This window comes from Solanum dulcamara, chromosome 5 (assembly GCF_947179165.1).
Source record: "Solanum dulcamara chromosome 5, daSolDulc1.2, whole genome shotgun sequence".
Taxonomy (NCBI): Eukaryota; Viridiplantae; Streptophyta; class Magnoliopsida; order Solanales; family Solanaceae; genus Solanum; species Solanum dulcamara.
This window is the reverse complement of record NC_077241.1, coordinates 50,190,797-50,334,975: the sequence shown is the minus strand read 5'-3', so window position 1 is coordinate 50,334,975 and position 144,179 is coordinate 50,190,797. Positions and strand designations below refer to the sequence as shown.

General features: G+C 34.2%; 3 protein-coding genes across 3 annotated transcripts; 2 read left to right on the top strand and 1 right to left on the bottom strand.

Moving 5' to 3' along the window:
* Window positions 1-45,534: 45,534 nt before the first annotated feature.
* Window positions 45,535-46,415, bottom strand: LOC129888315 (17.3 kDa class II heat shock protein). Its single transcript, XM_055963317.1, has one exon. The coding sequence runs from the start codon at window positions 46,190-46,192 to the stop codon at window positions 45,716-45,718; it is 477 nt and encodes a 158-aa protein (XP_055819292.1). The 5' UTR covers window positions 46,193-46,415; the 3' UTR covers window positions 45,535-45,715.
* Window positions 46,416-68,753: 22,338 nt separating this feature from the next.
* Window positions 68,754-72,722, top strand: LOC129889202 (L10-interacting MYB domain-containing protein-like). Its single transcript, XM_055964400.1, has 4 exons — window positions 68,754-69,002; window positions 69,196-69,296; window positions 70,876-71,202; window positions 71,290-72,722. Exons 3-4 carry the CDS (start codon window positions 70,876-70,878, stop codon window positions 71,866-71,868), a joined length of 906 nt encoding a protein of 301 aa, XP_055820375.1. The 5' UTR covers window positions 68,754-69,002; window positions 69,196-69,296; the 3' UTR covers window positions 71,869-72,722.
* Window positions 72,723-84,575: 11,853 nt separating this feature from the next.
* Window positions 84,576-133,466, top strand: LOC129888314 (oxoglutarate-dependent flavonoid 7-O-demethylase 1-like). Its single transcript, XM_055963316.1, has 4 exons — window positions 84,576-84,809; window positions 85,184-85,434; window positions 109,838-110,168; window positions 133,031-133,466. Exons 1-4 carry the CDS (start codon window positions 84,681-84,683, stop codon window positions 133,298-133,300), a joined length of 981 nt encoding a protein of 326 aa, XP_055819291.1. The 5' UTR covers window positions 84,576-84,680; the 3' UTR covers window positions 133,301-133,466.
* Window positions 133,467-144,179: the final 10,713 nt, after the last annotated feature.

Below are 144,179 nucleotides of genomic sequence, written 5' to 3'. Positions count from 1 at the left end.
TCTGTTTACTTTTAATATGCTTCTTCACCTTATGTATGCGATGAATGCTAAGATGAATTATGGTTGGGCTCCCTCACATTTGTTGCAGCTTGGCCCTAGTTTGAATCCTGAAAAATGTGGCATCAGAGCACAAAGTTTAGAAGAGTCCTAGAAAGTTAATATTGAATAAGGCTTATAGCTCTCAATATTCGATCCATCCGGGTTCCACCAAGATGTATCGTGATTCAAGGGAAATGTATTGGTGGAATGGAATGAAGAAGGACATATCAAAATTTGTGGTTAAGTGTCCAAATTGTCAACAAGTTAAAGTTGAGCATCAAAGACTAGGAGGTTTAGCCCAAGATATTGAAATTCCTAGTTAGAAGTGGGAAGATATGAATATGGAATTTGTAATACGTTTGCCTTGTACTAAGAAACAACATGATTCCATTTGGGTTGTTGTTGATTGGATGACTAAGTCGGCTCATTTTCTACCGGTTAAGACTTCTTATGGTGCTAAAGATTATGATAAGTTGTATGTTTATGAGTTCGTAAGACTTCATGGAGTTCCCTTTCCCATCATATCGAATCGAGGTACATAATTCACTTCACACTTTTGGAAGTCATTTCAAAAGTGTCTTGGTACAAAGGTTAAGTTAAGTACCGCTTTCCATCCTCAAACCGATGGTCAAGCCAAAAGAATGATCCAAACTTTAGAGGATATGTTGAGGGAGTGCATTATTGATTTTAATAGGAGTTGGGATGAATATTTACCATTGATTGAGTTTACCTATAATAATAGTTATCACTCTAGCATCCAAATGGCTCTTTTTGAAGTATTGTATGGAAGAAGATGTAGGTCCCTGGTAGGATAGTTTGAAGTAGGTGAGATGATCTTGATTGGTCCCAATTTGGTGATAGATGCTATGGAGAAAGAAAGACTCATAAGGGAGAGGTTTAAGATGGCCCAAAGTCATCAAAAGTCCTATTCTGATGTTAGGAAAAGAGACCTTGAATTTGAGGTGGATGATTGAGTCTGTTTGAAGATTTTACCCATGAAGAGAGTAATGCATTTTGGAAAGAAAGGGAAATTGATTCCTAGATACGTTGGGCATTATAAGATATTGCGACGTGTTGGCAAGGTGGCTTGTGATTTAGATTTTCCACTTGAGTTGGCCATGGTTCACCCGGTGTTTTATGTATCTATGTTGAGGAAATTTGTGGGTGATCCAAACTCCATAGTTCCATTGAAAGATATGAGTGTTGAAGATGATTTAACTTATGGTTCTGGTGGAAATCCTAGACCGTCGAGTCAAGAAGTTAAGGAACAAATAAGTTTCATTCGTCAAAGTGTTATGGAGGAATCAACAAGTAGAGAGTGTTACTTGAGAAGTAGAGGTGAATATGATGAAACGATATCCATACCTCTTTCCATCTACTCAAGCCGAAAGTATTAAGTTGTTCTTGTTCAAAGTTGATTGAACTCCTATGTATTCATTTCCTCCTATGTCATTCATATGCATGCATGTTTATGAAAAGGTGATTTTAAAGTCATGACTTTATGTTAAGTTGAAAGATTTCATGTTCCATGCATTTTAAGGTGACATCATGTTCATGTTGGGTTGCTAGTCTTCTATCCGTGTCTTCCCTATGATAAGTTAATCTCATTTGAGGATGAATGTTCCTAAGGGGGAGATATTTAATACTTCGAAAGTCGGAAAGATGGGAACCAAAAAAAAATCCTAAAAATTATGATTGGAACCAAGTTTATAAACCTCTCTACAAGCCGAAGAGGTTTCTATGACCCATAGAAATAAGTCGTAGAGGGAGTCTTGGTAGTTGATCATGGAAAACCTTAGAGGAAGGTCCTACGACCCAAGTTGACAACCTATAGTCCCTCAGACTACTCGTAGAAACAAATCGTAAGCCAACATCAGAGGCCAAGTCCCAGGGGTCCCTCAAGGTCAAGTCTATGACTTGAAAGGATGACTAGTATGAATTATTATGAGTCGTATAAATGACTCATAACCAAGTTAATGAGGCTCCCGAAGATGTGGGTTTTAAGACCTGCAGGATGGGCAAAGCCTACGACCCATAGACAAGTTGACGAATTGTAATAACGACTCATTACAAAACTTCACAGACTCGATGTTAAGCCCATTCCTCATACATGCAAGATGACTCATCATTTCTTCGATGATCCTTAGAATTCATCTCGTAGGGTCAAGTTTTAGATTTAATGAGGGGTAGTTATGTCATTTTTAAAGTTTAGATCAATGAACCTAGACACTTTTATGACCAAGTTCAAACTCTATATATACTCAATTCTTCAAATCCCCCTCCTATTCAATTCATTCTCCTAAAATTTCTCTAAGGCAAGAACTACCAAGTCTCACAAGGTTTCTTATTCAAACTCATGCTAGGGTTTCCAAATTTCTTCAAGGTTCTTCTTCAATTCTTAGTGAATTTAATTGAGGTATGTGGGGATTGATTCATGGGACCTTTTCACCTATGAAGTACCAAGGTTTTCTCAAATTTTCTTTCAATTTCAATTAAAGAATGAACCCTAGTTTTGATGAATTGCATTGGGCAAATTAAATTCTACTTTTAGATGTTATCAACGATCATTATATGCATGTTTTCATATGAATTACATGATTTTAAGTTGAATTATGAATGTCCATCCAAGAAGTTATTTCCAAGTTAAGATTATGAAGTTAAAGATGGTTTTTTCATGAATAGATTATGAGTTCAATGATCTTCAAATAAAGTTTTCATGATTTAAAGGTCAGATTATGATTTTATGATGAAAGTTATGATGATGATCAAAGTTAAGATCAAAGAAGTTATTTTGGTGTGATAATTCCAATTCTCACATAATCATGATAAAGATGGTGATATGGACCATTCTCATCGAAGTTATGGATTCTTATGAATCACTAAGTTAATGAGATATTCCTCATATGTTTTAAAAATGGATTGATAGGCAGTTACTATATTTTCCTATTATGTTATGATCATGTTTTTATGAGTTTACATTGTGATATTGACTATGCACCAAGAGGGCTTCTAGGTGCATTTCGATCTGGTAACATAGTTACTTACCTAATAGAATCTTAGTAGCAACCTAAAATCCCAAACTACATTGCCCGCATAGGATTGCCTTTATGGCCTAGGTAGTGGATCCACATATAGCACAGTTGAGTTGAGTTGAGTATCATGATGGAGTATGCCCTGGCAAAGTAGCCTCCTCTTTCTCGATGAGAGTTCTATCGAATTTCATGTAATAGCTCACATGGTCTTAGATTTCGGCTAAAGGTCTTATTCCAAAAATGTTGAAGTTAAGCTATGAGTTTATGATAAAGCTTTATGATATGCATTTACCATGAGTTACATATGTTTTCAAATGCTTTTAAGCTATATTCATGTCCATTATGATTTGTCATGCATCTTATGGCATATTGTTCACGTTCTTATTAATTGTACATACATACCTCACATAAGTAGTACATTCAAATGTACTAACGCATATTTTGCCTACATTGTCTCATAATGTAGGGTCGGATGACGTTCTTGATCATCCTATTTGTGGCTAGAGTTGCCCTAGATTCTCAAGGAGTTGGTAAGTCCTTATTCTATCAAGTACATGACTTTTATTCTCGTTGTTTACTTGACTTTCTCTTAATGTTCAGGTAAGCTAGGAGCTTTTCCTAAGCCCTCATAACAAACTAGACTAAAGGCATGTTTAAACGGCTTGTGATGTAGTCCAGTTGGACATTTATGGATTTTATTTCCCTTAGTCCCTTCCCTTGAGTTGATTTCTTTCGTTTACTTTTAATATGCTTATTTACCTTATATATGCGATGTATGCCAAGATAGCTTATGGTTGGGGTCCCTTGCATCCCAATTACTGTGTCACAGCTCAGCCCTAGTTTGGGTCATGACAGCTTTACATTCGAGAGTTGGTTTAGCTTCACGGGGTTCCATTGTCTATCACTTTAGACTGAGGTACTCAATTTACATCTTAGTTTTGGAGATCATTTTAGAAGGTTCTTGGTACTCAAGTTAAGCTTAGTACGGCTTTTCACCTTCAGTCCGATGGTCAAGCCGAACAAACTATTCAGAAATTGGAGGATACGTTAAGGCCTTGTGTGATTTACTTCAATGGTAATTAGGATGACCATTTTTCATTGATTGAGTTTTCCTATAATAAAAATTATCCATCGAGTATCCAAATGGCTCCATTTGAGGCCTTATATGGAACAAGGTGTGGATATCGTATTAGATGATTTAAGGTTGGTGAGGTTTCTTTGATAGGGCTCTAGTTGGTTTGTGAAGCCTTGGAGAAGGTTCGACTCATTAGGGTAACGTTAAAGACTTCTCAAAGCCCACATAAATCCTATTTGGATGTAAGGAAAAGAGAGCTTGAGTTTGATGTTGATGATTGGGTTTACTTGAAAATCTCACCTATATAAGGTGTGATGTTTTTGGCAAGAAAGGTATGATTACTCTCTATTATGTAGGACTATATCATATTATAAGGCGTTATAGTAAGGTAGCGTACAACTTTGATTTGCCTTCAGAGTTGGCATGGGTGTATCCAGTGTTTCATGTTTCACCATTTAAAAAGTGTGTTGGTGATCCTACCTCTATTGTGCCATTGGAAATCATGGGTGTGAAATAGAGTCTATCTTATGAATAAGTTCCGGTTGAGATTTTAGATCGTCAAGTTTGAAAGTTGAGAAACAACAAAGCTGCTTCAATAAAGGTTTATTAGAGGAACCAACTAGTTGAGGGTGCTACCTAGGAGGCCGAAGCCGGTATGATGTCTCATTATCTTCATCTACTTCCCTCTATTTTAGCTTGATGTAATTAATTTCCTTTGTTCACTTTTTCAAATTCATGTGTTTAAGTTGTTCTCATGTTTTTATATGCATGTATGTTCATGAAATGAGTTTTTAAAGTCATATTTTAGCTTGGTATTGATTACTCCTTGGTTTATGCATTTTTATATGTTGTTGCATTCATGTTGGATTGTTATATCTCTTTCTCTACTCTATTCATTCTAGCTTGAGTCTTATTCGAGGATGAATGTTTTCAAGGGAGAGATATTATAAGACCTCGAAAGTTGGAAAGCCAAATGAAGAATAATTTATTACAAAAAAGGATCTAGTGCAGGCTTCTACAAGCCTACCTACAATCCTTAGAAGTACCTACAGGCCGTAGAAATGCATTTTTAGAAAGCCTTAACACTTAGCAAAAACTTGAAATCTAAGATTTGACTCTATGAGGAACATCTACAGACCGTATAAGGTCCTATGGTCCGTAAATAGGGTTTTTAGGAAGGGCCCTATGGTTTGAAATTTTTCGAAGTGTTGGGACATTTGATAAGAGGGTCCTATGGACTGTAGAATGTCATATGATCTATAGGGCCGACTGGTAGAAGAGATTCAGATACTTGGGTTTTGGGATTTCAAAAAGTTGGTAACACGAGAAGGTTCAGCTATCTATAGGATATTCGATGATCCATAGACTCAAATTGTAACACTAATATGCAATTGCAGCATGTACTGTTTTGGATACATGAGTTCTACGAGGGTATTCTATGATTCGTAGAACAACCAATGACCCGTAGGACAAGGGTCATAAGAGTTGGGTTATTTTGGACATGGGATTCTATGAACCGTCTTGATGAATTGTAAGAGGACCTACGGACCATAGGTCCCACCTGTCGGTCACTCTGGTTGTTTTTAGTTGGGGTATTTTGGACTTTCCCCACCCATTTAACTCCTGAACTATGTAATTTTGGACTATTTTGGATGTCCTATAACTCTTTATCCAACCTAAAGCCTAATCGTAACACGGCAATTAGAATCCCAAAGAAACCCAACCAAGCCTCTTTGCATAACATTCATGAGAAAATATAAGGTAAATAAAGTAAGTAAATAAGATCAAAGATACGGAAGCATAATCTCAATAGAGCATAAGTCTAAAATTGGGAAAACGATAACATAGACTCTTTACTATCTAACATGACTACTACTAGATTAGGACGTGAGACAATCTCTCAACTTACCCAATAGACAACATAAGAGTAATGAAGTACAACTTTCCTATGTGAAATAAATGTCATGTCCTCGAACTATGAGGACTCACTAATAAGAAGCTAATAGCAAACTCTAGCCACGGGCGAGGGGAGGAAGAACTTGATCGTTGGTACCTACATTATGATACAATGTAGGCAAAAAGTATGTGTTAGTAATGAAATGAACTAAATGTGTGAAAATATGCATGAACAATAAACATAGGACATAGGCAATATGAATCATGGATGCAAGACCAATATCTTTAAAATATGAATAAAGTCATGAAAATATTAAAACATTTATATCATTGGTCAATGCATCAAAACCTCATAACTATCATTAGAACTCATAACTCAATTGAAACTGGTGTGGGATAGGACCTTTAACCGACATATAAGACCATGCGAGCTAATACATGGAATTCGATGACTCTTTCATCGAGACAGCAGAGTCTACCTTGTTAGGGCATACTCCAATAGTAACTATTTTCACTATACTATATGGATCCACTAGCTTTACCATATAGGCATATATAAACCTACACAAGTAACGTAGTTATAGAACAATGGGATCTTACTACGGGCTTCTTGCTCTAACTGTGAGAGAGAGTGCCTATCCTAGAGTCCACTTGATTCTTAGTCAATATTCCAATGGAACTTTCATAAAATACGATCATAAACATCACAAGAAAGACAATAGCTAATATCAATCCATCTTTATAAAATAACATAAGAATAGCTCATCTAGCTTTATCATAGTAAATCATAGAATTAGCTCATCTATCATATAACCCATTCAATATGGGTGTAGACCTTCCATCATTACATATCTTTACTCATAAAATAGCTTTAGGGTCTAACTTACCCAATCATTAACTTGCTTGAAACATCATAGAATCATCTTTCATAAACTTCTTTGTATAAAGCATTTTTAGACTCATTCATAAAGCTTTGATAAAACATAACTTGAAAGTCATGATCATATCTCATAAATAATACTTGAAACTAGCATATAGCTTGGGTCATTGAAATTCAACTTGAAATCATTCAATATGATGTGAATTATGCATAATTAGGCGAATAGCATTGATACATAACATAATCATGAAGACCCAATGAAAATCATGAAATTGGGGCTTTTAATTCATGAACTCATAAGAGAATTTGAGAAGAAATCTTTGGGGTTCCATGGGTGAAAAGTACCCATGTATGAAGTCCCACATACCTTAACCTTTATGATCCCTAATTTGAAAAGAATGGAAACTTGACCTTGAATGAATCCTTTGAATTGTTTGAGGAAGAAAAGACCTTTGAGAGAAAACTTGGGAGAGAAGGTTTTGGATTTTGGGAGTTGTGTTGAGAATTAGAGGTTTAGAAGACTTTAGTGTAGTTAATAGGTAAGAATCTAGTCTCAAAAACCATCCACATTTATTAATAAAAATATAGGGAATGACCAAAATACCCTTTATTAAAACTAAAAACTTGGGTTGCACAAAAAACCCACCACGGTCCGTGAACTTCATCATGGCACGTGGTAGTGTCCGTGGTCAATGCCTTAAACTTGGGGAAAAAGAAAATCTTCAGGACCTCATTCACGAAGACCATAATGGTCCATGAAGGTCACCCTACCCATGGTGAGGATCATGGTGAGAAACCTAATGGGAGGGTCTGCAGAGGTGTTCATCACGGAACCCACCATGGTCCATGAAGAAAAATATGTCACATTGTGGTTGGGACATGGTTCCTTCCTTAGACTGGAATAGAGGGTCTCAGGGTAGGGATTACCATAGAGGGAACCACAGCTCGTGGTACTCACCACGGCTCTATGGTCCCTGTCATGGATCCTTCCCTGTAGGGTTTAAGTTTTTGAATCACCATCACGGCATCATACCACGAACCATGGTAATGAATATGGCCCGCAATAGACTTCATGGTCATCACCTGGTGCCAAAAGCTACAGTTTTGGGGAAATTCATCCTTTGATCCTCGTTTTATGACTTTTCACCTTTTGAGGTATTACAAGTGATAATTTGAATGTTTTAGGTATTTATAGACTTATCATAATACTCCAAAACGACATTAGTATAGGTTCACAAAAGATGGAAAATACCTAAAACATCCCTCATTAAATTTGGTTGGAGTGACCTACATATCAATTTCTACGGATCATAGAAATTATTACGATCCGTCAATTCTAATCATAAAACTCATGTACCCACAACACTAGCCACTAGAAGTTATACATTGACCCTATGAATAGGTTTTATGGGTCAACAAAAGAGTTACGATTCATAGAAATATCTCGTCAAACACCCCAACACTTGGCCAAAAATCCCATTTCAGGACCAATCTTACGAGCCATTTCTATGATACCATCTTATGAGCCATTTCTATGGTCTGTCAAATATCCTACGGGTCGTAAGGAACCCTCATCCTGGAAACTATTCCAATATATGAAACTCTGAGTTTCTAAACCTCTCCTACAGATCCTTCCTACGGATCATAGGAACTCCTACGGTCGATAAGAATCCCTCGTAGAGTGAGCTCATACTTAGTGAAATTTTCACTACTCAGGACCCTTTCAATGTTCCATCTCTATAGGTCATCAACTCAAATTGTCTTAGGACCCAAGGTTTTACCCAAGTGCCAGGCTTTCTATGACTGTCTTTCGACAGCTCGTAGCACTTTCTGCGGTCGATAAGTAGGCTCATAGGGGATTGCACCAACAGTTTTCTGCAACTTTTTCCTGCATTATTTTCTTTTTGGCCTTCATACTTCCGGGGTATTACACAGAAGATCTCAAATATCAAGTTCAATTTCACCCTATTTAATGGGATTTCATGTCAATTCTTTATTTGTCCTTTCTATTTCAATTCAATTAATGTTGTTCTATCTTATTATATATGAATTCACTTTAATACATGATTTTCAATTTATTTCACATGGATCTATGCACTATGCATATGATTTTCAACTATGAACTATGAATTAAGAATTATGATCATGAACTTTATGAAGAATTTACGAATACTCTATGAAAGTAATGAATAATGTTTCAAGGATGTTTTTAAGTATTTATCAATAAATTGCAGAAAGGTTTTTTCACAATATGAATGAAATCATGATTTAGATGCTTAGAAAGGTAAGTGTCTTTATGAATGATGTTATGAAATCATGAATTAAGGATATACTCTTATATGATTCTATGATGTATATTGAAAATTAGTTTTATCTATTCAGTTGGGATTTGACTTAGCACCGAGAGAGCTTAAGATGCAGGCTTGATAAGGGAGTCTCTAGTAGAAATCTCTAGTCCCAAACTACGTTTCCCCCATAGGTTGTCTTAAAGAGCTTAACTAGTAGATCCACATATAGCTCATGATGTTAATGATATGGAGTCTAACTTGGCAAGTAGCCTTTCCCTTTTCAGTCTAGGAGTTACACCAGACTCCGTATTATAGTTCACATGGTTTTATTATCGATTATGGTCCATATCCCACAACATGACTATGTTTTCTTACACTCTCTTAAATGATATTTTATGATGCATTGAAATTATCTCATGACTTTATGTTTTACTTCATGTTTTTTAAGTTATTTGGTCATGCATCACATGTTCATGCTTATTATGTCTTTTTATTCATGTTATGCATATTTCTCACATACTTAGTACATATAAATTAATAACACATACTTTTTTCTATATTATTTCATAAAATAGGTTTAGGACACTCCTACTCATCCACATGTCTAGTTCAATCGCATACTTAGAGTTTGCTATTTTTGGTGAATCCTCATGATTTGAGGGCGAAACCGCTTTATCATTTCCTATGTTCAAACTATTTTACTTTCTGGTTTGGGTGAGTTAGGGCTTGTCATATGCCCCGTCTAAGTTAGTAGAGGCATTTGTCAAACTATAGTAATGTGTTTACTTCAATTCTAATGTTATGTTTTGAATTTTCTTTATTCGAGATTCTATATGTTGAGACTATCTTTCGCATTTAAGGTTTACTTTTGATTTCATGCTTTGTATGTCTTGCTATGTATGCTAAGAGGTTTGGTTGGAGTCCCTCAAGATTCTAATCATTGTGTCACATCTAGGGTCTAGCTTGAATCGTGACAATGTTAGTGTGCCACACCAAGACAATCCCTCAAGATCGTCCGTTAGCCAAAACCTCAATGTAGACATCAAAATAAATTCATTTTTGAGATTAAAGTGGTCATCCATTTTAGTTTCCAATAAGGCAACAAAACAAGGGTTATGATTATGGGTGAGCTCTTTAAAATTCCTTTCGAAGTTATCATTGTTTACACTCCTACTGTTCCATACTATCAGACTAGTTTTCTTATTCATGGGGGTGTGAGCCACTTGTGGGTTCGAGAAGATCTTGTTCTCCTGATTTAGGAATTGGGGTGGCCTCATGATTGATGTAATGACTACCACATATTTGGTCAGTTCCCTACATAGAGCATGTCTGAGATTGAAAGAGCATTTCTTGAGTGCTACTGAATAAATGTGTATGTATTTTTTGTTCTCTTTCTCTAAAAATATCATAAGGGCTGAGTTTCTGAGACTTAGTATTTCTGTAAAAGAGGCCTTTTTCCATGGGGTTTGACTTACTTTCTATCGTTCCAGAGGTAGAGCTGGTACATCCATTGGAACTGGGATTTTGAGCGGGATTGGTATTAGTATGGTTGATCCTGTTTTACTGGTAAAAGTTTTCATGGGAAGAAAAGAGGATTATTGTTGATCAGATGTTGGGGGTGAAGAAGGATAGCTGGACCATATTGTGCATGTTGGGATATGAGGAAAAGTGGTGGGAAGGTTCCACAGAGTTTGAAAGGTCTGGAGGAATATTGGGATAGTTGTTGGGGCGATTGGTAGGGCCAGCAAATCCAACACATTTATCAACCACATCTGATTGACAGAGTTTTTTGCTACTAGTTTCATCCCTTATGTTATCAGTTGGGCCAGGAAATTCTCATTCTGAAGTATGACCATCTTTTTGACTTCATTGATGTCCATAGTGAAGAAGGATGCATGGCCCTACAATGCCATCTCGATCTAAAGTTAGGTTTGGTGAGTCAAATGAACGGGGTGTGTTGCATAGACTAGTGGATGGTAGGATACTTGATGGGGGGATGAAACGAATGTTGTTCATGTTGGGGTTGAAAACTCTTAAGGGATGTGAGAGTGGCGCTAGTTGAATTTTTTGGTGGATTGGAATTTTTTTCCTAAACATCCTTGGAATAGGAGGAATTAACACTTATACTAGTAGTGTTTAAGATGTTTAAATCATGTAATGATTGAGGATTTATATAGGAGGGTTGCATAGTGAGATTATTGGCTATAGTTTACATGAATTCGGGATTTTGTTCATAAGTAGGGCTTTGTTTTTTAAGGATTTAGTCCTTTAAGTATTTTATTCTAAACTCTATACAACTAAAGTTTAATATCTAGTTTGGTAAATAAAGTTTTGATGTGATAAGTATTTTTGTCCAAAAAAACTAAAACCCCTCATTTTAAGGAGAATCTATTTTATTTATTTTATTTTTATAGTTTTTGCTTAAAAATTTAACAATTGTTTGTACTATATCCGAAGGTATATAACTAGACACCCTGTAAGACATTCAACATTTTTTGTCCAAATCGAGTGTTAATTTCTCTAGTTAGCAATTTTAATCCTAATAACAAATGGATGATTTTAAAAAAAAAATTCCTTGTACAAATGTGAAGATGAAAAATAACAAGTTATAGTGTTGCATTTTTCACTAATTGAAAATATCAAGATGAATAACATTTGACTATTTAAAGTGAATAACTGAAATTTTATTTTCACTTATTATTGATTTATACAATTTAGTACAACTAGTGTCTATGAACGTGTTTCGCACATTACTCCCTATCAATTATTATATAATAAAGAACTCTGATGAATAATTCAGAGTCCCATCCTGACACCTGGCTCGGGACTTGACCTTCACACCCGACACCTGAATCGAGAATCTACTTTTGAACCAAGACTTGATCCTGTCTTCCGAACCATTTCTCAATCCAACACTTATTCTAGGACTCGACCTGAGATCCAACATCTGACTCGAGATTCGATCTCGATATTTGAGTTTGAACCCGATTTGAAAAATTCTACTTCGACACTTGACACTAGACACTGATTCGAGACCCCACTTTCGACATATCCTGATCTAGGACCCGATCCAAATTTTGAATAGGGACCTAACTTTCGACTTGAGATTGACCCTGTACCCGACTTTCAAATCAAGATCAGACCCCACCCGAACCTTACATCCAACAGGAGACCGACCCTGACTTTCGACTCCTGAGCTGACCCAACTTCCGACTCGAGATCCAATCCTGATATTAGACCCTAGATTTGACTTGCGAATCGAGATCTGACCTCGATTTTTACCTAGAACCCGATCCTGACTCCATTTTTTAATTCAAGACCCGACAATCAAATCAAGACCCGGCCATGAGATTCGACTCTCAAATCGGAATCTGATCTCGACACTCGACCCCGGTGATGGATTAAGGAGCCACTTTGACACTTGATTTGGGTCCCGATCATGACTTCCGATCTAAAACTCGACTCTGACACCCGACACGAAACTTCACCCTGATACCTAAATTGAGATCCAACCTGACACTCTAGAATCTTTTCTCGATTTCTGACTCCGGATCTGATACTCAAATTGAGATCCGACTCGGGATCCAGGAGTTGGGTCTTGAATCATCTTTAATTTAGGAAAAAAGGTTAATGACAAAAGATTGTATCTCATTGAATTGTTGATTGAACAGTGCCTTTATTGAAAGACTCTATAATAGATAAAATTATCATTTACTATTTTTCTACAATTGACAAAATTGTCATTTACTATTTTCTTTAAATAATTGTTATTTAATTATTATGCAAATATGTAGGACTTTGAAATTAATTAAAGCTATAACTATTAAATATTTACACCTTAAGGATATAAAAGTCATTCAATATTTAATGGATATTTTGGTCGACTAATATTATTAAACGTGTAGAAATTTTTTACCCATAGTTTACTTGAAATAGCTTTAATATTAAGCTCCTAGTATTAATAGGATAATATGTATCCTACAATAAACTTAGTTCTAATATAAATATGTTTTGTTTAGTCCTAGTACAAAATTACATTTATATTCATTAGTAATTTTTTAGATGAAAGAAATTTTAACTTAAAAGGACAAATAAGTAAATCAACTTTTAATAGATATTTTGTTTAATCAATATTTATGTTTGTGCTTTTATAATAATATAGATATCTTTTTGAATAATCAAACTTTCATTATTTTGCTATGAAAAACATATTCTGTATTTATTTATAAAAGAATAATATTTAAAATTATAGAATGATAAAATTTGTTGATTACCTTCTTATACAAGGTAAAATGTATGGTTTAATAAAAGAAAATTTAAATTAACCTTATAGATAGTTTGCACTCGAAAAAATATGCTATGTAGATACTCTTTTCGTTGCAATTCTGTGAAACTTTTCACTTATTAAATTGAAACAACGTGAACGTTAAATAATATTTAAAATTATTATTTCATTGTATTAGCATAAGAAAAGATACATCTTATTAGATTTTTTATATAATATTTAAACTTATTTTTAAAATATTAAAATAAATTAACTTCATAAATGAAGGAAATTAAGACAATATTGTTTTCTATATAGAGCTCACATAGGAACCCTACGTCCAAGGGATACAGATTCCCGCACAGCTTACGGCCCTACCTTTTGGAACGTTGCTTTTTCGTTAATTAATTAATGATAAAAAGATCTTTTCACTCTACGGCTGGGATATAAAAAATGGATTATGAGACCATCTGCAACCTCTTTCTATTTTACTCTCCATTCTTTATATTTGGAGAGTAAAAAAGAGAATGTCTTCTCTAATCAATCTCTATTTCACCCTCTAATCTCCAATTATAGAGACTTGAATAGTAGTTCTTCAAACTTGGAGAACTACTATTCACATTCTCTATTTCACTTTTTAATTATTATATTATTATTTCTATTATACAACATTTATAATTAATATATTATAAATTATATAAGACCATTAATTAAATCTCTAATATTCGTAAGTTCTTTTAAATGTAACATAATATTTTTAAAATATTATTTAATATGTACTCCTTTCATCCAGAATTAAAAATATTTCAATTTTTTTTTATTTTCGTCACTTTAAATGATATAATTTAAAATTATTATTAATTTTCACTATGAAGAACACACAATTTAAATGATAAGATGAAAATTTTAACTTAAAAGTACAATACATAACATCATACTCAAAAGAAGAAATTTTTCGCGATGAAACAAGAATTGTGCCGAAAAGATGTTGAATGTGCATTCGGAGTTTTGCAATCACATTTTGCAATTATTGCAGGACCGTCACGTTTTTGGAGAAAAGAAGTGACATATGTTATAATGACTACATGTACTATACTGCACTACTTGATAATCAAGGATGAACACGATCTTTAGCACACTAATTCATGATGTCGTAGAGGCTCCAACTACAATGACATAAATGATGGTAAATGAAAATCTCTTATTTGAATAAATTTTAGCTAGATATAAAAAAAAAGGACAAAAATGCTCATTTTGAACTCTGTTATGATTTAGTAGAGTATTTATGGGAACAACATATAATAATCTAGAAAGTTGAGTATTTATGTAATGTTTATGTAATTGTATCTCATTAACGATTTCATTTTTATTTGAATTGTCCATTAATATATATATATATAAAATTGTATATCAAATAAAGAATTTGAAAAGAATAAAATATAATATATGAAAACTATATAGGGTGATTATTTGAATAAAAAGAGAAGAAATGATTTATATTATGAAATAAGAAACTAAAAATAATAATATAATATAGAAAAGAGAAAAGAAGATTCTTTTATGGGGAGTAAACTAGAGAATTGAATTGGAATTGATTGTTCAAAAAAATAGAGATCCTCAAATATGGAGAGTAAAATTGAGGGCAGGCTTAGAGATGCCCTGAGTAGATGAAAACGGATCAGAGATAATCCATCCATATCCATATTCTAGTGTGTCATACTCTATTTTTTTATTTTTTATTTTGAGTCATTCTCAAGTTTTAAATGTTGCTAATTGGCAGGGGCAGAGTATTCTTGTTCGAGGATGTCAAGTAACACCTCTTCATCAAAATTATATTGTATTTTTTAGATTAAATTTTGATATATATATTATCATTTGATTTCAAATAGTTTTTGAAAAAAACTTGAAAATATTTGAAAATTAGTGTTTGTCCATATAATTTATTATTACTTGACAAATATCCCAAGTTATCAAGTTCTAGAAATAACTAGAACTTGGAAACTTGGGAAGCTTTAAATTTTTAAAAATTACCTCAAATTTTTATTATTTTATAAAACCACTAATTATTTATTAATTCCAACTAATATTTATCTACCAACTTACTCCACTAATGTGGTCAACTAACACTATTAAATAATATCTCTATTTATTAATAAATAACCGAACTATTCATTTTTGAATAACTTTCCTTTTCCACCACATGGTATGTAAATTAGTAATTTCATTTTTGATAGTATTTTAGAAAGAAAGAAATCAAGAAGAAACTTAAGTATGATCTGAATTACATTTTAAATTTTTGTAGAAAAATATTACGTTGTTGACGCTGGTCTTCGAAACACAAAAGGATTTTTAGCTCCATATAAAGGAGTGCGATATTATTTGCAAAACTACAGGGGAAGTGAAAGAGAGCCCATGTCACGACCCAAAATGGGTCATGAGTGGCACCCACACTTAACCTCCTAGGTGGGAGAACCAACGATACAAACCCCGACTAATAAATATGACAATAACGTGGAAGCTAAAGTTATGAAAGTAAGAACTAATAAAACCACTAAAGTTTATTAGATACGTGTTTCCAAAACCTGAAAGTCATCACATAAAGGACATCTAAATTCTAAAATTAAGTCTCAAATTATCAAACACCAAATAAATAAATAAATAACATAACGTATTCGAAAACTAAGGACACCATGTTATGACAAGAGATTTCATCGCCAGCTAGAAGGATAGCTCACCCTGTAATCCGATGAACTAGAGACTGACTAGAACTGAGGTCGAGTCGAATTCGGTGGAACACTCGCTGCACTCCACAAAATAAAACTAGAAAGATACAAGTAGGGGTCAGTACAGGACAACATATACTGAGTAGGTATCATCGACCGACTCAAAATAGAAATTAATAAGCATAAAGTAATAGCGGAAAATCAACCATAGCACTTAACAGATGGCAACCAATGAACAATTACATAACCAGTCAACAATATCAAGATCACACAGGAGGACTCATCGTGTTACTCACATCACGCTCTTTTTGAGAAATGAGTTATTGGAGATTGAGTAACATTAAGTCATTTTCATTTGTTTCCTTTAATATTATCATGCCGGAACGTGATACCCGATTCAAATATACCGTGCCAGAATGTGACACCCGATCCAAATATACTGTGTCGGAATGTGACACTCGATCCAAATATAATTAATTTATCATTTTTTATTATTACATTCCACTTCATTAACAATATTTCATCACGCCTTCTTTATTCAAGGCACCATTTTTGATAGGGCAAGTTCAAGATTATGGATTCCACGGTCTTGGAATCTCAGACCAATCACAACAACATACCAACCATTCAAACCACAATAATTAAATACATATCAAACTTCACACATTACCCAATGACTATCAACCGCTATTAAGAGTCTATCTATGATATAGAATAAAAAAACCATAACCTACCTCAACCGAAGAACCGAAGTAAAGCAAACTAATCCACCAATGTCTTTCCTTTCTACAAAGCCTTATGTTTCCAATCTAGCAATTATACAATATTGTAAGCAAACGAGTTCATAGACATCCATACTATATATATGTTTATCCTAGACCCACGCCTATTATTTAATTATCTATCTCAATATATCAAAACTTGAATCATAATGTAATAACTAGGACTTAACTATACAAAACAGTACTTAAACCACGAACGCACTTAATTAACCCACCAATTTCCTGGTACACTTACCTATACTTCTTAATTTTACCAGTTAGCATCTTATCTTTTATACCCATAATAATTGCATTATATCCTAATGACAAAGTGATTAAATTCATTGTCATCACCTATTATGCATTAACTACCCCAGCATTCCTTTTTTTATTAGTATTTTATTTGTTTTGACAATTCAATTGCAAGTTAATTTCTTTACTATTCAAATAATAATATAATAATAATAAATCATGTATCTAACATACCTTCAGTGCAGAGCAGTCCTTATAACTCTACAACAAAGAAAAATGAAAATAAACTAATAAACTAAGGAATCTAACAATGAAAAAGAAAGAAAGAAAAAGTATGTCCACGAGGATACAAACAAAAGCAGCAACTATGTTTCATATTACCAATATCCTAATATATATAAATACAACTTTTAATGTTTGTTCATCATTACCCATAAACTTTTACCTCCAATCCTAAAGACACACGCTACCAGACCCTTTCAATCTTAATTCCTATCTATCAACTATATTAATATACTACTACTTTATATCACCTGTACACTATAATGTCATGCTCATAATTAATTGTGGAAACAAAGGATAACCCTTTTACCTGGATCGTTGTTCTCTCTTGTCCCCCGCCCGTAGAGTTCCTTTCCCTTTTCTTTTTCTTTTCTATTTTTTTTGTACTACAATTCATAAACCCTATCCTCTTATTTTAATAATTGGTATAGAATATTAAATAAATTATCAACTTAGCCCACTAATTAAATTAGTTATTTAAATTTACCCCTCAACTAAATAATTATAGTTATCGAATAGTCCAAAATACCTATTAAACATTTATGGGGTGAGTCTTTTATGAAATAAAAAGGCCCTAGTACTCAAAATGACCTAATGGGTCATTACAAAAGATATCAATTTACCCACCGTTCGTTCCCGAATGGTCAAAAGAAGAGGAGGATAGAAAAGGGTACCTGACTCGATGAACAAATATGGATATCTTCCACGCATATCAGCCTCAATCTCCCAAGTGGACTCCTCAACAAGACGATTCTTCCATTGAACCTTCATAGACGCAATCTCCCTTGATCTCAACTTGCGGACCTCCCTATCAAGAATAGCTATAGGCTCCTCCTTATAAGACAAATTCTCATCAAGCAAGACCGAATCCAAATGATGATATAGTTTCCATCACCATGATATTTCCTTAGCATAGACACATGAAACACTAGGTGCACTCCAGACAAACCTAGAGGTAAATCCAATTCATAGGCCACCTCTCCAATACTCTTAAGGACTTCAAACGGCCCAATATACCTCGGACTGAGCTTACCTCGCTTACCGAATCTCACCATACCCTTCATGGGTGAAACCTTCAACAACACTTGTTCTCCTTCCATAAACTCCATGTCCCTAACTTTTCGGTCTGCATATTCCTTCTGCCTGCTCTGAGCTGCTAAAAGTTTCTCCTGAATAAATTTTACCTTCTCTAGTGATTACCTCAAAAGATCAGCTCCCTAAGGTCTCACCTCAAACGCAACAAACCAATCAATAAGAGACCTACATCTCCTCCTATATAATGCCTCAAACCGAGCCATATCAATACTTGAGTGATAACTATTATTATATGAAAACTCTGTCAAGGGTAGGAACTGATCCTAATGACCACCAAAATCTATCACGCATGCATGAAGCATATCCTCTAGCACTTGAATTGTCCTCTCAGACTGTCCATTGAGGGTGAAATGCAGTACTAAGATCCAATCTAGTACCTAACTCAGCATGCAAGGTTCTCCAAAAAAATAAAAATAAATTGCGTACCTCTATCTGATATGATAGAAATCGGAACTCCATGTAATCGAACAACCTCGTGGATATAGAGTTTGACTAACTTCTCAGCATCATAAGTCACATTTACTGGAATAAAGTGAGCAGACTTAGTTAACCTATCAACAATCACTCATATCGAATCAAACTTACCCAAGGTCTTTGCAGGTCGGCCATAAAATCCATCACAATCCTTACTCACTTCTATTCAGGAATAGGCATCCTTTGAAGTGTCCCTCCAGGCCTTTGGTGCTCATATTTTACCTACTGACAATTTGGACAATGGACAACAAAATCAACAATGTCACGCTTCATTCTGCTCCACTAATAATGTTGTCTCAGATCGTAATACATCTTGGTTGCACTAGGATATATAGAGTACCTCGAACTATGAGCCTCTACAAGAATAGTCTGAATCAAGTTATCAATACGGGGCACACATACCCACCCCTTAATCCTCAAGACACCTTCCTCATCGATCACGGCCTCTTTAGCCTCTTCCTGCAAGACCATATTATGAATTCGGCTTAGCTTCTCATCCTCCAATTGCTTTTCTTTAATCTTATCAAGGAAAGAAGATCTTGCCTCCACATAGGCTAAGAATCCTCTTTTCTCGGTTACTTCCAGCCTCATAAAGTCATTAGCCAAAGTTTGAACCTCTCTAGCCAATGGACACTTGAAAACCTGCAAATGAGCTAAACTTCTCATGCTCCCTGCCTTTCTGCTCAAGGCATCGGCCACTACATTAGCTTTTCCCAGATGATAAAGAATAGTGATATTATAGTCCTTTAACAATTCCATCCACCTCTTCTGCCTCAAATTCAAATCTCTCTGAGTGAACACATGTTGTAAACTATGATGATCTGTATACACTTCATACTTTACCCCATATAGATAATGTCTCCACTGCTTCAATGCAAATACAACCGCAGCCAACTCTAAATCGTGAGTGGGGTAATTACATTCATGCACCTTCAATTGCCTTGAATCATAGGCAATTACATTCTTCTCCGGCATTAGCATTGCACCCAAACCAGCATATGATGCATCATAATAAACAATGAAATTCTTACCTTCTACTGGCAGAAAAAGAATTGGTGCAGTAGTCAATAAGGTCTTGAGTTTCATAAAACTCTCTTCACACTCGTCCGACCACATAAATGGAATTTTCTACTTGGTCAAATTGGTCAGTAGGGAAGCAATGGAAGCAAATCCCTTGACAAACCAGCAATAGTAGCTAGCTAAACCAATAAAGCTCCTTACCTCCGAGACATTAGTGGGTCTTGCCCAATTCTTCACTGCTTCAATCTTTTGGAGATCCACCTTCACTCCATCCTTAGAAACCACGTGCCCTAAGAAAGACACTAAATCAATCCAGAACTCACACTTGGAGAATTTGGCATATAACCTTTTCTCCCTTAACAATCCTAGAACAATTCTCAGATGCTCTTCATGTTGTTTTGTGCTCTTTGAGTAGATCAATATATCATCAATAAAAACAATAATAAAGAGATCCAAATATGGCTTAAAGATTCCGTTCATCAGACTTATGAGAGCAGTAGGCGCATTTGTAAACCCAAAAAACATTACTAAGAATTCATAATGTCCATACCTGGTTCGAAAAGCAGTCTTCGGTACATCTGTTGCCCGTATTTTCAGCTAATGGTAACCGGACCTCAAATTATTTTTTGAGAAAACATAAGCAATCGACAACTGATCGAATAAGTCATCAATGCGAGGAAGAGGATACCTATTTTTAATAGTCACCTTGTTTAGCTGCCTGCAGTCTATGCACATATGAAGGCTACTATCCTTTATCTTCACAAATAAAACTGGAGCACCCCAAGGAGAGGCACTCGGTGTAATAAAACCTTTACCCACAACTCCTGAAATTAGGCCTTCAACTCCCTTAACTCAGCTAGGGCCATTCTATAAGGTGGAATAGAAATAGGGCGAGTGTCGGGCTCCAGGTCGATACAAAAATCTATATCCCTATCAGGCGGCATATCAGGTAAATCTACGGGGAAAATATCCATAAACTCACATACTATCAAAATAGAAACAATCGATGGCACTATAGAACTATCATCCCTGAGATGTGCTAGGAAGGCTAAACAACCCTTACTTACCAGCCTCTTAGAATGAAGAAAAGAGATAATCCAAACTAGAGCGGGAAGATAGTCACCCTCCCACACCAACTGATCCATCCCAGGCTTGGTTAATGTCACAGTTTTAGCATTGCAATCTAAGATAGCAAAGTTTGGAGAGAGCCAAGTCATACCCAAGATTACATCAAAGTCAACCATCTCTAGAATAATCAAATTTACATAAGTTCTGCTCCCCACAAAAGTCACAAGGCAAGACCTATATACTTTCTCAACTAGTACAAACTCACCAACAGAAGTAGAAACACGAATAGGCATATCAAGTAAGTTATAATGTAAATCGAGTCCATCAGCAAATGCAGAGATACATAAGAAAATGTGGATTTAGGATCAAACAATATGAAATCCAAGCTATCGCAGACTAGAAAAGTACCTGTGATAATAGCATCGGATGCCTCTACCTCTGACCTTCCGAGGAAAGCATAATAATGGGCTCCATCGCCTGTCTGACCATTTCCCTTATCAGGATGTACTCCAATAGTTCCAACCTACCTGTCACCCCGTCTAGACTGGCGACCACCACGACCTTGGCTACCACATCCTCCAGAATAATAGCCCCTACTATAGCCGTCGCCTCCACCTCCAACTACTGGGGCTCTATAACCTTGATCATACCAAGACTGACTCTGACTTGGATAATATTTTCTAATATGTCTAGGATCACCACATCCGTAACAAGTCTTAGGTTCAAGAGTGGGTCTTTGCAAAGACGAAAAAGACTGAAGATAACCCCCAAAATTAGAAAGGGGCTGACTAGTCTTTAACAGACCTCCATCTGAAACCTGCAATGAAGACTTAATAGGATGGGTCGAATAATCTCCAGAACTCTGTCCTCTGGAGTAAGAACTACTAAACTCACCTTCCTTACGAAACTTCTTGAATGTTGTCTTTTTAGAGAAGTTATCTAGCTTCACTCACTCCACCTCTATCATAAAATCAACCACTTCCTGAAAAGATTTTACAAAAATAGCAACTTGTAAAGATGGAATCCGTAAATCTGACCTTAATCCCTTCACAAAGCGGTGAATCCACTTTTTTGGACTGAAGCAAAGCTGAGTAGAATATTTAGCTAAGGCACGAAACTTGGCCTCATAAGTGATAACAGACATCCTCCCCTACTCTACATTTAGGAACTCGTCTCTCCTCTTGCCCCTCAAAGTTTGGGGAATATACTTCTCCATGAAACAGTTAGAAAAAGTTGCCCAGGTCATAGGTGGTGCCTCTGCTGATCGGCACTCAACATGAGACCGCCACTACATTTTGGCATCTCCTTAAAATTGGTATGTCACAAACCCAACATCAGATCGCTCTACTATATCCATTTTATGAAGTAGCTCATGACAAACAACAAGGAAATCATAGGCATCCTCATATTCAGTACCCCTAAAGACTAGGGGTTTCAACTTTAAGATCTTAACAAAGAGATCATGTTGGTCACTATTCATTACCAGTCCTATAGTCAATCGAGGAAACATGTTTTTTCCTAAGGATGCAGTTATACGGGGAGCCATAATAGCTGCATATTGAACTCCTGGAATATGAGGTGCTGGGAGAGCTTGTCCCTGATCGGATAACCCACTGAGATAGGTGAGAACCTGGTGGATCATCTCTGGAGTAGGTTAGGGTGGTGCTTCTCTCTTAAGAACCTGCTCATTCTCTACCTCAACATCATCTCTAGCTACTTCATCAGCCGGTAGAGGGGTCGCTACTCTCTCCCTAGCTGGCCCAGCTATCTGGACCTTGCCCCTGGTGGGCTTCCTCCCGCTACCTCTATCAAGGCCTCTCGTTGCTACTTTTCCTCTACCTACAGCCCCAACGGCTGGCTCAAGTGTTCTTGTGGCTCTAGTTCTAACCATCTGCAAAAGTAAAGTGAAGAAGGTCAGATACCAATTTGTATCACCTCGATACCAATTGGATTCAAGTAATAGCACCAAATAAAGAAGGAATAGACTTTTACTAAAGCCCTATAGCCTCTCGAAGAAAAGTAAAGGCGTCTCCGTACCGTTTTGCAAGACTCTACTAGACCTGTCATTATGTGATGAGATCACTGAACCTAAAGCTCAGATACCAAGTTTTTCACGACCCAAAATGGATCATGAGTGGCACCCATACTTAACTACGACAAGGGATGAACAAATATAACTTAGACATATAGGTGAAAATAGTAGTTATTTGTGCCGTATTACATATTATTTATGCATAAAAAACAAAGAAATAATGGAATATTAATTAAATATGAAAAAGGTGATATGATCGTTGATGAAAATGATGAACAATTGACTCAGAGTAATAATATTGCTTCGTCTTCTCGGACATCTGATCTAGAAATTAAAGCTTGCTGGGGATAGATTGTTCGTAGAATGTGGGAACATTTTATAAAAGAATAGTTTGTTATTACCTCATCCAAAAAAGAATAGTTTGAGTGACAAAATTGGGAAAAAAGAATAATTTATTTTTAATTCGATTAATGTATTGTTCTTGCCCATATTGTTATTTTGATGTTGTTAATTATTATCAATTATGTTATAACATTTTTTTAATGAAACATATTCATCATAAAATGATAACACAAAATTATAGATATTTTTAATAATTTTATAATTTACAATTATAAAATAATATTTTTTGAAACTTCATCAAAACTTGAGAAAATTTGAGGTCAAACGCATAGTGAAACTTCACCAAAACTTCACCCAAGAATAACTTGTCAAGTATATTTAGAAACTGGGGGCCAAATCCTTACAGAGTGTTGACCCCTCTTAACACAAGTTAACAATTTAGTGCAATGATTAAGAAATTGTAAACGTTCTTTGAGGTCATGTGTTCTAACTTTCCTAGCACCCCCTTGATGGAAATTCTGACACCTCCACTGCTTGTTGAAACCAATTCTTCCATGATTTTTGCCGAAAAACATAAAGTGTGTGAAATTCACTAAACACTCCTCAAGTTTAAACACTTCATTGACATCCATATTCTCTCATTTTTTTCGAAAAATGAATTTTAACTTTTATTTGTTAGTATGCTTTAGTTTCCATAGCCATCCTCCCTGGCAGATGTGAATCTAGAATTTTAAAAATGCAGGTTTAACATTACTTTAAAGATAAGATCTAAAATTTTAAGGAAAAGAGCATGATATATTCCTCAATTTTTATCACTTAGTGTAAGATCCTGAAAGTTGAAAATTCAAAAAAGGAGGAACAAAAGATGAAATTCTAGAAAACTCAGCTTTTGAGCACTAGGTGGTCTTCACGAGATCCAATACGGACCGTGAAGAAAACTACAAGCCGTGAAAGGCTACCGTGGTCCCTAACCAGCCAAGTGGTTTCATGAGGTGAGAACCACGACAGGACACCACGATATGTGGTGCGGTCCTTGGACCATAATGGCTTTCATGGTGAACCCCTCATACAAGCCCTGTACCACATCCTTGGATCACGGACCCTAAAGACCTCCACGGACTGTGAAAGTCTCCGTGGAGGAAGTCCTGAAACTTTGCTGCAAACCCCCAAAAGTTCAAGTCTAAGTCTACCACCAGGGAAGACCACCACAGACCGTGGTGGCTTATGGTGCACAACCTCCCCCTTTCAGAAAATCGTAAGTCCCTCACCACATAGGGGACCACGGATCGTATTTTCCACCACGGCCCGTGGTGAAGGTCCATTTTTGGTTTCGAATTCATATTTAATGAAGGTTATTTTAGTAATTCCCTATGCTTTTATTAATGAATATGGATGGTTTTTGGGACTAGATTCCTACCTATTAACTTCCTTAAAGTCTTCTAACCTCTCATTCTCTCCATAATCCCTAAAATCACAAAGCCTTCTCTCTCAAGTTTTCTCTCAAGGTCCTCTTCTCCCTCAAGCAATTCCAAAGATTTCTTCAAGGAGAAGCTTTTATTCTTGTCAAATTAGGGCTCATCAAGGTCAATGTATGTGGTACTTCACCCATGGGTACCTTTCACCCATGGAATCCCAAAGATATTTTCTCAATTCTCTTATGATTTCTTCAATTCAAAGCCCTAATTGCATGATTTTCATTGAGTCTTCTCAATTATGATATTCCCCAATATCATTAGTCCAATTATGCGTAATTCGCATCATATTGCATCATTTCAAGTGGAATTTCAATGACCTATGATATATGCTAGTTTCAAGTATGATTTTGATATATGATCATGGTTTCAAGTTATATTCTATGAAAGCTTTATACATGAGTTAAAGATGTTTATGAAAAAAAGTTTATGAATGATGATTCTATGATGTTTAAAACAAAGTTAAAGATATGTAATGATGTAAGGCCTACACCCACATTGCATGAGTTATATAATAGATGGGTTAATCCTATGCTTTTACTATAACGATGTTAGATGAGCTATTCTTATGACTTTTTATAAAGATGGATTGATATTAGTCAGTATCTTTCCCTATGATGTTTATGATCATGTTTTATGAGTTTCGTTGGGATATTGACTAAGCACCGAAGAATTTTAGTTGGGGTTTAGTTCGGTGATGCAGTTAGCTACCTAAGAGATTTGTAATATCAAGCTTAAGTCCCAAAATACATTTCCCACATAGGTATACATATGCCTATATGGAGAAGCTAGTGGATCCACATAGCCCAGTCAAAAGAGTTACTAAGGGAGTATACCCTGTCAAGTTAGCCCCTTTGTCTTGATGCAGGAGTCATTGAATTCCATGTATAGGTTGCATGGTCTTATGTGTTGGTTAAAGGTCATATCCCACGCAGTTTTAGTTGAGTTATGAGTACTTATGATGATTTTGAAATTCTTTTGATGCATTGACCAATGAGATAAACATTTTAATGTTTTCATGTTTGCTCATGCTTTTAATGATATTGGTTTTACATCTATGATTTATATTGATTATTTCATATATTTATTGTTCATATATATTTCCACATACTTAGTGCATTCCATGTACTAATGCATAATTTTTCCTAGATTGTATCATAATGTAGGGACCGATGATCACATTCATCCTCTTTCTACTCGTGGCTAGAATTTTGCTATTAGCTCCTTACTATTGGTGAGTCCTCACAATTCGAAGACATGACACTTATTTCTTATCTTGACAGTTGTTACTTCATTCTCTTATGTTGTCTATATGGGTGTGTTGGAGCTTGTCTTATGCCTCCATCGAGTTATTAGAGGTATGTTAGATAGAAAAGAGTCTATGTTGCCACTTACTAATTTTAAGACTTATGTTCTATTTGAGATTTTGCTTTTGTTTCTTGATTTGGCTTTACTGCTTAATTTTCTTATATATTCTCATGAATGTTATGCTAAGAGGCTTGGTTGGATTTCTCTGGGATTCTAATCATCGTATTACAACTAGGCCCTAGTAGGGTCATGAAAAAACTAGTATTATAGCACATAGTTCAAGTTTTTAAGGGAGTCTAATTTGCCGTATCAAGTAGAATCTTATACATTGATGTAAAGTACGGCATATCTTTGAATAGGAGTCTATAAGGCATCTTAGGAAACACTTCACATCTTTATGATCTTATCATGCTATAGAGTTGAACTCTAAGGTTTCCTTCCTCTAATACTTTCTCTTTGCAATTACAGAATCATGCCTCCAAGAAGAGCTCCCATTTGAATGATCAAGTGACTAATACGGAGTTTCAATCCATTTTTCAAATGCTAGCCCAAGCCCTGACTACTCAAGTGAATCTAGAGGTAGATGCTCCTCGAGTTGTGACTACTCTAGCCTTAAGGGTTAGAGATTTCACAAGGATGAATCCTCTAGAATTTCATGGGTACAAGGTTGATGAGGATCCTCAAGACTTTGTGGATGAGTTGTAGAAGATAGTGGATATCATAAGAGTTTCTTTAAGGAGAAGGCGGAATTGGCGGCCTACCAACTCAAAGGTGTCGCTCAAGTTTGGTATAACCAATGGAAAGCTGAAAGGGTCGAAAATGGTCCCATAGGTTGGGAAAAATTCAAAGTAGCATTTCTTGATCAATTCTTCCCACTTGAGTCAAGGGAAGCAAAGGTGTTTAAATTTATCAACCTCAAGCAAAGAAACATGAGTGTGAAGGGGTATTCCCTCAAGTTCACAAAGTTGTTTGTCCAAGTATGTTCCATACTTGGTAGCCGACTCTCATCCCCGAATTAGCAAGTTTATGTCGGGAGTGTCATACTTGGTTATGAAAGAATGCCAGACCGCGATGCTCATCAAGGATATGGACATCTCTAGGCTCATGACTTACGCCGAGCAAATTAAAGGAGAAAAGCTTAAGGAGATAAATGTAAGGCAGTCCAAGAGGGCTCGGTATGAAGGTGGGTTTTTATACAACAAATATAATAGTGGAACTAGTCATTCCTGAAAAGGAAAAAGGTTACAAGGTCAAGGTTCTTCAGATACTCCGGCTCCAAAATTTGAGAAGGACAAGGTTTCAAATCCTAAGGCACAAGTGGAGCTTCAGGTGGTCAAGTTATCCCTCCATGTAAGAAGTGTGGGAAAAACCATAAATGAGAGTTCTTAGCGGGTTTGGATGTTTGTTTAAAGTTTGGAAAGCCTGGTCATCATGCAAGGGAGTGTGGGAGTGCAAGAGTGGGGCTAGGCCCCAATTTTAGACTCAAGATACTGGTCTCTGGATGAGCATGCTACTGGTTAGGGTGGCGGTCAACGCCAAAATAGATTCTATGCCCTTCAGACTCATTAGGAGTTAGAGGATTCCCCCGATATTGTGACTGGTATGTTGAAAGTCTTTAACTTTGATGTTTATGAATTATTAGATCCGGGTGCTACTCTATCATTTGTTACTCATTTTCTTGCTATGAGATTCATTGTTAGTCTCGAGATCTTGATAGAGCCTTTTTCAGTCTATAGTTCAGTTGGTGATTCAATTATGGCTAAAATAGTCTATAGAAATTGTCCAGTTTTAGTTTTTTCATAAAGTCACCTTCATTGATCTAGTAGAGCTTGATATGACCGATTTTGATGTTATTCTTGGTATGGATTGGCTTCATGTATGTTATGCCTCTATATGTTGTAGAACTCGTGTAGTTAAATTTCAGTTTTCAAATGAGCCAGTCCTAAAATGGAAAGGTAATAATTTCATGTTTAAGGTCAATTAATCTCATGCCTTAAAGCTTCAAAAATAATTTCCAAAGGTTGTATTTATCATCTAGTTTGGGTTAGAGATACTAACTCTGAAACTCTTACTCTTGGGTCAGTTTCTATTGTTAATGAATTTCCTAAAGTCTCCCCTGATAATCTCCCAGGTATTCCTTCCAAAAGGGAAATAGACTTTGGTATCGATTTCCTTCCCGATACTCAGCCTATCTTTATTCCTTCTTACTGCATGACTTCGATAGAATTGAAAGAATTAAAGGATCGGTTGAAGGATTTTCTATATAAGGGTTTCATTAGATCGAGTATCTCTCCATGAGGTTCTCCGATTCTCTTTATAAGGAAGAAGGATAGTTCTCTCCGTATGTGTATTGATTATCGGCAATTGAAAAAGATCACAATTAAGAATAAGTATCCCATTCCAAGAACTGCTAACTTGTTCGATCAACTTCAAGGAGCAAGCTACTTTTTAAAGATTGATCATTGATCGATTTATCATCTACTCTAAGTGAGGGAATGTGACATTCCAAAGTCATTTTTAGAACTCAATATGGACACTTTGAATTCTTGTTTATGTCTTTCAGACTAACGAATGCCCCTACAAATTTTATGGATTTAATGAACAGGGTGTTCAAGCAATACTTGGATATGTTTCTGATTGTCTTCATTGATGATATTCTGATCAAATCTGAGAGTGAGGAAGAGCATGCCAATTATTTGAGGATTGTGTTGCAAACGCTCAACGACTGTCAATTTTATGCAAATTTTAGTGAGTGTGAATTTTGGTTAAGGTCGGTTATTTTTCTTAGTCACATTGTTTCCGAAGAAGGAATTATGTTTGATCAAAAGAATACTGAGGCAGTTAAGAATTGGCATAGACCATTTGAAATGCCCGAAAGGGTATTTTAGACATGGCCGGCACTCGAAGACCATTGTTGATCCTCAAGTGAACCGCTTAGTTCGATCACACATTCGTTCAATCACATTATATAAGCGGAAGACTCACCTCATTAAGAATACTACTCATAAATAAGATCAAAGACCAACAATATTTCTAATCAATCAAATCAACAAGACTAGTATAAATGAAACTATCCAATAACAAAATCAATCGACAACATCAACAATCTAGTCTATGAAGCTTCTATCAACTGTCTAAATGGTGTCAATGATAGGTTCATGGCTACCTCAAATCAAAGAAGTAAAGCTAACTCAAAAACTATAAAGATAAATATGTTATCCTCCGAAAATAGGGAGGACTCACCAAATAGCTGAATGTGAATAGATCCTCAATTATATGCTTGTTGATGATCTCTAGTACATGTCTCTGCATCATGAAATAATGCGGGCCCAAAGGGATATCAGTACGTAAAATGTACGAGTATGTAATATAGCAGAATGAAACAACCATAAGGTAGAATCAAATCAACTCAGAGATCTCAAATCAAGAAGATAAACAACTCAATCAAGATGTCCTGAGCCTAAAGCAATAATAAGATCTAGACAAAGACCAACCATATATGATCCAATCCAATCCAATCAGAGTACTATCAAGACCTATATGGGAGTTTTTCTTATCTGACAACCATCACTTATGAGCCAGTGATAGTAGAACAAGCCAATGTTATTGCCACATCCATCCATTAACTTGCCACGGTAAGAACAAATCAACCAATCATAGATCCAAAATTAATTAAGTCCTATCATATCAGGATAATAATTTAGGAAACATCTGACTTAACGGTTTAATACTCTCCTACTTTTGGCGATGTAGTTATTAGGTTCGGGTTATTACTTACTCTTATCTAATTAGGTGCTCGATACTCCTCCTAAGACTCAAAGCTCATAAGAAAACCAATTCAAATCAAACCAAATCAGTAGTCTCTTTTGGACACTTTTCAACTCATCCGTTCTATCAAATCAATTCTCTCAACCAATTAATTTTCCAATCATCCCCAATCATTTATTTTAAGAGAAGTTTTAGACACACATTCAGTTGAGACTGTTCACTTGGGTTTAATTATGAAAATATAAAAGACTATTAATTCATCAACACTATCATCATTCTTACATCCCAATCACAACATACATTTATAAGTCTAAGGCTCTAGACTCAATCTTTAAATAAATACAATTCAATATCAATCAATATGCTAATAGGGTTTATCAAACAAATAGTTCAAATCATATGTCCAAGGAATTCATTCGTAGAAAAGCAAAAACTTATTAATAATCGTTAAAATGTGTAAATTTTAGAAAAAATAAATTCTCAAGAAGATATTAATAGGGACTCAATCCATTCACAATCAACCTATTAAAATCATGGGCACATGGAGGAATAGAATTCATGTTTTAGCTCAGCCTTACATACCTGGACTCGAAGAATATTCGAGAACTCGAAGAATATTTGAGAAATCGAAGAATATTCGAGAATTCAAAAACCTCGCTTGAAGAACTTGAACCCTAGCCTTTCTCCTCTTCTCCAATCTCCCTTAATTAGTCTAAGTGTGTATGAGAATCTAGGTGTTTATGGTACTGTTAAGGGACTTAAAATAGTCTCAAAACGTCAAGGTTTTAGTTTGGGAAAGGTGGGAAAGGAAACGAATACCCTATATTAAAACCTAAAATTTTACATCTACAAATCATTTATACGACTCGTAAAAACTTCTATGGTTTATTATTTTCAATCGTGGAACTGGGATGGAAAAGGTAAGGGTCTACGACTAAGGTCTACAAGTCGTAGTCCACTCGATGAGTCGTAGACACAACTCGTCCTGCAGATTTATCAGAAGTTTAAAAACCTTAGTCTCTAAAGTTTCTTAATGGGACATTTCTACGACCCATAGGAACTTCGATGAGTTATCAAATCCACTCGTAGGAGTGAAATTCAACATTAGAAATTAGCTTAAGTGTCCATTGCTTCTATGAGTCATTTCTACGACTCATAAAAATCATTACGACTCATAATGGAAGTAGTAGGTGGCTTTCTCAGGATCCCATAATTTTACTAAGTGTTGGTAGAATCTACGAGTCATCCCTATGACTCATATAACCCTCTATAAATTATAGTGGACACTCTTGGTCCTCAAAGTTAGTTCTTTTCCCACTCTTTGTTATAGTCATCGAGCCTAGTTTAGGTTAGGATAACACAGGGTGTTACACCGTTGACTCTTTCTATATTCTAAATTTTTTGGGCTTAGACAATTATTATAGATGGTTTGTGGAAGGATTCTCTTCCATTTGACTACTTTGACTCAAAAGAAGGCAAAGTTCCAATGGTCCGAGGCATGTGAGAAAAGTGTTCAAGAATTAAATAATAGGCTTACCTTCGCTCCGGTGTTGACTTTATTGGAAGGTTATGATGGATTCGTTGTGTATTGTGATGCTTCACGAGTTGGTCTTGGTTGTGTGCTAATGAAAAATGGTAAAGTTATAGCTAATGCTTCAAGAAAACTCATGGCACATGAAAAGAATTACCTGACTTATGAGTTAGAGTGGCGGCAGTGTTATTTGATTTGAAGTTGTGGAGACACTATCTCTATGGTGTCCATGTGGATGTTTTCACCGATCATAAGAGTTTGTAATATGTGTTCACTCAAAAGGACTTGAACCTTCAACAAAAAAGATGGCTTGAGTTGTTGAAGGACTATGATATGAGTTTGTTATACCATCTGGGTAAGGAAAATATGGTTCCCAACACTCTTAATAGATTGTCCATGAACAGTATTTCTCATATTGAGGATGAGAAGAAAGAGCTACTTCGAGATATGCACAAAAAAGCCCATTTGAGTGTTCGATTGGTTGATTCTGAGGATGGTGGTGTTATTGTACAAAATAATTCTGAATCATCTCTTGTGGTGGATGTAAAGGGAAATAATATAGTGATCCCACTTTGATTGAATTAAAGAAAGCGATTGCGGAAAAGTCATTAGGGATTTCTCCTAAGGGGTAGATGGTGTTTTGAGATATCAAGGCAAATTGTGTATTCCGAATGTTGATGGCTTGAAAAATATGATATTGTCTAAAACTCACAGTTCGTGGTATTTTATTCATCCTGGTTCCATAAAGATGTATCAAGATTTGAGAAAAGTGTATTGGTGAAATGCCATGAAAAGCGATATTGCAAAATTCGTGGCTAAGTGTCCTAATTGTCAACAAGTGAAAGTTGAGCACCAAAAAATTGACAGGTTTGTTCAAGACATTGAGATTCCTACTTGGAAGTGGGATGCCTTAAATATGGACTTTGTTACAGGTTTGTCTCGTACTCGTAGGCAAAATGATTCTATTTGGGTGATAGTTCACTAAATGACTAATTTGGCTCATTTTGCTTCTAGTTAAGACTTCATACTCGACCGAGGATTATGCTAGATTATATATGCGATAGTTTGTTAAGCTTCATGGTATTTTATTGTCTATTATTTTGGACTGAGATACTCAGTTTACATCTCAGTTTTGGAGATCTTTCCAAAAGGGTCTTGCTACTTAATTGAAACTTAGTACAACTTTTTACCCACAGATGGATGGTTAGGTCGAGCGTACCATCTAGATATTAGAGGAATATTGAAAGCATGCGTTATTGATTTTAAAGGAAATTGGGATGATTATTTTCCATTCATAGAGTCTTCTTATACTAACAGTTATCATTCTAGTATTGAGATGACTCTATTTGAGGTTTTGTATGGTAGGTAGTATAGATCCTTTATCGATTGGTTCGAGAGTTGTGAAGTTTCTTTGATAGGACCTGAGTTGGTATTTGATTCTATGGAGAAGGTTAGACTCATAAGAAAAAGATTGAAGATAGTCTAAAGCCGACAAAAGTCCTATTCGGATATGAGAAAAAAGGAACTTGAATTTTAAGTTAATGATTAGGTTTACTTGAAAAATTCACCCATGAAGGGTGTGATGCATTTTGGTAAAAAATAGAAGCTAATTCCCCACTATGTTAGCCCATATCAGATTTTGAGATTGATTGATAAGGTGGCTTATGAGTTGGATTTGTCTTCAGATTTGACATTGATGCATCTGGTATTCCATGTGTCATTATTGAGAAAGTTTGTTGGTGATCCTGGATCCATTGTGCCATTGGATAGCATTGAGGCTAAAGAGAGTCTTTCATATGAGGAGGTTTCGATTGAGATCTTGGATCGGCAAGTTAGAAAGTTGAGAAATAAATAAATAGCTTCATTTAAGGTGTTATGGAGGAACCAAGAGGTTGAGGGTGTTACCTGGGAAGTCAAAGCCAATATGATGTCCTGATATCCTCATCTCTTCCTTTCGTGCCTAGTTGAGGTATTTAGCAAAGCGGGTCAAATCATATATTTCAGTTGTTCTCATAGTTTCATATGCATTCATGTTTATGATATGAATTTTAAAGTCATATTTTATCTTGAGATTAAAGATTTCATGTTTTATGCATTTCTGAGATGTTTTGCATTCATGTTGGGCTGTTATGTTCCTTTTCTATTCCATTCATGCTAGCTTGAGTTCCATTCGATGAGGAATGTTCCCAAAGGGGAGATATTGTAAGATTTCAGAAGTTGGAAAGTCGGAAAACTGGGAACAAAAGATGAAATTCCAGAAAACTCAGCTTTTGAGCACCAGGTGGTCTTCAAAAGATCCAATACGGGCTGTGAAGAGGACCACGGGACGTGAAAGGCTACCATGGTCCCTGCCCAACCAAGTGGTTTCTCTAGGTGAGGACCACGATAGGCCACCATGATCCATGGTGCGGTCTACGGACTGTAATGGCCTCTATGGAGAACCCCTCCTGCAGGCTTTGCACCATGCCTTTGGATCACGAACCATAATGACCTCCACGGACCCTAAAGCTCTTCGTGGAGGAAGTCCTAAAATTTTACTGCAAACCCCTAAAATTTCAAGTCTAAGTCTACTACAACGGAAGACTACCACAGGTCGTGGTGGCTCATGGTGGGAAACCTCGCCCTTTCAGAAAATTCTAATTCCCTCACCATGGAGGGGACCACGGACCATGTTGTTCACCACAGTCCGGGTGATGGTCTGTTTTGGGTTTCGAATTTAGATTTAATGAGAGTTATTTTAGTCATTCCCTATGCTTTCATTAATAAATATGGACGGTGTTTGGGACTAGATTCCTACCTATTAACTACCCTAATTCCTTCTAACCTTCTCATTCTCTATAATCCCAAAAATCACAAAACCTTCTCTCTCAAGTTTTCTCTCCAGGTCTTCTTCTCCCTCAAGAAATTCAAAAGGGTTTTTCAAGATCAAGCTTTCATTCTTGTCAATTTAGGGATCATCAAGGTCAAGTTATGTGGGACTTCACCCATGGGTACCTTTCACCCATGGAATCCCAAAGATTTCTTCTCAATTCTTTTATGATTTTGTAACATCCATCAAAATTTGAAAAACAAATACCTTAAGAATGCCTTGGAAATAGGCCTCTCATGTAACGTATTATCCTTAATCTTTTTTGGAAAATCCGAGTTCAAAATATTGATCATGGGGTTAAAACCTGTGGGAAAATGGTCTCAGTGGATTTTTAGGACCCGTAGAACGGAAGAAAGATTTTTGAAGAAACTACAAAATAGTGTGGTCCGCGATAGGACTGCATCACGAACCTGGGGAGCCGCACAAGATAGAGTAGTCCATGATAGGACCGCATCGCGGACCTGGGGACAGTCTTCTGGCCGAGTTGGTCGCGATAGGTCCACATCGCGGACCTGGGAAGGTGTCCTGGCCGAATTTAGTCTTTTTTAGGGCGTTTAAACTTTTCCCAAATTATTAGTTAATGAATCTAGACATTTTTAGGACCTAATTCAACTCTATAAATTTATCTAAACCTCTAATTCAATTCATTCTTCTACAATTCATCTATTAAATATTTCTCTCTCTACAAAAAAATGCTCACAAGGGTTTCCATTGAAGACTTCAAGCAAATTCACTCAATTTCTCCATCAAAACTCTCAAGTTCTTCCAAATTAATTGGTGTTATCACTCAAGGTATGTGGGTATTGATTCATGGATCCTTTCTTCTATGAAGCCCAATCAATTTATCAAGTTTTTTATCAAATTAAAGTATGATATTTTATAGATTTTGTGATCTCTTTTCCAATTGCATGAATTTTGATTTAAAACATAATCATGAGTCTATTTCAATATAATTTGATGGTTATTGAATTAAATTGAAGAGTTTTTCCATGAATTCTCCTACTTTGATTTCTAGGGCTCATGGTGTAATATATGAGTATTTTCAATTATACTTCTAAATGATATTATTTATATGAATTATGTATGGGCTGACATAAAGTTTATGATCATGCATGTTTTCAAGTTAATTTCATGATTTTTAAGTCAATTGATCATGCATTCATGTCATACCCAAATTCCAAGTTCAAGATATGGTCATAAATGTTCAAAGTATGAATTATGACTATGTATTTCCATTATGATCATGAATTGTAAGTATGTTTCAAATTATGGTTTTTCATGCAAGTTATGAAGTAAGGCGACTTAAGGCCTAACGATATGAATTATGCAAATAGGATTGTAATGATGAAAGGACAATTCTCACATTACAAGTATGTTATGGAAATGAGCTATTCTATGATTTCAAGCCTATGATCATGAATATGATATATAAAATTATGATCTTATGTTATGTATGTATTCTGTGGGATTTGACTTAGCACCGAATGTGGACTTGAGGTAGGGGCTCGAAGCAAAGGGTCCTTATATAAAGTCTCTTGTCTCATAACTACGTGTCACCATAGGATTGCCTTTATGGCCTAGCTAGTGGATCCACAAATAGCACATGTTCATGATTAGGAGTCTACCTTGGCAAAATAGCCTCCCCCTTCTCGATGTGGGGATCATCGGATTCCATGTTATAGCTCGCATGGTCTTATTGTTGGTTATGGTTCCTATCCCACATATGTATGATTTCTTAAGTATGTTAAGATTTTGAACTTATGCTTTTAAATGCTTTGGTCAATATGATTTTCTCATGACTTTATGTATTCCATCTTATCATGTAATTTACTTGACCCTTGCATTTCCATAATTTACGTTGCATGTCATGCCCTCATACTTAGTACATTCCAACGTACTAATGCATACTTTTTGCCTACATTGTCTCATAATGTAGGAGTTGAGGTTGAAGATCCTAATCATCCCATAACTAGTAGGCATTCTCTATTCGAAGGCGTTGTGGTGAGTCCTCATTGACCGGGGACTAGTTTCTAGTTACTTACTACTTTCTTTTCAAAAGACGTTTGCTTATGTTGTATATTGAGGGTGAGCTAGGGACATATCTTATACCCCGCCCATACTCATATTTAGAGGCATCTAGTTGGACATATGTTTGAGTCTATGTTGTCATAAGACATTTTCTGATTTCTATTCATGTTTTAGACTCTCTTATGATGTTTCCGCTTTTATATTTTACCTTATGTATGCTTATGATATGTACAAGAGGCTTAGTTAGAGCTCTTTGGAATTTCGATTGCCGTGTTACGACTAGGCCCTAAATCGGATCGTGATAAATTTCTTCAATTAAAAGTCCTAATTGCATGATTTTTATTGGGTCTTCTCAATTATGATATTCCTCAATATCATTAGTTCAATTATGCATAATTCACATCATATTGCATGATTTCAAATTAAATTTTAATGACCAGTGACATATGCTAGTTTCAAGTATGATTTTGATATATGATCATGGTTTTCAAGTTATATTCTATGAAAGCTTTATACATGAGTTAAATATGCTTTATGCCAAGAAGTTCATGAATGATTATTTTGTGATGTTTCAAGCAAAGTTAAAGATAGGGAAAGTTGAGTCCCTAAAGATTTTTATGATCAAGTATATGTAATGATGGAAGGCCTACACCCACATTGCATGAGTTATATGATAGATGGGCTAATTCTATGCTTTTACTATGACGATATTAGATGAGATATTCTTATGATTTTTTATAAAGATGGATTGATATTAGTTAGTTTCTTTCCCTATGATGTTTATGATCATGTTTTATAAATTTCATTGGGATATTGACTAAGCACCGAGAGAATTTTTAGGTGGGGTTTGATTCGGTAACGTAGTTAGCTACCCAAGAAAATTCTAGTAGCAAGCATAAATCCCAAACTACATTTTCTACATTGGTATACATATGTCTATATGGCGAAGCTAGTGGACCCACATAGCCAAGTTAAAAGACTTACTTAAGGGAGTATACCCTATCAAGGTAGTCTCCCCTGTCTCGATGCAAGAGTCATCGAATTCCATGTATTAGCTCGCATGGTCTTATGTGTCGGTTAAAGGTCTATCCCATCCAGTTTTAGTTGAGTTCTGATTTCTTATGATGATTTTGAAATTCTTTTGATGCATTGACCAATGAGATAAACATTGTAATGTTTTCATGTTTACTCATGCTTTTAATGATGTTGGTTTTGCATCCATGATTCATATTGATTATGTCTTATGTTTATTGTTCATGCATATTCCCACATACTTAGTGCATTCCATGGACTAATGCATATTTTTTGCCTACATTGTATCATAATGTAGGGACCGACGATCACATTCATCCTCCTTCTGCTCATGGCTAGAGTTTTGCTATTAGCTCCTTACTGTTGGTAAGTCCTCACAGTTCGAGGACATGACACTTATTTTTTATCTTGACAGTTGTTACTTCATTCTCTTATGTTGTCTATATGGGTGAATTAGGAGCTTGTCTTATGCCCCCATCGAGTTATTAGAGGTATATTAGATAGAAAAGAGTCTGTTATCGCTTTCTCATTTTGAGACTTATGTTCTATTTGAGAATTTGATTCTGTATCTCTATTTGGTTTTACTACTTAATTTCCTTATCTATGCTCATGAATGTTATGCTAAGAGGCTTGGTTGGAGTTATCCGAAATTCTAATCATCGTGTTACTATTAGATCCTGGAAAAGAAATCACTTCTCGTTTATTCTTGATTTTTCTCTCGAAGGATTTTGAAGATCTTGTGCTTGCTGGCCATTTTTTTTTAAGTTTATTTTTAAGTTTATTTTTTCAAAAATTAGCCATTGTCGCCGGCGGAACTTCCGATTTCGAATCTTGAGCTGTGATTTCTTCTTCGAAGCTCTTCATGAACGAATCGAAATCGTGACTCGTGACTCATGGTGCAAAACTCGTCTGGTCTCGAGATTAAGGACTGCTCGTCTGCTACATCAAGGACTGCTCGTTTTGAGTTTTGTTGGTGTTCTAGCATTAGCTTGCAAATCCAGGGTTCAAGTCTCCAAGTTCATTTCAAGGATTTGAACCCAAAACTAAAGATCTTTATAGATATTTATAGATCTAGATCTAAATATTTGTGTTTCCGGCGAAGCTCCTGTTTTTCCGGTGAGGCCTTTTTTTTTTTCTTCAGGTGTACAGATCTGTATTCCCAGTGACGAACAACCACTGCAACTCAACTCCGTACGCCGATGTGAACAGTACTCCGACGTGAGTAATATTTTCTGGCGATAATCAGGTTCATTTCTACCGGAGTTGGTATCTCTAGTTTTTATATCTTTATATATTTATCATTTGTTCACATACTTGTAGTTACATTTTGCCGACTTTCGACCCCCGAATAATTTATTAGTTCATACGTGTTTTCGTGGCTTTGGATAGTGATGGTAGACTAGGGTCATTTTCTCGCTCATGGACGGGGATGAGGGTAAGGAGGGGTAAGTGGGTTAAAGAAGCGTCTAGACTGAGAATAGGTTCTTAGAACATTAGGACGTTGACGGGTAAATCCATAGAACTGATTAAGATTCTAAAGAAGAGGAAGATTAATATAGCCTGTGTCCAGGAGACAAAATGGGTAGGCTCTAAAGCTAAGGAGGTAGACGCGTATAAGCTTTGGTTTTCTAGTAAATCGAAGTATAGGAATGGGGTAGGCATTTTAATAGACAGTGATTTAAGGGATTAGGTGGTGGAGGTTAGGAGAGTCAATGACAGGATGATGTCGATTAAAATGGTCGTTCAAGGGATCACGTTGAACGTTATTAGTGCTTATGCGCCGTAAGCAGGCTTACGCGAGGAGGATAAGAGGCGCTTTTGGGAGGATTTGGACGAGTTAGTGGGAGGCATACCACCTACTGAGAAGCTTTTCGTGGGAGGGGATTTTAATGGGCACATTGGATCTATTTCGGGAGGGTATGATGATGTGCATGGGGGCTTTGGCTTCGGGGACAGAAATGGAGGAGGAATCTCACTTTTGGATTTCGCAAGAGCTTTCGGATTGGTGATAGCCAACTCGAGTTTCCCAAAGAAGGAGGACCACTTGGTCACCTTCCGTAGTTCAGTGGCTAAAACTCAGATTGATTTTTTACTCCTTAGGAAGGATGATAAAGGTTTGTGCAAAGATTGTAAGGTCATACCGATCGACAATCTTACAACCCGACATAAGCTCTTAGTGATGGATTTAGGGATCAAGATGACGAGGACGAGGAGGGTCGGGGAAGAACAACCTAGGATCAGATAAGGGAGTTTGACAACGGTTAGTGCCCTAGAGATGGGAGAGAAATTGAAGGATATGGGGGCCTGGGATAGTAGTGGGGATGCGAACGGTATGTGGGATAAGACAGCTAGTTGTATTAGGATTGTAGCAAGGGAAGTGTTAGAAGTCTCGACAGGTAGTCGTAGTCGGCATCGAGGGGACTGGTGGTGGAATGGAGAAGTGCAAGGGAAAGTGGAAGAAAAGAAGATGGTGTATGCTAAGTTGATGGAGAGCAAGGATGAGGTGGAGAAGTGGACGAATGGGGAACTGTATAAGATAGCGAGGAAGGAGGCAAAGTCGGCGGTTGCAACGGCAAAAATGGCAGCTTTTGAACGCCTTTATACTGAACTAGAAGAGAAAGGCGGGGATAGGAAATTATTCAGGCTAGCCAAGGCATAGGAGAGAAGGGCACGCGATGTGGATCAAGTGAAGTACATTAAAGACGAGCACGGAAAAGTATTGGTAGAGGAGACCCTTATCAAACAAATATGGCAGTCATACTTCCATAAACTTTTGAATGACAAAGGGGACAAAGAAATTATGTTGGGAGATTTGGAACTTACAGGAAGGAGTCACGATATTGGGGGCTGTAGGAATATTGCGGTCGATGAGGTTAAAGGTGTTGTTCGTAGGATGCGCTGGGGAAGAGCGACCGGACCTGACGAGATCCCTGGAGAATTTTGGAAGAGTGCAGGCTCAGTAGGTTTAGAATGGCTGACTAGGTTATTTAATGTCATCTTTACGACGACAAAGATGCCCGTAGAATGGAGGTCGAGCATCATGATCCCTTTATACAAAAACAAGGGGGATAGCCAGAGTTGCGACAACTATAGAGGTATCAAGCTTGTAAGTCATACTATGAAAGTGTGGGAAAGAGTGGTGGAGATGAGGGTGAGGAGAGGCGTGTCTATTTCAGAGAATCAGTTCGTATTTATGCCGGGACGCTCAACTACGGAAGTCATCCACCTTATGAGGAGGCTAATGGAGCAATATAGGGAGAGGAAGAGAGACTTGCATATGGTATTCATCGACTTAGAAAAGGCTTACGATAAAGTCCCATGAGAGATACTATGGAGATGTTTGGAGGCTAAAGATGTACCTTTAGCGTACATAAGGGTGATCAAGGACATGTACCAGGGAGCCAAAACCAGGGTAAGGACAGTAGGAGGGGACTCAGAACACTTCCCAGTTATGATGGGGTTGCATCAAGGATCAGCTCTTAGTCCGTTTCTATTTGCCTTGGTGATGGATGTATTGATGCGACAAATTCAAGGTGAGGTGCCATAGTGTATGCATTTTGCAGACGACATAGTCCTCATCGATGAGACTCATAGCGGAGTTAATGCTAAGCTGGAAGATTAGAGACGCACCTTGGAGTCTAAAGGGTTTAAGCTGAGTAGGACCAAGACAGAGTATCTAGAGTGCAAGTTCAGTGAGACACCTCAAGAGGTTGGCGCGGAAGTTAGGCTCGGGGACCAAGCCATCCAAAAGAAAAGTAGTTTTAAGTACCTTGGTTCTATCATGCAAGGTAGCGGGAAGATCAACGAGGATGTCACACATCAGAAGGTGCCACCACAACTTAAGGACAAGTTCTACAAAGTGGTGGTTAAACCAGCTATGTTATATGGGGCGAAGTGCTGACCAGTTAAGGTCTCCCACGTGTAAAAGATGAAAGTTGCCAAGATGAGAATATTGAGATGGATGTGTGGGCATACCAGGAGCGACAGGATTAAAAATGAGGCTATTCGAGACAAGGTAGGAGTGGCCTCGGTGGAAGACAAGATGCGTGAAATGCGACTGAGATAGTTTGGACATGTGAAGAGGAAAGTCCCAGATGCACCAGTGCGGAGATGTGAGAGGTTGGCCATGGATAGTTTCAGAAGAGGTAGGGGTAGGCCGAAGAAATATTGGGGAGAGGTGATCAGACAGGACATGGCGCATTTACGACTTACTGAGGACATGACCTTAGATAGGAGGGTGTGGAGGACACACATTAGGGTAGAAGGCTAGTACATAGTGGCACTATTACCCCTTATTCGTAGGCGTATTAAAGCACTATGATTTCTTGTACTCTGATTTATGTTATTTATGGTATTTATGTTATTATCTAATAATATCTACTGTTTGTTGTACTTTGATTATACTATTGTTTGGACCGCTTTCATTATTTACTTATCTACTTTTAATATTCTTGTCTGACCTTTTCCTATGCTTCTATTGAGCCGAGGGTCTTTCGGAAACAGCCGTCCTACATTGATAGGAGTCAGGTCTGCATACACTTTACCCTCCCCAGACCCACGATGTGGGATTTCACTGGGTTGTTGTTGTTGTTGTTATTGTTGTGTTACGATTAGATCCTATGTCGGGTCTTGACATTTAGAACTGATGTACCCTCGTTGTGAAAGTGGCTCATATATACCCTTATTGTTACACGAATAGCTCACATATACTTTTTTCCTCTAATGAAAGTACAAAAATTAATATTAAAAAAATAATCCATATAGGGATATATTTGATCTTTCTCACATGTTTTTTCTTAGAATTTTTTTATTCAACGGGTAATTTGGATTTATTCTTTTGATGGTCAAATTTATTTTTCTCACTAATTTTATTGTAAAATATATTATAAATGCTCCAACTTATTTTTATAGATACAAAACTAAGTTACAATATAGCCAAAAAAAATATTTAAATTACCATATAGCCGCAAAAAAAATACTTTATAATTTTTTCGTACTTTTTTCTCTTTTCCTATTCAAACTTCTTTTTTTTTGTTTCTCTTACTTTTACACTAAAGAATGAAAGAAAAATGAAATAAAAATGAGAAACACAAATAATGATAATTAAATAAGTCAAATGATAATTTATGTTTGTAAAAAGATCAAATACACTCCTACATAATTTTTATAATTAAAAATAAAAAATAATTTAAATTCTTTTTCAATTCTGTTAGATAAAAAGGTATATGTGAGCTATTTTTGTGATGCTGAGTATATGTGAGCTACTTTTATAACAATAGAGACATATTATATATGAGCCACTTTTATAACGGTGAGAGGTATATATGAATCACTTTTGTATTCAGGGATATATCACCACTAAGTGAAAAGTTAAGGGGTATGTGTATTTGGTCCTTTTCCCAAAATTTTATAGGGACAACTTGGTGAGCAAAAGAGAAGGCGTTCAGTTAAAATATATTTTTATTTGATTGTTTACTAATTAATGTTGTACTGAAGCCCACTGACTTTTCTTTTTAAAAAATAATGTGAAAAATAATCAAAAATGTCCTTAAACTATTTGAAATGAATAAAAAGGTCATTTGTTTATAGTTTGATTCAAAAATACTCTTACCGTCAATACTTTGATCCAGAAATGCCCTTATTGTTATTTAAATGGTCAAAAATGCCCCTATTATTACAAAATAGGTCAAAAATGCTCTTTTCCAAATAAATAATTTTTTTTAAGAAAAAACAAATCTTGTTCCTTATAAGAATATTACTTTTAAGAAACTCTATTCTTGTTTTCTTTCTTTTTAAATCAATTTAAGTAATAAAAATTTAGGAAATTATTTATTTTTTATAATATCATTTTATCAATTAAAAAAGAATAATTTAATGTATTCTATGTTTTAACGGATAATATATATCATATATATAAGATCATAATAAATCCATTATTAATTTTTATTCAATTAACAATAAAATAATTATAATAAAATAAGAAATATTTTTTAATTTTTTTCTAATTGAATTAGAATAAACATTTGCTAATAAAATAAATATTATTAGGAAAAAAAATGTGTTCAGAAAGAAAATACATAATATATTTATTTAAAAAGGGACATTTTTAACCCATTAAATAACAATAGGGGCATTTCTACCAAAGTATTGATGGCAAGGCATTTTTGGACCAAAATATAAACGAAGGACATATTTGTTCATTTCAAATAGTTTTAGAGAATTTTTGATCGTTTTGCCAAAAATAAAAATTAATGAACAAACTATGTTGTTGGCAACGAAAGACTATGATGTTGAAAACAAGCTCTTAAGAATTATACAACTATTATATCGAATTTAATTGAATTATACAAATAATATATCGAATTTAATTGAATTATACAAATAATATATCGAATTTAATCGAAAGATACAGTTTTCATGACTCAAAATTAACTCATAAATTCACCCCTGCAGTCCCTGATCATGTAAAGTCAAATCATGCAAACGCGCAAATACTGAAACCCAGTGCCCCTCAAAAACATGAAATATATTAGCGTCCAAATTCTCTGCTACATGAAATACTTTCCCATCTTAATTTGGTTCTTTATTTTTAGCAATTAAAACTTAGCTAAAAGCTGACAAGTTTTTGTTATTATGCTAATGTATATGCTTACTTTTTGTTATTATCCTAATGTATATGCTTTAGCATAAAAATTGTAGAAGTGTCAGAAACGTCAATTCAATATCTTATGCATATTTCATCTCGTAATAATGTTAACATATTTCTCGTTTCATTCACATTATAATACTCTGATATTTTGTTCTGCCCTTTGACTATGAAGACTCAATAGCGTTAGCAGAAAGATGAAGTGCTAATACTTGGATCGATGTTGATTTTACCGGTTAACCAATTAAGGAGAAAGAAGATGTACTAGGATTAAAAAAAGAACTTAATTGCAAATGAGGAAATTGACAGAAGGGTGGAACTTGCCAGCTTTTCAACTAGTTAGATTACTTGCCAGTTTTTGCATATTTGAATGATATTCCTGGTTATATGATACTAAACTTGCAATAGTCGATGTTTCTTGTACACTATAATATAGTTTGGTGTATAGTTCAAGATATTTTTAGCCAAAAACACACATTTGGATTATAGCCTATTCTCACGGACTTAGACTTCAACTAAGACCTCCGTGCGGCACTTGACAACTTACTCACGAATCTTTCACGATCTTACAAACTCAAATAAGCATTTAAGACTAGACCGCTAAGGAAATGTTAGATTGTAAGAAAGACAAAAGAGCTTTTATGAAGAAGACTTTTGTATTGCTTTGGAAGAATGCTTGATTGCTTGATGATTTGCTATAAATGAATGCCCCCTCTATTTATACTACTCCTTAGGGGCTTAACTATAAATTAAAATTACTACATAAATCCTTCCATATTTACAAACTAGTCCCTCTTCTAAATTTTTCTAGAAGACTAGAAGATTTTAAGGACTTTCCATCAAAATCCATAGAATTCTAGTCTCTAAAACCTTCCAGGACTAGTCCTTTTCCTACGTAAGGCTTGTTCCACAAGGGCAACTTTGTAATATGTGACACTTACGTGGCGCTACGTAAGGCTTCCACAAGGGCAACTTTGTGACACTTACGTGGCGCTTATGTGACGGACGTGATGATGTGGCGGGTATCACACTATACACCATATTATAATTTTGAAGTTAATTTCGTAATAGTATTTTATTCCCCAACCCAAAAAACAAAAAATTTAACAGAAAGAGAACTAAAAGAAATACTCATACATCAGGATATATTCCTAGTTAATGACACAGTAATTAGTTTTTTTGGCAATCCCGTGATATATCTCACCAACTTATTGCTCTTCTTCTCATTTATTTATTTATTGATATAAACGTAACTGATCCCCTGTTCTACTTATTAGAGCGGAGCAAAACACATTATGTTGCTAATTCTCAAATAATACCCTATAACACAAAAGCCATTTCTGTTTAAAGAAAATACTACTCTAGAAGCATTGCACTGCATTAAACATCAAAACAAACAATACATAGAACCTCACATCACCATACATAACACTTGATTAAAACTTGAAAACATAGCAAAAAAGATAAGACATGAGTACTCATATATCTCTACCATCTTTATTTGTACTACATCATACCATCAAAACAGAGTCATAACTTCAAGCAACTTTGACCTCAATAGTTTTGGGTTTCTTTGGCTCAGGAGGAGGCAACTTCTGAACAGTCACAGTCAGAACCCCATCTTGACAAACAGCAGAAATTGCATCAGTATTCGCATTCTCCGGCAGGGTAAACTTCCTCATGAATTTCCCAACCCTTCTCTCCATTCTAATATACTTTGCACCTTCTTTCTCTTCTTCCCTCTTCCTTTCTCCACTAATCAACAGCATATTGTCTTCTTCCACCTGCACTTTGATATCTCCAGATTTCAACCCTGGCATATCCACAACGAAAACATAAGAATTAGGATACTCCTTCACATCCGCTGGCGTCGCAGCCATGGCCTTAGCGTCACGAACATAGTTCCTTGATGGGGCATTGAAGGACTTGTCGGAATCGTCACCGGCAGCTTCCATCATATGCTGAAGAGTGTGGAAGAGTGGTGTGTTATCGATACCCAGCAACCTGAAATCCATTTTCAATTTTGAGAAATTTTCAGATATTGTGATTGTGTGTTTGGAATTGTTGATTTTGGTGTAATTTCTAATTGCAGTGGATTTGGGGGTGAAGGGGGTTAGGGTTATATAGTGGAAATTTTGGAAAGTTCTGGAGCAAAATAGAAGAAGAATGAGGAAAGTTTCTAGGAGCTTCTACTCTTAATCACGTTGTTCTACACTTGTCTAGAAACTTGCCGATTGTTACTCTTTTTTTTTCCGGGTACATAGTTACACTATTTTTGATGGGATGATATATTTATTTTATTTATTATGAAAAGTTACTTAGTGCTAGTTTGAAAAGTCACTATTTTGATTTGGATATGTAACTAAATATCGAATTATACATTATTTATATTTTAAAATCAAATATATTTGTTTTACTTATACTATATGTATTCTCCATTTAGATGCCTTATAAAGTATTGAAACGAATCAACGAGGGGAAAAGGATTAACTATGCTAGTTTTTTCTCTCTCCCCTATATGTCTTTAATAACTTTATAATAACTAAGTTAATTAAAATATTTATCAAATAATAAATTAAAATTAAAAAAATTAAAAACGAAAACTGAAAAGATTTTACATATTTTTTTTATAATTTTTTTAAAAAAAGATAAATATTGTTGCTGAGAATTTTTATTCATGCTTTTAATTAGAAAAAGTGAATAATCATGCATCTTTCAAAATTCAATAAAATGAACACAAATAACTTGACAAGATATACTAAATATTAATAATAATTTTGCTCTATCTTAAACATGTAAAGTTGTGAGTATTTTTATTTAATTATATAGTAATTTGCCATTGAATTTTAGTTTGTTTATTCATTCTCTGCCTTAAAATTATCTTATGTTTATTTAGTTAGATGAAACTTCATTTGATAAATTTTCATTATATAAGAGGTTTTAATATTTTTTTAAAAATTGGAATAACATCATTATATTTAAGGATTTGAGAAATATAAAAAATATTTTGCCAAATGCATAAATATTCTAGCCATTTTTTAAAGTAATTTGTGCTCATTTTTTATTTAAGAGTGTCAAGAAATACATTTTCAAAATATGTTTTTTCTTTTTTATTCTAAGGCATGGCTAAAAAATTTCAACATTTTTTTGTATAATATAAATACATAGAGAATTTTATTTATAATTTTATTTCTTTTTTAATAATTATATCTAATATATTTAGCTATGAATATACCTCACAGGGGTCCTTAATTAAGATACCATAATATAAAGAGTGTAAGTATTTAATTTAAATATATAAGGTGTAACTGAAACTAAATATATTATAGCGGTGTTTAGTAAAATTAACCCTAGATATAATTATACATTTTAAAATGTTTGTGTGAACAAGTAAATATTTGATGAATATGTAATTTAATGTAATTAAAAGGAATAATTACAATCTTCAATTTTGAAGAAAAACAAATACATGATGTAATTTTCTTGTGATTTTATAATTTTGGGACTAATAATCCCTTAATTATTTAGTACTAGCTTTTTGTTTGATTAATTGAATAAAAGATGAGATGTGCTATATTATATAATATAAAACATGTGTTTGATATGAAGATAAATACTTTTTTTTCATTTTAACTTTAGTGTTTCAATTACTTATATTTTTTATTTTAGTATATAAAGTGTAAGTGAAACTAAATATATTATAAAGGTGTTTAGCAAAATTACTCCTAAATATAATCATACATCTTAAAATATTTGTGTGAACGTGTAAATATATGATCAATATGTATTTTAATGTAATTAAAAGGAATAATCACACCTTCAATTTTGAAAATATAAAACAAAATGCACGATGATGTAATATCCAAGTGATTTTATAATCTTGGGACTAATAATTTCTTAATTATTTATGTCACGCTCCAAACTACAGGAAACGTGACTGACACTCGATATTTTATTCAATCGAATTAGCCATTGAAACATACTAACTGACTCAACTATGAGCCAAGAAGGTCGAGCAACAATAAGATCTAAAATACTAAGCATGGACCATTAATGTCACCACCTGAATAACAGCAAGTCATATAGACAAAGGTAGACAAGCTAAAAATAATAAAGTACTAGATAGCCGATGAGACGACAACTAAAGACATACATATGTACATATATACATACATACATACACATACATACATTTATATATATATACTAAGCATGGACCATTAATGTCACCACCTGAATAACAGCAAGTCATATAAACAAAGGTAGACAAGCTAAAAATAATAAAGTACTAGATAGCCGATGAAACGACAACTAAAGACATACATATGTACATATATACATATATACATACATATACATACATTTATATATATATATATATATATATATATATATATATATATATATATAAAATACGCCAAGCCTATGGGGCCTGAGACTGAAAGTTGTAGAAGGAAACCCAGAACATTATATCCACAATGGCCTCTAAGAGTGTCATAAACACTAATGGGACAAGGCCACGATTATACCTAAACTGTACAACAAAAGTAAACATCCTATGAAAGCTCCAGGAAGAGGTGGATCTTGTCAACTCACAGTTGAACCCTGAATCCTACGGAAGGGTCGATTAGAATCCCTACATGTACCTACATGCATGAAATAAAAAACTGTGTCCCCAGACAATGGGACATCAGTACGAATAAAAATGTACTAGTATGTAAAGCAGAAAGTGGAATCATAAATAGCTGCCATAAAAAAGGTAATACAGATATCACCTGAAACTGAAACTCTGATAGCCTACATGGCAGACATCTGACCTCATAATAATTAAATATTAATGATATGCTCGTGTAATCGTATGTCGTGAATACATATATATATATAGATGCAAATACATGACATACCCAACAAAATTCTAACAATGGTGTTCTCTTTTGGTAGCGAACTGGCATCTTATTTGCCAACTTGTGGCCATCTGTACAATATACATAGTCTTCTGGGCAAATAGGTCTCCTTCCCTCCGATTATAGCGTAGGGTCTATGCATAACATGTTCTTTTCTTACATACTTATTGTTAGTTACTTGTCATATATACTCCTTGCTTGCATGTTCTTTATACTTATATTATCTTTGGAGCTCAGTCGGCTGATGCTTGCTAAATGCCACTTATTGGTACTCATACTACACTTCTGCACCTGTAGATCATAGTATGGGTTTTCTTTTCTAATTTGAATATTGTGCGGATTAGCTCTTGAATTTTGGAGACTTGGGTGAGCTCTTGACATTCAGAGTTGCCTATCTCCCTCTGTTTTGGCTTGGATTAGTTTTTATTTTATATTCGGAGATATTCTGTATTACGATTATTATCATTGTATATGTTAAACCTTGTATTTCCTTATTTGGTTTAGTAGCTCGACTACCGACTGATATTAGTTCTTGGGGTTATCTTGTTGTATTGTTATCATTCTTCTTTTCTTATTATTAATAGTATTATTATTTGTTTCTTTTCTTCCACTTGTGATGGTACATTCCCTATGGTTCCGGACTTTGAGGTTAGGATTACCTACTGGTGAGTGATAGTAAGTGTCATCATAACCTGAAAAATCAGATTGTAATAGAGTGGTATCAGAGTTTAGGTTCACTGGTATCGTCGGTATAAGAGCATCTGCCTAATAGAATCCTACAGATCGGTGTGGAGACGTCTGTATCTTATCTTCGAGAGGCTATAGGGCGTCTTAGGAAAATTTCATTCTTAATTCCGTATCATGTAAAATTTCTTTAATTAACCTCTAAATACTTTTTTGAAATTCACTTCTCCTTAGATGGATAGTACGAACTTTCTGATGGGTGTGTCCATAGCAACAACACATACTAACCAGACTTCGACAGTATCTATGAACATCTCGACTACTTTGGATTCAGCATTGGAGATTTTGCATCTCGATGAGCATATCCCACAAGCAGTAGCTTTAGGTGCACCGAGTGGTTTGCAACCTAGAGTTGGACTTGTAGGTCCTCAATAGGGTTCTTCATCGATCTTTGAGTATGTGATGGAGTTTCTAGAGTGAACAAGACATGCCCATACACTATTTCCTATAGAGCGAGTCATAACTCAACGATTTATTAGAGGATTAATTTTTCCGCTCTGCCTAGCATTAGAGAGCTTAATAGCAGTTGGGTCTACTTTCCCCTAGGTGGTCAATTATATGAGGTTTATGGAGCATGCATGTATGGAGACTTACAGATGTGGAGGTCGGAGATTCCGCTGTTAACACAACGGAGGTAGCATTACACTCTGAGTTAGGCATTATCCTTAGGAGGGTTACCCTCACCCTTGACCTACCATACCTATGGTGGGAGCACCTCAGGTTCCAGGCAGTCCTGTGACAGATTATGGTACCCAAGATGGACAGAGTTCACGATAGACTTCTTAGGACGTGCCTTTTGAGCATCCAGGTTCTGAGGTTCATTCTATGTCAACCAGGCCATCTTAGAGGGATGTAGTTAGTAGGAGGTTCTATACATGCAGTGAGTCAGAACATTAGGCTAAGGATTATCTTACAGTTACACATCGCAAGTGACATGCTAGACAGGACCAGGCTCATAGGGCTCGGGTACAGTCAGTTAGAGATGGTGCCCCGAATGTTGCAGTTAGTGGTACAAGTGTTCGACGAGGCTAGGCACATTCCCTCCCATGCTTCTGCAGGTCTGATAGAGGACAAGGCTTCAAGTATCAATCAAATTTGTATAAATTTTGTTTCTAGGACCATCATTGCTTGTAGTGCTTAGGTGTTCGGGCCTTCATACCCATCGATGGTTACTTGACTTATTAGATTCATCTTGTGATTCTGGTAATTAACTAATTACTTTACTTGAACTTATGTAGGGGTGCTTACTTAGCCTGATTACTTGCTTATTATTTGTTATGACAGCTTTACTTGAAACTATGTGTATGTGTTTATCTCCCCTAGGTGATTTTTTTTAGTAGTGGATCATTTTGATTTTACTGTTATGTTGCACTAGTGGTAGAGTTATACGCTGTGGATGTTGAGCTTAGTTGACAGCTCTTGTGGGCTTTGTTTAGTTATTTTAGAGTTCTCTTAGGTTGATCCTTTCCCCTTTCTAGCTTGCCCCTCCTAGTGTGCTTAGCTGGTGTGAGGTTGCTGCCGAGAGAAGGATGTGTCAGTAGTTGTGGCCCTTGTGGTCTATTGTAGACCTCATTCGTTGATTCTTTTTTTTTTGATTCCCCATTCTTGTTCCTAAAGTGATGAATTTAAGGTTGCTCTTCAAATTGGCTGGGTTGTCTCTTCATAGTAAGTTTGATGGTTAAGTTATTGGTTTAGCTAGTTGTGTGATGTGGTATCAGATGGCTATGTTGGAGTTGGGAAGGCTGAAAATGGAATTGTCTTTGTTTATTCTATGTATGGTGATGTTTCAGCTTGAAGTGTCATGTAAAAAGGGTTCTATTGGGATTCATGGAAGAGAAAGAGTAATACAATTATGATCGACTAGCGGTTAGCTAAAAAAGGTCATTATGGAGCGAGAACAATCATATTGATAATTCGTGGGTTATCAAGATTGGCTTGGTGTGCTCTTGTGATTTATGGATTTTAAGGTGGTTAGTCAATATGTTTTGGAAATTTCAATTACAGGTTTGTTTTACCTTACAACCACGACTACTTTTAATATCGGTGATTCCGTGTTGTGCTTTAGTTTATCGATAAACTACAACAGGTGTGTCGATTGTTCAAGAGTCAAATTATTGATTTGAGTCTTCTATTGAGGTGTGCTTTGACTAATTCCGACCTTGGCTTCCATGGGCAAATGAAATTTCTCTTAGAAGGCTCAGCCTCAAAATAGAGTTAAAGTAATTCGTGGAATCATCTCTTGATTTCTTGTTCAGGGTGCGAGGTTCATGTATGACATTGTGGTTAGCTGATAAAGTTCCTTGTGATGTTGCTTGCAGTGGCTAAGTTTTTGTTGGATTATTGTGGTTTAATTAAATTTGCACTCAGAGAGTGGTGCATGGACTCATGGCATCAATTTTTATTACTTTTGGGTTAGATTCTCATATTGATTCAGCTTTTTAGAAGTTCTATTGGCAGCAGAGTGACATTGGAGTTGGTCTCAGTGCAGTTTTTCTTTCCACCCTTGGATTTGGTTGTCCTATGGAGCAGCTTGTTCAGTTTTGAAAGATATATTCTAGACTCAATTTATTGATTTTGGGAGTCATTAGGTTAGAACTTTGGGCTTATGTCCTAGACTAAGTTGCTTATTTTGAGTTCTTTCTGCTCGTCGATGTTCATGTGGTGCTTGCCTTTCCTTCGTGGTTGTTGTTCGCGTAGTTATTTGGGCAATGTTCAGATAGTGCTAGAAGTTGTTTCTCTAGTTTAGAATAGGATACCCAGGATGACTAAAATGGACCCTTATTTTCTAACAGATGTAGTCGACCCCGGTGCATGCATTGGTTCTTGGCATTGATTTGAGGAAGCTGGGTTGTAACCCAAACTATTTTGTACGAATTTTCTAAATAGAGGTCGTACTACCTTTATTACTACTATTTACAATGGACTGGAGGCATCGAGGATGCGCTCATTATTTTATATTGGTCTAGTCGAAGAGAGTTTCCGACCTTTTTATACTAATTTAACTATTTATCTCCAGTCAACGTGACGAAGAGGATTCTAGATGATCGGATATACAGATTGATATCTATATTTATATAAGACCTGGATCAGGACCAAGCAGGTATATAGGGGCATTTTTGAGCCCCCATGGCGATCCCAGAGAGGCGCATGAGTCCTACTCCCTGGCCGGATTAAAAGTAGGTGTATATATCTTGGTATGAGGCACTTGGCAGGTACAATTGATTTTATTGCATAACTCTCATTTATATATGCATTTTCTATCACCAGCATAGTTATTTATACCTATCGGTAGTATAGGATGTCGTGCGGGTTTACCTATTTGTGAGTGAACTTTCTTGGCACATAGGGGCTCGGGAGGTATTATCTGACTATTTGTGAACTTATGATGGTATAAAGGGTGGTCTCTTGTTTGAAGGTAGTTACTGCCCTTGTTCTTATTTATCTAACATTTTTGTGCAGGGATTTAGTGATGCAGTCCTTTGGGTCTTTATGTGATATCTGTGTTTACTTCTGTTAGTAGGTTGTCACTTAATTTTCCTCCTTCATAGTGTGGTCGTGTTTAGGTTCTAGGTTGCCTCCACCAGCTACATCCTTTAATTCCTTGCTTGTTTCATGTCTTCTCCCTTCCTTATATCAGATGTTTCTTATTGCAGGCTTCCATATTATTTTTGTAGTTATTTGTGATATATACTCCTTGCTTACATGTTCTTTATACTTACATTATCTTTGGAGCTCAGTCGACCGATTCCTGGTGAGTGCCACTTGTTGGTAATCATACTACACTTCTGCACACTACACATCATAGTGCGAGTTTTCTTTGTTGATTTGAATATCGTGCGGAGCATCTCTTAGATTTTAGAGACTTAGGTGAGCTCTTGACGTTCAGAGTTGCCTATCTCCCTCTGTTTCGTCTTGAACTAGTCTTTATTTTGTATTTGGAGATAGTCCTATTATTATTATTGTATATGTATAAACCTTGTACTTTGTTATTTGGTTTAGTAAGTCGACTACCGATTGATACTAGGTCTTGGGGGTTATCTTGTCGCATTGTTATCATTCTTCTTTTCTTATTATTTATATTATTATTATTCATTTCTTTTTTTCCACTTGTGATGGTTCGTTGCCTATGGTTCCGGACTGTGGGGTTAGGCTTACCTACTGGTGATTGATAGTAGATGCCATCATGTCTTGAGAAATCTGATTGTGACAATTTTGGATCAGATATTCCACAAGTCCAAAACATAATCTGAAGGTGGGAGAGAGTAGTAAGCATGGAAATTCGCGTGCAACGACCTTTCTATACACCCGAATATTAGTATGGATCCTAGAGGATACTGAAGATAGAGGTTTGAGTGGTGACAAGATCCCTGGATTTGCTGACGAAACAGAGAGGATTTGGACACGCAATTTATTGAATCATCCATACAATGTCACCCCAGAGATGCAAGAGCAAGTTGTGCCCAACCGAAGACCAAAGTTTTTGAATTATTTTACTTAGGATTATTTCCCCTTATTATCCTGTTTCACTATTGTGGTCAGGCCCTTCCCCGGACCTCGCGCATAGCGGGAGCTATAGTGCACCGGACTGCCCTTTTTATCCTGTTTCACTAGTTTTATTTTTTATTTTTTTTATGTTTCAAGATGATGTATTAGTTCAAGTTTATCAATGAATTAAATAGTTGATTTTCTTTATCTTCTCTTTTTCTAACTCTAAACCTCAAATTGACAAAATAAGGCTTGAATTAATTATTGTGCATCATTTATTTGTCGTCTTAGGCCTACCTTTGGATCAACGAGGTCCTTGCATTTAGGACATCTATTTTATCAAAACAACCTGTTTATTATTATAACAATGCTCTAATTTGCTAATAAATTTCATATTTTTTTAATTTTATTTTATCCCATCCCCAAAAGGTTCTATTTTTTTCACGCTGGCATACCACACACGATCAAAAGGGGCTCATCTTTCTCCTCCTCCTCCTCCAAGATCAAGCTACAAAGACAAGATGGTTGATCTCAATAGCTTCAATGAGACAACTTCAGAAGGGGAACAACAACCAAGTAATTTGGTTGCAAGGCTCGAACGAAGAAGTTTAGAGTTGGAAGAAGAAATAGCTAACATGCGTGATTTAGCCAAGCTATCAATCTCCCTTTGCACCCCATTCAGAGAAAGTGGGGATAACATAGTTACTACCAATCAAAACACTTTCCAAAACCATCATTCACCACCTAATACCCCCCTCTCATATCCAACCAAGCTCCACTCACATGTCATTTCCAAATCACCCTCCTTCATCCACAAGCTCCATTCATATGCCTCTCCCACATACCTCCAAATTATAATTACCATTCAAATGCCTCTAAGCCAACCATATACCCGCAAACTTCCGCCTACACTTATGTAATACCTTTCAAATCCACAATTAATATTTTTTATACCCATGCTACTAGAAATTACAACCTGAACCCTATAAACATTAAAACAATTTCATTCATCCATCACTTTCATGAAATCATAGTGTTCTCAAAAAGACATGCTGATAAAGTTCATGTCTGAAAAATTGGATAGTTTGGCCAATAGGATGCAGAATGTGGAAAGTAGCAAGAAAGTAGGTGATTTAAGTTATGAAGATTTGTGCATACATCCGAATGTTGAGCTGCCTGAGGGTTACAAACTTTCGAAGTTCGAGTTATTCAATGGCATTGAAGATTTCAAGGCCCACCTACAAATGTATTATGATAAATTGGTAGGGGTTGGAAGAGATGAGAAAATCAGAATGGAGTTGCTCATGAGGAGCCTCACAAGGGAGGCTCTTTCATGGTATATTGAACAAGATTCCCGAAAGTGGTCCAAGTGGGTGAACATGGATTCAAATTTCATGAATAGGTTTGGGTTCAATGTTGAAAATGCATCAGATTGGTTTTACATTTAGAACCTAAAGAAGAATCCAAGCGAGTCATTTCAAAATTATGCTATAAGGTGAAGGTCCAAAGTTGTCAAGGTTAGGCCTCATATGGAAGAGTTTCAAATAAAGGACAATTTTATTTATGCTCAAGAGCCCCAGTATTACGACAGAATGATGCTCGTCGCTAAAAAGAGTTTCGCCAATATCATCAAATTAGGAGAAAGGATTGAGGAAGGTATCAAGAATGGTACCATCATTAATCTAGAAACTTTGCAAAGCTCTACAATTTGAGGGACTATCAGAAAATTGAAAGAAGAAAGAAGTGGATTCTGTGATGATGGCTCATAGAATAAAAAACCCTCGCCCCTGCCAAAATCCCATACCGTCTCCTAAATATCCTCAACCACCATATGATGCACCTCCTCAATTCCAAATACCTACACCTTACCCATCATTCCCTCACTATCAAGCACCCATGTATCAAATATCCCCACATCAAACACCTTCTCAATATCCTACCTACGTTGTTTATAATGTCTAACCGACATACTTTAGAGCACCTCCACCTATTCTACAACAAGGCTACAAACATTGACCCAACTTCAAAAAGAAGTCCATCAAGAACTATACTCCTTTAGCTGAGCCTATAGTCCAACTCTATGAAAGGCTCAAGGTAGCTAGTAATATTATGCCTATCCCTGCTATGAATGCAGACACTCAATTCAAATAGTACGATCCCAACAAGATTTGTGCCTATCATTCATGGATGAAGGGGCACACAACTGAAGCATGTCGCTCTTTGAAAGATAAATGCCAAACTTGATTGATACCAAAGTCATACAATTGAAGTATCCTACACCAAACGTATCCAACAATCCACTGCCAAATCACCAATGAACTGTGATGAATGTCAGTAAAGTGGTTTCTAATAAAAGCTCATGTCTTTTGAGGTTAAGGTTGGTATATTCGTATTGGCAAATGGACGATAAAGTTTGGCCTGAGCTTATCATTTTGAATGCTATTGAGGAGTATTTTATTTAATATCTTTATTTCTGATTTTCTACTTTGTATTGGAACTACGTCATACCTAATTTTCATTTAAGAGAGGATACGTAGGAGCTCCTATGGAGTTAGGTCTCATTATAATAAAAAATTTATTTTCCCTAAATGTGTAACTAGGGCAGAATTGTTAAGTGGACCTCAAAAATTCCATCAAGAAAACCACGAGACTGGGAAAATTTGAGAGGGACTCAAAGTTTTTTTTGCAAAATTGCATTCAGAACAGAAGATCAGTCCTCGAGTACACATCAGAGATGGATGGAGCATGCTGGTCAAAATAGAGACGCGGATCAACCTTCCCCTTTATAAACTAACAATTTTTCTTTGAATACTGAAAATACAGATGCATACGTCATGAAATGACACTCCTTCTTTCCAACAAGACCAGAGACTAGCTACTTCATGTCCTCAGTTATTACATCAAGCTATAGAAATCACATAGAGCTCAGAATTGCACAGATATCGAGCCTAAAAAGTGCATTGAGCCCGAGGATTGCATTAAGTTTGAAAATTACATCTACATCGAGCCCGAAAATTGCATCTGCATTGAGCTCGAGAATTTCATCTGCATTGATTCCGAGAATTGCATTGAGCCTGAGAATTGCATTTGTATTGAGCCTGAAAAGTGTATTAGAGCCCGAGAATTACATCTGCATTGAGCCTGAGATTTGCATCAGCATTGAGCCCGTGAATTGCATTGAGCCTAAGGATTGCATCTACATCGAGCTCGAGAAGTGCATTGAGCCCGAAGATTGCATCTGTATTGAGTCTGAAAAATTCATCTGCATTGAGCTCGAGAATTGCATCTGCATCAAGCCCAAGAAATACATTGAGCCCGAGAATTGCATATATATTGAGCTCGATAATTGCATATAATCGAGTTCGATAATCGCATCTGCATCAAGCCTGAGAAGTGCTTTGGGCCCAAAAAATTACATTGAGCCCAAAAATTGCATTGAACTCGATTATTGCATTGTGCCCAAGGAGATGTATTGTGACCTAAAATTACACACTGAGCCCTATCACATCAGATGAAGGAAGCTATACAAAACCACTACGATGCTAGAAAACAGACACCTTTCTTTAATCATTATTTATTCCTAAAGGCTTCATAGTCTAAAGGCACTATTTTCTTGGCCTGCAGATATCATGTCATGTACTAAGGATTTAATTATTGTTGATTATATTCTGAAGGCATCATAGTCTAAAGGCATCATTTTTATGGCCTACGGACATCATTTCGTGGCCTAAGGATTCATTTTTACGTATCATGGTCTATGACATCATAGTCAAAGACGTCATCCTTATCATCTTAAGATAAATTTCATGGTCTAAGTGGGAACTTGCATCATATTTAATTATTTTTGTCATTTATTTAATATATGCGGTCTAAACCATTTATTATGAGCCACAAATTGCAAAGACTCATAGATATGATTAAGGTCAACTTCTTCAATGCGCAAGAAGGAAGAAATGATTTATATTCGACACTAGGGCAGAAACTTTTTAGGATCCCTCAAAAATTTCATCGGAATGCAATCTTATGAGACATCAAGCTATTATCGACTATATTCGAATCAAGTCACCGTCAAGTTGTTTATTGGCCACTATTTAAACCAAGTTACCATTTGGCCTATATTTTAATTGGGTTATTATTCAGTCACTATTCAAATAGGCTATTATTTGGCTACTATTCGAATCAAGCTACTTATTAGATATTATTTGAATTAGACTATTATTTGGCTACTACTCGAACTAAGCTTGTTTGGTCATTATTCGAGTTAAGTTGTTATATGAATCAGACTATTATCTTGCTATTATTCGAATTAAGTCGTTATTGGCTACTATTCGAAGCAAGATACTCTATTCAAATCAGGTGGTTATTTGGCTACTATTCAAATCAAGCCATTATTGGTTATAATTCGGATCAGGATATTATTTGGCCTCATTCTGAATAAGACTATTCCAATTTGATTATTATTTTGGCTTCTCAGGCCTTCATTGAGTGGTTACTCTAAAGAGATTATTGACCTACTGAGTGTTTATTATGAGTCATGCGACTATCTTAGGTTTGTCTGCTTTACACTAATATATCAAGGCTTCTCTACCTTATAAATAGGACATCAAGGCTTATCCGCCTTATAATAGGACATCAAAGCTTGTCCGCCTTAAAATGGGACATCAAGGCTCGTCCGCCTTAAAAATGGGACGTCAAGGCTTGTCCATCTTATAACAGGACATCAAAGCTTGTCCGCCTTATAAACGGGACATCAAGGCGTGTCCACCTTATAAACGAACATTAAGGTACATCCATCTTATAATCAGATATTGAGTTATTATTTGTGGCACGCTTCGACATGGATCATATTCGCACTCTGTCCTCGTTGCAACACTCGTACGATCCTCCGCTCTAATCTTATCAATTCAAGCCATTATCACTTCTATTCGAAGCTCGTATCATCATTTCAACTTTTAGAACCTTTGTTCGTTCTTAAATCTAGAACAGTTACACATGGCATGATTTCATAAAATCGGAGATATGTAGGCGACTTGATACAGAAGTCTCGGCCACAACATTCTTCACAATTTTACTTGGTCCATATAGCATCATTTTGCTAGTCAGTTAAAATCGGCTACTCAGTCAACGTATTTGCCCGACAATTAATCCTTCATCATCGAACAAAGAGAGACGGTTGTTCACACTCAATTTTGACTGACCTATCCCAGTTTTAGACTGCTATTTTGATTGAGTAAGTATTTTAAAACTTATCTATTTTTTATGCTATATTTAAGTTTTATCCGATTAATTACATATCTTGATGTTTATAATTTACAAACTTTTATTATTGTTAATTTTATTATCATCATCATTATTATTATTTAATTATTTTATGAACTTTTAATTTTTGAATAATGATTTTTGCACTTTCAAATTTTTAAGTATTTATTCAGTATATTTTTGTTATTATTTATTTATTTATTTTGGATTTTTAATTCAGAATAATGATTTTATATAAATTTTGAATTTTAAGTGTTTATTTAGTATGTAATATATATACATTATATAATATATCGTAAAATATATTTTTTTATATAAAAAGTTATTATTTATTTACTTATTTAATATGTGTAGTATTTTTATTAATTAAATAGAAATTCATTTATTTGTCCTCCAAATTATTTATATTATTGCCTTACCTATTCAATTTTATTTCAATTTTAGCCAAACCTTTACTTAAATAGTGTCAATTTTAGCCATAATTACTTACAATTCATTTCAAATCTAGCCCAATTTAACCAAATTTGGCCTAATCTTAAATCCAAACCCAATTCTCAATTTCAACCCGTTCGGATAACCCATATCCTACAATTAATCTAAGCCGTCTATCTCATGAGATCAACGGTCGAGATTAAATCAACCACTTCTTTTTCTATTTTAATTCCAAGCACCCAAAACCCAAATAACATTTTTCACTTTTCTCCTCCCCTAAGAGAAATCTGCGGCCCACCTCTCTTCTCCTCCACCCCACGAGAACCCCGAACCTCTGTCGCCTCCATGGCTCCACCGCCATCTCCGGTGGAGGAACCACCACGGAAACCCCTCTCCTTCCTCTTCTGCACCTCTGCCTCCTCTCTTCCTCGCTGACCTCTTTCTCTCCCCCACCTCACCATATCTCCTCCGTCTCCGGCGAGAGACAGAACAGCCGCCACCGCTCCTCCATCTCCAACGGCAAACCTCACAGCCACCAAATGCCGCTCCTCTCCTCTCCTTTCTATTCCGTTCTCCTCCTCGACCGACGAAACCCCAAACCAGTGGCTCGCCGGCGAAACCTCTCAGCACTGCCTCCCTAAGCTCTTTCTTCTCCCCGTCGAAGTCGACGAGCAACAGCAACAAGAGCCCGATGCTCCAGTCAACTCCGGCCAAGGATTCAAGGACAAAATCGACAGAATGTGAGGTCGAAGCTTTCGTTAGAGACGGATCTTTACGGTCCCATTTTATTGTTACATGTACGTTTCTTTGTGAACAGATCTAGAGTTCATACTCCGTTTATAGATTATTGTTCTCATGCAAATATTGGTCTGATTATTTTCTCTATTTTTGTTGTTCTCACTGATATAATTTATTTTTGGAACTTGGTAAAATCAATTACCTTCACATATTTTTCCAGTTTCTAGTGTGTCATGTTTTAATTCATAGATGAACTTGTCTATTACTTTTATTTTCATCTCATACTTGTGTCATCCGTAAATTTGGACATTATACCAATACTGTATATAACTTTGGAGCTCGTTTGTGTACTCTTTGATTTATTATAATCTCCATGATTAATTCTTTATTCTTCTTAACTAATTGAGGTAGCTTAGGTGTTTAAAATATTATGATAATTAATTACTCAATTTTAGGCATAATATTAATATATATTGATTTTAATCCGTATGTTTAGCCCTTTTTCTAGTCTGAACAGCTTCTGTAATCTCACTATTCTTGGTAAAGTTATTCATGATTGACTGCTTCCTTGTATTGATTGTTTTGATTCATTAGTGGCAAAATATTACTTACTTTACTTGATTTCCTTCCGTTAGACTTTGACAAAGGCATATTTATGGTAAGTTGGTATGTTGACTGGACTATTTCGAAAAAGGGAACAAAATCAGTGACCTATTGTTTTCCTATTTTTATGTTTCTCTAAAGGCAATCTTTGCTTTATTTTGGTATTAAGTTATTCATAGTAATTTGAATTGGTGATTAATTCCTCTAAATCAGTTTATAGTAAGGTTTTGACAGTCTTTTTTTCTTATGTTAAGTACAATATATTAACTGATTTCGTGACTTTATCAATTTTTGGGGTAGATTTTACATATCCTCTTTATGGTAAACTTTGGTACTTAATTTATTCTCTCTCTAATTAAGGAAAATATCTCCATGATTTATTCTGATTTCTTTCTTACTAATGCTCACCTATTCACTATATAATAAGAACCTCTTTTCATTATTTACAGACTTTTGATAAGCACAAAACTTCATACTCTCAAAGCAATATTATTTCTCTTTGCATACTGTTCCAAAATCCCTCTGTTATGGTTTACCGCTCCCAGTTTATGTTCGTATCGAGTTTTTCTTGATGATTAATTAACCTGTCTAACCGGTTAGTTCCTTTATTAATTTAACTTCTGTTTCGTATTACATATTATTTAATTCTGCATAATATTCATGAAAAAGGAAGCATCCGGGTTAGTCCTCATTCCCTTTCTTTGTGTGAATCGTTTTGTTATCTTTATTTGCTGATTTTTTGATGCTACCTATAATGTGTTATATGTTAGATAAAGTAATCGACGTACGTCGTCTATAGTATAGTATTGTTGGTGCTTTTTCCATATTTTTGCAGGTTTTGATTCTTAAAAGATGATAAGAGTTGCTTGGGTTGAGGACGTTCTGGACGGATCCTACTACTATGATTTTACTATTATTATTCTTTTTTCTTTTATGTCATTGATTATATAAACTGTTATTTTATATTGGTTTGTAATAACTTTGTATCAAACTACTCCATATATAATAAAGTATTCAGAGAGTTGTCTATGAGAGAGGAGAATCTTTCCCCTTCTTTTCTTTGTAGATTATTAGCCCCGGAACATCTATATCAAAAGCTTGTGCAATTTGCATGAAATATATTTTTCAACTTCAAACTAGCAAGTCACAATGACTGGGATAAAGGGTTGCGATCCCGCGAGGGTAAGCTAACCCCCAAAATCCATCTTCAGTTCGAATTGCAGGCTGCAACTTGCTTGTCAAGATTGAGATTCTAAGGATCATGGCGGTCCTTGATTCAAAGGGGGATTGGCTGGGACGGGGTGCTTGGGAATCTACGTGCACTTCATATGTATTTTACTTTATCATATGTGTGTTAGATAAAACACCTATAAGATTTAATGGTTTAATTTTTATGTCATGACCTGTTACTTTTGTGAAAGAAAAAGTTCTGTCAAATGGCCTAACTCTAGCATTATCTTATGGTTCATTATCATCACGTGTTCTTTCTAAAGTTAATATCACAACTTTAATAATGTCAACAATTGTTATTATTTATCAAATAATCTATCAAATCTATTGTACCTACTGTTGACATTTAAATGTAATTGATGATTGTTGTTTTCACTGAGATCAAGGCTTAACAAAATGATCTCTGTATTGAACATGTTTTTCTATTTTAGAAATCATGTCTATAGGTTCTAATAAATATCTCATCACGTTCTTTAGAAATTATTTCTATAGATTTTAAATAATAATTTTACCATATTAATCATTTAGATATCTTGTTCATAAGATTTGATTTAATATTTTTTTAAGTATGTTAATATATATAGAAACTATGCCTTTAAAAGGGCCTATATGATTTTTAAATAAGTTTTCAGTATGTTTTAAATTAGAAGTCATGTCTATAGGTAGGGGTGTACATGGACCGGGTTGGTTCGGATTTTTTACAAACCAAATCAAATAATTTATGTCGGGTTATTAAATCTATAAACCAAACCAAATCAATAAAAGTCGGGTTTTTCGATATCAAATTTTCTCAGGTTTTTCGGGATTTTTCAGGGTTTTTCAGGTTTTTTCGGGTTTTTCGGGTTTTTCATAGTATCTAATAAAAAGCACAGAGCAGTGCTTCTTAAAAAGAGTTTTAGTACAAAATATTAACATATAAGATGGACGCTAAACACTTTTTGAAGTTTTAACTTTATAATATAACTTTATAAGATGATTGTTTTTGTATATTATTTAGATGAGCTTCTCAAGTCTAAATATAAATGTAAGAAAGAAAGCAAAAATTATGAAAAAATTTTAAAAAATATTTATAAATTACATTTTAATAAATATTTTTATGTATAACATAATTTAAAAGTAGTATATCTATAATCGAGTCGGTTTGGGTTCGGTTTGACCTTTTTTAGTTAAAACCAAACCAACCCTATAATGGTCGGGTTTTTTTTTCAAACACCAAATCAAGTCAAACCAAACCACTGGTCGGGGTTTTTTTTCGGTTTGGTTCGGTTTGTCGGTTTGGTGCGGTTTATCGGTTTGTCCTGTACAGCCCTATCTATAGGATTCTATAAATATTTTCAGCATGCCAACAACTTAGATATTATGTTTATAGACCCTTGTCAATTTATTTTCAGCATGCTAATTAAGTAGATATTATGTTAATAGGCCTTAATAAATATTTACATATTATTTTGTGTTAAAACCATGCTTATAGAATTTTAATAAGTTATCATATTTTATAAAGATCATGTCTATATGATTTTATTTTTATAAATTATCAATATGTTATTCTGATTTGAAATTATACACATGAAATTTTACATTTTTTTTAGCATGTTAACAATTGAAATTGACAATAATGCCTTTCTTTTATCATAATTAATCTAATAAGTAAAATTGCATTCGCATGTCTAATAATTGAACTTTGCCTCTATATTATCCAAGTCTTGTATTATGATTGTGTATGCACACACAAAAAATTATTATGACCTTCACATAACTTATTTGTATTTTCAAGTATGTTAATTAAATAAAATTAGAGGCTTATTTGAAACCTTATGTGTTAACTGCTCGACCTATTTGTTTTGCTTTGACGACGTATCCATTAGGAGGCTTATATTTTCTTTTAGTCTAGCACCTACCCAATTAGTACATCCAATGTTTTTAGGATATTAAGTTGGGACGATAGGCATATTTAGGACGTTAGTTATTATTTCTTTTAGATTGATTTAAGATTATAATAAATGAACTTAGGAGGGGTGGGGGTAAATAGGTCCCTCGGAAATGATGTAAGGTGACCCGAGCATAAATGACAAACTGTCTTTGTTAAATCTTTAATTCTTGAAATCTTTAATATTTTTGTTTGTATTTATTTGGGGTAGCCTAATTAAATTTTTAAAAAAAATTCTTCTATACTTAATTGTGCAAATTCTATCCTCTCTCTTGTCAATTTCTTTCTTGTTTTTTTAAATTCTTTTACTTCTTTGTTTCAAAGATTCTTTATCACCTTAGTCATTCATTAGTTAATTAAAATAAATAAGAGACCTTATTTGCTTTATTTTTAAAACTCCATAATTTATAAGATTCGGTTGGGATCCATATTTGTGAACCTTGAAAAGTGTCTAACACCTTGTCACGATCCAAAAATCAAGGTCATGATGGCACACATCAAAGGAAAGTCAGGCCACAAATAAATGATATGAAAAGGACAACAAAGACATATCCAAAAACTTGGTGTCATAAGTGTAAGAGCATCTAATACAAGTTTGAGTTTGAAAATTCAATATAGGTCTTTGAACAAAATAAAGAATGGAAATGAAAGATGAAACTAGCGGCGATCCGGATCCTAAGATCTCACCACCAATCCAATGATAGTATATCCACAGAAATCAACTGCCGCATTGGATATTCTAGCTAGAATCTACATCAAAAGAGACAAAAGTAGGGGTGAGTACAATTCACACCTACTCAGTAGGTTTTACTGACTGAGTATAGAAAATTAATAAAACCTATGAAATAAATTAAAAAACGCTTTCACTTGCACACAAAAAAGTCTCACTTTGACTACGCTGTCGTCAATATATATATATAGAACGACGCGATTAAAGTAAATAAGTAAGTACATTCATAATCAACCACTGAAACCAACAAAAGTATCAGAAATCCAATCTGAGTCCCCAAACTCAAATTGTTGACCAAAGTCAAACCGATTCATTTAAAACCAAACTTTTCAACCTAAGACCTCAAATTCACGTATCAACCCCAAATCTGATTCTGACGACACTCCTAGATAAATTTCCATATTTCGAAACTGATGGAATCGACGAAATTTTATTCCGAGACTCAAAACTCCGAATGGTATCAAAACTCACTTTTAAAGTCACTTAAGCCTTAAAACTCAAAAACTTGCACAATTCACAATGTATTACGACTTAATTAAATCCAACTACACAAATTGGTCAAATCACACTGGGGGACACTAACAAAAGGGGTAAAACGATAATTTCTCAAGAATTTCCCAAAATGACATTCAAGGTCATTACACACCTACCTTTTGAGATATTTGAACGCTTACCCAAACTTGGGTTATGTTTGACCCTTTAAATTAATTTATTTTTAATATAGAATAGAATGGTGTTGTAACGCGCCTTTAATTCGTTAGGTGGTGACTCTTCTCTTTTTAAATCTTAAAAAGAGTTATCATGTCATTGCAATTCCGTTTTGAGAAAAATGAGGCGCGACAGTAGTCTCCATTAATCATCAGTTGGTTTGAAATACATGCCTTTTTGCATGCAAAAATTATAATTTTCATGAATAAATTATCATAGCTGAACTTTCTACTCATTCTGTGTCATTATTCTCATATAAGAATTGTTGTGTCCCTTTTCAATTAGCCAAAATTTGATCGAAAACGAGTTGAGTTGAGTTGAGCTAAAATATATGGGGTTGAGCCCTAAGTTGGGTTGGCAAGTGAAATGATACTTGACATTACTATGGTACTCACGCAAAGTAGTATTGATATCCAATTTTGATCATCCACAACGTAAATTAATTATCGAGCTTCTTCAATTTTAAAACAATGTAAAATAATCATCTTTAATTAAGATAATTATTTTATTTTGTTAAAATTAAGAAGCTCATTAATTAATTAATAATAATTTATTTTATTTAATTAAATCAAATGGCTATTATTGAAATCCATTTGGTAGTTTCCCAAATTCAACATCTAACCATTTTTCACTTCAATTTTAACCCATCTTTTAAACCCTCCTTTCAGTCAATTGGACAATTTTCAGAAACCAAAATATTGACCCATATCTCGAATTCCAATTCAAATCAGCCCAACCCCAATTCACAATTAGGGTTGTTTATGGTTATGGTTAAAAAATCAAATCAAATCGTAATCCGATGCAATACAATGAAATGATTCATGTTTGTCTTATCGGTACACATCTGCTGAATCACAATCCAAAATCTATGGGGGACATTTCTATCCATGTAATTTGCCTCGGAGCGTGTGGTCCGTCCCCTCAATATACATATCCTGCCACGGAGCGTGTGTCCCGTCCCCTCAATATACACATCCTGCCACGGAGTGTATGGTCTAACCCCTTTATTTTATAATAAGCTACGGAGCGTGTGGCCCGACCCCTTTGTTTCATATTATTTTCAGTCTCAACACAGTATATCAGAACCATTGCAATCAATTCATGTCCATATAATTCAAGATAATATCATGATATCAACAATAATTTTCACATCTCATATAAATATAGTCATTTCACATGTCCAAGATAAGTCAATAATCTCATTAGATTATTGACACCGATCACACCAATACACGTCATTAGATTGTCATTTTATACCCCACCTCCATTTTTAAAATCAATTATACAATCAATAACCCAGTCCAATTCTCATTACTCCCGAACGCACATAACAAGAAAATACTAGCATCTACAAGCTTAAATCGAGGTTTAAAAATTCACTTGCCTCAATCAAATCACGATCAATCAACCTCTTGAGCTTTTTCCTTTCGAACAGTAACCTAAATATCACAATCTAATAAAATACATAATCATAACAAGATTTCAAAACTATCAACACCCATATTACTATATGTCTAGCTTAGACCCAAAAACTCACCCTAATCTATAATCAAGTCCTAAATATCAAGTTTAGAGTTAGGTCTCAATTCCTTCAAACATCATAAATAAAATAAAGTTCATATAACACAGTACACCTAATATTTAATTATATATATATATATATATATATATAATAGTATCAAAACTTGAATCATAATATGATAATTATATTTATTATAGGAAAATTTCAAAATCAAAATTAATTTATGCAAATCAGTACTTAAACACAACAATAAATATTTACTGGTGAATTATTTTGTTTTATGCAGAATGTCAATTGTATGTCTATTCCATAATATAAAATTTCTTCCAATGATTGGACCAATCATTTAGCCCTAATTAACCGCTAAGTCTTGTAAAAAAAATAAAAACAGAAACGATACTTGCCTCTTCAATTTGTAAGGCTAATATTGCTGCAAATTTAAAATTCACTACTTCCCCCACCAACATAAAACAATAGTTTATACATATTAGAAATCACCATATAGATTGGAGTACTTTTTACCTGGAATAATTTTGTTTTTCTTGTCGGCACAGGCGTCATTCTACTTGTAATTTGGATGGGGATTCCGCAATAATTTGTGTAATGTCAAAAAAATAATTAAACCTCACTAACTAATTCTAATAGATGGGCTAAGTGACATACAGTATTAAATAAATTATGAATTTGGCCTATTAATCACTTTCTAAAATTAAATATTTAAAATTTATCCGCTAATTAAATAATCGTAGTTAAGCGAGTAATTTAAAATTCCCATTTATAATTTATGTAAAAGGTCTTTTATGAAAGTGATAGGACTTATTCTCAAAATGATATAATGGGTCATTACATGTTTGTCCCATATTATTTGATCACTTATTAAATTAAGACAGAATTAATTAAATTTTTTCTGTGTTACTCCTAAAGTTAATATGACTTTTTTAATGTAAACAATTTACAATACTAGTTATTTCTATACTCTATGTATATTACATTGATATAAAAAAAGAGCAAGATGATAAAATTTTTCAATATATTAATAATTTTTTAATTATCGTGTAAAATTGAAAGTGCTCCTCTAATATGAGACGAATTTAATAGATGTTTGTGTCTATCAAAATGCGTACATCCTCAATAAATTTATAATTTGTAAACTGAAAAAATCAAAAAATAAAACCAAATCAACGATTATTTTTTTGATTTAATTTTAATAAATTTAAAATTAATTAAATTGATTTGATTTTAATTTTATTTAATAATCGATCCATCTAACACCCCGTATTCACAATATACAACAGCTATACACTACGTGACTCCACCACCCTCCACCCATCGTCTTCTCACACCAGCAGCGCAAGAACGACCCCGACCCAACGAACCCTAGCGCCGCGTCCCTCTCCTCTCTCCCTTATCCATTCGTACGAGAGCACGAGCACCGTACCGGGAACGTTCTCGAAATTGTCTAGGTGGGGCAATCTCGCTGCTCCCTCGTCCTTCACCAAAGATTCAGACGTACTCCTTTTCTTCGAGAATCCGTTGGGAATTGGTACTAATTTCAGCTACTCGATCTTATCTCTAAATTTCGTTTGAAATCCGAATTGGAATCCCCATGTCTTATCCAGAATTTCCCCCATTTCAACCCTAATATTTCCTTATATAATCCCCTTACCTTCACTGTTTTTGAGAATTTCGAAATTTGGGGCAAAAATCAGTCTTCTTACAACGTCTAAATCATAAAGGTTTGGACCCGAGTTTCTTTTCGTTGCGTCCGAATCTCTCGTCGGAGGTTGTGGAAGCCCTTTTCAAGCTCGTTATCGTCCCAGGGGCTTCCCTGAAAAATGTAATACTCCTCTCCTTTGTTTTCATTCTCTTGAACAATATGTGTTGAGACTGATATCTGGTAGCTAGATTAATGTTTAGATTTCAAAGTTTTTCCTTCTTTCCTGGATGTTTAATGCTGGAATTCATTTAGTTTAGTGTTGTTGCACCTCTTAAATGATCTCTGGTTTATTCCAAGTTATCTCACTTTTTCATAGATTCAAGCATGAAAGGAATATGCTATGACCTTTCCTTCAGTTTGTTTTCACTTTGAATTAATTTGGGGTTGTACTTAGTTTAAATCACTGTGTTGCATAGCCTAAAATGGTTTCATGCTCATTTGGTTTCTGTTGTTGAATGCATTGGCTGAGCAGTTTGATTTCTTCACTGTTTGTTTTTGCTTTCATCAATACGATATAAATGTAGTTGTAGTCTTGGCTGTTTTTGTTTCTTTCTCATTATTATAGATTCTCATCAATGTTAGCCTAATCTCGTGTAATAGATGCATTTAATCTCTGTTTTTGTATGGCCTGAATGCTATTTATGTCTATTCCGATCTTAAATCCTTGATATTACATTTGTATCCTACTGTCATAGCTCTTTATTGATTGTTTACATAAATAATATGATTTTTAGCAAAAGTTTTGGTTTTGAAGATATGTTTTGTTTTAAAAAAAAAACAGTTCTATGAGTTTGGTATTTCAGGTGTTATTTCTGATCTGGTTCGTCTAATTCATCATGTTGATATACACTTGCATATTCTATTTCCCCCTTTATATATGATAGAATATGTCCATTCACAGTAGCCTTTCCTTTAGAATTTGTTGGCCATTAATTTCTGAAATTTGGGGGATTTGGTTGTCATTGACAATGTCTAGTAATGGATATTAATGCCTCAAATGCTTGCTGACTTGATTAATAAATAACATTTTTGAGTCTTTTTAGATTTTGTGCTATAAGAGTTCTTTCTTGGCTAAATCATTGTAACTGTGGCATAGTTGCTAGTATTTTTTTTTTACAAATGCAGTGAACTTATGCACTAGTCTATTATACTTGTTTATCTAATTTCATTTCATCATGACAATGCTTCTTTTTATATGTGATTAACTTGTGCAAGGATGAACCGATTTTTATTTATGTTGATTTACTTAATGATCTTATTTATCACTTAAATCAATTATTTGGTTTAATTTAATTGTTCTCATGTTCAAGTTATTTTCTTTTCAAGTAATTCAAAAATTGTTTTTCCCTTAAATTATTTTTGCAAAGTTAGGCAAATATTTTTGTTGAATCGTCTGCTAACCGCATGTTAGCGGATACTTTAAGTGCTAATACCTTTTTAAAGTAGAAATATGAACCTCTTACTCATTTTCTCTAAATTTTTAAAAGTTTATCTGTTAAAACTTTTTTAAATTAAGTTTTCTTAAGTTGTGACTCTTTCTAAGTATTTTTCTTAATTGTTTTATACTTAGGGTTTTCAAAAAGATAAATCACACATATAACAAGCAGGATACCTAATGTTTGTAGCTTTATCCTAGGAATTTGTTTTTATGTCTGTTATTAATACGTTCCCACTTTTAATGATGTCCTTGACACTACAGATGGATTTTGAAGCTAATGAAATGCAACATAAACAAGAACGCTTGAGAACAAGATGGACACCCTCCCTGGACAAGGTTTTTGCTGAACTTGTTGTTGAGCAGATTAAGCTGGGGAACCGGCCGAACAATGTCTTTGATAAGAAAACTTGGAATTATATACGTGATGAATTTAATAGACAGACAAATCTTCATTTCAATAACAACCAACTAAGAAAGCACCTTGATGTGTTGCGAACTCGTTATTACAACCTAAAATCTGCTTCTGATCAAAATGATGCTTTGGACGATTCTTGCTACATTGGTTTTGACCTATGGGAAGACATCGGGGTATTTCTCAGTCTCTCTTTCTATATATGCTTGTGTTTTCAATTCCCCCCTCCCCCGCAATTTTCCTAACAGATTCATGGAAAACAGGCTCAGCCGAAGCCTGAATCGAGCAAAACCAAGGAGTGCCCTATCTATGAGCAGTTGTGCACAATATTTGCTGACTCAGGTGCTGATGGGAAGTATGCCCAATCAAGTCACTATGAAGGGCTGGACAAATCTGCTGGGATTGATATCTCATTTAAAGAAAGTGGCAACTTGGCTCCTCCTTTATCATCAACTCCTTTACACAGTGCTGCTACTTCACAACAAACTACTAGGACTGTAGCTGGTAAAAAGAGAAAGTGTTCATCAGACATAGTTCCTGCTTCAGGCCAGAACTGCGGGGATAGAGAGATAATTGATGCTATGGCAGAAGCGATATGGGAGATGATTGCTGCTTCAAAGTGTCAGACAGTTGTAATGCCTCAAGTTGATGGAAGATTTACAATCCGTAAATGTATCAAAGCTTTGGATGAGATAGAAGGCATTCCAGAAAATCTTTACTATGCAGCTTTGGATTTATTCGACAATCCCAGTCTAAGGGAGATGTTCATTTGTCTTAACAGCAGCAGCATACAGCTGACATGGCTGCAGGGGAGATGTACTAATCTTGCTTCATTTATCTAGCCTTGCCCCTGGTTTACAAGTTTAGTGGTAGTACCCATTTTGTCCAGCGAAAAATTTATCAGAAACTGTATACATAAATTCCTATGGCCTGCTTGTAGTTACCAGCATGGGACAGGTAAATAGAATGTAGTTAAGGTAGCAGCATGCATTTGGAGTTGTGGTAAGGCATTGGTGGTACTGGCTATGGAAACTAAAGCTTTACATGTTCGTAGTGTTGCTAAGCAGGTTAGCGATTCTATTTTCTCTTGCAAAGAATGTTTTGAATGGAAGACTTTTCTACTTTGAATGATATGTTGGCAACTACACATTTCATTTTATTCATTACAAAGGGTACATGTTTTAAAGTTATTTCATTACAAAGGGTACATGTTTTAAAGTTATTTCTTCTATTTTAAACTTCTAGCTTTATACGAATGCAGGAGTGTCCGTTACGGTACCATTAAAAGTTTTTATTAATTGAATAACTGTTACAACAATTTGAAGCTAACTTGTCTGATCTTGTCCCATAACTTGAAGAGGCAGCATCCGATATTGGAAAATATTTATCATGTCATCAATCAGTGAGGATTTTCTAGTCCATGTCATTTTGTGCTGTGGCCAAACTGTTGTTTTCATATTTCGTACATCCTTTACTGGCAAAACAAATAGGAACTTTATCCATATAACACTTTATCTTTTCCTTCAAGGGAGTAGAATTATGCATCTACCATGTCATAACTAGTTGTAGCTGGCATATGTAACCCTTGGAAGTTGTATCTGTCGAATATTCACCTCCTCCACAACTATGTGTAAATAATCAAGGAGGTATTACTTCAGATGCAAATGTGAGGCAATAAAGATGATGCTTGCCTGCACTCCACATAATTAATTGCCTAAAATCCTGTTGAAAGATGAAGGTCATTTCTCTTGTCCTTTATTTATCTTTCCTACAGATCTCTCACAGACAAATGAATCTGGTCGCCACGGAGTACATGTATATTTGTCACGTCCACTCAAGTCAGGCTTGGTCTGGTATACTGTATTGGGCAATGGTTAAGGAGGACTGGACATTTGGAAATATGTATTGATTATTCTCGGGATTACTATCTCTTTCCTTGACTTTTTTTTCCCCATAGCATGGCTCTTTCTCCAAACTTTAGTGTTGATTTTCGTATGTTTATGTGTGTTATCGTCTTCAAAAATTCATTTTCAGCTTCAAGAGATGACTTAAGACTAGACATGACTTGGGGTTAGCTTGTGGAAAGTCGTACCCTTTTTTTCTTTCTGTCTGTCTGCTAAGTTAAGCATAGTAGCTTAATCCAGCTTGGTGCGTATGCTCGTTGGAAGATAAATACATTTTTATACTGCTTTTTTCAAATTGTTGGAATGGCGACACCAGAGTCAAGCTCAGTTTTGAAATTTAGCTATTTAATGTGCTCGCCGTTTGTTTCATGGTGTTTGTGAAAGGCTGGGATCGTAGATTGATCTCTGGTTGCTTCCTTTCTGATCTACTAAATTCCTTCTAATTTTAACTATTGCACCTTGATCTTCTATTAAAGTACGTGTCTTTGTTGGTGCTTCCTGATTTCTTTCAGAAGGATATGCACTAGGATAATACATAACATATTTGTAGTAGCAATAGAGAATGCATCCTATCTAGCGTCATAGCATCCTCCAAGATGAAGAGGGGGACTGATTTTGAGGACTATCACGGTCGGTCAATCTAGTAAAGGTTTGGACCATCTGAATAAGTACATCAAAAATAAAAGAACATGCACTCTTTCAAGGTTAATCTGCCTGGTAATATCTTGTTGCTTGCAACTATAAAGTGGAAGACTAATTTGTGAATATTAAACAGTAAACAATACAAGAAACTGATATCTAACATGCTTTCCAAAAAAGAAACTGATAATGTTCTTCTTTCTTCGACTGTGTGATCAAAGTGTGGATTCATTGAAGGAAATTATTTATATTTATATTGAGCATCTTTTCTCCTCATATGTATATTCAATTTCATAATCTTAGTTTCTCAAAAGAATGATGTAGCATAATCTTTGGATTTATTTGTAATTTCTCCCAAATCCAGCTTTTGAGGTCAGATATTACAACTGAAACTCTTCTAAGCAATTCTGGTATAGTAAAGTTGAATGTGAAACGACTAAAAAGTTGTATTACCTTATCAAAAAAATAAAGGAGTTTCAGACTTAAGATGGTCATTTTGGGATTTGATTAAACTGCATCCAAGAGAAGTTTGTCATTTCAAAAAAATACACAGTCCAAAGCTCTGGCTGCAAAAGTTTGTGCTTTTATCTCTTCTGAAGATATAAAGTTTTTATTCTCTTGGCTTTTATTTGTGAACCATGAAATGTCTTCTAAAGAAACCTACGGTCATAGATTCCATAAGCTAGAGCTGAAAAATAAAGGAAGCTACAGAATTTATTAGTATTTAATCAAAACATATATCATGATAAGACTAACGGTAGCTGTTATTGATTAGATCCAGACACAAACAGGCTTCTAGTTTACTTATATCATAAAACAAATGACCTTCTAGTTCGTGCTAATGGAAGTCTAAGATGTACAAATTTGTACATGTGATCTGTACTCAAATGTTTTAAATTTGGAAAGTAAAGTATGATGCTGAACAAGTATAGAGAATGATTTGATGCAGAAGATGCAGCTGTGACAAGTTCATTTAATCTTTCTACTTGACATGTGGAAAATTCTTAGACGAAGTTTTAAATGCATATAGTAAATTTAGTGAATTATTTTGCTCCTATTCAATTTTGTAGCAAGATAGTCATAAATTAAATGAATTTCTGAAAACTAGATACCAGGGCACACGAGATAGTTGGCTAGTTTTTGTGAGGCTTGATGCTTACTTGTACAGAGGACACATGTAATGTTGGTGAGGATTTCATTAACTAGAACTAGCAAGTTGAAATTCTATGGTGTGCGCGCCGCACTTGTTTGCGCGGGCAACAAGCTTATCTATTTGTAATGAGTCTTCCTTTGAACACTAAGAGTTGCTCCATATTCACTTCTTTTACTTGAGTCAGGAGTATTCCTTCATTTTTTATAGACATGTGACTTCTCTCCATTTTTGAAGATGAATTAGTATTATTGTGTGGCGAATGGATTGTTAATGCCTTAATGGATATTGTGTCTTGATTTGGAGATATTAGTTGTGTTGCTGATTTTTGAGACGGAAAAATTGGATATGCCCAAAAAGGGAGAAAACTCTGTCCGATTTCCTGTAGATTTCTGTCAAGGCTTGCTTTGAAATTCTCCCCCGGACAAGTACCATCCTAAATTGGGCTCCTCAAACGAATGTGGTAAGTTTGAGGTGATGTATTTCCTACTACGAATAGCAGAATAATAATTAGTAAGATGAATAGCAAATAGTTGTTTGTGAAGAGAATTGACCCTCTGTAGGTTATGTATGTGGGAGGTGTACAATTATTAGAGAATATTTTTTCTTCCCCAAAAATCTTAAAAAGAAATCTGGTCAAATTGAGCAAGATAGGATAACCTCCTTACATCATACGAAATGGAGAGTGCCACTCTGAAGCCAATCAAGTTGGTGGGAGTGGATGGTAATTGCCTTCAAAATCCGTAATTGTGCCATTAGGTTTTGTATTCTTTTTGCCTCTAATGGATGCTTGGCATCTGCATTTAGATTGTTGATGAAACTCATCGTCTCAAGAACAAGGATTTTCCAAGTTGTTTTCATCTTTGAAGCAGTATTCTATTGTTCTTTTGACTGGAATTCCTCTTCAGGTTTGTTGCAATAGGTTCCTTTCTCTGGACCTGGTATTTCTCCCTTCTTTTTTTTTTTTGATAAATGTAACAGGTATACTGCACAAATTGTTTTGTGTAGTCCCATTTCATGCTTGGATATCCAGTTACATAGAATAGAATCATAAGGTGTATTTATCCTAATGTTGCATCTGCCATACTAAATTAGTTTCTACAAAATACAATCCCTTCTTTCTTTGACCAGTCATTCTACTTGTGTGCTTATGGTTATAGTTTTTCCTTTTTCTTGAATACTAGTTTTAGAGTATGTGTCAAATTTATATTTCAAAGTAATTTTTTAGTATATGCATAATTTAAAAGACATTTATTTTACTTATACAAAAAAAATCAAAGCTTACAAATTCTAGTGAAAAAAGTGTACCGACTTTATTTCTAGTTTCATACCTGCTCTCTTTCAATTATTATTTTCTATTAAATAATCAAACTACAAAATCAAATCAGTTATACTTCTATAACTCATAATGAAAACTCTTAATCCTAATAGAGTTTTAATCTTTTCAATTTGATAACGAAAATAAAACTTTTGATGTTATGTTTTCAAATAAGGAAGGTTTTATGAATACATAAAATTTAGTTGAATATCTTAAAGTCCTATATATCAAGAAATAGTAAAGTGTGCTCCTTTTTAAAGGGTAAAAAATTTGATCAATATATCAGATAAGATTTTTGTATTTCAGATGCCTTGTCGTTATTTTGGATGACTTGTATGATTTTCGATGTCTTATATAATAATGTTTTAATCTTTACGTCCTAAATACTGAAAAGAAGACAAATATTCTTTGTCATGGTAGGGCTGCTTATCGGATGGATTGGGCGGATAATTTTGCTTTAACGGTTTGGCTTATCGGATATTGGTTTTTAAATATACTAATCCGCTAGCCAACCAATAATATGTCGGTTGATTCGATAATGGATTAACAATTATTGGACGGTTAGCGGGCAATGCATCGACTAACCTATATAGTACATTTTTTTTACACAACTTCCAAAAAGTAATTCTTTCACATATCTAAACGCGTACACATCATTATTCTCATTCGAGCCAAAAAACTAAGTAAACAAAAAGAGAAGAGCCGAAGAGGAACACACAAGGACAAGTCCACAACTCACTAGAAAGAGTGGTAAATAGATAAACGAAAACAGAGGTGGAGATTTTACTCAGTACCTGAGTGGTCATCAAGAAGAGACGAAGACCTAGGAGCAAAAGGGATAGAAATCAGGAAAAATGGGGTTTTACCGTATTTAGTGCTTCACTGGCTTTACCCTCTAGGTTAATAATTATAATAGAATAATAGTAATATAATAATAATAAGACAACAAAAAATTAAATAGGTTTTTCAGTTTATGCTTTGGACTAACAATATATAATTATATATTATGGAGAAATATGAAATGAGGCTTTAGTTAATATTATATGTACGCTTATTAGTTTATATACCTAGGGTAAAAAGTGTAACTATTGTAATTCTTAACTAGTTAACGTTATATCCGATAAGAAAATTGAGTAATCCACCCCCACACCGATAAGCCGTTAATTATAAAATTTTAATCCGTTCACCAACCGTTTATTCGATAACCCAATATCAATAAGCCAATTTTGCGATTGGCTTATCGGTTACAGTTTGATTTTGAACACCCTTAGTCATGATTCATCAAAGATTTGTAATAGCACAACGGTAGGGGTGTACATGATTGGATTGATTCGGATTTTTCAAATATCAAATCAAACCATTTGTATCGGATTTTTAAATCTATAAATCAAATCAAACTAATAAAATTCAGATTTTTTAACCTTGGGCTCTTTCAGTTTTTTTCGAATTTTTTTGGGGTTCTTCGATAAAATATTCATACAAACATATAATTAACTTGTGCTTCAAATATTTCTTTAGTTCTACCAAAATACAATTATCTAAGGTGTTTTTTTAAAAGAAAATAACACAAAATATGAATGAGTGATGACATTAAAATATTCAATAAAAAGTTCATAATGAAATCGCATAAAATAAATATTGCAAATTATAAGTCATAATGAAAATGAACATAATTTAAAAGTTCTAAATCATGCTAAAATAAGTTTACGAACGATTAATTACATGACTAAATATTAAAGAAGAACGAAAATTAGGTTATCTATTTTAGTTGTCTAAACCAATGTAAAACTAAAGAATAAATATTAACATTATTGTCATTCTTAGTGTTGAATTGATTTATTTTTTTGTTAGCATTAGTATTGATTTGAGCTTTAATTTATTAGAGTTACTAATGTCTATGAACTATAATTTTTGTTGGACCATTTAAAATTCTAAGTCTCAAACTTGAAATAATATGTTAAGAGATAAAAACTATGAAAAAGTATAAGAAATATTTATAAATTATATCAAAGTAAATACTTTTATGTATAAAATAAATTTTAAGAATTAAATATATAATGTCGGCTTGGTTTGGTTTCGGGTTGATCTTTTTTAATTAAATCCAAACCAAATCAAGTATAGTCTGATTTTTTTCCCAATATCAAATCAAACAACTAGTCAGTTTTTTTTCCCAATTTGATTCAGTTTGCGGTTTGGTTCGATTTTCGATTTAGTTTTGTTGATGTAATGACCTCCAGGTCATTTCCTCTGTTTTTTTTTATCTTTTCAACGTTTAGAGCTTTCCTGTAGCGATCCCAAGTCATTTATGACTTGCGGAGACTGACAGTTCGGTGACCAGGTCGTTCATTTGAGATTTGTGAAAGTTTTCCTGTTTTAGAGCTTTTAAAGTTTGAACGGTTGACTCTGGCCAAAACTTTAGGTAAACGACCTCGAAAGGCAATTTTGATGGTTCCATTAGCTCTAAATCATCGAGTTGGATCTAGAAGGACCTTTGGTTTAAGTCCCGAGGCTTTCTGTGTGAGTTCGAGGCGTTAGGCTAGATGTTTGTGAAACTTTGGCAAAGGGTTGACTTCAGTCAATGTTCCAGGTAAACAGACTCGAATGAGATTTCCGTTAGCGCCATTAGTTTCAGAACGTCGAGTTTGATCTAGTAAAGTGGTTAGCTAGAGTTCCGAGACTTAGGGTTGCATTTGTGTGTTTAGGCAAAAAGTTGAGTTTTAGGCCTAAATGGTTCTTGAGGGGTATTTCTATTATAACAATCTTTTTTTTTTCAAATTCGACGATTCCATAACATATCTGATTATTTTTTATCGGATTCTGAATGAATTCCGAGGGTCCATTCAGAGAATTCCAGAAATAGCAAAATCTGGTTTTACTAGTGTAGACCTTTAGCGACGAAATAATAGGCTTTTAACAACGAGATTGCTGAGTTATAAATTCCAAATTTTCAGTCTTCTTCCCCATATTCAAAACGCGATTGTGAGAGACCTAGACTTCTGAATTGGGCGAATCCAAGTGTTGGATGTCCAAAATTGGCATGGCAAAGTGTTGGAGTGATCGAAAAAGTGTGGAAGTCGTCGTTTTGAGGTAAATTTTACCCCAAAGAGGCTTCCTGAGCTTGATTTTGGAGCTTTAATGGTTATTTTATTGCATGGGCTGTTTTAACCAATTTCTGAGCTCGAATTGTACCCATTTTTGGAGAACAATTTCTTTGAGCTATTTTGAACCTTTTTATATATTCAATTTTGAGATCTCATGTGCGGGTCGCACAATTCCGTTTTAGACTCAATTTTTGGTCTATCTCCATTTATTGTAATTTTAGTGTCAAAATATTTGTATTGATGTTGCGATCAATATTTTGATAGCCTGGTAGTGATCAGAGGTTTTTCGTGAAGGAGGAGCTTCCGTAAAATAAAGAGCGCGCGTGATCGTCTTCGAGGTAGGCTATGGTCTACTTTCTGTATTAGGCTCCATTAGATGGTGATTATATGAATTGCATGTGATATATGTTGTACTTCTCAAGTTTTAGATTCCTTTCTATCTATTCTACTTTCTAGATTTATGGTTGGGCCTTAGACTAGTTTAGTCTTGTGAAATCCTTAATTTAGGCTGGTACCCTTGGTTTTGAGTTTTATCAGGGTGATTATCCTTATTAGTAGGGGTGTTCATGGTTCGGTTTGGGTTGGTTATTGATTAAAATCATAACCAAACCAATTTAATCGGCTTTTAAATGTCTAAAACCATAACCAAACCAAGTAAAATAATAACCACCGGTTTAGTTATTGTCGGTTTGATTCGGTTTGGTTCGGTTATTCGCTTTATGACTAGCCGGGATAATTCAAATATTCTCTCCCTACATGTTTCAAATTTTTTATGAATCTCTTTTTCCTCACGACCCACAAGAGTGAACGTTGCTGCATATGGAGGGAAAGAATGCTGATGGTAAATCAGGTGGACCAAACTTGCAACGCAGTTTAGATTTAAAAGAACAAGTCAAACAGAGGTTCCAAAATACAAACAACTTTGTCAATTAAAATAAAAAAAATTACATATTTAAACTAAACTAACTAGAGAATCCATAATATAATCAAAAGTTGGGCTTGGATTGTTGGACTTGGACATATGCTGCTTAGTGCTTATGACTTATTAGAATTAAGAGTTGGGCTTAGATTGTTGGACTTGGACATATTCTTTTAAGATACGGGCCTTAAAAATAAGTAGATCAAAATTAAATTAATAATTAAAAGATATAAAATATCTTTAATTATTTATAAAAAGCTAATATTATACATATAAATAATTATAAATTATATATATATAATTATTGATTTGGTTCGGTTATTTATTCGGTTATTTTTTACTATAATCATAACCAACCAAATATTATCGGTTTTTCAAATTTAAAACCAAACCAAACCAAATCAAACCAAATCAAACCAAATATCGATTTGGTTAAATTTTCGGTTTGGTTTTGGTTTTAACCAAAACTGTGAACATCCCTACTTATTAGGATTAATACTAGCCTTAGATGCCTTAAAGTACGTTATTTTACCCCAGTAGTTGTGTGTTGCTCCTTGTAGGGCTTGGATTTGTCTGCTTGTCTTATATTAGTGCTTAAGACCTTAGTAGCTTGTTGTAACCATAAGTTGGCATTAGATGTGATCGGTTGAGGATTGGAGCAGTATGGTTGGGGCAAGGCGTCGTTCCTTGAGTTATTTCTTCCTCCTTACTTGATTATGAAGCTTTTCTTGATGTACTTCGCTTATGAGTAGTGTTGAGCATGTTATGCTGTTATTGATCAAGTTGATATATTTTTATTTCAATAATTTATGCGAAGGTAATAATCTTTATAAAAATCTAAAGGAAAAAGATATAATCCTCTGATTCTTCTTCTCACGATCATCAAATCAAGAGATTTGTTTTGTTCTTGAATCAATGAAATACTTGTTGAAACTACACTATGAATACAGAGCCAAACTTAGATCACAATTGCGGAGACATGAAAACTTGCGACTCACAACTTGAAGACGAATAGTCTTTTGTATGCATGCGGAAGACTTGCGGATCACTACTAAAGAGCATAGTTTTTCTATGTCTTTCTCTTTGTTCTTTTCTTCTTCTTCTCTTTCTGGTCTTATGAAGACCTCTTTATATAGTTGTAACTAGGATTTTGGGGGTATTTGGATCTTCAAATAATTTTAGAGGACCTTAGACTTGAAGAGTATGATTGTGCTTGTCTTGTCAATTTCACATACTGGGCTAAATGTAATTTGAACTTTATTTAAGTCATATAATTTTAATTTAAACATTAATCCTACTGTATTAATCAATAAATTGACTTGATTAATATATCATTAATTTAAGAATTAATCCAAAATTTAATATGAATAATTTAATAATGAGGAGACTGGTGGAGCAGTATAGGGAGAGGAAGACGGACTTGCATATGGTATTCATCGACCTAGAAAAGGCTTACGATAAAGTTCCATGAGAGATACTATAGAGATGTTTGGAGGCTAAAGGTGTACCTGTGGCGTACATTAGGGTGATCAAAGACATGTATGAGGATGCCAAAACTAGGGTAAGGACAGTAGGAGGGGACTCAGAGAACTTTCCAGTTGTGATGGGGTTGCATCAAGGATCAACTCTTAGTCTATTTTTATTTGCCTTGGTGATGGATGGATTGACGCGATAAATTCAAGGTGAGGTGCCATGGTGTATGCTTTTCGCGGACGACATAGTCCTGATCGATGAGACTCATAGCGGAGTTAACGCTAAGCTGGAGGATTGGAGATATACTTTGGAGTCTAAAGGGTTTAAGATGAGTAGGGACAAGACAGAGTACTTAGAGTGTAAGTTCAGTGAGACACCTCAGGAGGTTGGCGCAGAAGTTAGGCTTGGTGACCAGGCCATCCAAAAGAAAAGTAGTTTCAAGTACCTTGGGTCTATCATGCAAGGCAGCAGAGAGATTAACGATGATATCACACATCGTATTGGGGCAGGGTGGATGAAATGGAGGCTCGCTTCCGGTGTGCTATGTGACAAGAAGGTTCCACCACAACTTAAGGGCAAGTTCTACAAAGTGGTGGTTAGACCGGCTATGTTATATGGGGTGGAGTGTTGGCCAGTTAAGGTCACGTTCAAAAGATGAAAGTTGCTGAGATGAGAATGTTGAGATAGATGTGTGGGCATACTAGGAGCGATAGGATTAGAAATGAGGTTATTCGGGACAAGGTAGGAGTGACCTCAGTGGAAGACAAGATGCGAAAAATGCGACTGAGATGGTTTGGGCATGTGAAGAGGAGAGACACAGATGCTCCAGTGCGGAGGTGTGAGAGGTTAGCCATGGATGGTTTCAGAAAAGGTAGGGTTAGTCCGAAGAAATATTGGGGAGAGGTGATTAGACAGGACATGACGCAGTTACAACTTACCGAGGAAATGACCTTAGATAGGAGGGTATGGAGGACCATATTAGGGTAGAAGACTAGTACATAGTCTCGTTATTCTTTCATATTAGTAGGCACATTAGCGCACTATAATTTCTTGTGCTCTGATTTTTGTTATTATTTATTACTTTCTGTACTTTAATTACTCTATTTTATCTGTGTCTCTTTCGTTATTTGATTTCCCATATCGCTTTGAACTTCTTAGCCTTATCTGACCTCCTTTTATGCTTCTATTGAGCCGAGGGTCTCTCAGAAACAGCCGTCCTACCTTGGTAGGAGTAAGGTCTGCGTACACTTTACCTCCCCAGACCCCACGTTGTGGAATTTCACTGGATTGTTGTTGTTGTAATAATGATAAAGACGACAGATGTCATGCAGAATGAATACGAGAAAAAGTTCGTCTATATGGACAAACATATGCAAAACTTTATTCATCATATGTCACAAAAATTACATATTTTAAAATGTCGACAAATGATGGATGGATTTGATGAGATCGAATGTCATTTTATTGAGATGAACACTAACAAATGTATATAAATCGTAGACGATGACATACTAATCGATTTATGGATGAGACACTGTATATTTGAGAAGTATGTGGTGGCCACATAAGCAGGACCTTGTTGTCTGTTCTCCACGTAGGTTCATGTTGGTTGACTTGGGTAGTGACCAAAAAGAAGGAAATGAAAAAAAGAGCAAGTTACTTGTATAAAAAATAATTAGATTAGCTAGTCAAATATATATATATATATATATATATTCAATTAACGTGAAGTTCATAATTAATATTTAATGAAGAGTAAATCTCGTCAATTAAATATGATTATTTGATAGACGTATAATATTAATATAAATCACAACTTTTATAAATTGACCTTCTCTACATCCATTAAGGTTACAAGGATATGAATAGTAAAATTTGTGAAAAGAAGTTAAAGGTAAGTAGGTTAAGGCAGACCAAATTCACTCTTTTTGTGCCAAAATGCCAAGCCATGGTTGCCACCTCAATGTCTAATGTCGACCTGCTTTGGCACTGAAAAGTGTATGTATGTCATAGCACGTACTTGTGTTGTGAGGTTTCAACTTAAGCTGATTGGAGAAGGTGAGCGTACAACTTGACTTGAGATTGATTGTTGAGATCGTGAGGGTCTGATCGCCCGTCACTTGGCACTCCTACAAGAGTTTACATTCAAGGTTCTTTGTGATCTATTGAGGATGGGCTCTTTCATTCTCCCAGGTTGCCACATACGTTTTTTCGTATTTGATTTCGCCACGTATCATGATGTGGTTCGCTCCTTTCACTAGATCCGAATTTATCCCATACAACTTTTGTTGCGATTAAGGTCATTGAAAGAAAGGATTTTGAGGCAACTAAATGCACCACTAGAATCAGAAATTCTTATGGCAACTACCATTAGGTATGCTAAGGATATTTTGGCAACATTAGGCAACAACTTTTAGGCACGTAAAGAGCGTAGCTAATTTCTTATAATGTCAAAACCTTATACAATTTATCTCATAATTGCATACGAAGGTATATATCTTTCTTTCTTATTATTGTCTTGTTCCGATTTGTAAATTAAGTCGAAGGTAAGTTATAAGTTACGACATTTCTTCCATTATACTATATACTTTATCTAGTATCCTATGTAATTGTTCTGAAAGCTGGAATACGATGGACTTCCTTCTAAAGATTCTTCTTGTGTTTCATTTTCAATTTTGCGTGTTTTTTTTTAATTTCCACTATCATAAAATAAGCATCATTTTAATAAAAATCACGTCTATTAAAAATTAATAAATATAATGCATAGTTTATCATAATATTTTTATTGAATAAATATTTATTGAGAACTAAACATTATTTTAAAAAATGGAGTAAAAATTAATAGATAAAAAATATATAATTTTTTTAATCTTAAATTTGTAGAAAAGAATTCTTATTTTAAGATGATTTTATTTTTTTGCTAAAGTAAAATTTATTTTAGGATGAAGGGAGTATTTATTTTTTTTCATTAAATTTCCACAGCCACTCGATGGCAAAGTGCGCCAATAATTAATAGGACGTGTTTGGTGCAAGGTGATGGGGCGATAAGTTTCCAATTAAATTCATTTAATTTGCTCTTGAAAGAAGGCATAGCGATGGAAGTGGCTTACGTTAAAGAGAATGTAGGTACACCTGGATCAAGAGGAACCAATGGCTTCCAATTTATTACCTTCCATGTTGTCTCAAATTCCATTAATTGATATGGAAATGTTGCTGGCTAATGATCATCCAGAACTTGACAAGCTTCATCTTGCTTGCAAAGCTTGGGGATTCTTTCAGGTATATATTTTTAATATCAGAAAAAAAAGTAGCTCTTTAATTGATGCCTTCTTGGTTTACATGTTAAACCTAGCTCTCCTTCAAAATTAATTTCATTCAATCCTTTGAAGGTATAATACACTATTCGAAATAATTAAAGATTTTTTTTTCACCGCGAATCCGTAGAAAACTTATATTATAGAACATGATTTTTCATTGAATAACCTCACTTTTTGGAAACAATTTTTCACTAAAATAGTGAAAAACTTCCTAATTTTCTATATGAAATAATTTCTAACTAATTCAATTAAAATATTTGTGAAAATATACGCTGAACATATTTCACATAAAATAGTGATATTTTAGTGATGATAATTTATAAGTTTTATATTCAGATGATGAATCATGGAGTGAGTTGTTCAGTATTAGAGAAAGTGAAATTAGAAGTGGAAGGGTTCTTCAATTTATCCATGGAAGAGAAGAACAAGTTTGACCAAATTGAAGGAAATATGGAAGGATATGGTCAGGTGTTAGTGTCATCTGACGATCAAAACATAAACAGCAGGATAGGCAAACTTTACATGCTCAATCTCCCTTCCCATTTGAGAAAACCCCACTTGTTTCCTAAGCTTCCCGTCTCATTAAGGTACCCCTCTCTCTCTCTCTCTCTAAATGACAATAATTGTATGGATAAATTGTTGGTCTAAATTTTTTGTTTTTAATTGTATTCTCAACATTATATAAATTTCAATAAGCACACACTTCACAGTCAATATGTTTGTCAAAAATCACGAGGGTATTTTTGGAATTTACATAAAATATGCTTAAGAGTGTTGTATATTCAGGCATTCAAGATTGTGCCATTGTCCCAATTTACAGAAAAACAAGTGACTTTTCGTAATTCACTTGTGTCCAATCAATAGTAGTACTACTACTTTTGGCATTGGCCTTTCGGAAAATGCATAAATTCTCCTCTGAAGTCGTCAATTATACATTTAACTATTATAACGATCTATTACACATTTAAACTATCTAAAAGTAAAACTATTACACGCCTGAATGTATACCACCACTCTCACAGTATGTGGTGTATTACATTCGCTGCCACGTGGCGTCACGTCAGTGCCACGTCATCACCACGTCAGAAATTATAATTTTTTTTATTTTTTATTTTTTTCTTTATTAATTACTTTTCTTTTATTAACTATATTTTATACTAATTAACTCATAATTAATTATTAACTATCCATCCGATTTTTAATATTTTTTTCTTTTCTTTTCTTTATTAATTAACTTTTTCTTTATTAACTATATTTTATATTAATTAGCTCCTAATTAATTATTAATCACCCATCCAAGTTTTTATGTGTTTTAACATTTAATGTTAATGCATCAAAAATATTGATATCAGACACAAATAATTAAAGATTATGTTGTGTATTGAAGTATACTGGACCATATGCCACAGTTGATTCAATAGAACTCATCAATGATTGTCGAATTAAGAGCTAATGATTGTTCAGTTGTTTTTATTAATTGTTTGGTTGAAAATTTATCAAACCAACCATAATTATATATGGTTTTTGTATCAATTTTTGAATGGAATGTTGATGGCTTAACTGATAGACAAGTCTCCATTTTTTACATCGAATGTTGATGTATGCTACTATTTGTAAATCCACAAATCATAATGATGATCATACCACTTGTAAAATGATAGTGGCAGAATTTACGGGCCAACTACAAGGTTGGTGGGATAATTTTTTTATTAGAAGATGCTCGCACTGTCATTACTACTTCAATAAAATGAGAAGTAACTACAGGGGTTGTTGTTTCTGAAGAAGGAACGTCTCAAAGACCTGTCAAAAATATTCGACAAGACGCAGTTTATACACTGATTTTAACCATTTTAGAACATTTTAATGGTAGATTTATCAATCAAAATGAAACTCTTAGAACTCTTCTAAATGGACTTCGTTGTAGAAATTTAGGAGAATTTAGGTGGTATAAAAACACATTTTTAAGTTGAGTAATGAACTTGCCTGAAAGTAATATTACTCATTGAAAGACCAAATTTATTGATGGACTTCCCCCTTTATTTGCAGAAAGAGTTCGAAAAACTCTTAGAGGTATTTGGTACGGGGATTATATTTTCCAAAAGAGTCATATAAGACTCGAACATATTAATAAAAAATGAAAGTGCTGATTTTCAACATTTCACATTATAAGAGAATATTTATTAACTTCTCAAAAGTGATCATCAAACAGATTATATCCGTTGAAGAGTGGGGAATCTCCACGATGAATGAAAGACAAGTTTGTTTTAATAACGTGAACATTAATTTGACATACTGAGATTATATCCAAGAATTCAATAAAGTCTTTTATTATAATAATGATAAACACAACATACTTGGTTCATTAAAATCTTTCCGATTATCAATCTTTTTTTTACAAAATTTCACTAACTCCACATTCATTTGACAAGGACCTGACTTAGTGGGGATGTCACTTTCACAGAAATTGTCTTCATATGGAAGATTTACTATATGCTTTTTTCTATTCCAAAAAGCACTAGGATGATCGGTACAAATATCAATGACCAACTGTTCAGAAATTAATTTATTTTTTTCCTGTACTTTAGAAGGTCTTAATGTCAAATTTTTATATTTCTTTTCTTTTTTATTTATTAATTAATTTTTTTTATTAATTATATTTTATACTAATTAGATCCTAATTAATTATTAACTACCCATCAATTATTAACCACCCATCCGATTTTTTATATTTCTTTTCTTTTTTTTCTTTATTAATTAAATTTTATTTTATACTAATTATTATTAACTACCCATCCGATTTTTGATATATTGTTTTTCTTTTCTTTATTAATTAATTTTTCTTTTATTAACTATATTTTATACTAATTAACTCCTAATTAGTTATTAACCACCCATCCGACCTCTCCCCCCTCCCCCACCCCCGCAATCGTCTTCTCTATCAAAATGGGGAGAAGAATTCTTCTTCTTCTTCTTAATGGGTTTTGAAAGAAATAAAAAATCAAGATTCAAAATGGAGAGTAAATAGAGGTGGTGTAAAGAAGAAGAGGGTAGGTGGGTGTGAAGAAGAAAGGACGTAGGTGTGGGGTAATTCTTTTTATATATATATTTTACTTTAATAGGTTTTGAAAGAAAAAAGATCAAGATTCAAAATGCGAGTAAATGATGGTGGGTGTGAAGAAGAAGAGAGTAGGTGAGTGTGAAGAAGAAAGTATGTGGGGGTGGGGTGGTTTTGTTTTTTTATTTTTTTTAATTGACTTGTATCTGAATGACGCGTTGGTCCTTCTTTTGTCACTTCAGTTGTAGATGGGTAATAATTTTACTTTTAGGTAGTTTAGACGTGTAATAGGTCGCCATAATAGTTTATGCCTTTTCCCATTGGCCTTTCTATCCTTATGTTTCTATTTTATTATTACCATAGTTTTTTCTGTATATTTTGGTAACTGTAATCAACTTTATAGACTTTAATGACCGGAAAGGTATGATGACATGGCCAGTGCCGGCACCAAAATTGACCTTATTCATTTTAGTTGCTTCTTTCTTTTCTTTGAATATAAATAGTCAGATGCCCCTCTAATCTATTACCAAATTTTTAACTATATATTTTTATTTCATGGAAGTTCTATAACATCCTTAAACTATTTTAAGGTGGAATAAATTACCTCTTAAATGTTGAGTTGGCACAGATAGTGCATTTCACTCTCTTTGAGAGAGTGAGAAGCAAAAAGTCATGTAAAAAATAATTTTATTATATTTTTGTTATAGTTAAATAATTTATATTTTATTTTTCTATTTATTTATTTTTTAAAAATAAAATGACCTCCACTTTAATGGAGGTAAATGGTAATTACTTTCCCTCACTCACTACCATGGTAAAAAAGAAATACAAGCCAAAATACATCTATCTTTGATGAATTGACTACGCCGGTGATGGCGAGGAAATAATCGACGCAGAAAAGGAAGCCAAAAAACTAAGAAGATGAATTTTTAACTTTATTTACACTCAATTTACTATCAAAGAAGAAATAAAAGAAACTCAATTTCTTGTTCATCCTTTGCAAAAAGGTTGATTTTTTTTTCAAACCATTTGATGAATTTGTATTTTCAACAATACTTTTTTGTTCGAATTCATCATTAGAAGAAGATTCTTGATAAAGTTTTTCAGAAAATTGACCATTTTTTTTTCATTTTAGTTATATTTAGAAGAATCTTTAATATTATTTTAATGGTGAAAAGATAGTGAAAATGTGATTAAAAGAAGAAGAATGAGGAAGAAAGTAAATAAAAAACAAAAATAAACAGAAAATACACATGTTAAATATGGATTGGTGTGTGTCTTTCACCACACACAACAAATTTGGGTATTGTATTTTAGGGTGAAGTTAATTACATTTTGAAATAATTTAGGGGGTTAATAAGACTCCTGTGAAGTATCGATGTGTAGTTGAGAATCCGGTAATAGGTTAGGGGGGCATTTGACTATTTTCTCTTTTTCTTTAAACATTGTTTCCTGCCTCAAAATTTTGGAGTAAATTCTTTAGATAGCACCGTGTTTGAAAAGTTGCATTGTAATATCATTTTTATGTTTTAGGATCATAATATTATTTAATTATCTTTTGTTTTTCTCAAAATATATTCCTCTTTCTTAATGAAATGTCATGTCATATTATATTTTTAACAAAAGTTTTTTAACAATAAAGTAAAAATATTTACCTTATTCTTAAATTTTATAACAGGCAATCAAATTTTAAATTAAATTTAACTAATATTTTTTATTTATTTATCAATATTTTAAAATTTAATTATAAAAAATTATTATCTATTTATTTGTAAACATTCAATTAATATTATATATATATATATACACACACACCAAAATAAAGTGGTTTAGATAAAAAAGGTTGATAAATATTGATAATGCTGAGATTGCGCCTTATCCTTATTGGGGTCCACTATTTTGAAAACGTAGGCTACTTTTACTGAAGTGTTTAGCTTTATTGAAAGTTGTATGCCAACTGTTCTTACTTTAAAGTTATCGGCAATAATTGTTCTTTTCACAAATATTTCCGAATATGCCAAACGTTTTGAGACTCTTCTTTTTCTTTCTAGATAATTCTGACTTTTTAAGTCTCTATCTGAAAGACTAATTATTCCAATTTTTAATAACATCAATTAGGATTATTAATCAAAGAGCTTTAGATAAGACTGTGCTAAAACCTTTGGATTTAGCATATCTCCATTGTCATCATTCTGCGAAGAGGCTTCGGTAAGAAGATTCATAATAGCTTCTTCATATGGGTTATCATCTAGTTCAGACAAGGCTTTTTACAACCATTTCTTTAGCTCTTTGCTGGTGATTTCTTTGATGGGGAACCCTTCTGCGAGGATTGTTGTTGAGGCGCTTTTGGAACTGGGGACCATCCTTTAATAAGGACTTCTTTCGATAAATATTTGATCATGTCGAATTCAGTAATAACAAAAGTCCAACTAATAATATGTGAAATCCTTTTTTGGATGAAATATTTACACATTTTAATGTGTTTTGGTAAAGTAGAAATAGCCTGCTCAATTTGAAATTGATTGAACTTTTCTAAAAATAATTTTGGTACTACTTGGCGATTACCTCCAAAATAGTTCCACCATTCATAGAACCATTGAGGGATAACAAATTTAGTCAGTTCAGGACTGTATTTTACAAACCAGCTGTGAGAAGATGGTCATAAATACAAAAATTTAAACCATGCATTTTTGTAATCATGCCAATTGAAGTTTGGGGTCTATGTTCTCTAGACAAATTAATAGGTGTATGTAAATGGTCTACTTGCCATTCAAAAGGGATTAAAATTTTTTTGATTGTAAATTTTGAATAGGCTATGCTATCTGGATCTGATTTATTTGTAAGTTCATGTTCTATTTCAATAGAACCTGTGTCAACAAGAATGAGTTCGTAAAACTTTCTTGTCTTAAGTAGATTCTCTATATCCATATAATTTCTGTTCGTGTACAAGGGCTTAAGCAAGTGCTAGACCTCATATCCTTCATACTCTTTGTCTAGAGTAAGGAATGGAGAGACCTGCAAAGAAACAAGGTCAAAATTTTCTTTTAACTTTTTGATTTTGAACTGCTACTGATGACACAGATTCAGCGAAGCTCTTCGGAGTTTTCATGGCATAACTATCCTTGATTAGAGTTTGAAAAAAGCTCTTTTTTCCTGAAGGTGAATAAAAACTAGGTTCTTAGTCTTTCAGAAATGATTTTTTCATAATTAAAAGATTTGATGAAGAGCCTATTGGTGGCAAAGGTGGATATAAGGTTGGGTTTATGGGTAACAGTTGTGCCAAGGCTGAATTTCTATTCTGGTCATTTAGTGATGACCCGATTGCTAAAGGTTTAGCTGATGGCATTTTGTTCATCTCATTTTTCTTAAAGGGACTATTTGATGCTGGCCGTCCTGTGGGTCTAATGTTTTTCCCTACAAGAATTTTCTAGTTAGAAAATCTGGGAGAGAATTGTCTTCTCCCTTTAGAAATTCAATCTGAAAATCAAAGTTGGATAATAAAGCTTGCCATCTAGCAAATATTTGTTTAGCGACAAGATTTTTAACATCTTTTTGCAAGATATCTTTAGCAGATTTACAATCTTCTCTAAGCAAGAATTCTTTGTTAATAAGATCATCTTGAAATTTAGTAGTGCAAAGAACTATAGAAAGAATTTCCTTCTTGACAATACTATAATTCTTTTGCGCCGAATTTCAAATTCCAGAAGTATAACGAACTAATTGCTCTGTCGATTCAGGGGATTTTCTTTGTTTAAGAATTTCTCTGTAACCATTATTTGAAGCATCAATCTCTACTATCATAAAATAATTAGGGTTAGGAATACCTAAACAAGGAAGGCTCTTGACCATTTCTTTGATTTTGATGACACTAGAGAATTGCTCCTTTGTCCAAGGAACAAGTTTTTTCTTTAACCTATCATAAAGGGGTTTGCAGATTTGCCTTACTCTGGGGTTAAAGTCTGCAACATAATTAAAGCTTCCTAAAAACCTTTGCAACTGAGTTTTATCAGTAGGAAATTTATCAGAAAATTCAATGGCCCTGCAAATAGGTTTATAAGTGCATTGATACAAATAATGGCTAAGAAATCAAATCTGTGTTTGAAAAAAGCTTAATATTTTTAGCACTAACAACAAGACCATTGTGCTTGATAATTTTAAAGAAAATATTTAAATATTTGAAATGAGAATCAATGTCTTCAGAAAATATTAACACATCATCGATATAGACTATCGAGATATGGCTAATATGATTAAAAATGCTATTCATTATGTTTTGAAATTCAGAAGGGGCATTTTTAATGCCAAAGGCATAACATTCCATTGATATTGTCTAAACGGAAATTGAAAGTAGTTTTGTATTTATCCTTTTCAGATATCTGAATTTGCCAAAAGCCTGATTTCATTTCAAACTTGCTGTAAATATTTGCTTTAAAAGTTTGTTTTAAAAGATCCCTTTTATTAGGAATTGGATATCTAATTCATTTTAAAGCTTTGTTTAAAGGTCTATAATTAATAACAAGTCTTGGAGAACCACGTTCTTTCTCAGCTGCGTTGTTAACGTCAAAGGCCGAACAACTCCAAGGAGATTTAGAGGGTCTAATAATTTTATTAGCCAAAAAAGTATTAATCTCCTTTTTACAAATTTCTATTAATTCATGGTTCATCTGAATGTGCCTAACTTTCATTGAAATGACCTTTTCATTGAATCCATCAATATATGGTAAATCAACAGTATGGCCTTTGCATTTCAAAAAAACATAGGAAAATTGGAGGAAATTTCTTGTTGGAAAGTCTTTTGGAGATTGACAATCTTAGTTATCATTTTTGGAGTTTTTAAAATTTATTCAATTTTTTTGATTTTAATATCTTCTTTAAGAAAACAAATCTGCTGAGAGATTTATTTTGAAAGTAGTTTGTTTGTGCAAAAATTTACGATCTTCATGAGAAAGGGTTTTAATGAAAGGAAATGAAATTTCTTTTCCCAAAATCTTTGTGCGTATAACAATAAAAGCTGAAATATAAGGTTTTATTTGAGTAATAAAAGGTATGCCCAAAATAATCTCTTCACTAATGTTTTTTGTAATAGCAAATTCATTTGAGAGAAAATACTATTGTTGCAAATATGAGCGTTTGATAATTTAAAATCAATCATGATGCGTTCGCCTGTAGCGCTGTATAATTTTGTAGTACCTTTGGGGAGGTACTTGGTTTGAATGAAATCTTCAACAATGCAATTTCTATCTATACCGCTGTCTAACAAAGCAATTTTGTTAAGTATAAATTTTTTATTAATAACTAATTTAATTAAAATATGAGAACTTTGAGGTCTTATCTTTGTAATCATTGCTACGCCTGCCTCAGATTCGTACCTGGGAGACTATGGACTTTCATCTTCTTCCCCAAAATCATTTGCTGCAATTTCTTTTGAAGTTGTTCCTTCTTCTTGGATGCTAGCTCTTTTTAGAACTTGTTCTGAGAGAGCGTCAATCTAAATTTTGTTACGTCTTGCTTTCACCTCTCTAATTATCTCTTAAAGAGATTGAATTCTCCACGAACTTCTTCAATTGAAGGTTCTTCCTTCTTAGAATCAAATTTATGCATGATTTGTTTCATGCTGAATGGAATTACTTTAGGTTCCTCCTCTTGTTGTCGAGTAACCAATTTCTGTAATTCCATGAGGTACCTTTTCCTAACATCTTCATCTTTGATATTTTCAATTATTGAGAACAAAGTTTCTGGTGAACTTTTCGAGATAACTTTGATAGATTAACTATCACAAAGAAAACATGCTTCACTGCAATTGCATTCTTTATTAGATTCTAAATTTTGAGCGACATTAAGAAAATCATTGTCGCTTTCCTCATTCTCCTCTTCAGAGGAGTATTCTGATTCATATTCTTCTTCCTCAATGATAGAGAAGAGTTTTTGTTTGGTCTCTTTATCGACCTCAAGAAGATTAACCTCCTCCTTCTTCTTCTTTTTGTTTCTAGGACACTGGTTAGACCTATGATCCTTTTTGCCACATTCCAACAGGTTTCATCAGAAGAGAGTTCCTTAGAAGTTTTTTTAAAACTTTCTTTTGGGTTTCTCTTTGGATTCTCACCTTTCCTAGAATATTTTCCCTTATGGACATAGTTTCCGTTTGTTCTTTTCTTTTTACCCACTTTTCGTGTGGAAGGAGGTTTTAGTAAAGGGAATCCAAAATTTTGACAAAAACTGCCAAGTTCTGTTGAACATAACATTTGTTCTTTCTTAAGCTGTTCCTTTAGATTTAGGTCCTTGCAAAGTTCCATGGCAACAACATTGATAATGTTGATAAGATCTCCATAAGAGAGTTGAGAATAGGGAATTTTCCCTTCACATCCGTCTCTTATTTTGGCTCTAACTTTTTCTGCAAAATGAAGAGGTGAACCACTAAGAAAGCGTTCTTTTCAATAATCATTATTGCAGTTAGCTGTTATCATAACTTTGGTTATAAACATATCCTTATACCATCTGAAATCTGTTAATTTCTTGCAGTATAAATTGTTCAAAATTTCAAGACTTCTATTTTGGAAAAGGCGGGGTTCACCTACGAAATGCTTTGCTATGCTATATATTAGCGTAGCAGTGGCATCTTCAACTACTACCTCAGATGAGTTTGTCAGTTCATTTTCTATTTTGACAACAGTTTTAGTAGTAACAGTACTCTGAATCTCAACTTTGTTTTGCTCCGTGAGATAATTGTCCCACCAATTTTTTAATGTTCCATTAAAACCTGCTATAAGCATAGTAGCATTCCATCGATATTTCACAATGATAATTCCGTTCCATCTGCAGATAAAGCTAGATGAAGAATATCTTCCTCAAATTGAACATTTGGGAAGGAAGGTCTAGAGTAATAATTTCTTTTATTAGGATGGCGATCATTTATTAGGCTAATTTTATTACCGTTAGTAATATTAAGCTTAGATAATTGATCATAAATCCTTTCTAAAAGGTCTGCAGAATGACTGAATTTATCGAAAAGTTTTGAAAAATCATCATTTTAAAATTATGGGATCTTAAAAATGGGATTAGTCTCAATTTGGGAGCTACTCTTAGAAGAACTTGGTTTATCCCCAATCTGACTGATTCCTTTAGAATTACTACCTTTTTGATTCTTTGATTTTTTAGGGAAAAATGAAGAATTTGATTGGTGTAATTATTTTGTTCGACGATTTTGTTGACATTCCCCGCAATAACCAAAGCTGAATTCTTTTTAACAGGTTTTTTGAAGGGAGAAGCCTTGAGAATTTCCTTTCTATAAGGAATGCTTAGTCCTTCTAAAGGAGAAGTAACATTTTCAATCACCTGTTCTTTGGTGTATCATTTGTTGATAAGGACTTGAATAGATGATTTGGTATCATTAATTTGTCCAGAGCATTCAAACCATTTGAAAAATTCAATCTCTGCTTTGAATCTTTCCATGTCTTTAAACCATTTATCTCTAAAAGAGAGTTTCTGAGTCAGTGAATAGGTAGCTTTATACCATTCAACCTTTTGCTGATGCTCGGTAGTTTCCATCAATTTTGCAACTTCCTTTTATAAGGAACAAACTTCTCATCTGAAGTAAGATCTTCGATAGAATCTTTTCTACCGTGATCAGATTTCATGTCACTAAGTGTAGGGCTTCCAAGGGTAGTTGCCTCATTGTAAAATTTAGGGATAGTTTTGAAAAAATCCACGCAGTGAAATTTTCCATGCTCAAGGTTGTTAGTGGAGTCATCTTCCTCCCGGGGGTCAAAAGAAGAAGGTCTTGCCGAAGACATCCTTCTACTTGAAGAAGCTTGACTTTGAGAATTGAATCTTAAAAATTTACGATTAATAGATCCATATGAAAATTGAATAACCCTGTCGATTTGTGACTGTTCGGGTTGAACAAGTAAAGGGTTCGTGATAGAGTCAAATTTCCACTCTTCATCTGCAAGGATATTGTTCCATTTAAGGAGGCGAGGAATGAAGGTAGTACTGTGCTCTTGGTTTGCTTCCATGAGCATAGTTACTTCTTTGACGCTAGCGGTTATAGCCTTTGGGGCTATAGTGATTTTCATAAGCTTGTAATATGCCTGATATATTACAACTATTTCCTTGGTATCTACTTTACTGTTCATATTCTTGGTTTTGATATTAAGATTCAAGGTATTCATAACATTGGGATCATGAATATCAATTGAGAAGTTGGGATAGAAGTTAAAGTAGACTGGGCCATTGGCGAGGCTACTGTAAGTACTTACAGATTCTAAATTTTGAGCGACATTAAGAAACTCATTGTCTCTTTCCTCATGCTCCTATTCAGAGGAGTATTCTGATTCAAATTTTTCTTTCTCAATGATAGAGAAGAGTTTTTGTTTGGTCTCTTCGTCGACCCCAAGAAGATTAACCTCCTTCTTCTTCTTCTTATTTCTAGTTCACTGGTTAGACCTTTGACCCTTTTTGCCACATGTCCAATAGGTTTCATCAGAAGAGGGTTTCTTAGAAGTTTTTTTTTAAACTTTCTTTTGGGTTTCTCGTTGGATTCTCTCCTTTTCCTAGAAGATTTCCCCTTATGGACATAGTTTCTAGTTGTTCTTTTCCTTTTGCCCACTTTTCATGCGGAAGGAGGTTTTAGTAAGGGAATCCAAAATCTTGACAAAGACTGCCACATTCTGTTGAAGATAAATTTTGCTCTTTCTTAAGTTGTTCCTTTAGCTCTTGATCCGTACAAAGTTCCAAGGCAACAACATTCAAAACATAATGAATAGCATTTTTAATCATATTAGCCATATCTCGATAGTCTATATCGATGATGTGTTAGTATTTTATGAGGACATTGATTCTCATTTTAAACATGAAATATTTTCTTTAAAATTGTCAAGCACAATGGTCTTGTTGTTAGTGCTAAAAAGATTAAGCTTTTTCAAATACAGATTTAATTTCTTGGCCATGATTTGTATCAATGAACTTATAAACTTATTTGCAGGGCCATTGAATTTTCTGACAAATTTCCTGATTTTATTACTGATAAAAATCAGATGCAAAGGATTTTAGGAAGCCTTAATTATGTTGCAGATTTTATCCCTAAAGTAAGGTAGATCTGCAAACCCCTTTATGATAGGTTAAAGAAAAAATCCTGTTCCTTGGACAAAGGAGCAAATCTCTGCTGTCATCAAAATCAAAGAAATGGTCAAGAACCTTCCTTGTTTAGGTATTCCTAACCTTGATTATTTTATGATAGTAGAGACTGATGCTTCGGATAATGGTTACCGAGGAACTCTTAAACAAAGGAAATTCCCTGAATCGACGAATCAATTAGTTTGTTATACTTCTAAAATTTGGAATTCTACGCAAAAAGAATGATAGTACTGTCAAGAAAGAAATTCTTTCTATAATTCTTTGCATTAACTAAATTTCTAGATGATCCTATTAACAAAGAATCTTGCTTAGAGTAGATTGTAAATCTGCTAAAGATATCTTGCAAAAAGATGTTAAAAATCTTGTCTCTAAACAAATTTTACTAGATGGAAAGCTTGATTATCCAACTTTGATTTTCAAATTAAATTTCTAAAGGGAGAAGACAATTCTCTCCCGGATTTTCTAACTAGAAAATTCTTGTAGGAAAAAACATGATGTCTACAGGACAACCAACATCAAACAATCCCTTTAAGGAAAAAGAGGTGAACAAAATGCCATCAAATAAACCTTTTGCAAACAGGTCATCACTGAATGACCAGAATAGATATTCAACCTTGGCACAACTACCACCCATAAGCCCAACCTTATATCCACCTTTGCCGCCACCAACAGGCTCTTCATCAAAACTTTTAATTATGAAAAAATCATTTATAAAAGATGAAGAACCTAGTTCCTATTCCCCTTCAGGAAAATAGAGATTTTTCCAAACTCTACCCAAGGATAGTTATGCCATGAAAACTCTGGAGAGCTTCTCTGACGTTGTGTCACTAGCAGTAGTTCAAAATCAAAAACTTAAAGAAAAATTTGACCTTGTGTCTTTGCAGGTCTATTTAATCTTACTCTAGACAAAGAGTATGAAGGATATGAGGTCAAGCACTTGTTTAAGCCCTTGTACACGAAATGGAATTACGTGGAAATGGAGAATCCACCGAATACAAGAAAGTTTTACGAATTCATTCTTATTGACACAGGTTCTATTGAAATAGAACATGAACTTACAAATAAATTAGATCTGGATAGCATAGCCTATTCAAATTTTACAATAAAAAAGATTTTAACCCTTTTTGAATGGCTAGTAGAGCATTTATATACACCTATTAATTTTTCCAGAGAACATAGACCCAATCTTTCAATTGGCATGATTACAAAAATGCATGGTTTAAATTTTTGTATTTACGACCATCCTCTCACACTTGATTTGTAAAATATAGTCCTGAACTGACCAAATATGTTATCCTTCGATGGTTCTATTAATGGTGGAACTATTTTGGAGGTAATTGCTAAGTATTACCAAAATTATTTTAGAAAAGTTCAATCAATTTTAAATTGAGTAGGATATTTCTACTTACTAGAGCACATTAAAATTTATAAATATTTCATCTAAAAAAGGATTTCATATATTATTAGTTGGACTTTTGTTATTGCCGAATTTGATAAGATAAAATATTTATCCTTATTAAAGGATGGTCCCCAGTTCCAAAAGAGTCTCAACAACAATCCTCACAGAAGGGTTCCCCATCAAAGAAATTACCAGCAAAGAGTGATCTAAAGAAAAGGTTCGAGAAAGCCTTGTCTGAACTAGATGATAATCCAGATAAAGAAGCTATTATGAATCTTCTTCACAAAGCCTCTTCGTAGAGTGATGACAATTGAGATATGCTAAATTTAAAGGCTTTAACACAGTCTTATCTAAATTTCTTTGATTAATAATCCTAATTGAGGTTATTAAAAATTGGAATTACTAGTCTTTCAGATAGAGACTTAAAAAGTCAGAATTATCTATAAAAAAAAGAGTCTCAAAGAAACGTAATTTATTTTAATTAAAAATCAAATGAGACCCCTCAGTAGAAAGCAAACCCACTAAAAAAAAGGTTTGGCATATTCAAAAATATTTGTGAAAAGAACAATTATTGCCGACAACTTTAAAGTAAGAACAGTTGGCATACAACTTTCAATAAAGGTAAAGACTTCAGCAAAAACAACCCACGGTTTCAAAATAGTGGACCCCAATAAGGATAAGGCGCAATCTCAGCAACCAATCAAGGGAAGCAAAGAAGATGCTCTTATCTTATCTTTTCTCCTATAACAGACTTCTGATCTCATTCTGGAAGATCATCAGAAAATTTAGTCATATATTTTCTTTGAGTATTTCACTCTTGTAGAATGTGTTCAAGCTTCCACAGTTTGTCAATATAATCCAACACTCTTATGAATAATTTACTTGACTTTTTACTTACTTTTACATACAATACTTATGATTCTTTAATTTTCCTAGTATATATTTTACTGTTCATATTCTTGATTTTGACATTAAGAGTCAAGGTATCCATAACGTTGGGATCATGGATATCAACTGAGAAAATTTGCTCAATTTTCTTAAATTTAATATCTTCTTTAAGAAAATAAATCTGCAGAGAAATAAGATTCATTTTGAAAGCAATTGGTTATGTAAAAGTGTACTTTCTTCATGAGAAAAGGTTTTAATGAAAGAAAATAAAATTTCTTTTCTCAAAATCTTTGTGCGTATAGCATCAAAATCTAAAATATAAGGTTTTATTTGATTAATAAAAGGTTTGCCCAAAATAATCTCTTCATTAATGTTTTTTGTAATAACAAAATCATTTGAGAGACAAATACCACTGTTACAAATATAAGCGTTTGATAGTTTAAAATCAATCATGATGCGTTCGGCGGTAGTGCTGTATAATTTTGTAGTACCTTTTGAGAGGTACTTGGTCGGAATCAAACCTTCAATAATACAATTTCTATTTGCACCGCTGTCTAATAAAGAAGTTTTGTTAAGATTTTTTTTATTAATAACTAATTTAATTAAAATAAGTGAATTTTGAGGTCTTATCTTTGTAATCATTGCTACGCCTACCTCAGATTTGTACCTAGGAGATTCTGAATTTTCATCTTGTTTTCCAAAATCATTTGCTACAATTACTGATAAGATCTACATAAGATAGTTGAGAATAGGATAGAAAATTTTCCCTTCACATCTGTTTCTTATTTGGGTTCTAAATTTTTCAGCAAAATGAGGAGGTAAACCACTACAAAAGTGTTCTTTCCAATAATCATTATTGCAGTCAGCTCTTATCATAGCTTCTGTTATAAACACGTCCTTATACCATCTGAAATCTGTTAATTTCTTGCAGTATAAATTGTTCAAGATTTCAAGATTTCTATCTTAGGAAAGGCGGGGTTCACCTATAAAATGCTTTTCTATGCTATATATTAGCGTAGCGGTGTCATCTTCAACCACTACTTTTGATGAGATTGTTAGTCTGTTTTCTGTTTTGACAACAGTTTTAGCAGTAACAATATTCTGAATATCAGCTTTGTTTTGCTCCGTGGGATAATTATCACATCAATTTTTTAATGTTCCAGTAAAACCTATTATAAGCATAGCAGTAGCTTGCTTATCACTGACATTTTTAAGCTTGTAAACCGTGATATTCATAGCCATTTTCTGGAGTTTTCCATAGATCTTGCTTTATGACATTCCATCGACATTCCACTATGATAATCCTGTTCCATCTGCAGATGAAACTGGGTGAAGAATATCTTCCTCAAATTGAACATCTGGGAAGGAAGGTCTGGAGTAATAATTCATTTTATTAGGATGGCGATCATTTATTATGCTAAGCTTATTACCGTTAGTAATATTAAGCTTAGATAATTGGTCAATAATCCTTTCTAAAAGGTCTGCGGAATGACTGAATTTGTCGGAGAGTTTTGAAAAATCATCTTTTGAAAATTTTGGGATCTTTAAAATGGGATTAGTCTTAATTTGGGAGCTAATCTTAGAAGAACTTGGTTTATCCCCAATCTAACTGATTTCTTTATAATTACTACCTTTTGATTCTTTGATTTATTGGGAAACAACATGAAGAATTTGATTGGTGTAATTATTTTGTTCGAGGATTTTGTTGACATCCCCCGCAGTAATTAAAGCTGAATTATTTTCTATAGTTTTTTTGAAGGGAGAAGCCTTGAGAATTTCCTTTCTTTAAGGAATGCCTAGTCCTTCTAAAGGAGGAGTAACACTTTCAATCACCTGTTCTTTGGTGTACCATTTGTTGATAAGGACTTAAAGAGATGATTTGGTATCATTAATTTATCCCAGAGCATTCAAACCATTTAAAAAATTCAACTCTATTTTGAATCTTTCAATATCTTTAAATCATTTGTCTCTAAAAAAGAGTCTTTGAGTCAGCGAATAGGTAGCTTTATACCATTCTATCTTTTGCTGATGTTGTGGTAGTTTTCACCAAGTTTGCAACTTCCTTTTATCAGGAACAAACTTCTCATCTGAAGTAAGAACTCCGATAGAATTTCTTTCTCCTGTGATCAGGTTTCATGTCACTAGGTGTCGGTCTTCCAGATGCCGAATAATTCCCGAATTTAGGTAGGCAAGCCAGAAAGGCGGTCATTAGCGATGAGACTAACATAGATGATTTACCTTCTTCTTGTTTCTAGGACACTGGTTAGACCTATGACCCTTTTTGCCACATGTCCAATAGGTTTCATCAGAAGAAGGTTCCTTAGAAGTTTTTCTTTTAAACTTCCTTTTGAGTTTCTCCTTGGATTCTCTCCTTTTCCTAGAAGATTTTCCCTTATGGATATTTCTTTTCCCAAAATAAAGTGGTTTAGATAAAAAAAGGTTGATAAATAGGTTTAGTGTTTGTTTAAATAGATTTTTACTCACAATTATGTTTTAATCCTATATAGTACTCCCTCTCTTGTTTAGTCTCATCATGTTTGACCTCTTGTTTCTTGTTTTTAACATATGTTTCTCCCTTTTTTTTTTTACTTTTTTTTTAAAAATTTATCGCGTTGTTCATCTTCTCTCTCTTAACATGTTTTCTTAATAACTTGTTTTTAACCTCACCCCGAATACGGTAACAAATACATCCTTTCAATGATGGCGGACTCAAAGCCTTAACATCCTAGAAATTTACAAGTTAATCCATTATTGTTATTAAGAGATTAAGAATTTAACCATATACTACGGATAATTTATAGTACAAATTATAAGACCATATTATAACATATTATTATACAAACATAATGTATACAATGTGGAAAATAACATATTTTTTGGGGAGAGAATATAGGAAATATAACAACATAAGAGACTTACATGATTACAACTGAAAGAAGTTTCTCTTTCGGGAACCCGACTGACTCTTTGACACACTTGATATGTAATAAGCACACTTAGTATTTTACAAGACTGGTTTATAGAACAAGGTTTTGACTTAGCATAGGGTATGAATGAAACATGGATGTAAGGAAAGGGAATATGTTGTGCTTTGCTTAGTTCTCTTCTAGTGTGTTTTTTATGAATGAAGAAAGACTCCTTATATAAACACTTTATCTTCTTTAGTGCGTCTTCACATGGATAAAGTAAAATAAAAGCAGTGGTCCTAAATAAACGCGGCCGACACCTAAAGATAAGATTCGATTATAATGCAGGTCGGGTGCTTATTGGGCCCCATCATCACATGCATTATTCATTTCTTTATCTTTTACAGATGCGTACTTATAAGTTTTTTCCTGTTGGATAGTGATAAAGTAAGCACTCACAAGATATTTGTGGGCATACCCACATGACACACTTTAATATTTACATAGTCTAAAAGCATCTTTAGGTTCGTCCATCCACCTATGCGATTTTCTATCTTCTTTTTATCTCTTTACTCTGAATCTGGTCCATCTAAATGTCTTCTTTTGCTTTTGTTCATACAGTGTCTTCAATTATTTCTGATTTTTCACATCCTGCTACAGTCTTTTGTCTGATGCCTAGTTTGTATTTCTATTGTAAGGAATGTTTATGCATCGAGATTGTGTAGTGCAATTAAGTTGAAACTTATCCTTGAATTGTCTTCGTATGGATCCTGAACGTCTTGATAATTTGAATTTTCACCATATTGTTCTTCTCCAGAGCTTTGAGATCTGGTTCTGTTAGATCTTTCTGGACTTGGACTATTTCTTTCTAGACTTAGATTAAATTTGTGTAGACTGAGACTGTTCTTGCTAATTATATGTTTATCATGTTCTTTGTCCTTAAAGAAATTTTCTAAAGTTTGTTTAATTATTCCTTCTATTTTTTTCGTTTTTATTCTTTTTGGAGAGTATATATCTCTTTTTAATACTTCTCGTTGTGTTAATGTTCTTGGTAGTCTTCGTCTCGATGAACTTTCATCTTCATTTTTTGGCAAAGTAACAGTCATAAATGAATTTAATTTGTCTTTACCGATTATCATTTGAGTCAGACTAGTTGTATCTATATCCGATACAGTGGATTTTGTTGCATTCACCGGAGAATGCACATCCATCTCATCCATTTTTTCTAGAGATAGAAAACTCATTTTTTCTGCTTTTTGGTTTTTTTGAGTCTGTTAGTGTGTGACTTTGACCTTTAATGTCTGTAATTTTTTCTCGAGTTTCTTCACCTTCTCCATTAATCTGGTATTTTCTTGGAGTATGGCTTTGTTTTTGCAATTTAATCTTTTGAAGGTTTCAGTCATAAATGAGCAATGGTCACATAAAATAATTTTTTCGATGTCTTTTTGAATATTATATTGAATGGTCTTTTATGGATTCTGTTCCCTCATTTATGACTGAAACCTTCAAAAGATTAAATTGCAAAAATAAATTCATACTCCAAGAAAATACTAAATTAATGGAGCAGGTGAAGAAATTCGAGAAATATTACAGACATTAAAGGGCAAAGTCACACACTAGCATACTCAAGATACCCAGAAAGCAGATTAACCGAGTTTTTCATCTCTAGAAAAAATGAATGAGACGAGTTTTCATTCTCAATGAATGCAACAAAATTCACTGTATCAGATATAGATATAATTAGTCTGGTTCAAACGGTAACCGATATAGACAAATCAAATCTGTTTATGATTGTCACTTTGCCAAAAAATGAAGATGAAGGTTCATCGAGACGAAGACTACCAAGAACATTAACACAACGAGAAGTATTAAAAAAGAGATATATACTCTCCGAAAATAAAAAAATAAAAAAATAGAAACAATAATTAAATAAACTTTAGAAAAGTTCTTTAAGGACAAAGAACATGATAAACATATAATTAGCAAGAACAGTCCCAGTGCAGAAAGATTTAATTCAAGTTTAGAAAAAAATAATCGAAGTCTAGAAAGATCTAACAGAATCAGATCCCAAAGCTCAGGAGAAGAACAAGATGGTGAAAATTCAAATTATCAAGACGCTCAGGATCCATGCGAAAACTATCCAGGAATGAGTTTCAACTCAATTGCACCACACAATCCTGATACATAAATAGTGCTTACAAGAGAAAGACAGACTAGGCAGCAGACAAAAGGCTGTAGTAGCATGTGAAAAATTAAAAATAATTGAAGACACTGTATGAAGAAAAGCAAAGGAGACACTTAGATGGATGAGATTCAGATTAAAGAAATAAGAAGAAGATAGAAAATGGCATAGGTGGACGGACAAACCTAGAGATGCTTTTAGACTATGTAAATACTAAAGTGTGCCATGTGGGTATGCCCATAAATATCTTGTGAGTGCTTACTTTATCATTATCTGATAGGAAAAAACTGATAAGTACAAGTCTGAAAAAGATAAAGAAACGAATAATGCATATAACGATGGAGCCCAATAATCACCCAACCTGCATTATAATCGAATTTTATCTTTAGGTGCCAGCCACGTTTGTTTAGGGACACTACTTTTATTTTAATTTAGCCATGTGGAGATGCACTAAAAAAAGATAAAGTGTCTATATAAGGATCCTCTCTTCATTCGTAAAAAACACACTAGCAGAGAACTAAGCAAAAACACAACATATTTCCCTTCCTTATATCCATGTTTCATCCATACCATATCCTAAGCCAAAACCTTGTTCTATGAAATAATCTTGTAAAATACTAAGTGTGCTTATTACATATCTAGTGTGGTAAAGAGTCAGTCGTGTTCCCAAAAGAAAAACATCTCTTAGTTGTAATCATGTAAGTCTCTTATGTTGTTATATTTCCTATATTTTCTCCCCAAAAAATATGTTATTTTCAACATTGTGTACATTATGTTTGTAGAATAATATATTATAAGATGTTTTTATAAGTTGTACTATAAATTACCCTTAGTATATGGTTAAATTCTTAATAATAACGATAACGATGGATTAACCTGTAAATTCTTAGGATGTTGAGACTTTGAGTCAGCCATCATTGAAACAAAGGACATATTTGTTGCCATATCCGGGGTGGAGTTAAAGAAAAAATTATTAAGAATACAGGTTAAGAGAAAGAGATGAACATGGTGGTAAAAAAAGTAAAAAAAGGGATAAACATAAGTTAAAAACAATAAACAAGAGACCAAACATGATAAGACTAAACGAGAGAGGGAGTACTGAGTAGGATTAAAATACAATTATGAGTAAAAATCTATGTAATCAAACACTAAACCTATTTATCAACCTTTTTCTTTTTTTATTTTATCTAAACCACTTTATTTTGGTTATATATATATCTGTGTGTGTGTGATAAGCTACGGTATAATGTATTCCATTGAATGTTATTAAGACCAATTTTTATTTTTGATTATTTTATCTTGAACAAAAATCAAATATTTCATTTGTTTCAACTTATGTATCCTAATGTTTTTAGTTCTTTTAAAAATTATCTCTTTTTCTTTTTTCTTTTTTTTTTAATTTTAATTTTCCATATGATATGTTTACAACACAAATTTAAAAGACATTTAGTATATTTGACATATGTTTGAATTAAAATCATAAGATTCAGTTTTTTTATTTTCTTAAATTTTGTGTAAAATTAAAATAAGATAAATAAATTAAAATGAAGAGAGTAACAAAAATATTACTATAAAATACAAACATGAACATACAAATCTAATGCATCATTAATCTATCCATTTCGTACCCACACAATGCACATATATTATAAAAGACCACAAGGACAAATATATTGATTCAAAATTCAGATAATTTATTTTATATTTTAAATCCAAATTTTATGTTAAATCAAAAAAGTTTCTCTTTATATTCAAGTTAAAGCATATTGATACGGTTGGAATAGTATATAAAAATATAACTCTTTTACATAAATACTACGTATTAAAACTCTTATACGATGAAACATATAGTTCAATTTCAATATAAATTATCATTTTTTTAATACTTTTGTTGATAAATTAGTTTGTGTATTTTATTTACTTCTATTCTTTACTTATAATTATTTTTTAAAAATGTTGACAAATAAATAATAAATATTAGTTAAATTTAATTTGAAATTTGATCGCGTTTTATAAAATTCAAGAATGTGGTAAATGCGTTAATTATATTGTTTTTAAAAAATGTGATATGACATCCCATTCGAAGGGAGGAGTATATTTTGAGGAAAATAGGAATAGTTAGGTGATATTATGGTTTAAAAGAAACAAAAGTGATATCATGAAGAAAATTCTTAAACATGGTGACAATCTAAGGAATTTATTTACTCCAAAAATTTGTGGTTTTCTTTTGAATATAAATTTAACAAGAGTCTGGAGCTAAAAGGACAATAAAATATTTCAAAAATTTTAAAACGACAGTTTAATTTTGAATGATACCAAAAAGGTAAAGGCACAGGGTGATTTGCATCTTATCATTGGCGTTAAAATAAGTCGCAAGCCATTGTGCACCTTATAAGTCGCACGCCGTCACGCGACTTACTTTAAGTCACATCAGCCACTATTTTTTCTTTTTTCCTTTTCCCTTTAAATAATTCTTTTTTATAATAATAACTAAAAAAAAAGATTAAATGTAATGATTTATTTTCTTTTCCCCCCTTCGTTGTCTTATTTTCCCACATTCTACTAAAATAATTTAAATTATTATTTTTATAGTAATTAAAATTATGGTTAAATATTTTTATAGTATGCAAAAATTATATCTTTATCTTTTCTTATTATGATTAAAATATGTATTATTATATCTTAAATTATTAATTATTGTGAATTAAAATAATTATAATAATTAACAATTTAAAATAATTACAACTATAAGTCACAATAATTAACAATTTAAAATATAATAACACATATTTTAATCATAACAAGAAAAAATAAAGATATAATTTTTGCATACTATAATTTTTTTTTAACCATTTAATTAACATAAAAAATAATAATTTTATGAAAATAATATAAATTATTTTAGTAGAATGCGCGAAAATAAGACAATGAAGGGAAAAAAATATGTACATTTAAATTATTTTTTAGTTATTATTATAAAAAATAATTATTTAAAAATAAGAAAAAGAAAAAATAGCGGCTGATGTGACTTAAAGTAAGGTGCATGACGGCGTGCGACTTATAAGGCGCACAATTTACTTAATGTTGTTGACAACATAAATATTAAGGCGCAAATCACCCTGCGTCTTTATCGTTTTGGTATCATCCAAAATTAACATGTCATTTTAGAATTTTTAGAAAATTTTATTGTCCTTTTGATTCGTTGACTCAATTTAACAATATGCTTATATATCTATGCAATAACTCATAATTTGGAATCTCCATGGCTATAAAATTTATTTCACAGACATGCACGTGAAATTACTGTTATATTTTAATTAAATATTTATCCGTTTTTATAGGATATTATTTGGTAATATTTTTTATTCATTTTTATTTGAGTATGTGATTTTTTCTGGATTAACCCATAATGATTTAATAAAATGATTTAAATGAGTACCTTTAATTTTTAAATTTTTTTAGCTTAAATTAAATTTTTATTATTATAAAATTTAATAAAAAAATATTTAAATTGGTTGTATGACTTACTAAGTGAATAATTAATAGTTGAGTGATTTTTAGGTTATAAAATAAAATTTAATGACTTTTTAAGAAAACTATCTTAGTTGAATGACTTTTTAAATTAATAATATCAAGTCAACATACAATAATAATCAAATAAAAAAAATGAATTTCAAGCTAAAGATTTTATATATTTAATGATATTTTCAAACACATAACCTAGACCAAAACGATAATCCATATCTACCCATGATGAAGGATACATTTTTCTAAGATAAAACTTATTACTCCAAATTAAATTTGACCAATTCCGTAAATTAAAGAATATTTTTGTAAAGAAGACTTCATTTTTTAAAATTATTTATGAGACGAGGACTTTTAGTATATATTATTTTAAAATGTAATATTGAATAATAAATTCTCAACAATTAGTGATTTTGCTTGTTGGGTCTAGTAAAAATTTGGCTAGAACTTCACTTTTAGGCAAATAAATTTTATTTGGCAAAATATAATGAAATTTCAGCCAATTTCTAATATACTGTTTAAACAGATCAACATTGCGTCTAAATAAGATATAGTAATAAGAATTGTACAGTTGAAACTTAATCATTCTATTAAAACTTTCAATTTCACTAAAAACAATTGATCTCTAACCAAGATTTTTGTTTATACAATTGGTCAGAAGAAGAAAAAAATATAATAGTTGAAATAAATAGTTATCGCATCTAAAATAGAAATAAAAAAAGGTAAACACCAACTTCATTATTTTTGGTTTTCTTATTTGACTAAATATAATGGAGCTCTAATTTTTTAAATTGATTTCTTCTTGAAAAGAAACATATACAGTTGAAATAAATAGTCATTACGTACCTCTAAAGAAGAAATACACATTCGGTACTTCATTATTTTGGATAAAAACTAAGGAAAAACTATCTAATTATATAAATATTTCTGCCATAAATATTAATTCTCTCTATAATTTTAAATAACTATATATTGTCTCACTAATTAATACTTTCATATCAGATTTCAATTCAAATATACCACCCCCCTCTCTCTCCTTCTTTCTATTGCTCTCTCCCCTCTTTCTTCTCTCTCCCCCCCCCCCCCCTCTCTCTATATATATATCTATGTCCCTCTCTTTCTGCTCTCCCCTCCTCACATACACACTCTCTCTGTATGCACAGATACATTGATGAATGTAACAGTGCATTTATAGATACTAGTTACATATATTTTTGATACCAGATATATTTTAAAAAAATAAATACATAAAGAGAGGCGAGTGAGAGAAAAAAGATATAGGCGAACGAGATAGACAAGCGAGAGAGTCAACATATATTTTTGATACCAGATGCATTCTGAAATACTTATACATAGGGAGAAGCGAACGAAAGAGGTAGAGAGGCATGCAACAGAGGAGAGAGGAAAGAGGTGAGTAAGAGAGTCGGTGTATCTCAGATACATGAGAATCACGCTTGAATATACTGTGTTTGGAACAAATTACACATAATTTGGCCAACATGTATCTGAGTGCGCCAGATATATGCAATGGAAATAGTTGAAACAAATTGTTGTTGCATTATGGTGTTTTTCTTTAAAGAAATTTAAATATAAAGTTGGGGTAAACTTTGCATTATATATTAAGCTGAAGCAAGAAGAAATGAACAATTGAAATAATTAAATCATTGTGTCTGACTATATGACAATTAACAGTTAAAAATAGCTTATTTGGACGCAATAGTCACGCTCTTAGCCACATCAAAGTCTAGAGGGTAAAGACAATCAAATAGCAAATTTTAGGGAATAATTAAGAGTATTGATAATTTAGATATGCAACTAATTAATGATTTATGTCAAGTTTAGAGGGGTGCCTAATATTTATTCTCCTTAATGTTGGAATTCATCTATCTCTAATTTCATGAAGGGATACCTTGGAAGAATACTCAGCACAAGTGAAGGAACTTTCGGAGAAAATATTCAGTATAATGGCGAAAGCATTGGAAATGAAAGGAGAAGATTTGAATGCAGTTTTTGATGGAGGAGAGCAAGCAATGAGTATGTATCAGTATTACTATCCTAAGTGTCCTCAAGAAGGCGTTGTTATGGGGCTAAACCCCCACACTGATCTTACTGGCTTGACCATACTTTCTCAACTCAATGAAGTGGAAGGTCTACATATCAAGAAAGATGGTTCTTGGATTCCTATTACACCTTTGCCTAATGCCTTTGTTATTAACGTTGGAGACACGTTAGAGGTAATCCACAACTCACTTCTTCAAATTTTTGGCTTCACTTAGATAAATTTAACTTATAATTATTTACACTCGAGAGGATACAAACAAACTTTACACTTTCAGTATAAATTAACATGTTGTCTCAATTGTTGCGGGCTATTATCTTTCGATAACTAGTTATTAACTTGTTGTGGAAAGTTTTACCCATCTGTTTTTACTGAAACTACCGGAAAGTATGTCTAGTGGTCTTTTATTACTAATAAAAAGTAGAAAATCTATTAATTAACAAGTATGAAGGACATAAGTACAATCAAGGTGGACTAGGTTTTATCTTACTAATTTAATGACGTAATAAACATCTACTAATTAACAAGTATGAAGAAAATAAGAGCTAGAGAAAACTAGGTGTTTTATGGTATTCACAAAGTTTATAATACACTCTATGGTAATATTACAAATGAGGATACTTAAGTAGTGCAAAAATATAAAAGCCAAGAAGAAAATTGATTTATCAACCTCAAACTACTCCCTTTTACAAATGTATGAATAAGCAAAAATAGATTTGCCCGTCTAAAGTAACCTAAGAATTTTCCTATTGTCTTCGTCTTTATATTTGTTCAACAACACTTGATAGTTCATCACTTTTTCTTTTTCTTGAATTTATTAAATCATGTTGTCTTCTACTTTGCAAGTCGCATTTTGATAGTTACCTCGGAGAAAATTCCCCAATTATCTTACCATTTCAACTGATCTTTCTTTCATGATTCTTTTTGTTATTGCGTGTACATATCTACATCCCTGGCTTCATATGCAAAATAATGATCCAACATAGCCTCTTCCTCACACTCCAGTCCCAAATAACACTCAAATGTACACGATCAACAAGTAATAAAGAGATAAGTAGAGTATTGTCCCCAATAAATACTTACTCTTTAACTTTATAAGAAGATTAAACAATAACGCGATCAAGTTTATCAAAAGTTTTCATTCAATTATTTAAGAACAAAAACTTAAACTGATTGAATATTCTCTGGATAATTCGGAAGAGAATATATTCTAGAGTTATCGATAGATTTATTCAATTTAGTTATATATCCATTTTAGTTACTAACCTGATAATCTAGTTTACTGGCTATGGGGTTGACATTACTCCTTAGTTCATCCATGATAAACCGTCACCTATTCAGACTACAGAAATACATGTCTCCATGGTTATCTCAAGTAGTAAGAATGCAGTTGTATCTCTTGTATTTGACTAAGCAAGGTGAACTAGATGTAAGTTTATAACTAGCTTATCACATAACTAGGTATATATCAATCAGACTGCTAATCCATTCCAAATGAACCATTGGGTTAGAATTAAGCCCTACCTTATCCTGGCTCCTAGATTTTCCAAGATAAATGTACAATATCCAAATGTAGAACTCGCCCAATCTGCATTTATCAAACTTTCAATGCCTCAATGTTAACTTGTTTTTGGAAAACAATCCCTTTCCTGGTGAACTTTTCAGATAACATAAAATCTAGTAAATCGATTCTTGGTGCTCTTCCTTAGGACAATGCATAAATTGACTCACTAAGCTTATAAAAAAAGTATATCAAGTCGAGTGTGTGACAATTAAATCAACTTTCCTACTAGTCTTTGATATTGACTTTTGTCAACTAAATTTTCGTCTTTGTTTCAGAATTTTATATTCGGATCAATATATATTTCAGTTGGACGACAATCATTCATCCCTGTCTCTTTACTTTCTTTTTAACACCATAATACCTTGTTTTGATCGTGCTACTTTCATGTCAAGAAAATATTTCAACTAGTTCAAATCATTGATCTCAAACTCTGAGGCTAACTGTTCTTTTAAATATACCTTCCTTAGGTCCTACTCTGATAAATCAAGGGAGGTAATAGAAATATAACTTCATGCTTACTTTATCATATACAAACCCTTTCTTATCTTAAACAAACATAAAAACTTGTTCTTATAGTTTTCGAACATCATCCCAAGAGTTTTCTTTTACCAGATAGCATAGAAATGCTCTCATGAGCTTTGTAGATGATGAGGGAATTAAACACTTAACCCAGCTGCAAAAGCTCAACTTCAAATTAGAAGTATAGAAAATCCTAAATTAGCTTCTACGATAATACAGGCAAAAATCAAGCCAAACCTTGAGAAATCATTACCTTGAACTTTAGATCTGTTTGAAAACCCTAGCTCTTGAAGGGTTTTGGGTGAAAATGATAAGAAATGATCTTTAGATCATATTTTATACCTTTTAAAAAACAATGTCGACTCAAATTTATGGCCATAGATTCAACCATTGATCAATTATAGGACGTAGATCCCATCTTAGATTGCTGGTTGTCTATAACTTGATTTTTCACCCTTTCAGAAAAATTTTATGGCCTAGCATACAGACCACACTTTGTCCCATAGATTTCCTCTACATTCAGTATATTGTATTAAAATTGGCATGACATTTTAATCCGAAGTACAATGGATAAGCGGTTTTGTTTTGATAAAAACAAGACTCAATATATCAAATATAGGCTCAATATATCTCCTTAGTCCTCAACTCCCTGATTTGCCTGTCAAGAATAGCCACAGGCTCCTCCTCATATATCAAATATAGGCTCAATTCCACCGAATCATGGGAAATCACATGAGATCCATCTAAAATGTAGTATCGTGGCATCGAGATATGAAATACTGGATGTACAGAGGACAGACTAGGAGGCAGGAAAAGTCTGTAGGCCACCTCTCTTACTCGATATAAGATCTCAAAAGGGCCAATAAACCTAAGGATGAGATTGCCCTTCTTCCTGAACCTCATGACACCCTTCAAGGGTGAGACCCTCAACCATACCTGATCCCCGACCATGATACCAATGGTCGAACCCGCCTATCTGTGTTAGCTCTTTTGGTGACTCTAAACTGTCAACAACCTACCCTGAATTAGCTGAACTTGCTCTATGGTATCTCAAAGTAAATCAGTGTCTAGGCTATCCACCGCCACCAAATCAAATCAGCCAATAGTCGATCTACATCTTCGGCCATACAAGGCTCAAAAGGAGCCATCTAGATGCTGAAATGGTAACTATTGTTGTAAGCGATCTCCGCCAATGGCAAGTGTTGATCCCATCGAGCACCAAAATCAATAACACATGCCTCTAGCATATCCTCAAGCACATAAATAGTCCTCTTAGACTGTCCGTCCATCTGAGGGTAGAATGTGGTACTCAAATCTAGTCGGGTACCTAATCCACGCTACATGGCCTCCCAGAAATGAGATGTGAACAATAAGCCCTGATCCGATCTAATGGAAACAGGACCCTATGAAGCCTAAATATCTGACTAATATAGAGCTGAGCCAACCTATCCACCGTGAAATTAACCTTAACTGGAATAAAATGAGCCGATTTGGTCAATCGGTTGACCATAACCCAAATGGAATTAAAACCTCCCATGTTAGTGGGCAAACCTACCACAAAATCTATCGTGATCCTCTCCCACTTCCAAGTGGGAATTGGCATCCTATGAAACTCTCCCACTGGCCTTTGGTGCTCATACTTAACCTGCTAGCATGTCAAACACTTGGACACAAACTCGGCGATATCCTTCTTTATACCACACCACTAATAGTGTTGAATCAAGTCATGGTACATCTTTGCTGTTCCCGAATGCATAGAATATCGAGTGCAATGGGCCTCCTCGAGTATCAATATGACCAACTCACCCACCTTGGGCATACACATGGGACTCCCAATCCTCATAATACCTTTAGAATCAAGCATTGCTTCCTTAGCTTCACTTGTAGTCACCTTATCTCGAATGAGGCACAACTTCTCATCCTCAAACTACCTCTCTCGAATCTGATCCATCAAAGAAGAGTGGGCCTCTATAAAAGAAAATACTCAGCCCTCATCAAAGAACTTCAATCTCACCAACCCATTGGCCAATCTCTGAACATCTCTAGCCAAGGGTCGCTCCTTGACTCGAATATCTGCAAGACTTCCCTTACTAGAAGTCTTCCTACTCAATGCATCATCCACCATAATGGCCTTTCTAGGGTGATATACAATAGTCAAATCATAATCCTTCAGAAGCTCAACCCACCTCCTTTGCCTTAAATTCAAGTCCCATTGGCTGAAGATATATTGTAAACTCTGGTGATCGGTGAATATCTCACAATGAACTCCATACAAATAATGCCGCCATAACTTTAACACAAAGATAACCGCCGCCAACTCTAAATTATGGGTGAGATAGTTCTTTTCATGAGTCTTTAATTAGCTCAAAGCATAGGCAATCACCTTCCCCTTTTGAATCAACACTCCACCTAAGCCCAATCTCGATGCGTCACAATACACGGTGAAGTCAACATCCTCCTTAGGCAAGGTCAACACAGGTGTAATAGTCAATAATACCTTGAGCTTTAGGAAGCTCTCCTCACACTCGTCCGGCCAATGAAATACCATATTCTTCTAAGTGAGCCGTGGAGCTGCTATCGTAGAGAAGAAATGAATAATACAACAATAATATCCTGCTAAACCCACAAAACTGCAAATCCCGATAACTAAGGAGGGTCTAGTCCAACCTCAGACCACCTCGATCTTGGCCAGATCAACTCTAATGCCCTTCTTGGACACCACATGCCCTAAGAATGCCACCGAATTCAACCAAAACTCACATATTATTATTAAAAAGGGAAAGGGCCTTTTCAGCTGGTGCGCAGGAGCGCACTTCCATTTTCCCTTTACTAGTAGGGGGTCCCGTGGTTCCTATGCCGCCGCATTTCCCGGTCCTTTTCTTTTAGTGCAATTGGGGCTTATCGACAGAAACAAATCAATTTAGATAGTCCTTTGTGGTTCCGGTGGCGACTAGATCAACGCATTATTGCTTCAAGAGAAACTCCCATCGAAGTTCACTATGAGTTTACAGAGCATTTATCTAAGCTAAGCCCAGTTAATCCTACTATCTTCAGGAGCTAAGCCTGGCCTCTTACAAGTCTCAATTGAGGCAGAAAAAAGATGGATTCTTAACCCGATGGGGGATCTTGCTACATAGCTTCATATCTAATCAGCTGATATACTGATGCAGGAAAATTCTTCTTAAGAAAACGTGTTGAGCTTTCTTTCCTTCGCTAACCCCCATAGTTGAATAAGAAAGTTCCGTCTCTAGTTCAGGGGAAGGACAAAGGAAAGATTCAGCGAAGGATAAGGTGGAATGAGATCCTCCGGTTTAGCTCCTTTAGTTAAGGCGGCCAACAATTGAGTTCCGTAGCTTAGGTAAGCATCCGCGAGAGGTCTTGTGGTGCATCCATCTAGAACAGCCGTCAAAACGATCCAAAACAAGAATGATTACGTTTAAGCAGAGATCTCACCAGCGGTAGAGGCGGGGAAGACCTATACTATTGATTTCCCGATACCGAGACTCTACTCTAGACAGCCATAGTCTCTAGATAGCCCTAGCCAAGGTTCCGATTCTGATAGAGTAGCCTTGCCTTCCCCACAGAGGAGATAGACTGGTCTATAAAAGGTACCTTCTGGAACTAGAAGAAGGAATGTAGGAGCTAGTCTTCAAAGCTATCCGGCATATGGGAAGCCGTGCTCATTGGCCTGTGGCAGGGGGTAATAATTATTCTATATTGCTGGGGTAAATAGCCCTTTTCCCAACCCGAACTTGGTTTATCTGATGCTTGGCTGAAGCTTACTTGCAAGCACAACATCTGTCTCTTAGTCCTCTTTGGACAACCTTTAATCAGAGAAAGAAAACGTATATTCTATAAATCTTAGAGAGAATCTCTATTCTACACGGAAAAAGCGTATTCAACACAGACAGGCTCAGGGAAAACATCCTATACTTGGGATAAGTAAGCACAAGAGTTTGTAATGAATGCTTTTATTAGTACTTGAAATAAGCTTTATTCCTCCTGGCCAATTCACCACTTCTCACTTACTTACTACTTACTCATTAAATACCGGCTTGAACAAGGAAAGCGGTCCCTTACCTTCTCTATTTCCTTCCCTGTGATTGACTGCTTTTTCTTCCTTTTTCCATACTTCAGGAGGAAGAGATCGTCGGGTTCAACTTCCACTGGTGATGGCGATTCCTTCTTGAAAATAGTATATTCAGTTGAATCTGAATATTCTAATAATAAGATCGAATCAATTCCTATTCGAAAAGAGGATTTCATCATACCTGGCTTTCCTAACCTTACAACTGGCATTGAGACTTTCCTTTTTCAAGCTGGAAATAGGGAACTCCTTTTTGGAACTGCCTTTGATCTTAGGCTCGCAGCTACTATAAAAGTAATTGTCGGAGTTTTCTCAATCGGAGAAGCCTAAATCTGTGTCAGAGATTTCCTTTGTCCGGAATGAGCTTCTACATAGGTCCTTCCATAAAGGGGATTTTCCAATCTGTCTAGCTTCGGTGTGTTCTTTGCTTAATTAAAGGGCATCCCCCTTCTACTCCGATCGTCCAGGTGGTCAGGGGAACTGTCAAGTGTAAAAGCTTTAAGAGATAGAAGGGAAGTGATAGATTAGTTCATGCTCAAATACAGGCGGAGTTAGCAAAGGAAGAGGTACAACATAAGTAAGTAAGCGGGTCACAAGGAAGTCGGATTCCAATCACAGTGAGTCACGCCGCTTTCAAGCCAGAGTAATCCTGTCCCAATTTATGTCTCTGCTTTCGAAACTGTCTTTCATATCTTTGAACGAATCAGCTCTTAGGACAAAGTTCGGAATCGTAGAAGGAAGACAAGACTCTATCCCTTTCCTGGCCAGTGAAGAAGGCATCTCGGAAGAGGAAAGTAGATTGGGGATGGACCGAATAGTGCGTTGCAATTCCCATTTCATTGCCTCTATCTCATAGTACGGAGTAGAAGATAGGGTGTTAGTTGTTTCATGGTTCCCAACGGGACGTAGCTAACCCTTCTAAGATAACCAAGCGAAAAAAAGCGTATTCTAACCATGGGACAATCAATAATAAAACAGTGAGACCCAACCTGGAACAAGAACCAAACCTGACAGCGAGAGGAGAGGAGAGACCATTTTTATGAGAGAGGGACGAGCAAGTGACAGATTGGGAAAAAAAATAGGTAGGCCTTCTGAGCAGTCATTTAGGGGCCTTGTTAGCGACCCATCATTCTTCCCTAAGCTGTCGAACATTGTTAGGTCCCGAATTCTGCGAAGCGAGCTACATTGCAACAAATCTTCTTTTTCTGCAGCATTGCTTCTATGATCTTAGGAGCACTGGCCGCCATGGCCCAAACGAAAGTAAAAAGACTTCTAGCTCATAGTTCAATTGGACATGTAGGTTATATTCGTACTGGTTTCTCATGTGGAACCATAGAAGGAATTCAATCACTACTAATTGTTATCTTTATTTATACATCAATGACGATAGATGCATTCGCTATAGTTTTAGCGAGGCCATTGGATGAGGTTACTTCGTTTCTCAACTTTTTGAATTTCATTCTCCCGGGAATTCGGGTTGCAACCAAAAACGAAACTTGGTAGCACTCTAATCAGCTGTGATTCCTCTTGTTGAAAAGAAAGATGCATCTCTTTTTTTCTAAGAGAACTTGGCATAAAGCTTCTTCTCCCTAAGCCTTTGGAGCACAATCCTCAAGTGTTGGACATGACTACCTCAGTCTTGGAGTAAACCAAGATGTCATCAATAAAGACAATCACAAAGGAATCCAGATACAGATGAAACCATAAATGCTGTTGGGGCATTAGTCAGCCCGAAAGACATAACAAGAAACTTAGAGTGGCCATATCTAGTTTGAAAGACTGTCTTTTGAATATTTGAAGGAGGAATACTTAACTGATAATACCGAGATCTCCAATCGATCTTAGAGAATAAGGCTGCTCCTTGGAGTTGATCAAACAAATCATCGATACAGGCAAAAGGGTACTTGTTCTTGACAATTACCTTGTTCAACTGTCTATAGTCGATAAACATCCTCATAGACCCATTCTTCTTCTTCACAAATAACACCGGGCTACCCCAAGGAGAAACACTAGCGATAATAAACCCCTTACTCAATAGATCCTAAAGCTGCTTCTTTAGCTCCTTCAACTCAACTGGAGCTATACGATAAGGAGAAATAGAAATGGGCTTGGTGTCCGGCTCGAGGTCAATAGCAAAGTCAATATCTCGGTTAGGTGGAACCCCTAGAAGATCGGTAGGAAATACATCCATAAACTCTCGAACCACAAGCATAGACTTCATAGAAGGCAGCTCAACATCAGTATCACAAATAAATGCCAAATACGCCAAACAACCTCTATCGATCAATTGTTGGGCACGAATACAAGAAATAATTCTACTAGGATAGGAACTACTCGAACACTTCCACACTATCTGCGGGCTACCGGGCATAGCTAAGGTCACCGTCTTGGCATAACAATCAAGAATAGCATGATACAGAGATAACTAATCCATACCCAAACTGACGTCGAAGTCTACCATATAAAGGATAATCATGTCAAACCACGTCTCATAACCCACCAAAGACACAAGATAGGATCGGTACACCCGATCCACTACTAAGGGCTCTCATACAAGGGTAGAAACATTCACGGGCATGGGCACAGGCACGGGTAGGAGCATGGGCTTATGATCACATAACAAGTCAAACTTAGAAGAGAAATATGCTGACACATATGAATAAGTAGATCCAGGATCAAATAACACAGATGCAGGGTAATAACAAACCGGAAAAGCATAACAATGAGCTCCCTGTCCACCACTTGTTTGGGAAACTCCTCTACTACCTTGTTGTGTTAGGGCATCACCTTCTACCCTACCTCCGATATAAAAACCTCTATCGGACGACCCCAGGTCAGTGGGGCTGAACCTCTGACTGGTGGCGCCGAACCTTTGACTAGCGTTGCTGTGTAAGTATGGTGTAGACCTGAATAAGTCTGCATAGGGCACTATCGAACCATATGGTCTAGGGATTCACACCCAAAACACAATCTCAAAATAGATGGCTGATGCGGAGAAATATGAGGGATACTGTAACCACCTCGACCTGCAGTCCTAAGTTGTGAATAAGATGAATCCTAACTCGAACTGTATGAACCAAAATAGCCCTGTCCTCCCTCAGAAACTGGTATAAAGGTATGAACCGGACCTCTATGCTAAAAAGAACCACCTCCTTTATAAGAACCTCTACCTCCAGATGAGGGAGCCAATAATTATCCAGAAGCATAGGTCCTCTTGGGGTCCCGAACTCCTCCTTCTCCATCAACTACGCCTCTTTGGTGGCACTAATCACTGACTGAAAAGAGTCTCTATCTCTAAATACTCAGAATACCGATTGACTGATAGGATAAGTCAAATTTCTCAAAAAAACGGCAAACCCTCTCGGTCTCATCGGGGATGATAGGTGTGGTATATCTATCTAGATGACAAAAGCAAACCTCACACTCAGAAATAGACATCCCATCCTGCGTTAGGCTCTCAAATATGAGGCGACTCTCCTCCCTCAACTCTAAGGGATGAAATGATCATAAAAAGCACTTATGAACGACTCCCAAGTCACTAGAGGGGATCCAAATAGTAAAGATCCAAAATACATCCTCCAACACTCTCTAGCTGGACCACGAAGCTAAAGAGTAATATATCGAACTCCATGGGACTTAGCCAACCCAACTGTCTCAAGAAACTCCCTACAAGTGGTCAAGAACTCATATGCATCTTTGGTCTTCCCACCCTGGAATAGAGATGGGTCCATCTTCTCAAACTTCTTATAATGACAATACTCATCCTCAGTTAATGCAGCTACTGATGCATCCTAAACCTCGACTAATCGGGATAGAGAAACCTCATCTATAGGGACTACTAGTGGCTGTCTCGCCTATCCCTGTACCTTAGAATACTACTAATGCCTGGAACCTGGACCCTCACTCGGGTCTGTGATGTACCAGATGTGCCCACTGCACCCTGTCTATGCCATAGTTCTAGCACGCCCAACACCCTCAATAAAGTATCCTGTAGTAGCGGTGCCTACGCATACTCAGGAGAAACTTACTCCTCTCAAGCCTCTGTCACCAGCTCAAGGGAAATTCCCCTCTCACGATCCCTGGATGGTCCCGCTCCTCAGCCCCAGCCCCTACCTTAGTCTCTAGCTCTACCACTACATATATCCTGAGTTTGGTTCTCAATGTCAGCCTCAGGGACTTGCTCCCCTCTCCTAGTAGAAGATGATGCTTGAGTCCTAGACATCCACCGAAAGAACACACGATAACTCAGCACTCATATAAGAATCCACGCATGACAAAATTGAAAGAAGTAAAAAGAGAATTTCCTAATAGTGTTTATAGCCCCTCAAAGATAAGTAACGAATGCCTCTGCACCGCTCAAGGCTCTACTAGACTGGGCTTGTACACATGTGAATCCTATGAACCTGTGGCTTTGATACTAATTTGTCACAACCCGGATTCGGCTATGATGGCACTCGCCTAGCCCACCAAGATGAGTCAGCCTAAAATTCTGAACAATTCTAAATAAGCAAAAATAAAATAAAAAATGTAAAGTTTAATATGACATAAGTAAGGATAAATGGAAAATCGATTTTATACTATCTAAGACTTAGTGTAACATTTACAAACCACTAGTTCAATAAAAATTAAAAATATACAAGTATATATGTCTCAGTTCTCAAGTAGAACAAAATATAAAGTAATGGACGACGAGAGTATGCCGAAGGGGATAAGCTTCTACCTCTCAAACGTCTAGAAGCTCAGACCGATCAAAGGAGTACTATATGCAGGAGGTGCCAGGATCAGATCCTACATAAATGTAGAAGCAAGGGGTGAGCACCAATAATATGGTACTCAACAAAATTGAAACTAAACTGTAAGTAAAGGAATGTGAAATACGAGTACTCCTGGCATCCTAACCACATTCCTTCACTAGCACACACCTGCCCTCAGACAACCCAATCTATATAATTCACATCACAATTATACCCGTACATTAGACAGTCCATAGATAGAAAGTACAAATATGTTCTCACCACAATAATCAGGCAAACACATGACATCTCAAATCATAGTCAATCACATGATGAAATAGACGTAAATGCAATGTCAAATATCGTGATGTATGTCTATCCTACGATACATATCCGATGATCACCTCAGATCGAAATCCATGGAGCCTCACATAGATCATGTATCTGCTGAAAAAGGTCTGCCAATATCTGCTGGAAGAGACCTAGGGTATAATATTCATCGAAAGAAACCTTGGATGCCAAAAAAACTTGAGTAAATCACCTCGACCAGTAGAAACCTTGGTTCCAGTATCCATTGCCTCACTCACATAATTTCTCAGCCATCACATATACAATATATGCATAATTAATGAGTGAAGCAAGATGTATATTCATAATGATGTCATAAAACCAAAATCACAGAATAGATCAATGTCCCAAAATCCACAACACTTAGACGATTAATCCCTATTCAAGAACCAATATCACACTTCAACTCATATATTTCAATTCAATCTAGTGACCCAACACACCCTAATCCCCTCACATAGAAAAATACAAGGTTCAACATAATTAACCAACATTAAAATTCCACTTGCCTTAGCCAAAAAATCATGAACAATCCAAAATCATTATTTTCTCTCTCCGACAATACTCCAAATCATCATAATCTAATCAAATATAGACTCACAATCATATTTCGAATCTATTGATACTAAAATAAAGGAATTTGGGTGAAAAGGACAAAATTGTCAAAAATTCCATATCGAAAATCAAACCCAGAATCTCATTATATTTGGATGAAAACATTCTCCAAGTAATAAGGAATTTAATGGAGAAAATCGTTTAAAAATGGAGCTAAAATGAGTTTATAAACCCAACTTTTGTTAGAAATTCGAATTAGGCAACCTCCCTAAGATCCCCAATTTGAAATCCAAATTTTGAAGTTTAAATCAAGCATTTTCAATGGAAATCAAATATGTAGGTTGAAAAGGACTTACCCAATAATTTCCCATGAAAAATCTCCTTTAAATTCGCCTATACCTAGCTTAGAATGTCAAAAATGAAGGAAATTGGCCCTAATCCCGTCTTTTGGAAAAGACATTGTTCAGGGCTTTTTAACCCTTTGCGACTGTGATCCACTTACGTCGCGACCGCGAAAGTCAGTACCTCGCTTCATCGCAATCACTTCCCCAGACCTCACGATCATGATTCAAAAGAAGGGTGCCTCTCGATCGCCACAAAACTCCTCCGCGAAGAGTAATTAGAGGCACCAGCTGACAGCAACAAGTTTCACAAGGCTAAATCTTTGAATGGACCATCGGGATTCGATCGGAATTCCATGAACACAAATAAGATATGCAACCCTACTAAATCCTATGTTTCAGACTCAATAGAACCATTGAAATTCAAAATTAAGAAATCCTTTACCCGAAATCTGATAAGTCGCAACTAAACTAGTTTCGGCACTTAAAATACTCAAAATACCCTCGGGACCTCTAAAAATTATAACGAAGTCATTTCTAGCATTATAATCACCTTTCGAAACCATTGGAACTATCAGAAATCCAATCCAAACAACCAAAATTTAAATGTTGACCAAAGTTAAACTTTGATCAAACTTTAACTCAATTTCCAACTTTGAACCCAATTTCCTTGTTTTAACTCCAAATATGATTTTGACAACTCCCCTAGATCAATTTTTGCATTCCAGATATGATGGAATCAATGAAATTTCATTCCAAGAATTGAAACTCCAAATGACAACGAAACTCAAATTTTGACTACTTAAGCCTTTAGAACTTATTTCTAAAGCAAAACCTCAACTTTTCACAAGATTTGCAAAAACTAATTTTCAAACCCAAACAAAAATAACTCGGGAAAACTGAGAGGAGGGGTAAAATGGTAATTTTATTGAAAATTCCAAAAATGACCTTTAGGGTCATTATAACCCAGGATTAATGGAGTTGAAGCATTAACAATGCCACTATCCTTAGGCACACAAATTGTTGTTTTGGGCTCAATTTGTTATGTATAGTGGAATATGTGACATGATCATGTTGGAAAAATCCAAACAAATACAAAAAAATATGTATGGTCCAAATAATAAAAATAGAATGGGAAAACAATGATACCAAGATTTTTACGTGGAAACCCTTTTAATTAAGAAAAAAACCACGGGCCAAGAGAAACAACTGATGTCACTATAGTAAGAAATTTTACACTAGATTTTCACGAGTACAATACTCAAAATGACCACAACACACTCAAAAGAAATAACCTTCTTTTGATTTTTCACCTTACTAAAATATAGCTCACACTGTATTTTTTTATATACTATTTTCTTATAGTCAGTATATCTCATTTTGCTCTCTAATATTTTTTCTTTCTATCTTGGTATGTTCTTACAAACGAGCATGAGTTCTCTATTTATAAAAAAAATTTATCCCTATGATGTCATTATTAAAATAATAAATATTTCAAACTTTGGTGAGATTTGATTTGATTAAAATGGTGATCTTTTGGTTGTTAAAATTTTTCAACTACAAAATTCACATTTTTGATCTCTAATTTAAACCTTGCAACTAAGTAAAAAATATTTATGGCATGGGATGCACTTTTATAAATCTCTCCCTCTATTCTCATGCACCAGAAAGAGGTATCTTCATCTTATCAAAGAGAGCTCATGCCAAAAAGTTCTTTGCACAATTCGAACTTGTCCTTTATTACCACTTTGGTCAGCATATCTGCAACATTCTCATTTAGAGAGATCTTTTCAACCTGTATAGATTCGTCTTTTATCTTTTCTCGTATCCAATGATATCTCACATCTATGTGTTTCATCCTTTAATGGTAAATGGAGTTCTTGCTCAAGTCCATTGAATTTTGACTATCACAATAGACGACATACTCCTTCTGATGCAAGTCAAGTTCTTGAAGAAATTATTTGCGCCATATCATTTCCTTGCTAGCTTCAGTAGCCGCAATATACTCAACTTCAATTGTAGACAGTGCAACACACTTCGACAACTTCGACTACTTTGATATAGCTCCCCCTACAAAAGTAAAAAAATATCTAGTAGTGGATTTTCTATTATCCAAGTCACCTTCCATATCAACATCTGCATAGCCCTTCAAGATTAGATTTAATCCTCTAAAACATAAGCATCCATCTGTGCTTCCTTTTAGATAGTTGAGTATCCACTTTATAACTTTCCAATGCTCTTTGTCTAGATTATCGAGAAACCTATTGACAACACCAACTGCATGAGCAATATCAGGTCTAATGCATACCATTGTGTACATTAAACTTCCGATGACAGAGGAATATGAAACTTTTGTCATGCTCTCTTTTTCCTCCCTAGTTGTAGGACATATTTTCTTGCTCAACTTCATATGACCAGTAAGAGGTGTGCTAACAAGATTAACATTCTTCATGTTGAAGTGCTTCAGTACAGGGTTCAATGTACTTTTTTTGTGACAAATAAATCTTTTTTCATCTCTGAGACGAATAATTCTCATGTCCAAAATTTGTTTGTCATGACCCAAGTCTTTCATAGGAAAAGACTTACATAACTCTTTCTTCAACTCGTCAAATTTGAAAGTATTCCTATCCACAATCAACATATCATCCACATATAGTAAAGGGATGATAAAATCATTATCAGAAAATTTATGTACAAACACAGAATGATCTTAGGAAGTCTTCTTATAGCCTTGCTCTCCCATAACAGATTCAAACTTCTTGTAACACTATCTAGAAGTTTGCTTTAGTCCATAGAGACTCTTTTGAGTTTGCACACAATATTTTTTACCATTTACTTTGAAGCCTAGCTTTCATCATTGATGAACACCAATGCTAATAAGACAAAAAAATGGAGAGACTATGCCTTGAATGATTCACTAACAACGGATTAGTGGAATGAGGGATCAAGAGATGGATAGGAAGGGAATGGCCTATCAATCATAGGTTGACCTTCCCTTGAATTCGTATCGAGTAGACCTTGTTGTTGTGAGAATTCTTTATTCATGAGTTGTAGGGAGGGATTTCTGTCACCACAAATAGATATTTGATTGGGCTTTCAATGAAAGAAAATTGACTTAGAGTAATAATCAAACCAATCAACATTGTATGTATTTCATTCTAATTCTATCTAAGAAGAAAAAAAGCATGCTTTGTAGGATTTGAACCTACAACATCAGGTTTTGGAGACCCACGTTCTACTGAACTGAACTAAGAGCGCTTTTTATCACACTAGATACGACTTGAACCCCTTTCATATGATGGAAGTTACCGGTGTATTGGGCGCTGCTTTGCTATGCGCCATTCATGGTGCTACCATAGAAAATACTTTATTTGAAGATTGTGATGGTGCAAATGACTTCCAAGGCCACGGATCGATCCTGGACAATTCAGATCAATGAGTATCTATTTAATTTACTTAATGCACTCACAAGTGTTCGCATCGCTGCCCTAGTTTCCTGTTAATGGCACAACTTAAAGAAAAACTTACTCTATTAACGTAATTCTTTTTCAATTCATTTTATACAAGTATTTATTAGAGTTGAGATAACTTTGCTTGACATTTAGTATCTATTTACAAGTTTGTGACGCTGAACAGTACTCCCAATAGATAAGAGAAAATTGAAAACACCCTTTATCTTATATTACTCTCTCGATACAGAATCTAATGTTTTTAAAAAAACAATACAAAAATTTCTCATATCGAATTTGAAGTGCCATGCTATTATTGCTCGATCTGGATGATTAAAAATTATCATGTCCAATTTCCTAAGAGGATAGATCCATGAGAATTCACCTATCCCAATAACAAAAAAACCTAACTTGAATGATTCTGTATTAAGAGCTAAATTGCCTAAGGGTACAACAACAACAACAACCCAGTGCAATCCCACATCGTGGGGTCTGGGGAGGGTAGAGTGTACGCAGACCTGACTCCTACCAATGTAGGACGGCTGTTTCCGAAGGGTATGGGTCATAATTATTATGGAGAGCGCATTGTTCCATATAAATCTCCTCTTATAGGTCACCATGAAGAAAAACCGTCTTTACATCCATCTGTTCAATCTCTAGATGAAAACTAATAGCCAAATCAAGAACTGTATGAATAGAAGACATTTTTATGACAGGAGAAAATATTTCATCTAAGTTAATACCATTTATTAGATCAAATCCCTTAACAACCAATCTAGATTTGTATATGGGCTTCAAGCTGTGTTCTTCAACTTTAACTTTGAACACCTACTTGTTATTCAAAGATCTCATGCCCTTAGACAATTTTACTAACTTATAAGTGTGGTTCTTATATAGAGATTTCATCTCATTTTGTATGACTTCAATCCATTGATGCTTGTGCTCATCTTCCACGGCATCCTCATAACATTCAGGCTCACCCCCATCAGTGAATAGCACATACTCATTAGGTGAATAACAAGTAGAAGAAATACATTGTCTTGTGGACCTCCTAAGAGGAGTATTTTATTCATTCACAACTTCATGAGTAGGATCATCATCAATAACAACAACATTATTATCATCAACATCAATATGTTGATCCGGGACATGATTATGGACATCATCATGATCATCAAGCCACCAACATCATGTACACTTATATGAGAAACTTGATCAAGATGAACTGCATCATCAAAATTTGAAGATTCTAGCTTCTCTGCTTTGTCAATATCTTCAATGGTTTGACTCTAGGAAGACGATATCGCGGCTTCTCACAAGCTTCTTGCCAATTGGATCATATAACTTGTAACCAAATTCATCAAGGACATAACCAATGAAGATGTACTGCGTTGTCTTGGCATCTAACTTTGACCTCTCATCTTTCGATACATATACAAAAACTTTGCAATCAAATACTTTCAAATGGTCATAAGACACATACATGTCATACCAAGTTTTATTTGGAATATCACTTTACAAAGTAACACCATGAGATAAGTTAATAATATGTGCAACGATCAATAAGGCCTCACCCCAAAATGAGTTTGACAATTTTTCTTCAGAAAGCACACATCTAATCTTTATATCAAAGTCATGTTCATCCTCTCAATCAAATCATTAAGCTGAGGGGTCTTAGGAGGAGTCTTCTGGTGTTTATACCTTGATGCTTTCAGTATTCGTCAAATAGTCCACAATATTCACCATTGTTATCAGTACGAATAAATTTAAGTTTTTCTTTCAAATGAAGCTTGAAATTGCTTAAACACACCTAACATTTAGTCTTTAGTCTAGACCCAAAATTTTCTTGAGCAATCATCAATGAAAGTGAAAAAGTAGAGTGCACCACCTAGAGTCCTAGTCTTTATTGAACCACATAAATCAGAGTTCACCAACTCAAGCAACTCTCTCTTTTTTGAAGGAGGGTTAAACTTAAAGAAACTCTATTTTGTTTTTCAGTCAAGCAGTACTCACACTTTTTTAATTTAGCACTTTGAAAATCTGAAATAATTTCTTCTTGGCTAGAATATTAAGTACTTTGTTACTGATGCGACTAAGCCTCTTGCGCCATGACATTGAAGAGATATCTCTCTCAACTGCATTCACCATATTAGGACAAGTAGAAGCCGTAGTCCAGTATAGACCGCGATGTTTGTTATCACGAGCCACAACCAAGGAATCCTTAATGAGTTTCCATTTCCTCCAGCATTGGTACTAACATATATTTCATCATCTAGAACAAATTATACCAATATCAACCACCCTAGATACAGTCTCATTACCCATAGTCAGGGTTTCAAAGTCACCAGGAGTATAGGAAGAGAAATATTTCTTTCTTGATGTCACATGAGATGCGACACCAATGTCCACAAACTAACTTGACTCATCACAAGTAATATTTATCAAATCCGCATCAAGGACTGTAATAAGATCTTCGGTGGTGACGGTGGCTAGACAATTTTCACTGCCATCTTTTTTATTTTCTTCTTTATCTTTGTTCTCCTTCTTCAACTTTCGGCAAATAATTTTTGTATATCCTTTCATACCACAATGATAACATTCAATATCCTTAAGTCTGCCTCTGTATTTGCTTCGTTATGTTTTCTATTTTGAGCACCATGATTCTTGTTTCTCCCCCTAGGGTCAGTGAGCAGGATATACGACAAAGAAGAACTTTGAGATTTTCTTCTCATCTCATTATTCAACATGGTGTTCTTGGAAAAATCCATAGAGATCATACCATCGGAGCAGAATTTGACAATGAAGTTCTAAATATTTTCTAAGAGTCTGGTAGGGAACCAAATAGACGTAAGCCTTGAATTTCTTCGTCAAATTTAATGCCCATAGAAATAACTAATTCATGATCCCCTGAAAATTATTTAGGTTATCTGCCATTGGAGAATCATCATGATATTTTAAACTTAACATTTGCTTTATTAAGAATATTTTATTGTTCCAGTATTCCAAGCATATAAGCTTTTAAGATGCTCTCATAGGGTTCGAGCATGTGTCTCCCTTGAAGTATGGTTCAACACATTATCGTCAACCCATTGCCTAATAAATCCACAAACCTACACTCTTTATTTGTTTTATTTTCAAGCTTTATAGTGGTAAATATTAGTTGATAAAAATTGTTAACATACATCAAATCTTCCATTTTCCCTTCCAAATGGCATCACTAGCACCATTCAAAGTAACCATTCTACTTGTGTTGGCTTTATTATTTTCTCGAAAATATATATACTGCAAACCAACGCTCTAATACCAGTTTGTTAGAAAAATGCAAACAAACACAAAAAATATGTATGGTCAAAATAATGGAAATAAAATGGAAAAACAATGAAACCACATGAAAACCCTTTTAAATAAGGAAAAAACCATAGTCCAAGAGAAACAACTGATGTCACTATAGTAAGGAATTTTACACTACATAGTCACGAGTACAATACTCAGATTGACCACAACACACTCAAAAGAAATAACCCTCTTTAGGTTTCCCACCCTACTAAAATATCGCTCACACTCTATTTTTTTCACAGACTATTTTTTATAGTCTATGATATACCTTACTTTGCTCTATAATATTTTTCTCTCTATCTTGGTGTGTTCTTACAAATGAGCAAGAGTGCTCTATTTATAGAATTTTTTTGTCCCTATGGTGTCAGAAATGACATCATTAAAAAAATAAATATTTTAAACTTTGGTAGGTTTATTGGTGAGATTTGATTTGACAAAAATAGTGATTTTTTGATTGTTGAAATTTGCCAACTACCAAATCCACATTTTTGACTCTGTAATTTAAACCTCGCAACTAAGTAAAAAATATTTGTGGCATGTGATGGACCTTTATAGATCACCCTCCTCTTTCTCCATGTTGGTTCATCGATTCTCATTTGTAACACCTTTTGCCCACTAAAAGTGAAGGAAATATTTGTCGAGTTAGCCTGAGATATATGTTAATTTTTGGGGCCTCAAATTTTTAGCAAGAATAAATTATATGTTAGTTTTTTTTATAGAAAAAATTGAATATTTATGATAAAAAGTACTACTAACTATATACTATTATTATTTTAAAAATATATTATTTTATTCTCTTTAACCCCATTCAATTAGAAGAAATCAAGAAAATATTATTTTGCATTCTGACATTTTGTCGGCTAACATTCACATTATTTTATTCTTTTTAACTCATTTTGTACTCCCCTTCTTCAATCTTTTGATAAGTTAGAGTAATACACTGTCAAGAATTTGAATCAATAGTCAAAAAGTGTTAAATAAACTGAATTTCAAATTCTTTTTTTATATTTTGTTAAATTTTGAAGCATTACAACAATCATATTAAAGTGGAGATCAAGTTATCAATTTTTTGAATCAGGTTCTATGATTCTAACGCTTATCTTTATTTAAAATTTATCAATTTATTACTTATAGAAATATGTTAACAATTCATATGATGATTGTTTTAGTGAAAGAATATTTTCAACGTTGAATTAGTAAAATCTTACATAAAACTAATAATTGGAAAAAACATAGTTGAAGAAATAATTTGCATCTAAAAAGTGGGAGAATAACAAATTTTTAAATAAATACATATGAAGTTTATCTAGATTTTAAGTCTTTAATTAAAATTTTGCTTTTAAGCCAAAGTGGAGCCGCGCGCCTGTACAGTGTTTATATATCCAAACCCGTCCAAATGAGATTTTACCATATTGTCACCACCATGTACATGTGACTTAACACTACTTTTGTTTATCTTATCCAATGTATTTGAAATGAAAAGAAGCTAGCATAGCTTTCTTAATGACATTATGACTTGATGACACCTTATCAATAGCTAAGCCACTTCTTGTTGCAATGACACATTCTGTTGGTTCTTATTAGTCAACTAGTGTATTCATCCGCGCTTCGCGCTATAATAATAAGTTCAAATAGTAATGTTAAAAAATTATTTTTTTGTAATCTTTTTTGTTATTGGAAGAACATTAAATGGGAACTTGTCTAAAAAAATGTTAAATGTGAACAACTTGTTTAAATTAGTGTAAAATTAGTTTTTTGTTTGTTAACATGAGTTAGTGACACTTATATTTCCCAAATTTTTATGTAAGATGCAATTAAAGAGATTGATATTTGTAAATTAGAAAGAATGTAGAGATGAATAATATATTTCATGAGTAGCTTAATACAAAAGTTTGAAAACAGAAGATTAATATTGACTTTGAAAATTAATAATATTCACAAGTCCGCCATCTCATTTTAATTAATTTATGGACAATTGAAGTACTCCATCAAAACTCACTAAAACCTCATTAACTCTCAAAACTATTTGTATTTCGATATATCATCACCACCAATCTCCTTAAAATTCAAAGAACATTCTAAAGAGACTGAAATAAAATATCCAACTTCTTTTTCTATAGCTTTCCCTCAAACCCCTTCAAAATTCATGTATGAAAACAATAATCTCTTAAACTCTCTTTCATTTATAGCATTACAACTTTTTGATAGAAAGAGACACATATAATCAAAGTCTATTAAAATAATTCAAAAAATATATTTTAAGTTCTTTATTAGAGTACATAAATGAAAATAGAGAAGAAGAAGGAAAAAATCAAAGAGATAAATTAATACAATAATAATTTCACGGTAAGATTCTACATCATCTTCTTCTGAAAAGATAGCATCTTTATCTTCTCAAAGATAGAAGATAAGACCTGCTTTCATTTTTCCTCTTTTCAAATCGCATTATGAAATTACATTGAGTTTATTAGTGTTGTTGTTCGTTAGAAATCACTTTAAAGGAAGAGAAGAATTTTTTTGACAAATGAATAAAGAGAGTAATTAATTATCACTTTTAATAGCACTTTAAGACAAATAATTATCAATTTTATTTTCTTCCATATGTCCTAATCAAAAAAAGTTATAACTGACAATGATGAATGTTTGTTAAGACAAATTAAAGTGATGAAACAAAAAAACTTTATGTTATGTAACTATTCATTTTTTCTTTACAATTTTCGTTATTGTTGTTGTTGTTATTATTATTGTTATTACTGTCGTTATTGTTGTTGTTGTTATTATTATTATTGTTGTTGTTATTGTTATTTTTATTGTTGTTATTATTATTGTTATTGTTATTGTTATTGTTATTAATATAGTTTTCGGCAAATATTTTGAAGATAACAGAAAACAAGAAAATCAAAAAAATAAAATAAAGAGCAATAGCGGTAGAGAGGTGCCATGAAAATGATGAATTTTTGGCCAAAGAATAATGCCACATCATCAATGAGTTTATGTTAACAACAACATAATTAATTTTATATTACAAATTTATTCCTTAATACATAAAGTGTAAAAATTTGTAATAGAGTATATTTTGTATTTAAAGTAATTAATTGAGAATACTAAAAGAAGCAACAAAAAGTGTATCTATATACATTTTTGTAAATCATTCAAATTTTTATTTTACCAAAATAATCTAATCGTCTTTTTTGATGAATCTTCCAACACCATCAAACTTCCTTCTTCATCTTGATGAACTTTTACGCAAACGAATGTGATCATCCTTTTTAATAAATCTTATATTGCCATCAAATTTTGTTCTTAATCTTGATGAACTTGTGTTTTCCTATTATGACACATGATTTTTTTTGAAGAATATATGTATGATCTTCATCAAAGTGATGAACATATTATCACATCACCTTTTGTACATCCTCTCTTTTGATGATTAAATACATGATCTATGAAAAAAAGAAGAAGAAAATATATCAAAAAAGAAGAAAAAAAATATACTATTGATAAAAAAAGAAGAAAAAGAAAATGAACATTCAACAACTCCATAGATGGTTGTTATTTATAGATTGGTTAAGCCATAAAAAATAGGTAGAAGGAAGGTGAAGAGACATGCTATTTAAGTAGAGAATGTAATTAGGTGTAGGTTTTTTGTAACTCATAAATAATAATTAGATGTAGTAATTATATGATGAAATTTATTTAATTATATTAAACAAATTGATTAATGAAAGAATGAGGAAAAAAAATTTAAAAAGGAGAAAAAAGATAAATACAAATGGAGGTTATAGAGAGGTGCCACATCACCGAAGAACATTGCTCAACATTAATTACACCACCAATAGATACATAACTCTCCTTTATATTAGTAAGTGAAACCACAATATCACCATGATGATGACAGAGGCAGGCACATCCACTAACGGTGATGTAATTCGATCCTTCTTGTAAAAGTAGTGAACAAGTATAGAATACTTTAACTTAATAACGTTTTTTTGTTATAATTGAGTTCATGTTCTGTGTTGGACCTGTAGCTTCAACTTATAGTTTAAATATTCTTCCACTTTGTTTTGAAATTTCATTCATGTCAAGTATACTAATTCATCTACAGATAGTGACGAATGGAATTTATAAAGGTGTTGAACATCAACCAGTTCTCAATCCAAACAAGGAGAGACTATCTATTGCAACATTTTTTAAACCAAAAAGGAACTATAATTTAAGTCCAGCATCGAGCCTCATCACTCTTGAAAATCCTGTAAAATTCAAGCAAATTGGTACTGTTGCTGATTACTTCAAGGGATATTTCTGTCATCAACTTGTTGGGAAATCATACCTTGATACTATGAGATTAACTACTGAGGACGAAGAGAATACGTGAGCGCAGTTTCAATAATTGCATGATTTTAATTCGTTAAGCCTGTTGTATGTAAATTAAGTTGCTGTTAAAGGTTATATCACTCCAATAAAATCTTCAATTTGTTGTTTCGTCATCCCATATAACAAGGATCAGTATTTCTCATGCAAAAAATATAAAATAAGCAAGTTTAGGGGGGGAGATTTTATGCTTTTTTTTTATATTAACTTTCATATTATGTAGGTTGCTTGACCAAACCATATAATAATATTATATTTTAATGTAAAAAAAGCATTTTCTACATACTAAAAAAACATAACAAATTTCGTTGCTAAATAAAATTAGCAACAAATTTTATTGTTTAACTATAAAATTTGTCTGAAGCTAAAACTTATTTTTTTTAGTGGTTAGTCGATGTAATATTGTATTGATAAGATGAAATAATTTATAATAATCTCACAATAAATAAATAAAAATAAAGTCTGGGACAATTTCATATAAGTTATTTTTTTTTGATATATGTTAAAATATGATAATTTCACAATCCTTCATATTAAACTTCATAATATTATTGCCCTCTTCTCATGTTTAATTTCATAACCCTAATGATCTCCCTCTGCGTTCGGCTTCATAAGGCTAATGACTATCATCGTAATTTATGATGTTATATTTATCTTTCTTGTTTTAATTTTTTTTAATAATAATTATCTTTATCTTTTTCTCATTAATAATACAAAAAATTATGATTTGATGAATTATACCCTTTTAATATATTCTTTTATTTAATTAATTTTATAATTTTTTTCTAAATTGTCATAACAGATGCAAGGAATCGATTGGATTAAGAAACACATGCAAATCCCTATTTCTCTTGTTGTTTTATGGTTCTAGAATGCAATGCGTTAGCATAGTAAATATTGTTTTTTCCACTTTATTCATTGTTATTTGTTTAAGCATTTAATAGTCAAAAAGCCACGAGGATCAACCAAAGAAATGTGAAGCTGGCTGACCATTAATAGAACGTTGGCGTTTTCTATTACCATAACGGAATTCGTGCTCAAATTAGGAAGTCTTATCACCTAAGTTTGATTTTGTACTTTTCTAATAAAGATGAAAATTTCATAATTTATAAAACTATCAAAACATACAATTATAACAACCCTCATATTTATTTCAAAATTTTTAAGTGTTTGAGTATTTTACCTCTCCCCGTAGTTTGATTTTGGTATTTATGATATGCCGGAGTGGGTAATATGTGTCACACCGCAACTTAGGAATGCAATTGGCACCTGATGCCACAATTGGCTCTGAGCAGACCATCACTGGAGAACTACACTACCAACATAATACCAATCACAAAATTAAGAAAATAAATAAGTATATCTCGGCTCAAAAGTAAGCTCTCAATTGACAAGGCCCCTATCAACATAACCTACAAAAAACTCAACTAATCTCAACAATTCATATAGAACAAAAACTAAATCTTATCTGGACCATCGGGGTCACCATGATATCTAGAATCAAGTAATGCTATGCGAACTGTTCAGGCCACCATGATTTCTAGAAATATATAGACTGGATATACATAATCATATACGAGCAATGCCAAAAGACCGTTTTGTTGAAAGGGCAAAACATCAAGGTTAGCACAACCAGCAACACATAGGGCTGTTCAAAATCAAATCGAAATCAATAATTCTAATTGAAAAAAAAGTTATTAGTTATCGTTAATGGATTATTGATTTAGCAGTTTCGATAGTGGTTTAAATTTTTTTTATTATTGGATTATCTGTTCTTAGCGGTTTAAGATTATTTCTCAACAGGCTTACTTATAACCCAGTAGTAAATTAATAAACTATATTTACACCATTCGCTATATAAATTCATTGACTTAGGGCTTAGTTTCATACTTTTATTTCTGGTTGTCTCAAACTCTTGGTTATTCTACGTTGTGTCAGTGTTTGATTTTGCCCAAGATGCAATATGTCATTTCATATGCATGGTTAATTTGATTTGTCACATTGTTTCGAAGTAATTTTTAATAATATTTTTATTGTGTCAAATTTTAATGGTTAAACCGATAATCGAATAAATAACGATGATTAATCAATAAATCAATAACCGATAAGTCAATATTTTAATTGTTCTATAACAGTTTAGCATATTTTGAATATAAACTTCACAACCAAATCGAATCGAGTGATACATACTCCTAACAACACACATTTATATAACCCAAATTCTTTAAGCTTCTAAGAGTAATATACTCGGTTGTGACAAGCCACAACCTACCAATCAGTTGCACATGAAAAAAGACTAACAAACCGCCAGATATGGTAATATCGAAAGAAGTGGAGCTGATCAATCTGCTGAAACTCGACTACACTATTGAGGAGGCCTGTGTTACTATTGAGGAGGCCTGTGTTTCTATTAGGGGTCGTTTGGTTTGAATACAAGTTATGATGGAATAAGTTATGTTGAGATTAGTTATGATGGGATAAGTTATAGTGAGATTATTTTTTATTGAGTGTTTGGTTTGTTGTATTCAAAATAATATGCATTGCATAAATTTTAAGAATAGGTTGTTTCTTTAAAAAAATACCCTTCACTTTATTTAGTATTTTATATTTTCTTTGCAAGCTTTAGTTATTCAATATTCATTCTTAAAATAAAACTTTCATCTTCTTTATCTTAAATATTTTATATGTGCATTTCCATGATGTCCGTATGTATTTAAAAATAAAACTCTCTTCTTATTTAGTTTAAAAATAAAATTTTTATTTTAAGTTTGTTAAAGTAAAAAAGGATTTATGAGAAATCAAAATATAAAAAAACATAAGAATTAGTCAAACAAATTAGAAATAAAAATTATATTATATAGTGTAATTTTTTAATAGAAAAAATAGAAACAATTATCATAAAAATAAGTAGGGAATGTTGTTATATATTGTATTAAAACTAATGTAAATATATATGAATGTGAAAAGTGAGGTATAAAAAATATTTAAAGGGATATATTTTCTATTTACCTATTTTATCCCAGGATAATAATGTAAATATATATGAATGTGAAAAGTGGGGTATAAAAAATATTTAAAGGGATATATTTTCCACTTACCTATTTTATCCCGGGATAAGTTATCCCAGGATTAGTATACCACCTAAGAGGAGGGATTACTTATCCCGATACTATTTATTAATTCCAAAATAAGTTATTCCGGACTTGCCAACCAAACACCAACTTAAGCGCCACTATAATTTAATTCCGAGATTATTTGGTGTTTATCCTTCACACCAAACGACCCCATAGTGTTAGGACCTGCATGCCATACTGCAGTGTTCCATGGCAGCGGTGAAGCCAGGATTTGAGATTTATGGATTCAGATAGAGGTGACAAACTAACAGATCGCGTCAGATATGAGTGGACCAAAAATAAATTGGGTTAAAATGAATAAAACATCCAACTCACCCATATTTGATATGAATAAATCAATAAATAAATGCATATCCATATTATCTATTATTTTTATTATGGAAAAAAAGGTACTCTTAGATTATAAACATTTTTTTTCTTCTTTCTTTGTCTCCTTTTAGAGTGGTTTGGTCTGAAGAAATATATTTTTTGTCTCTTTTTATAATATATAATAACCTCAATTTTGAAAACAAGTATCAATATTCAATAATCTATACTATATGGGATTTGTATATTCGATTATGGGAAGTGCACAAATTGATATTATTATTTTAAAAATTATTATTTAATTATTTTTATAAAATTATAAATATGTGTAATGATCTTGAAGGTCATTTATGAAAATTCTTGGAAAATTATCATTTTACCTCTCCCAATAATTGATCCGAGTCATATTTGATTAGTTTATGAGGTTAGAACTGAAATCGGATTGAAAAGTTGAGATTTTTGGAAGTTTAGTTTTGGAGGTTTTTGAGTTGAAATGAGTGACTTTAGTTTTCATCTAGAGGTACGAGTCTCAGAATGGATTTCCCTCAATTCCATCAGCTCTATAATGCAAAATTTGGTCTAGCTGTGTTGTCGTTTTCAGTTCCAAGGGTTTTGTGGTGATTTGAATGCTTGAGTTGTGATCTTAGTGAGAGTTAAGGCCAAGATTTGACTTTAGTCAACTTTCGAATTTTGTACTCTTGAATTGGAGTTCTATAAATTTCGTTGGATTCAGAAGGTGATTTTAGGCCTAGGTAGGGATTCAGTATATTTTGCAGGGGTTTCGAGTGCGTCTTGGTCTTTTTAAGGGAAAGCTAGTCAGAAGTGGCTTTAAAGGGTATCGGTGAAGGAGACATCTAATTCATGTTTGGATGGTATCATTGAGTCCGGAACGTTGAATTTAGTAGTGTAGAATATACAGTTTGTATGCACGAGGTTCTGAATGAATTCCATGGGTCCTTTCCGAGAAATGTGATCTTTGATGTGTTGTTATTTGTGCTTCTATATGGTGCTTTCTTCATGTTCACAGGGCCTTGGTCACGTTCGCAAATGGCTACGTGGGTTGGCCTTCACGTTTGCCGAGCCTTTTGTAAGTGGGTGAGCTATTATTCTGGTGATTGATTCCTTTTGTAAGTGCTACTAGAAAATCCTCCTTCATTACTTGAAAATTCCCCTTCTCCCCATTATTTGTATTGTTGAGAACTAGATGGTGTTGATCATTCCCTGAGTACTTCTATCGTGTTTTATTCTTAATTGCTAATGTATATGTTACGGTGAGCTGGTTGTTGAATCTCTGTGTATTTTGTAGTATTTGGAGGTTTGGATTGTGTGTCAGGGTTTAGGGTGCTCTCACCACTTTGTTTAGGGTCATCTAGGGTTGTTTGCCGAGAACCCGTTGTTGTTTTGATACTTAATCCTTGCTTTTCTATGCTTGTGTAGGCCATGAACTCGGTACATCTCTCCTTATCACATCAACGTCCGAGGCTTACATTTTTTAGTACATGAGGTAGCTGCTAATTGCTTTGGCAGGCATCACATGCATGTTACTTTATGTCCTTAATCTATTCTAGATACGGAGATATTCATACTTGTATTTTTTCGGATCTAGATTATTAATTAGTAGTTTGTACATGTGACACCAAATTTTGTGGATGGTTAATTTATATATGTATATGACTCCAGAAGTTGGAAAATCAAAAAATGAGGATCAAAAGATGAAATTCAAGAGAAATACATATTTTGACACGAGGTGATGACCATGAAGGCCATCACAGGCCGTGGTCCGCACCAAGCCTCTTGGTGAGCCACCGTGGTGGTGGTTCTGTAACTCAGTCCTGCAGGTAAGGGACCACGGCAAGGGACCACAGGCCGTGGTGAGAGCCACGGACTGTGGTGCCCTCCGTGGTGGCCCTTTCTCTAAGGCACTTAGAAAAATTCCAAAGGCTAGGACCACGCCTCACCACCACGAGACGTATAGACTTTCACGGACCATGGTGGATCCCGTGGTTAGCACCCCTGCTGACCCTCCTGCAGGTCATGCATCACACCCATTATTCACGGACCATGATGACCTTTATGGACCGTCAAGGTCTCCATGAAGGAAGTCCTGCAACTATCCCTATAAACCCCAAGAATGTTAGTCCAAGGAAACCACCATGGCGAACCACCACAGACCGTGGTGCCCTTCAGGGGCAATGGTGGAAAGCCTTCCCAATATTCTCTTCAGAATTTCTAATTCCAGCTTTATGAAGGGGACCACGTACCGTAGTTACCTTCACGGTCAGTGGTGATGGCCTATTATGGGTTCCGAATTCAGTTTTAATGAGAGTTATTTTAGTATTTTCCCTATGCCTCATTAATGTATGTGGACTTTTTTAGGACTATGTTCATTATGTAATTGTCTTAAATACTCCTAAGTCTATTCTTTTTCCTCATTAACTCCCAACTAATTTTAAGACTTCTATCTCAAGGTTCCTTCAAGAGTTTATCTTCTTCATTAGGGTTTTTAGCTAGGGTTTCTTCAAGAATGTAAGACCCCGAAAGTCTAAAAGTTGGAACCAAGGAGTTTTCAATGTTTGCACTGGACTCATGTTTACGAGTCACTCTATGATTCGTAGAGCTTGATACGACTCATAAGCATGAGTCATAGAGTGTCCTCTTGAGTATTGTATAGTTCCACCTTCAAGAGAGGTTCTACAACTCAACAAGACAAGTCATCGTTCTATTGATGATTCGTGAGAATGACTCATTCCAAAACTTCAGAGGCCCATGCTTTAGAGTATCTTAGGGTCGAGTTTAGGACTCGATAGGATAAATCATACAAGCTTTGATGACTCATAGAAATGATTCATAACAAAACTTCAGAGACTTCTAAACTTGTAGGTTCTCAAACCTTTAGGATGATTCAATATGATGACTCATAGACACAACGACGAGTCATAATCATGACTCGTAGATGCAATCTTCAGAGGCTTGATTTTTCAGAGTTTTCCCAAGCCTACAGAATAAGTTATCTTGAAGACTCATCATTTTTCCTACACTCGTAGAGTCATCTTATAGGGAAAAAATCCATGTTTTAATGAGGGGAATTTGTGTCATATTCCAAGTTCGGTTCAATGAACCTAAACACAATTATGGCTAAGTTCAAGCATAGGGTTTTAGATTTCTTCAAAGTTTCTTTTAAGGCAAGAACTCAATTCTCTCAAGGTTACCCTCCAAGTTTGAAGCTAGGGTTGTAGATTTCTTCAAAGTTTCTTCTTCAATTCTAAGTGAATTCAATCAAGGTATGTAGGGAATGATCCACGGGTTTATTTCACCTATGGAGTCCCAAAGTTTCTCAAAGTTTCCTTCAATTTTCAATAGATTTATGAGCCCTACTTTTGATGAATTGCATTGGGTTGTTTCAATTTCGCTTTGAATTATTATCAATGATTATTCTAAGCATTTATTTACATGAGTTGCATGATTTTAAGTTGAATTATGAATGCCCATGTATAAAGCTATTTCAAGTATGATTATGAAGTTCAAAGATGATTTTCATGAATTGGTTATGAGTTCAATGATGTTTAAAAGGAAGTTTTAAGATCTAAAGTTGAGATTTAAGACTTAATGAAGAAAGTTATAATGATGATCAATTATGATCTAAAAAAGCTATTATGGTGTGATAAGTACAATTCTCACACAATCATGTTTAAATATGGTGGCAAGGACAATTCTCACTGAAGTTATAGATTCTTATGAATCACAAAATTAATGAGCTACTCCTAATATATTATATAAAGATGGATTGATAGGTAGTTACTATCATTTCCTATTATGTTATGATCACTTTTTTATGAGTTTCCATTGAGATATTAACTAAACACCTAGAGGACTTGTAGGTGGGGTTCGGTCCGATAACATAGTTAGCTATCCAAGGGAATCCTAGTAGCAACCTAAAGTCCCAAACTACGTTGCCACTTCATGGCCTAGCTAGTGGATTGACATATAGCATAGTTGAGTTGAGTTGAGTACCATAAAAGAGTATACCCTGGCAAGGTTGCCTCCCCCTTCTCGATGAGGGTTACATCAGATTCTATGTTATAGCTTGCATGGTCTTAATATGTAGGTTAATGGTCTTATCCCACACAAATTGAAGGTTAAGCTATAAGGTTTATTGAATTTTTATGATATGCATTGACCATGAGTTTTCATATGTTTTCAAATGTTTTTAAGCCTTACTCATGTTCATTATGATTGGTCATGCATCTTATGGCATATTATTCACGTTCCTTTAATTGTTCATGCATATCTCACATACTTAGTACCTTCTATTTGCTAACACATATTTTGCCTACATTGTCTCATAATGTAGGGGCAGACGTCGATCATCCAATTCGTGGCTAGAGTACTTAGTTTCCTCTGAGAAGTTGGTGAGTCCTCATATCATTGAGGACATGACTTTATTTTCACATTGTTTCATTGACTTTCTTCTATTGTTTTGGGTGAGATAGGACCTTGTCCTAAGTCCCCATCAAAAACTAGACTAGAGACATGTTTAGACGCTATGTGATGTAGTCCAGTTGGACATCAATTGAGTTTTCTATCTCTTAGACCCATTCTCTTTAGTTGTTACTTCCGCTTACTTTCTATATTCCTTACCTTATGAATGCAATGAATGCTAAGATGGCTTGGTTGGGATCCCTCATAATCTCTATCGTGGTGTCATGACTTGGCCTTAGTTTGGGTCGTGACAAGATCAAGTCTCCTTTCTCAATTACAAGTTCAAATTCATTCAAGGTATGTGAGACTTCATCCATGAGTACCTTTCACCCATGGAATCCCAAAGATCTCTTCTAAATTCTCTTATAAATTCTTCAATTAAAAGCCCTAGTTGCATGATTTTCATTGGGTCTTCTCGAGTATGATATATTCCAATGTTATTAGTCTAATTATGCATAATTCACATCATATTTTATGATTTCAAGTTAAATTTCAATGAACCATGATATATGTTAGTTCAAGTATGATTTATGAGATATGATCATGATTTTTAAAGCTATACTTTATGAAAGCTTTAAGCTATAAATTAAAGATACCTTATGCAAAGAAGTTTATGAATGATGATTCTATGATGTTTTAAACAAAGTTAAAGATAGGGTAAGTTAAGTCCCTAACGATGTTTAAGATTAAATATATGTAATGATGGAAGGCCTACACCCACATTGCATGAGTTATATGAAAGATGAGCTAATCCTATGCTTTATTATGATGGTGTTAGATGAGCTAATCTTATTATGTTTTATAAAGATGGATTGATAGTCCTTATGATGTCTATGATCATGTTTTATGAGTTTCGTTGGGATATTGACTATGTACCGAGAGGACTTTTAGGTGAGGCTCGGTCTGGTAACATAGTTAGTTATCCAAGAGAATTCTAGTAGCAACCTTTAATCCTAAACTACGTTGCCCACGTAGGTTTACATATACCAATATGCCTAAGCTAGTGGATCCACATAGCCCAGTGAAAGAGTTACTTAATGGAGTATGCCCTGGAAAGGTAGCCTCCTAAGTCTCGATGCATCTAACACCCCTTGTTATCCTAACCTAAACTAGGTTCGATGACTAGGAGAAAGTTAAAGAAAAGAACTGACCCTGAGGACCACGAGTGTTCTCAATGATTCGTAGAGGATTCTATGAGTCGTAGGGGTGACTCATAGAACCTTCCCAACACATCATAAAATATGGAATTCTAAGAAGCCATCTACGACTTCCATTACGAGTCGTAATGATTTCTACGAGTCGTAGAAATGACTCATAGGAACACCTAATACTTAACCAAATTTTAGGACTATAAGGGCACATCTATGAGGGATGTTGGTGAGTCATCGAAGTTCCTACAGTTGTAGAAATAACCCGTAGAGAAACTTGAAAGACTCATTATCTCTCAAAATTTTAAAACCTGCAGGATGAGTCATGTTTAAGACTCGTAAAGACGTTTGCGACTCATAGATTAGAGTCGTGCACCCCTGCCCTTTTCAGTCTAAGACTACGAATGGGTTTCTATGACCCGTAGAAGTTTCTACGAGTCATAGAACTGACCTGCAGATGACCAAATTTCAGGTTTTAAGGAGGGGTATTTGTGTCTTTTCCTACCCTTACAAAACTAAAATCTTGATGTTTAAGGACTAAATTATGTCCCTTATTAGTACCCTGAATGCTTAATACTTTCATTAATACTTAGACTAATTAAGAGCGAGGATTGGAGAAGAGTAGAAATGCTAGGGTTCAAGTTCTTCAAGTGAGGTCTTCGAGTTCTCAATTGTTCTTCATATCCAAGTATGTAAGGCTGAACTAAAACATGGATTTTGTTCCTCCATGTGTCCTTGATTTTGATAGGTTGATTATGAATGGATTGAGTCTCCATTAATGTATTCTTAAGAATTTCTTTTCTAAAATTTACACATTTTAATAATTATTAATAAGTTCATGCTTTTCTACAAATGAATTTCCTTGAACATATAATTTGAACTACTTATTTCATAAACCCTAATAGCAAGGTTATTGATATTGAATTGTATATATCTAAAGATTGAGTCTAGAGCCTTGAACATGTGAATGTATGATTGTGATTAGGAGGTGAGCATGATGACAGTGTTGATTAACCAATAGTCCTGTATATTTTCATAATTGAATAGAAGTGAATGGTCTTAACTGATTATTGTCATAAATGATTGTTTAAAACTCATCTTAAATAAATGATTGGTAATGATTAGGAAATAGATTGGTTAAGAGGATTGATTTGATAGAACTGATGAATTGAAAGAGTCCGATAGAGATTGATTAATTTTGTTGGATTTGGATTGATTTTCTTATGAGCTTTGAGTCTTGGAAAGAGTATCGAGCATTGAATTGGGCAAGAGTAAGTAACAACTCGAATCTAATAAGTACTCTCCAAATGTAAGAGAGGATTGAACCATCAAGTCAGATGTTTCCTAAATTATTTTCCTAACATGATAGGACTTGATTGATTTTGGATCCATTATTGGTTGATTGGTTCTTACTCTAGTAAGGTATTGAATGGACGTGGCAATAACTTTGGCTTGTTGTACTATACTGGCTCATAAGTGATGGTTGTTAGATAAGAGAAACTCCTATATAGGTATTGATAGTACTCTGATTGGATTGGATTAGATTGTATATGATTGGTCTCTATCTAAATCTTACTCTTGCTTTAGACTTTTGACATCCTGATTGAGTTCTATACCCCTGATTGGGTTATTTGTGTTGAGCTTATTCTACCTTATGCATGTTTCATTCTGCCATTTTACATACTCATATATTCCATGTACTAACATCCATTTGGGCCTGTATCATTATATGATACAGAGACAGGTACTAGAGATCATCAATAGATGCATCATTGAGGATTTACATATATTCAGCTGATTGGTGAGTCCTCCTTGC

What these genes read in the sequence shown, in the direction of transcription:
- LOC129888314 (XM_055963316.1), top strand. Translation starts at nt 84,681, where the DNA reads ATGGCTTCCAATTTATTACCTTCCATGTTGTCTCAAATTCCATTAATT. An exon ending in AAGCTTCCCGTCTCATTAAG is followed by an intron (nt 85,435 to 109,837) that starts GTACCCCTCTCT and finishes AATTTCATGAAG; the next exon opens with GGATACCTTGGAAGAATACT. An exon ending in ACGTTGGAGACACGTTAGAG is followed by an intron (nt 110,169 to 133,030) that starts GTAATCCACAAC and finishes ATTCATCTACAG; the next exon opens with ATAGTGACGAATGGAATTTA.
- LOC129889202 (XM_055964400.1), top strand. Translation starts at nt 70,876, where the DNA reads ATGGATTTTGAAGCTAATGAAATGCAACATAAACAAGAACGCTTGAGA. An exon ending in ACCTATGGGAAGACATCGGG is followed by an intron (nt 71,203 to 71,289) that starts GTATTTCTCAGT and finishes CATGGAAAACAG; the next exon opens with GCTCAGCCGAAGCCTGAATC.
- LOC129888315 (XM_055963317.1), bottom strand. Translation starts at nt 46,192, where the DNA reads ATGGATTTCAGGTTGCTGGGTATCGATAACACACCACTCTTCCACACT.